This window comes from Macaca thibetana, chromosome 6 (assembly GCF_024542745.1).
Source record: "Macaca thibetana thibetana isolate TM-01 chromosome 6, ASM2454274v1, whole genome shotgun sequence".
Classification (NCBI taxonomy): Eukaryota; Metazoa; Chordata; class Mammalia; order Primates; family Cercopithecidae; genus Macaca; species Macaca thibetana.
The window spans coordinates 115,165,375-115,309,553 of NC_065583.1; the positions used below are offsets into that span (position 1 = coordinate 115,165,375).

Here is a 144,179-nt window from a genome sequence, read left to right on the forward strand (position 1 = left end):
GCATGTGTTTGTGTGTGCGTCTCCTTTTATTAGAAAACAAAATAACTTAGTGTATTTCTTTTTCTTGCTGTAGCTATCAGAAACCCTGAGCTAAATTTAAAGACATTGCTCTTGTTAGTGAAAAAGTTTCTAAACCTGTTTTACTCCTTCCTCCACTGACTTCACTTAGCAGTTTCTTTCTTTCTCTCTTACCTTCTTTTCCAGACCCTTGCTCCCTTCCTCTCTTTCCTTCTCATCCCTCTTTGTGCCTCTCTGTCTCTTCCATTCTCAAAAGCTCTGGTGCCCTGTTGTTTCCTCTCCATATCCCTGTGCCCATATTTTGACAAAGAATAAGCCAAGGAGGGGATGGAAATAGGGTGGGGAAGAGGATGAAGACAATTAGTGAGTCAAAAATGTCCCTTTCACATATTCATTTTTTAAAACTTTTATTATTAGTTTTTATTACACAAGTAATACATGTTCATTGTAGAAAAATTAGAAAACACAGAAAAGCAAAAAGAAAAAATAATCACCCATAATCCCACTACCCATAACTACTATTAACATTTTAGTTTATGTCCTCCTAGCTTTCTTATGCATATATATACATACATAGATATATTTATATATAATTTTCTTTTTTACAAATATTGTGTCATACTATACATACTGTTTTATAACATGTGTTTTTCATTTAATATATATTGTGAACATCATTGTTTATTCCCTGAAAAATTATACAGATACTACATGCTCATTGTGGAAAAATTAGAAGTTACAGATATGCAAAAAGAAAATAAATATAATTGCTCCAAATCTCACCTCCCAGAGATAAATGCTGTTACACTTTGGCAAGTATCCTTTCAGACTCTTTAATGCACACATGCATGCATATATTTTTAAAAAGGGATCGTACTATAAATATCCCTCTATAACTTCCTTTTTCATCTAACAATATATCTTGTACATTTCAATAAATACACATATGGTGCTTATTCTTAATTGGTACGCAGTATTCCATTGAAAGGATGTACCATATTTAACCAACCCTATAAAGTAGGCTTATTTACATTTTTCTACTTATCCAAATAATGCTGCTATAAACATCCTTTCTTGCATATACTTTTTGAATAATGAATAAATGCATCTTAGCTCATTTTATTTTCTGACCCATTTAAAGGAGAATTTCCCTAAAGTGGAATTACTAGGCATGCAGGAAAAATACATTACCAAAATATTTTTTCAGAAAGGTGGAATCAATTTACATTCCTGTTGACTCTATAAGATAATGTTTATTTCTATACTTCCTTTTTGTCCCTGGGAACTTTAATTCTTTATACCCTTTGCCTTTCTGACATATAAAAAGGAGTATATAATATTAACTTGCATTTTTTATTACTAGTGTATTAAAACACTTTAACACTTTCATATTTATTATTAGTAGGTTATTTTAGTTTATTATGCATTGCCAGTTTGTGTCCTTGGTCTAATTTTCTGGTGGAAAGTTTGATTCTCCTTGAATGAGAAAATAACATTCATTCATTCATTCATTATTCATTCATTCAGTAAGTATGTTTTCAGCATTTGCTTTGTGTCTGGCACTGTGTTATGTGTTATGGATGCAACAATAAGCAAAATAGACATGGTTGCTGCCTTCTTATACTTCCAATTTAATAGGGGTAAACAGGCAATTAAACAAGCAATAATGAAAACATTCAATAAGGAAAGAATGAAATGGAAACATTTGGTTGAGAAGGGAGTTGTAGATCATGGAAATGTCCCCAAAGTAGTGATGTTTAAGCTCTTAATATGTATTTGAGATCTATACTTTTTGTTGCATATATTGTTTTCTCAATTTAGTTTATTTTTCACTACATAGGATTTTAGCAGTTTTAATAAGTCAAATTCCATTCATCCTTTCTTTCTGTTTTTTTCCTTTGGTGTCACTCAAAGAAAGGCTTCTTTCACACTCAAATTATATAAATATCCACTCATGTTGCCTGCTAGTCTTGTTGTATGTTTATTTATGTGCTTGAATATGTCAATCTTTATTTCATCTGGAATTTATTTTGATAAGAATTATGAGGTATAGATCTAATATTTCTCTCAAGAGATGGCTAACCAGTTATCCCAATATAAATTAATAATCTAAACTTTTCTGATCGATCTGAAATGTCATTTTTATCATATACTCAATTCTTTTATATTCTTAGGTCTATTATGGTCTATATATTTAATTCTAATAATTTATCCTGAGGCCAGTAGTATCACAGCTTTTTCTCATCCTACCTATGGTTACCTGAAAGTTGAGCATTTTGTATTTGGTGACATTCCTAAGACAAAGAAATGATAGACATTGCTTGGGTATGTGTGGGTAAGGTGGGAAGTTTGGCTGGATGATATCCGTAATCCTTTCAATGTTGACACTTTCATAGTTTTAAATTCCAGATGGGATCATTGTTAATTTGGTCCATTTGTTTGCTGTTTAAAACAAAGCAGATGCTTTTACATTCTCTGTGTCTTTATTTCCCCTCACTCTGAAGCATAGCTTTCAGTAGGTGGCAGTATTGCCAAACACTCAGTATCCCAACTGGTTTCGTAGAAGCGCAGAGAAACAAAATGGTCTGGCAATTTTAGAATTTCCCCCAAGAGCTTTAATTCATTAGAGGAGGCATCAGGACTATGCTACTTCTAAAACACTCTTTGTACCCCTGAATAATGGCATAACCAGAGGTTTGCAGTGAATCTGCTCCTAGATGCGTGCAAAACATTAGTGGACAGATTTTTGTTGTTGTTGTTGTTGTTTTTGTTTTGTTTTGTTTCTCTAAGTGACACCTTGGTTTTGTGGGCATTTCTTATCTTACCCAAAAGTGCCTTTGGGTCCAGCCACTGACTGATTTAAAACCCAGAAATGTGGTTTTAAACAATGTGGTCGTGGTGGAATTCAGGTGATTTTTATTTTCTATTTGGTAGTATTTTTCAGATTTCCCACAAAGAACATGTATTGTCTTTGTAATCTGAAAAAACAAAAATCAACACAGGATATTAAAGATATGGTGGGAAAATGGGTGAATGTATGCCACAAAAGTTTACATCCTTTTCTGTTTCAAGCATGTGAGTATGTGCGACAAAATGCGTTCAATGTTCTCTTCTTAACCCTAAAGATTGGCTCAGTGTTATTGCTAATCCGAAAGCAAATTACCAGCAGGAAGCCAAGACAGTAGAACTTTATCGCTTGGAACCACACCTGAGAAAATCCTTTGGTAGGTGAGAGGAGAGCGGGGCAGCTCATAAGGGATGCATTGGCCTATCTAATGGGAGACAGTGAATTAACTACTGTAACCATGGGCCAGTGTAGGTTACCAGGATTTTGAGCACTAAACTTAATTTTAGGATATGTTACTGAAAGAGGGTCTTTAGATCTTGGAGTTTATCTGCGGGAACTACAAAACTGATCAAAGGCTGGAAAACAGGCACTATGAATAAAATATACGGTAGTTGAATATATTACCTTAAATATGCAAAGTCTGGCTAGGTAATTAGACAAATTCCCATCTCCATGAATAGCTACTACAGTCTTTTTAGACATGGAGGTGAGACCTGAATTTATTAACAGTCTTCAGTTGTACAAAGGACAATTGCACAGAAGGTAAGTGTTACTTTTGCACTGAGACTAAGGCGAGAATGAACACAAGTTAACCAAGCAGAAGTTATTCAGGTCAGGCATTTAGAAGAACGTGCTGAACAACAAGATTGGGCTTATCAGTTAATAACTTTGCATGGATTACTAGGAACTAGACTGAAGCTAGAGTTCAATATAGTTGAAGTATAGGAGAGGGGATAGGCAGGTGCTGAGAGCTGCCAAACTGGGCTACTTCAACATTTCAAAAACAGTGGATCTTAAGTGAAATGACCTTAGGGGGTGAAAATGAATTACATTCAGGAAGGGATATTAAGCTTAAATCAAGGTTTGCAGACCAGGTAAGTCTGGGTTGCTTGTTTTCCCAGGGAGTATTCACCCTAAAAGTCTTTAAATAGCCGAATTGTTTTACAAATATTTGATTCAGAAAATTGTGATTTTCTCGTATAGCTTTCCGTGGCTACTTCTTTTTTGAAGCCAGGTATACCTATAACCATGCATTAATTACTGGTTCATTGGAACACGACTCTAGATTCAAAGAATAAGGCCAAAAACCAGCTGGTATATTCTAAATAGAGACCTGTATAACGTTCTCTTCCAACCCTTTAATTCTTTCATTTTCAATCAAAAGAGCTAGAAGACAATTCCAAGTATAATTTCCACATTGGATATTAGGGTGAACTATATGAAATTGCCATTTTGTAGGTCAAAACAGTCAAATATAGGAAATTTCATATAATTCAACCTAATACAGTAATTATTACAGTAGTTCATCTGTACCTCTCTTCACCTTCACTAAAGCAAAAGGCCTTAATATATTTAGTTTTTAGGTAAAAATATTGGTATACATATAAACGCCTGTGCACATAAGTATTGGGAAAGAACAGGGTTGGGATTAAAGATGTGCCTTTAATAAACCACTTATCGGCATCTAGCTCATCCTTCTATTGTACTAGACACTGGTGCCTCCTGTCTGACTTGAAGGTTTTTCAGACTATGGAAAACAAGAAAAGAAATGCAAAGACTTGATCTCTCAGCCCATGGGAAATTCTGTCTGGGAAATGGGCCAAAGGAAGAACAGGGGACGGTATAACAAAATTTGTACCATGTTACAAGTTTAGTGAAGGAAGATCACAACAAAGCTGTGAGCAGAAAAACAAAGCATGTGGCTTCCTCCTTTCTAAAATATAGTATTGCTTAATGTGTCCTGCTTTCAAGAGTCTAAGCGTAAGACAAGACACCAACTACACATTGGAAAAGTCTTATCTGCATAGTCATCTAAAATGAGACAAGCTTAGCTTAACTAAAAAACTTTATTAACAATGTAAAATGTTAAATATTTTTATGATCTGAGCTAATTCCAGCATGCCCTATAAGATTTAACACTATGCTGATGTGCAGACACCATGCTTCAGATTTCAATTAGAACAAAATGTAATAATATTTGATTTTACATTTGAGGGTAATTGTATATGTTACTACACCATTTCCTAACTGAATTACTTCATTCTCCAAGAAGCTAAAAAAGACATCATTGGATCAAAAAGAAATTAGTTGCCCATATGCATTTGTACGAAGGTATTAGGATTATTGTGTATTTACAAAATTTTAGTACTTTTCGTATGTGGTTTTTGTTGCATTATAAATTAAGATACTTTTATGTTGAAGCTCTTAAATGCCGACAGAATGGAAGACTAAATGTAAATGAGTGCCGAGAAAGCAATAGGTGAGGTGGTATATGTTTGCTTATAATATTATTTCTAATGATATTGATAGATTGGATTTTTGAACACAGTTTTCAGCTTTAAATAGATTTCTAAGTTTAAAGACTTCTTTCATATACGATAAATTTTAACATGAGATCAGCAAGAGTTATAGATATACTATTATATGTGAAATATTTTTTCTCTGTATAATACATTTAAAAAAATCTTTAAATAATTTAAAAATCATAATTCTTGCATCTGTCATGGCATGGTTTGGAGCAGACATGCACAATGTCAGCTTTAAAATTTCCTTTTAAAAACAGCTTGCTTTTTGAATCTGTTCTTTTTTTTCTCGACGGCAGCTGCTTTCAAGTGTAAAATCATTTAAAAGGGCAAGGGGAGGCAGATAAAAGTAATAAGGAAGCATAGAAAACATAGTCAAAAACCAATAACTGTGTGGTTCCGCTGTCTGGAGGTCCTCAGGTTTTGTGATTTTTTTCAGATGTTCTCAGTGGGTTTCCAGGAGGAGCCACCTAGCTTGAGACGAGACAACACAGCCCAAAGAACCTTCTCTTCCGTCTTCTCACCAGGGGGTAGGGAGTTAGATTCAGAAGGCTGCTGTCATCTGTGATGGGACATAATGTGCACATGAATGAGGTGTAGACACAACAACCTGCTTTTTAGGAAGTGGCTTTAAAAATCCACCATCCTCCTAATCAGGATTTCTAACTTCAGCACTGTTGGCATTTTGGACCAGGTAATTCTTGGTTGTGGGTACTGTCCTGAGCACTGTGGGGTGGTTAGCAGCATCCCTCAATTCATCAGATGCCAGTAGCACTGTGTGACAATTTGTGACAACCAAAAATATCCCCAGCTATGACCAAATGTTCCTTGGTGTGGGGGAGGCACAATAATTCAAGGCTGAGAACCACTGCTTAAAATTGAATTGAAACTACTTAGAGGCAGTCTTTCAGTTGGGAAATGTGTACACCTTATTTGAAAGAACCCATGCTTACGAGTAAGATTGACTTCTTTTCTAAACCTGCCTCGGCTATTTGCCAGTTCTGTGACTTTGAACATGTAACTGAAGCTTGCTAAGCTGTCTGTAAAATAGAGTGTATAAAACTTAGCCCAGATGAGGATTACATGAAATAATCTATGAAAAAGATTTAGCTATGATGAGTAGCTTACTGTCTAGCGTAGAGGAAGCATTTAGTTAAAATAGCTATTATTAACTATTTTCCTTTCCATTGGATCATTATCACGCCTTCATTCATCAACTTCATGCCTTTTCATGTTTCAACTATTTCCTATTGAGTCTTTTCTCAGCACTTTCTGTAGATTTCTGTACACAAGGGCATTCAGAGAAGACTGCCAGCTGTTGAATTAATAAATTTTGGTTTGAAATTTTTAGGATGATGACAAGTAGAGGAAGAAATAAACCAGTAAACCTAATCTGGTTTAAAGAGTTGCGTGTTTTAAAAAAGTGCAAACCAAAAGAGAAGGTGGGTAGAAATACCCTGTTGAAGCAGAACTGGCCAATGTGGGTCCCAGAGGCAAAGGACTACGAGGGGATAATCTAGAATTTTCCAACTGGGGCAGTGCTAGGACATGGTCAGACTGGAGCTAAGAACAACAAAATGGTTGATTGGCATTGGTGACTGATATGTACCTAAGCTCTGCCAAGACTAGTTGCACTTTCCTTCCAGAGTGGGGCTAAGGAGTTCCCTCCTTTCCCCGTCCTAACCTTAAAGGGGATGGAAGCTTGGCAAAGGGCACAGAAGCAGAAGTTAGATGAAGAGATAGCTAAAGTGAAAAATGTGCCCCACCTGAACCGAACTGATTCATAGAAGAGGACTTGTTTTTCTTGATTACTGAGCCTAGATGCTGTAAACCAAAATAAAATTGTAAGCCCCACAACCACCTGAATGGACCCCTCCTCTCAGCCAACTGCATTCCAAAGTTAACTTGAAAAACTAGTTCAGGCCATTTTGGGAAGAGGCAGTTGAACATTCTTCATTATATCATCCTCCTGTTTGGAATTCAGACAAAGCTAACTAGAGTTAACATCAACACAGAGACCTTAAGACTGATAGAACAGACTCTTTCATTCTGATAAGAAACATTTATAATCTATTTTCACTGAAACCTGCTACCTGGAGGCTTCATCTACATGATAAAACCTTGGTCTCTACAACCCCCTATCATAATAACCCAGACATTTCTTTCTATTGATTCCAGGTCTTCAGATAATAACTCAAGCAACAGCCAATCAGAAAATCTTTGAATCTGCCTATGACTTAGAAGCCCTGCTTCCAGTTGTCCTGCTTTTCCAGACCAAACTGAGATCCATCTTACGTGTATCGATTAATGTCTTATGTCTTCCAAAACCTATAAAACCAAGTTGTAGGCTGACCACCTTGGGCATATGTTCTGAGGATCTCTTGAGGCTGTGCCGTAGGCATGTACTATTTCTTGGCAAATTAAATTTCTAAATTGACTGAGACTTGTCTCAGATACTTTTTGGTTTACAATGCTCAGGAAACTGTTGAGAGCAAAAATAGATCCTGGCTTTCCAGTCCTCTTACATAAAGTGTCATCTGAGTGCCTGGGCTTCTCCTCCCCTTCCCAAAGGCTCTAATGTGTCACACTTATTTGTAAATTAGTATCACCCACAAAGGTTGACAGTGTTCCTTGGAATGTTGCACTATGTTATATATTTAGATAGAGCTAGAGTAGCAAGTCCAAGCCAGAGAAGAAAACAGGCGCCCCCGCTGGGCATATCAAATGAATCAAACACAGTCCACCCTCCCAGTCTCCAGAGATTAAAATCCTCTCTTAAAGCTCATATTCTGTTAACATGGAGAAAAACAGGACTAAATTGTCCTTTCCATAGTGAAAAATAATTTACTGTAATCTGGATGTCAACATTATGAGAGTTAAAAAGAGGATATCTTTCTTTTAAAGTTAACTTGCTCCCAAATAGTTAAGAAACTGAAAACAATGTTAGATACTAAACATTAGCCTCAGTTTTCAGGAGAACATCTCAGAGATAAACCATGAAATATTTGGAGCAGAAAGAAATAACTAATTTTCTCGTCATTTTTAGGACTCTTACTTCTTTAACCATGAATTGATCAAGGTACTTAACCTAGTTGGATATGGCAAAGATATGGCAAATTCTGAAGGGTAAAGAATTTTACCTTTCAGTATCTCTTTGGACTCTGACTACACTTTCTGAAACTCAAATTCACCTGGAATTCAATGCTTCCCTAAAACAGAGTCACCAAAAGTATGAAGATATTTATGGGAAAGAAAGATCTTCATAGTGCTGTTTATTTAAGAGTTGGAAGATCTGTTTTCTAAATTCTGGTATCTCCTTCCCTTTCCCCAAATACTTACCTAATTTGGGGAGGGACTGAAATGGTCTTTATATGTTATAGTATGCAACTCTGATGTGTTTTTCTCCTCTTACATGAGGAAATGTCTACCACAATGTTGTATTTACAAAGGAAAATGTGTACGTGTATGTTGTGGTCATATACTTAGTTCTACTGTCTTGTTTTTGTATATATTAAAAGCAAGTAGGTATTATACACAGATATTATGAAATTTGTATCAAGATTGATACTTATACCTGTGATGCATTCACTACAGTGGATTAAAAAACCCAAAAACCTTTCAATAGCACAGCCTTTTGTGCTATTGAAATTCTTCTCACTCAGCCTTCTATCTATCTATCTATCTATCTATCTATCTATCTATCTATCTATCTCCAGATATACATATATATGGCATATATACACATATTATGTACACATACATACACACATATACATATATATGTATGTGTACTATATATCTCTCACAAGGGAATAAATTGTTAGGATTGATGAGAAAGTGCTCAGACATTAAGCAAAGGGGAGGCTGCCTATTAAGGACAACTGCTGATTTGGGTCATCTTTGCTGCACATTTGTGAGACCTTTGCCTTGCTTAGCGCTTGTCTGACCATCACCTAAGGCTGAGGTAACAGAAAAGCTAAAAAATTATTGGCAGAAATTCAGAGCAGCTTTCTACACCATGGGGAGCTGACACCTGCAGTAAATGCTGAAATTTACGAAGCAGTAAGTATTCCTGGGATGGTTTGAAGTGAATTCAGCTCCAAGGAAATGTGTCTCTCCACATTGATTGAAATCCTGTCTCTGAAGGCCTCTCTCAGTAGCTCTGGGGTGGGGCCAGAGAATCAGCATTTCTTACAAGTTCCCAGACATTGCTGCTAGTCCTAAAACCACCCTTTGAGAATCACTGAATAAACAGAAGGGCTGCAAGAATGTAAGCAAAAGGGAATGTTTCCCCAGTTGTTCTAAATTTTCTGGAATAATGCACTTGAACTTGTTGGAAAATCTTTGATTTTTATTGCAAATTTTTATTTAGATGTGGCTTATCATTAAGAGTTTTATAGCATTTTTTCTCCAAAGTACTCACTCTCAGAAAACTATAACCTAAGACAGTTTTAAATGTGAAAATGAAAGGTGGAAAGGGAAGCAGAGTAAGTAAAGCATAGGAGAAAGTGAAAAAAAAAAAATAGAGGGAGAGTAGGAAATTTGGCCACCATTAAGTTCAAACCTCAGTCATTCAGTGTTTAATTATTTTAGATTTATTAAAAATTTTTATTTATAAAGAGACAGGGTTTCATTATGTTGCCCAGACTGGTCTCAAACTCTTGGCCTCAAGCAATACTCTCACCTCAGCCTCCCAAAGTGCTGGGATTATAGGAATGAGCCACCATGCCCAGCCTCAATGTTTAGTTCTTGAATGCTGCTGAAGCCAGGGACACTGCAATTCCCCCAAACCACTTCTCTATTGCTTAAATTTATTTTGCTAATAAAAGATTTCTTATATAGGTGATGAGAAATGCTTCTACTACATTGCAGTTACAAATTTCTATTCCAGGGGAAAAAAGAGAGAGACCCTCAGCTAAGCTAGTGGTTCTCAAACATTAGCTGCATCAGCATCATCTTAGGGCTTGTTAAAGCACACATTGCTGACCCCAACTCCAGAGTTTCTCAGTCAGTAGCTCTGGGGTGGGGCCAGAGAATCAGCATTTCTTACAAGTTCCCAGATATCGCTGCTGTTCGTAAGAGCACACTTTGAGAACCACTGGATTAACAGAAAGCCTGCTAAGTCCAAGGCTCTACATTGGGTACTGAGGATAATACCAAGATGGGTCTTAATAGAAAGATAGTCCCTGGCCTCAAGAACCTTTCCTTGAGTAACAATGAGGCTTTGTGAAAAATGCCATAAAAGAGAGTGGACAGTCCAGTCTGGCTGGAATGAAGGGCTTATAAAGGAGGAGACAATCCAAAACAGAGCTACTTAGAATTCCCTAGCGATGCTTGTACTTTCTTTTGCCTGCTGCCTTTGCACTTGCCACGTCTCGTTTCAGAAAAGTCCTCCCTTCTTAGACAATTGGCAAGCCCTCCTTCAAAGATTAGCTTAAACATTTTTTTTTCCTGCAGTCTTTTCTGACTGCTCCATGCTTCTGCATTCCTTCACATTCCCATTGCTTCTATAAACGATTGCTGCAGCTCTTGGCACATCATCTGCATCCAATCCCATCTTCCCACCGCTCTGTAATAAAGTCTTAATGAATTTACCCTGGCTGCCCCAGTTCATCATCTGCCATTCACTTCCCCTCCTCCTTAGCCAGGCTTCCATGCCCAAAATTCCAAGAAAGCTGCTTGTGCCAACACCACAAGTGACCACCTTGTCATTAAATCCTGTGGACACTTCCAATTCATATTTAGCTTCACCACTGGCCATTCCTTCTTTGCAAACTTCTTTGATTTATTTAATCATGCTCTTGTAATTTTCATCTTAGTCCCCTTTGTAGACTGATCTTGTTTCCTCTCAAACCTTCCCTTTTGGTATTCCAGGACTCTTGTCTGTGCACACTATTGGTAGGGCTTCAATTCCCACTATGCTGATGATGCTCAAATCTGTGTTTCAGTCCTCTCAGATCACATGTCTCACTGAGCACTGCTCCAGAAGGTTCCCCCCATGTCCAAAAGTTGTTGTTCTCTGCCTTTACTACTGCTCCTCTGCTCTCTCTAACTTGGTGACCAACATCGTCATTTACTTCATTTTCCAAGTCTGAATTTGGGTTTCTTCCTTGATTCTGCTTATCCATATGCACCACATCCAATTGTCCCTGTCCTCCTTTCCAACCTCCTGACTTTAGATCTAGAGATCTTGAGCATTTTTCACCTGGATGACCGCACCTGCCTCCTCATGGAATCCTTCCAGTGGCTCCCAAACCTCTTAACATGGCCTAAGGGGCCTTAATGATACAGCTCTTGTCTCTCTCTTGTCTCTCTCTTAAGCCTCTTGTCTAGACACTTTCCCAACTACTTAAGTCCTTGTAGTTATCAAAATCCCCTCCACTTTCATCTCCCCGTATGCCTTCACACATCCAGAATCTTCAGCCTAGACTATATTTTTTCTATTCCTTTGGCTAAGTGCTACTCATCCTAAAAATTCTCAGCACAGACACCTTCTAAAAAGCAATCCCTAATAATCCCCCGTTTTGAATTCAAGCCTGGGCCAGGTGAGAATCTAATGTACCTTGTAACAACCCATGTCTAATTGTTATGGCATTATTATATCGTGAGCACTAATTTCTGTTTCTTTCCAATTGTGTGTGTGTGTGTGTGTGTGTGTGTGTGTATCTGTCTCCATATGTAATAGTTGTTTTCAGCCCAACCCTGAAGGCTCTACCAGAATCTGTGCGAGAGGAGGCATATGGCATTTCGAAAAGTTTCCTAGGTGATTCCCATCCAATTTTTCCCTGTTGAAAGGGACAGGTTTTAGTGGAGGAGAGACATCCTCAGCACCTAGCACAGAATTTGACACATCATTGGTGACCATTATATGTTGGATGACGATGGGGACAAAGGCTGCTGGGGTGAGAGGTCTGTTCTTCCTTCAGTAGACAGTGAGTAGACATAGCTCAACATAATAGAGTAATGCTTTAAGAAATCAGATTGGTTTGCTTATGTCACACTGAATCTTGGACAAGAGATTGCAGAAATTGCAAAGGATATGGGGCTACTGGTAAAACTGCCCAGAATAACTTTCAGACAGCAGCTAGAAACATAGAAAGTCTTTATAAGGCCCTTGGGGCTTATAAAGATGTGCTAGATGGTGGCATAACTGCCCAGTGTTCTTCAGCCAGATATCTGAGGACTCTTCTGCCTCACACAGCCAGGTTCAGTTCTGGATGTGGGGGTCCTGATTGGAGGAGGATGCCATGAGTTTGGGAAAACTATCTCTAGGCCACGTTAGTCTGGAGTAGTCTTGTTCACAGGAGGGGACTCATTCTAGCCCAGGTCAATTCCTGACTTACCTAATTCCAGACTGATTCTCGTGCATGGCATCAACGACCGAATTCTATGCAAGAATGAACATACCGACACCTTCCACAGCATTCACTAAATCAGAATTTTGGAAAAGGTGAAACTGTCTTTCAGGCTTAATTTATTTCTGCTGATTTGTTTTGTTTGATAACAGCATGCATTTAGAAGATGCTTGTCCTTCACTTTCCAATCTCCTTTTAGCCTCTGTCAGTAACCTTGCAGGCTCCCCACAGGTGGTTCCATTTGTAATCCATTTGACACAGCGAGACTATCATAATTAATGAAGCTCCCTACAGCACTGCCAGTGACCTAGAATGTAGGACAGGAGGGGCGCTGAAGCAGTGGGAAGAACAGCGGGCTGAGAGCCAGGAGACCTGGCCCTTGTCTGCAGCCCACGGTGGAACTCAGCAGTGCAAGGGTGGCTTGCTCTTCTTTTGTGCATCTCTTTGCCTCCAGTCTGAAACTGGATGGATGGGAAAGAAAAGGCTGTCTAAAAATGAAGGCATAATCACTAACCATTAAAATTCCTGCCCTTGGCCACCTTCCTTTCTTCTCCACTGAAAGTTGATTTAAAGTAAACTGTTGTGGAGCCGAGTTTTGACTGTAGTAGAAAGGGGAGAAGATATGATTAAATCTTTAAATGCTGAAATAAACATGGAACAGTTTTGGAGTTGAGGGCCGAGTTAGAGCCTAGAGAATAGTGGACTCAGTCAGCAGCATTTTCATGTGGTCAGGGGTTGAGATAGGAAAGATGGGGACCAGGAGTGGTATCTTTTCCCTTTTTTTTTTTTTCTGATTTAAAGACCCATGTAAACGGAAAGAAAAGAGAAAGGAAATAAGAAGGCAGAAAGAAAACAGATGGCTTTCTATAATGATTTTCATCCCGTTAGAATCATGTTTTGACAATAAGGTCCTACAGAAAAGAACTGGAATACTTTTTTCCACATTTTACCCTGCACCATTTCCGGTACGTATTAGACCTGTATAATAAATAAACCACCTGAAAAGAATTCCAGAAAGGAATTGGGGAAGCCTCTATGGTCTATCTCAGTCTATGTAGCAAGAAGAATCTATATGATTTGTTCATTAAAATGGTGCCACATGCATCTGTCAAAATGTTCCCAGAGAGACTCTTCAGGTCCCCTCTGGATCCTCCAGTTCAGACACAGTCCCCTTCCCCACTGGTCAGCTCAGTAGGCTGTGAGGTCATGTTAAACACATAGGGAACAGAGATGTATTGTTTCATGCTAAGGATTCCCATTTCTTCCCTCAGTGAAGAAACTCAAATTTCTCACAATCCTTTACATTAGTTATTTTTGATTATTAAAATCCTACTGCACCACCTCCTTCTGAATAAGTCCTTGTATCTCCTTTCTAGCTTTTTCCTTTCTGTTCCCCAGATAGATCCAAGGTTCAAGTCCTGAGTATAATTTATTTTGATGACTATTCCCTTTTCACTCATGTTTTCACTCACAGTATCAACCTTAGATTATTATTATTACATTTAAAAATGTAATTAAAATTAATTATTTTTTCGTGTATAAAGATGATACAAAGTCACATAAAATATTTATATGATATTCTTTATGATTATAAATGACTAAATAAAACAAAATTTCTGTCTTTCTATTAACACACAGTCAAAAACTGCTGGATGAATGATCACTAAATGGGGAGGGAATGTTTAGGATGATGTGATTTAAAATATAGGGTACATGGCACCCATGAAATTCAGACTGGGGGACCCTGGGCAGCCATCCTCTTGGAAAGCTGAATGTGAGGGAGGGCGAGACGTCAGGGTGCTACTGATGAAGGAGGCTTGCCAAACCTATTAAGACACTGAGGACAGCTTCAGACATGAGCTGCGGATCTAAAGTCCTGGGGCCAGTGTTTTGAATTGCAGGCTCAAGACCAGCCTCACATGTACACTACACATGGTCTGTTGCAGAGTGAGTGGTAGCAGGGATTCCTCTATTTGATGGTGATTTGGGGTTCTCTTGAGCAAAGCTGGGTTGACCAGCTTGTAAATAATATTAACAGTGACAACAATAATAATAATAACAAAGCGTTTGTCAAGTGTTTGCTAAGTTTGGTAGTAGGCATATGACATATTGCTTCAATTAATCCCCACAACAGACTTCTAAAGTAGGTGATACTATTATCCCCTTTGCAGGGCTAAGGAAATACATTTGCAGAAGTTAAACAATTTGTTCCCAGGGTGCAAAGCTGGTAGGTGGCAGAGCCAGCATTTGAACCCAAGGCTGTTCTTAATTCAAAGCCCTTGTTCTAAACACTGTGCTTATTTCTGGCAACAATCTTCCATGTAGTGGTCAGAGCAGTCTCTCATCACTACAGCATGTTTTCTACTTTCTCAAAACACTACACCTGTGGCTCAAGCCAGTTGGCCTTGGCGAGCAGGCCCTTCAGGGGCTGTTCCGAGTTATCTGATGTGCTGGAGCCCCTGCTTCTTATTTTCTGACCTCCGCCCCTGTGCAGCTCAGGCCACGCTACTCTTCAGCCTCTTCGTCTGGTGTTCTCACTTCCACCCCTCCACCTTCTGCTGAGCTGCTCCTGGAGCCAAGAGGAGCCTCCAGCTCCACTGCCAAATCCTCCTCCTCCTCCTCCTCCTCGCTTCAAGGCAAGCGGCACCCTGTCTTCCCTCCCATCAGGCTTTGCTCAGTGAAAACAAGAGGAGTTTCTTTCTTGCCTCCTAGAAGCCTTTCTCCACCTCTATGTACAACCCTCTGAAGGTGATACTTTAACTATGGCTGCTCCGGCCATGTATACTTAATGTAAGCCCTTATTATTGGTCCTTTGTACACACTGTCAGTCTCTGGGGCTGCAAAGGTAGGTGCAGATTTAACCAACATCGATTGTGACAGGTATTATTCTGCTATGTCCCAGGCTCCAGATACTGAGGATACAATAGTTTAAAAGGCATGCAGAGGACTTTCCCGCATTCTAGTGAACATCTCCCTCTCATTTCTGCGTTAGGGCATATACTCCCATAGGATAGACCTGGAGACAGATTGCCTGAATTCACATCCCAGTTTTCCTATTTCCAGTCTGTGTGACCTTGGCCAAGTTAGCTAACGTCTCTGTGTGCCAGTTTCTACTAAATTGGGAAACACTAATAGCATTTCCCTCAAAGTTGTTTAGAATTAAATAAGTGAATATGGTTAATACATGCAAAGTATTTTGAATAGTGGCATGCTGTAAGTTCTCAATATATGTTAATTTTTTGGATTACTTTTTAAAGATAATTACGCAAGTGGATGGCAGAGATCTTCCTTTGAAGGTGTTCTGAAGTCTCCTGCTGTGCCTGGCATGGTGCTTTCCACAGTGAGTAACAGGGCCAGTGGAGGAGGAGTTTGTTTTAAGGTCAGAATGTATCTCGGGCCCCCTCAAAGCATGCTGTGTTCACCAGAGAGTCTCTAGTCTCATTTTGGTATCTTCTTGAGGAAAGACAAATGAATGCTCAATGCCTTCTACTGTTTGTGTGAGACATATGCTTTAATTGCCAAGAAAACAATTCCCAAGGTTATCCCATTAAAAACATCTGCCTCAAAGAGAACTGACAAGACTCACCTTGATTTTTCAATGGTAAAGGCATAGTTTCCCTGAGTTTGCTTAAAAGGTTTTTCATTTCTCGCATGTCTCTGTAAAATTGATAAAAAGACAGAAGAATCAGCTGTAAATTTTCAAAACGGAATCTCAAGCAATCTGTTCTATGAGACAACTGAAGGATGAGAGTCTGTGTCTAATTGCACTAGCTCTAGTTTCCAGTAGGCAAATATTGAATTTATTTTGCTTTTACAAGAAAAAAAATCTGAGATAGGTTGGCTCAGGAAAAAATGAGAGCTCCTCTGCCAAACATTTCTACAGGGCATTCTCCTGCAAAAGCTCTCATCTCTGCCTCCAGTCGAACCTGGCTAAGATCAGAGAAGAGCCATTGGTCACGAGAACAGCGCTTTAGATTTACAGAGAGGCCAAGGATGTACGACTGGAGCAACAGGGTTACCCAGAGCAAACCTGAGGCTGGGTGATGGTGCTATCAAGACTTTATGGTCAGAGGACTATAGTGGCTGCGTACGTTCGCTTGCTGTTATTTGCTCGTTTGTTAAAATTTGTATACATTTAAGGAGTACAGGTGTAGTTTTGTTACTTTGACATATTGCACAGTGGTGAAGTCTATGCTTTCAGGGCATCCATCACCCCAATAATGTACATTTTACCCACTGAGTATTTTCTCATCCCCCACACCTCCCCACCCTTCTGAGTCTCTGAGGTCTATCATTCCACACCCCATGTCCATGTGTACCCACCATTTAGTTCCCACTTATAAGTGAGAACATGCGCTATTTGGTTTTCTAAGTTGTTTCACTGAAGACAATGGCCTCCAATTCCATCTTCTGCTTGGTTTTAATAGTCCCCTGTTACCATGATTGGAATTCAGTATAACTCAGGTATTAAGCATTCACCAGGGCTAACACTTATTATATTGACTTGGAATAATGAGAGAGTAACAAATTCTAAAACTTCCAGAGAAGAGCTCCTTACAATGGATGAAACAGAAAGGGGCGCAGTATAGGAACAAGAGGGAAAACAGCCCCACCTGGGGACAGCTGGGCCTTCCTCTAGCACGGACCATCCTTCCACACTTCCTGACTTCAGCGCACAGCATGCAATGCCACTGCACGCATCAAATATCTTCCCTCATCTCAGAGCATACATGGTCATAAAACCCCAGAACTGTAAAGCAGGAAGCCATCTTAGGAGGCTTCTAGTCTAAGGTAGGGGAAAACTGATCTTTTGAAACCCTTGGGACAATGGTCCCTATACACTTCTAGGTGGTTGTGCATTGGAGAAAGTGCTCTTGAAACCCCAGGACATAGTGGCAGCTTTCATTTAAAATAGCCAGGAACATAATTTGGTACAAAAAGCAGATGTATCTTTTAATGAACTGAGGATAGGCAAGCACTGGTAGGCACCATGGGTTTAGGAAAGTTTTGTGGGGGAAGATCATCCTAAAGTTGAAGAAATTCTATCCACTTATTTTTCTTCTGTTATCTGAGGAAAGACAGTCACCATTTAATTTTAGGTATGAAACCACTCAGTCCACTTCACAAAACACCCCTGTTCTGTTGAGCATGGTTTGAGGACCATTTTCTTAGGGTAATTCTGAAGACCTCATGGGAGCTCCTTTTCAAGTATTGACTGATATGTGAAGAGGAACTCAAGTCTCAGTAATAATTGATTGGAAAAGGAAAGGAAAGCAGCCTTGAGGATCTGCAGAAATATGCCTGTAAAAACATTCCAAATCCACTCCCATGGGTGTGAGGTGTGAGGAAGTGTCTGTGGTCTGCATGCTGATCAAGTGAGAGAGGAGGGCAGGAGAAAGGAAGCGGGGCCCCATCTCCACAAGTGCAAGGCACAGTCTGTTTTTATGTAAGATCTCAAGGACAGATGGAACGGGTGAGAAAGGGCTAGGAATGCAACATGGGGATTGAGGCAAGGTCTCCTCTAATAAAGCACCAGTTCTCAACCTTGGTGGTTGCAGAGGAGAATGACCTTAAGCCCAGGTCTCACCCCAAGAGAGCCTGATTCAGCTGGCTTATAGTGGGGCCCAGCCGTCAGTATTTAAAAAATTCCCTCCTGATGACTTAACTGTGCAACCTAGTTTGAGACCCATGATCTCTCAACGCAGACAGCCAGGGAGAACGGAGTTAGCCACATCCTGGACCAGGTCCACTGTGCCTACCTCCATCTCCTTTGACCAGAATCTGGGCTTTCAGGCTGAACGGAAACATTGCCAACGTTGTGGGCCATAACTATCCTCCTGTTACTGCCATCCCTTCTTATAAGCTTATAAGGCTTGAATATAGCTGCTGTCTAAGGTTTGCAAAGGAAATGGCTTCACTGATGGTTTATGCCCTGATATGGCATTTCAGCAGATATTTTTTTCCCTGGGAACAGAGCTAAGAATTTTCTGTTTTATAAATTAAGATAAATCACTCCCTCATCATTTGTCTATAGTGCTATCAAACTGTGCCAAACAGCTTTATTGTTTGAATTGTTGCATTTCCAAGCTTATACAAAATCCAAGTTTTATTAATAGCACATAATTACCGCATGCTCCAATTTTCTATAAACACAGAAATTCGGTAATTAGCTTTAGAATTATGTTACAATCTGAAAGTAGAACCACAATAGCTATAAATGCCATTGTGTGTTACATTTCTAAAAATAAAAAAAAAATAAAATGTTCATTATGTTGTCAGTGACTCAACCTCATACACACAGAACACTCAGTGGAATTGCCCAGTATTCATTCAGCTGCTTAGTGCCAGCTCTGGGGACATTAGTAGCAAAGGGCACAGATATCAGTGTAAAGGCAAATAAACAAGAGGCTTATCTTTCTGCCTCACAGAATGTCACTTTTAGCATCTAGATGGGACATGGTATTTATTATAATAATATTATTATTACTCCTTTTTCCTAAATAAAATAAGATCACTGTAGAGTCTCTTCTTTTCAAGAAAGAAACTGCCTCTCTAGAAGTGAGCTACTGAAGTTAAGAAAATGCATTGACTTGCTTTGACCACTGAGGGGCTATCAGCTACCTTATGGAGAGAAAGAGAAGGGGGTCCTGGGAGAAGCCCTTTGTGAACTGGACAGAATGCTCAGCCCCCAAATGGCAGCTAAGCAGGCTGTTCCATATACCTGAAACCCGAGACTTTACTGGAGGCATCTTTGTGTAATTTTGGATTTTCTCCCTTAAACAAGTGAGAATTTTGGGCACCAGCCCAGTAGGTGAACTGTGACAGCATGTAGACTTTCTCCCCTCCAAGGCAGCACACTGTTCTCATTTTCCACGGAGATGCAATGTGTTGGAGTGGGAGAAGCAGAGGCCTGGGAGCCTATGCCTACTGTGGGTGCTGCTAGTGTTCCTCTGCAGCATTTGGACTGCTTACCCTCTCTTGTCTTAGTTTTCTTGTCTGCAGATTAGGCAGTCTCCAGGGTCCCTGCCAGCACTATGCTCCTCTGGCAGACCAAAGAAAGCTCTGTTTCTGAATCTGAACTAGAAAACCTCATCTCTCTGTGGCCCCTAAGAACATTAACGGGAGGAGGATTGGCAGTCTATTCAGGGTAACTTCCCACTTACCTTTCAGTGTTCTCAATGTCTGTGGAAACCTGCCAGGAATGTTGCTGACTATCTACGGGGGATGATGAGGAGTCTTCTAGGGCAGGTGTTTCAGCACTCTCCTCAATTTTGCAATCCAAACTCTTGGTTCCCCCGCCAGGTTCCTTTCCTAAGGGAGGGAAGGTGTTGGTAAAGATAAGAGAAATAAGAAATCATAAATGCAGGCTCTATATGCAGGATGTCAGTGCAAAGGTTGGCTATGCTTTGAGTCAAATGTTCCATGAACCCTAATAGCTTTCTGAGTAATAAAATAATTAGATATATACATGTATGAGTGTGTGTGTTTGTGTGTATAGCATGTTTTCACAACATTCTGGGAAAGACAGCTTGAGGTCAATGGAACCTAAAGATCAAGTAAAATTAAAGCCCCTGTCTTTGATAGAGTATTGGTGTTTTATAACGCATTCTTAGTGAATTAGATTAAGTTAGCTCAGGAGGAGGGATTTAGCTTGTGAAACCTACTGGCTTTTGGTGCAGGTAAAAGGGCTGGGAGCAGGTGACACCCAGCAGAAAGAATGAGAGCTCCTGCTGTTTTCTCTGATTCTAGACACTGGCCCTCTCAGCATGCAGCAGGGATCATGCAGCTGCCTTCCAATTCCTTGGCTCTCCAGCCTCCTCCAACACATCCTTCTATGAGGAGAGAGCCTGACCTTGATACAGACTTACACCACTAAGACCATAAAGCGCCATCAACTCAAATGTGAACACCATGTACTAGGTAGCCGTCCACAGCAATGCACTGCCTACCCACTGAGACTTGTCTTTACCATGATTGATCTCAAGTGAATAAATCAGTACTTTCTGGAAACAAATCTCCAAACTGGTTCAGTCATAAATTTATATGAAATTAAATGGGAGGTTATGTTGTACGGCCTAGGCATAATCTCTTAATGTCTTTTATTCTTTCTTGAAAATTTGTGCCTCCACAGGGGGGTATCCTGGTACCATGGAAATGATCAATGAGGCCTGAGAACTGGGTTTTAAACCTGGCTTAGTCATTTGTTCATTCATTCACTCACTCATTCATTCATTTATTTACAAATATATCTTGAGTGTCAGCTACCAGCAAAGGGATTGCTGCTAGAGATATGGAGGTGAAAGAAAGCTCTAGCACTGTAAGTCTCACGGAGCTTACAGTGCTGGAGTTAAACAATAAAAACATTATACAAATAATTACAAAGCTGTTGTATAACATTATGTAGTCTGGAAAAAAGGGTAGCTATTATATATAGTGTTTTTGCCTCCTTTATCCAGTTTTATTTTTATCACTTAGATATAACTCCAGACTAGTTAAGTGATTGTTACAGCCCATATCATTGAATATTCATAAGGTAGTGGCTATATCACCTTACCTTTTAGCTCAGTTTCCCTAATCCTGCTGTGATTGCTTCGCATTAACAAGAAAACTAATAAAAAACAAAACCTACAAACTTGTGAAGAGGATGCCTGCTCATGGTAAAATCTAACAGGAAGTTTTTTCCTTGGATTCCTGCTGGAGGGAAGTAGCAAAAATCTCATCCCTGAAGTTTCTAACCCATGTGGTAACAACACAAGGAGAAAGAGCGAAGCAATTTAATTGGTTGTATGCCTTTCACCAACCTACAGTAGAAATCGACCTCTGAACATTCAGCCAGAGCACATGCACACATTTACTGATGAGAAACTTTGATCCTTTCCTGTGTACTTTATGCACATTGATCCTGGGTGATGGGACTTGCCTGAGGAATTGTTTTTCCAATTTTATGGTATGCTCTTGGGGGGAAATTAATTAAGCACATAATTTAGCACATTACCATTTCACAGTTGAAGGGCATTGACCTCTTAAAAGCATTTGCATTTTGCCTCTTGGCAGAGTGCGGCAAGTGCAGTCAGTCTACCAGCCATGTATCTCTAGGCAGGGTCAGCCTTAGGATGTGAGTCTGAGCAGGGGTAGCTGAGATGAGGGGAAGCGGCAAAATGAGGGCTCCTCCAAAACAGTCTTCTGCTTTTCAAAACCTGAAGGCTTCTGTTACACTCCTGTGTATTGGAAATGCCTTGGTGAATGGAGTATGGTTTGGGCATCAAAGAGGAGGAGGGGAAGAAGATTCACCAGAATTCTCTGGTTTATGGGCTTTGTCTAGCTTTGGGGCCATATTATTCCCTGTCCTGAGGTCCAGACTATAGAGCCTGAAGCTTTTATTCCAATGAGGAAAAGGGAGGACACCAGGAAATGTGATGTTCCTTGTTGGAGTCCTCTCTCCACTTCCCTCATATTACACTTTTTACATGCAAAGCCGTAAATGGAATCTAGTTGACAACACCTTTGATTATACTTAATACCTGTGATTATTCTGCTACTTACAAGACAAATGCCCTTCCATAACTTTTTCAAAGTAAAACATCATTTTAAAGATTTCTAAGATCCTGAAACAGCCCTATGGGCTTGTAAAGGCAGGTAATAACCTTCTTTTCCTATTTTTGGTGACGTTTAGGTCTAACTCTGCTAATGTAGCTGAACCAGAATGGAAACCACGAATGTTGGCCCTCACTTTAGGGCTTTCTGTCAGCTTACAAAATCCCTGCAGAAGTTTGATATAGTATCTTCTTTAGCTAACATGTCTTAAAAGACAGAAAAGATCAATATGAATTTAAGGGGTTTTCAATTCCAGAATGTATGTGGTGTCAAGTTTACTCTGCAAGTGAATTATAATTGCTCTCATTTACCTATAGTACCGACTTTATACTAGGATTCTTCTCCATGACATGACATGTTGTCTTCTTAGAAAAGTCCCCTATCAGAAATGATCTTGCTTATGTGTTTGCTTACTAGTTTGTTTGCCATCCCCAGTCCCACACTCATCTCTCATCTCCAAACTTCATAGGTAAACTCCGTAAGGACAATAATTTTTTTTTTTTTTTAATTTATTTATTTTTATTATACTTTAAGTTGTAGGGTACATGTGCAAAACGTGCAGGTTTGTTACATATGTATACTTGTGCCATGTTGCTGTGCTGCACCCATCAACTCGTCATTTACATCAGGTATAACTCCCAATGCAATCCCTTCCCCCCTCCCCCCTCCCCATGATAGGCCCCAGTGTGTGATGTTCCCCTTCCTGAGTCCGAGTGATCGCATTGTTCAGTTCCCACCTATGAGTGAGAACATGCGGTGTTTGGTTTTCTGTTCTTGTGATAGTTTGCTAAGAATGATGGATTCCAGCTGCATCCAAGTCCCTACAAAGGACTCAAACTCATCCTTTTTTATGGCTGCATAGTATTCCATGGTGTATATGTGCCACATTTTCTTAATCCAATCTGTCACTGATGGACATTTGGGTTGATTCCAAGTCTTTGCTATTGTGAAGAGTGCTGCAATAAACATACGTGTGCATGTGTCTTTATAGCAGCATAATTTATAATCCTTTGGGTATATACCCACTAATGGGATGGCTGGGTCATATGGTACATCTAGTTCTAGATCCTTGAGGAATCGCCATACTGTTTTCCATAATGGTTGAGCTAGTTTACAATCCCACCAACAGTGTAAAAGTGTTCCTATTTCTCCACATCCTCTCCAGCACCTGTTGTTTCCTGACTTTTTAATGATTGCCATTCTAACTGGTGTGAGATGGTATCTCATTGTGGTTTTGATTTGCATTTCTCTGATGGCCAGTGATGATGAGCATTTTTTCATGTGTCTGTTGGCTGTATGAATGTCTTCTTTTGAGAAATGTCTGTTCATATCCTTTGACCACTTTTTGATGGGGTTGTTTGTTTTTTTCTTGTAAATTTGTTTGAGTTCTTTGTAGATTCTGGATATTAGCCCTTTGTCAGATGAGTAGATTGCAAAAATTTTCTCCCATTCTGTAGGTTGCCTGTTCACTCTGATGGTAGTGTCTTTTGCTGTGCAGAAGCTCTTTAGTTTAATGAGATCCCATTTGTCAATTTTGGCTTTTGCTGCCATTGCTTTTGGTGTTTTAGACATGAAATCTTTGCCCATGCCTATGTCCTGAATGGTACTACCTAGGTTTTCCTCTAGGATTTTTATGGTATTAGGTCTAACATTTAAGTCTCTAATCCATCTTGAATTAATTTTCGTATAAGGAGTAAGGAAAGGATCCAGTTTCAGCTTTCTACTTATGGCTAGCCAATTTTCCCAGCACCATTTATTAAATAGGGAATCCTTTCCCCATTTCTTGTTTCTCTCAGGTTTGTCAAAGATCAGATGGCTGTAGATGTGTGGTATTATTTCTGAGGACTCTGTTCTGTTCCATTGGTCTATATCTCTGTTTCGGTACCAGTACCATGCTGTTTTGGTTACTGTAGCCTTGTAGTATAGTTTGAAGTCAGGTAGCGTGATGCCTCCAGCTTTGTTCTTTTGACTTAGGATTGTCTTGGAGATGCGGGCTCTTTTTTGGTTCCATATGAACTTTAAAGCAGTTTTTTCCAATTCTGTGAAGAAACTCATTGGTAGCTTGATGGGGATGGCATTGAATCTATAAATAACCTTGGGCAGTATGGCCATTTTCACGATATTGATTCTTCCTATCCATGAGCATGGTATGTTCTTCCATTTGTTTGTGTCCTCTTTTATTTCACTGAGCAGTGGTTTGTAGTTCTCCTTGAAGAGGTCCTTTACATCCCTTGTAAGTTGGATTCCTAGGTATTTGATTCTCTTTGAAGCAATTGTGAATGGAAGTTCATTCCTGATTTGGCTCTCTGTTTGTCTGTTACTGGTGTATAAGAATGCTTGTGATTTTTGCACATTAATTTTGTATCCTGAGACTTTGCTGAAGTTGCTTATCAGCTTAAGGAGATTTTGGGCTGAGACAATGGGGTTTTCTAAATATACAATCATGTCATCTGCAAACAGGGACAATTTGACTTCTTCTTTTCCTAACTGAATACCCTTGATTTCTTTCTCTTGCCTAATTGCCCTAGCCAGAGGCCAATAATTTTATCTGTTTTCTTCAATTCTATAAGCCTACTACCGAAGACCAAGGCTTACGCATAGTAGTATCTCAATAGATATACAGCATTAAAAAATGTAATTATACTATATATGTTGTTATACAACTTACTTTGCTACTGTAGTCAGGCTTAGAGATATTTTCCTGTTAGTCCATTTTAATTCATGGAATGCTTTCTAATGGATGGGCAGTATTCCATAATAAGGAATCTAGGTTGTAATTGTTCTCTTTTTCCACAATATGTCAATATTTATGTAAAACAGATCCTTTGAGGCAGAATATTGAGACAAAGTATATGTATGCACATTTTAAAATTTAATATATATTGCCAAATTGGCCTCTGAAAAGGCTATGCTAATTTATACTTTTTACGTCCACCAGTGGTAAACCAGGGGGCCCATTTCCACACTCCTTTCCTAGCACTTCATATTATCAACATTTAATTTTTGCTAATCTCATTGCCCTTTTGTTTTTATTTTTCATTTCCTTTATTACTACTGAGGTTAAACTTCTTTTCTTTTTTTTGTTTTCTACTTTCTTTTTAAAAAAACTTTTAACTTCAGGGGTATAGGTGCAGGTTTGTTATGCAGGTAAGCATTTATTTTCCTATTTTATTGACCACTTGTGTTTCTTCCTTACATTTTCTATTTGTATCATTTGCCCATTTAAACAATGGGTTGAGTTTCTTATTGATTTGTAGGGGTTCTCTTCATAGAATGGATACTGAACATTTGCTATATATACTGCTTATATCTTTTACTCTATTATCTCTTTGAATTTTGTTTGTAATGTACTTTGTCAAAAGTTAAATTTGTGTAGTCAAAGCTGTTCATCTTTTATGTCTTTTGGTATTATGCCTTGCCTATATTTTCTTCTAATACTTGCACAATTTTGAAATATTCAGTTCTATAACTTACTTTTGTATATGGTATGATATGATAATCTAAATTTTTAGCTCAAATGAAGAGCAATTGCCCCAACAGCATCTAGTGACTTTTCTATTGACTTTGCTCTTTCTAATATATTAAGTTCCCATAAAAATGTGGGTTTATTTCTGGATATACTATTTTATTTTATATTTATTTGTTTATCCTATGGCAATTCCATGATATTTTAATTATTATGTTTTTAGTATTCAGTACAGAAAGTTTTCCTTCATTGTACTTTTTCCACTGACATTTCTGAATTTTGAAATTTTTGATTCCACTGCAAATGAAACTATAAATTACTAGCAAGTAGGACTTTGACCTTTATTAAAGCGTGAATCATTGATTACTTTTTAAGTGTTGTCTAGGTTTAATGGTTTATTTAAAATGATTTCTCTTTTTATGTTAATTTTGATAATTCATTTGTCCTAGAAAATAATCCACTGAATACATTTTTAATAGTATAAAGTTGAATGCAGTTTTCTCTTGGAACTGTTTCATACCCTAATGCTATTTATTTATGGCTCCTGATTTCTTTGTATACCACTTTTTCTTGGATTTCAAACATATCTTCCTCTTTTTTGAATTCAGTTTTCATTTTTGGGAGCATATCCTTGACTAATTGTTTCAGAGGAGATCTGTGGAATGCTAAATTCATTAGTTTTTACATGACCACAAATACATTTTCTTCTCTCTCTCTCTCTCTCTCCCTCTTGGTGCTTACACTTAGATTCTAATTGGCTGGCTATATAAATTCATGTTCAAACTAAGTTTTTCTAATAACTGTTATGACTCTGTTCTCTTCTCTTTTATCTGTACCTAGGGATGTGCCAATGTTTTTAAACTTTGATTAAATATGATTCAATATAATTTGATTCTATACTATTATTTAATGTATCGTCTATATTTAAATTTCCCCAATGATTTCAATAAATACTTTATCATTTCTCTTTAAATTGAGGGATACATTTAAGGACTATGCACTGCATTTGCTTGTTGTGTTTTTTTTATTTTTCTTTTTTTTTGAGACAGGGTCTCATTCTGTTGCCCAGGCTAGAGTGCAGTGATGATAATAGCTCACTGCAGCCTTGAACTCCTAGGCTTATGTGACCCTCTCTCCTTAGCCTCCCAATAGCTGGGACTATAGGAATACAACACCATGCCTGGCTAATTTGTTTTTATTTTTTGTAGAGATGGGGTCTTACTATGTTGCCCAAACTGATCCTGACCTCAAGCACTTCTCCCACCTCAGCCTCCCAAAGTGCTGGAATTACAGGCATAAACCACTGTGCATGGCCTGTCATGTTTCTTTATCTTCTTTTAATCTAGAACAGCATCCTTGCCTTTTTCATTTTTACTGTCATGAATATTTTTGAATGAAGAGTTCAGGTCAATTGTTTTCTATAGTGTCCTTCCACTTGGATTTGTCTGATGGGTCCCACATGCCTAGATTCAGAATAAACATTTTTTGGCAAGAATATATAGGGGTGATACTGTGTCCTTAGTGCATCACACCTGAAAGAATGTGAGTCCGTTTGTCTTATTCATGATGCTAAGTATTATCAGTTGTTTGTTTAATGTGGTTTCTGTCAGCTTGTACAAGGTGCATTGTAGATGCACCCCTTTTCCCCTCTGTAACTTTTTTTTTTTTTTTGAGATAGAGTCTGTCTCTCTTGCCCAGTCTGAAGTGCAATGTTGTGATCTCAGCTCACTGCAACCTCTGTGTCCCAGGTTCAAGCAATTCTTGTGTCTCACCCACCCGAGTAGCTGGGATTACAGGTGTGGGATTACACCATGCCTGGAAAATTTTTTGTATTTGTGGGAGAAACATGGTTTGGCCATGTTGGCCATGCTGGTCTGAACTCCTGGCCCTAAGTGATCCGCCCACTTTGGCCTTCCAAAGTGCTGGGATTATAGGTATGAGCCACCGTACCCATCCATCCCTCAGTAACTATTAAGTAATCTACCAAGTGATTCATTGAGATAGTCTAATATTTTAACTTTAGATATTTCTTTGTTTTTTTTAGGGTTGTGGATTGTTTTCTATTTCTCTTGATTATTGATTTCTCTCAATTCTCTCTGTTCTTTCAGAACTACTATTTTATATTGGAGTCTCTGGCTCAATCTTTCCCATTTTTTAAGTATTCTCCATACTCAAATGATCTTTTGGGCTGAATTCTGGGAGAATACCTTGACTTTGTCTTTCAGTTCACCATTTTAGGCTCTCAGTATTTCCATTATAATAATGTTAAGAACTGTGAAAGGTTTGAGATTTTACCTTACTTGCAAATTAGCCTATTGTAGTTTCATGGATACTGGAAGAAGACATGAGATTTCTCGGTCACATACAAAGGTAGTTTATTACTCACAGAATAGCAGTAGCCAGAGGATTAGCATTTGTGCTGGTTTTTGAGTCCTAATTCCCACAGTGAGGAGCAAAAGGGCCAAACAGTACCTGCACACACAGTGGGCTGCGTGACAGGAGGGCAGAACCCTGAACTCAGGGATTCTGTGTCTTTTATAAGCATGTCTGCCCTTTGCTGAAGAGGGAAACATTTTCATTGTACTGAATAGTAAGTATGCCTTGCTCTGGAAGAAACATGGTCTCTGTTTTCCAAGGCATTTCCTAAATAAACATCCTTGAGAAGATAGGGTAAAACAAAGGGCAGTCAGTGCCCCAGTTTGCAAGATGTGCGGAATGTGAGAGAGGAGTGGAGAACCGTCTCCCAACACTAATTAACCCATCTATTTTTATTTGATTGATCACATTTTTACTTCCAACAAATCTGGCTGCTTCCTTTATGCTGCAGACAAAAATTGTTTTAAGAATATGCAGACTCATAAATCTCTTTGCATATATTGATCACATATATTTTAAATTTTTTATCACTTTTAAAATGTGTTCTTCAAGTATTAGTCATTTGTTGTATTTGGTATCTCCTTTTTACAGTGTTTGTTTTTCTTAAAAATCTTGTCATTCCTGAATGTCTATTCATATTTGTTTTTCAGGACCTCTGTCTGTCCGTTAATAACAGTGTCCTCCTTCTGGTGATGATGGAGAAGGGGCAGGGTGTGTGGCTGGACAATATGTGTCAAAAGCATTTCTTCTGGCTGTGAGGGTTTCCCATCTCCAGTGGATACCTGGGTACCCTGCCTGTTTTTGGCCCTGTGCCTGCTCTAAGTTTCTTGTTTACCACTCCTATTCCGGTGAGATATACTGAGCAATTTAGTCTGGAAAAAGCACTGTAGTCATGTGCTCACTGTCTTTTTCTTCTGCAGCTGTCCTTGTGGAGGCTCAGATTTATTTTATACTCTTTTCTGCTTTGCTGCCCAGTCCTGACCCTCACACAAGATGTCCTCCTGGGGCAAGCACCGATGGTCTATGCTGCTCAGTGTGGGGTAGCCCAGCTTTTCCGTAATGCGATTTTGAACATGAAATTTCTTGACAGCAGTTCCAGCAATCTTTCCCATGATTTGTATTTGTTGACTCTGAGTTTGAAGAATCTCTGGAATTGATCTCATTTTCACAGAAAATTTCTCCTGCTTGAATTTCTTCTTGAGCTTCTTATCTGCTAGGGTTTCCTTTGTTTTATTTTCACAAGTCTAATCCCAATTGCTTTCTAGCTTTGACAGATTCCTCAAAATTTCTAGTTTGTTGAAGTCATCCTTCCTTGTTTTCAAGGTTGTGGGAGACTGTTTTGTGTTTGTCATCCTCTATTTTCTTTTCCTCTTACTATTAGAAATGACAGAGCTATGGCCAATGGACTCTGATCAGGAGTGATGTATGCCTCTTCCAGACTGGCCCCTGAAAGTCCTCCTATAGGATCCCCCAGGTTTTCCTTGTTTTCCCCCTGACCATTTGATGAATGCAGAGAATGGAAACAGCAACACTGCTCACTCTACCCAGCTCTGGCATTGGACTATGCCATTGGTGAATAATGAACTTTTATTGTCTTAATCCATTGAGATTTGGTGTTATCTCATACAGTAGTTACCCTACCCTGACAAATAGAGGAACTAATATGGATTTATTCCTTTCATTACATGTTTTTCCATTATTTCAGTGGATTTTCACCAGGAAGGAAAATATATGCATAAGTTCAGCCCAACATCTCTGGATAAACTTTTCCTCTAATTATACTCTCTTTCTTTTGACAATAGACACAGAATTAAAGCAATTCATTCATTTATTCAGTAACCATTAATTGAAACTTTACTCTGCTTGAGGCACTCTGCTAAGTGCTAGGGATACAAAGGTGAACATACTCATGGTGATCAAAGTCTAGAGAGGACAATAGGTAAGAAACCAGGCAATCAACTCTCAATGTAATGTGTGCCATTATTAGAGTCATGGAAATGCTTGAGGGACGCATTGAGTGGGCATTGGCCCAGGCTTGGAGGGTCAGGAAAATATTTCTGAAGAAAGTTATGGCCTTCATAAGTTATCTACGTTATGACCCAAAGAAAGTATAGGGATGGGCCAAGTGAAAGGGACAGGGGTAGGGTGAGGTAGGATGGGTCATATGTCCAAGGCAGAGGAAAAAACTGGAAGGAACTTGCAAGTTGATGTTCCTCAAAGTAGTTCAAGATGATTCAAGTGGGTAGGGCAGGGTATAAGGGCAGGTGAGGTGGGGATTACTGGTGAGATATGAGACTGGAGAGGTTTTCAGGGTCAGTTCATAGATATTCTTCTGAGCCACATTAAGGCATCAGCAGAGCCATCCAAACCTGGAAAGTGGCCAATTTGAGTTCTTCATCCCCAGCATCACCCCCTTTGACAGGTTGTCCTCAGAATTCAGTACTTGTTTTCACGTATCAGGTGGGCTCCTTGCCCTCTTCCTGGAAAAGAGGTCAACATGTGCTTCCAAATGGTGACTTCAAGTCAATGTTTTGCTTTGCCCAAGGGAGTTGTTGTACATTTAAAATCATTTCTTATTATGAAATGAAAAACTCTGTCCCCTGAAAAATCAATTTCAGGCCTCAGTGAACAAATATTTGCTCAGGAGGGGATGGGGTAGGAGAGGAAGAGAACCCTTAGAGCACCTTAAAATCATACCATGCTGGTTACATCACTGTTTAGAACTAGAACATGAAAAACTTGGCCACTTTCCTTAGAGTCTTGAAAAGCTTTTAGCCTTCAGCTCCTTGGGGATTTCTACATATTTTTAGCTTGTTTATGGATAATATAATAGGCATGTTTGAGGAAAATTTAAGGGAAACCACCCATGAAGCACATAACAAATTGAAAGGCTGGGTTATTCTTATATTCGTGAGAAATTGCCGGTCATTCATGAGAAACAAAAACACATCTGACTGTGGGGCAGTCTCAAGGGTGCAATAGAGCACGCTCAGCTTTAGGAGTCCTCGGCACAGGCACCAGAGGAGTGGGCTGGGAGTCCTTTATCACACCCACTCTAGAGACCTCTTTCCTTCTCATCTCTTATTTCTCCCATCCTTTCTCCTCCACTCGTGTTTTCCCCATTCCTCTTTTCTTTCCCCCTTCCATTCCTTCTTGCTTTCCTGCCTGTCTTCAGTTTACCAGTGACAATGGGAGGCAATGCCATAGTATCTTTTTGGATGTCCTTAGTTTGGTCTCTATTGTCCAGTAAAGTCAATTTATCCGTTTGAGTAATTGTCTCCAGGAATCAAAACAAAATAAACCAATCTTCTCTGGGATAATACTGTATCAGTGCCCTATCACTTCCTTGGTGGCAGGAGTAAATTTCCTACATCCTTTGTGCTCCTGACACATTACCTGCACACTACGCACAGAACAGGCTTGCAGGGCAGTTTTCATACTGACTGAATGTGAACAACAAAATGAACATGGCTTACATCGGATTCATGAATGCTTATGAATCCAAATAGTTATACTAACTCTCATGCATTTTCATAACTGCTAGGTGCTTTTTAACACCATGCACTGTGAAAAGGACTGGGGAAATGTAGGCTGTTTTTTAAATAATCCACTTTTACTCTCTTGTGTTTCTAAAAAGCATGGAACTTAAATAGAAATAAATTATATTAATTCAGTTAGTCATTTACCCATATGAAAAAGTAGTTTCAAAGGTTTTTCCACACTATGGCAAGAAGATATTCTTAGGGTCGTAAAACACATGGCAAAAAGTAATATTTATACCATACCTGGAGCTCCATTCTTCCTATGCACTGGGAGATAAACATTTTCCAATTCAGAAGAGATACAAAACTATCCCCTTCTCCTACTGCCCTTTGGCCTCCTCTGCGCTCCTTGTGGCACTGCTGTCCCATCATGGCCCCCAGAGTAGCAGCCTTCATGGTAGTGCCAAGTAGCTGTGTAAGAAGCACAGAGCCCCCTTGGAACACAGGAGGAGAGCAAACAATAGAAGATACATTCAAAGGATATCCTTATGGGGCTCTGACTGCTCCCTTTCCAGCCCCTAACACAGTGAGAGCAGCACAGTGCCTAAGATGTATTCACTCTGTAGTTAATTAATTCAGACTTTTCCATACTGGGTGTCATGGCTAACTTGTATGCCTTTTGGATCACATACATGTTTCATTTTATTTATTTACTTTTACTGTATATAATAGTTTCTTAGAATTAAACTTTTTCACCCATGGTAATATATTTTGTAAATAAGATGATATATGGAGTTAAAATTCTCTCCAGTCTTGAAAGTACCTCTCCGAACTAAGTGTTATTTTGGTAAGAAACTAAAAACACAATGTGTTTTAGCTATTAAGCATGGTTTTGAAATATGCTCACTAATCATTAAATAAGATAAAATTCAGCTAACTGTGCTACTATCCTTTATTTCTCCATTTGATATGTCCTCCTGCCCTTCTCCAATGTAGCTTAGTAAGAATGGTCTAGTGCAGTGGAACAACCACAAACTTTGTAGTGAGACAAATGTGCTATGTGGCCTTAGGCAACTTACCTCATTGAGCTTTGAGTTCCTCATGTGTAAAATGGGGAAAATATGCTTGAGGATAAAATGAGATGATATGTATAATGCATCTGGTGAGTAGAAGGTACACAGTAAGTGGAAGCTATGATCATTGTTATTATCCTATTCTTCAGCCAACATCTACATTGACTAAAGGTGACAAATAATGTCCTACTCACTGGTATGTGAAGACCTGGAGATAGAGTAGAAGAAGGCTTTAGATTACCCTTGGGTTTCAGAAGTAAGTTATGATTATATTCTTCAAACACTACATGCCTGTTCTGGTCATCTGTAACACGAATGTTCATGAAATTGTTTCCTTCTTGTCCTTTAAATCTCAGGTTAAATTTTATCTCCTTAGAGAACTTTGACCACCCCTTCCAAAGTAGCCACCCAGTCACTTTCTATTACATCATCATCCATTCTATTTCAATTATTTTCATTGCACTTATTAGTATTTGGAACTTTTAAAAAAGTTGTTTATTTCTGTTCTTTCTTTCCTCCTACTCTCTTTCTTCTCCCTCCCCCTACCTCTGCTCTGTCTGTCTCTCTTTCTCCTCTCTCCTTTTGCCTTAGAATATATATTTCATAAGAAACAGAAACCTCTTCAGTTTTTCGCCCAGGTTGGATTGCAGTGGCATCATCGTGGCTCACTGCAACCTCTGCCTCCTGGGCTCAAGAAGTTCTCCTGCCTCAGCATCCTGAGTAGCTGGGATTACAGGCACCCGCCACCACACCTGGCTAATTTTTGTATTTTTACTAGAGACAGGGGTTTCACCACGTTGGACAGGCTGGTCTGGAACTCCTGACCTCAAGGGATCTGCCTGCCTCGGCCTCCTAAAGTACTATGATTACAGGAGTGAGCCACTGCGCCTGGCCTACCTCTTCAGTCTTAATCATTGTAGTCTCTTACCACTCAGAACAGTGCCTTACATATGATAGATAATAAATATTTCTTCAAATAATGAATGCATGTTTCCACTTAGAATTTGAATCATGTCTAAGATTTATTCAGCTTTATTTCTTCTAATCCATTGTTCTATTTTGGTATCAATTGCCTCATTCCATTAGGAAATAAGGCAGCTATATTCTATTTCTGTCTTTATGTTGCTGGCTTCTTTTGTTGAAGTGTGGATCACCTCCTTTACATTTCTTAATATGATGCTGAATACATTGGAGTTTTTACTTCTCATATTTTATTCTTTGTCTTGAGTTCATCCTGTATTTTGCTGGAAGATGGTTCATTAATTTCTCATTAGTGCATCTTGAGCTTTTAGCTCCCAGCAGATACTGAATTGAGATTTTTCAACTTTTAACATTTCTCTATTATTTCCCTTTTGTGATTACATCTCCTCTGCATATTTTTATCTCTGTATTTACCATGGTAGCACATTTCAGGGGAAAGAACCCATCTCATCTTTGGGAGAGGGAGGGAGGATGGTATACCCTCAAAGGGCCTGGGGACAATTTTGCTGTAAGCTATGGCAGAGAGGACAAGCAGAGTCAAAGGGGACCACTGACAGAGCAAGGTAAAATGAGAACAAAGATAGAAAGGGCAGGTTCACATGTGGAGGGAAGCTGGACTGGAGTGTTCTGTCATCTCTGCTCTTTTCAGAATGGGGCTGTTGCCACAACTGATTGAATGGGGAAAAGAAAGCAAGAGAGAGGAAAACCATGGTCAAAATGGCAGGATCATTCAATTCCCTTAGAAACCTGGCTCCACTTTCTGCCAATGAAGTGAATGAAACGTGCAATCTCTTTTCATCTGGTGGCAGAAAACAGGCATCAATGGTCAATGTGATACATGGACTCAGTAATGGGAAAAGATTTCCTACCTAACTAACTGTGAAGAAGTGAGAACAACTATTTTTCACCATAAACATAGAAATTAGACTTTGTCAAGTAATTCTTCAATCTACAACTTAAAGTGTTAGAATATGAAACTACAAGATGACTAAAATTATTCCCATCTGTCACCTTCTTAAAACAAACAAAGTTTTTCAGAACCACTCTCTACCTGATATAACTCAGTAGTGTTTATTATATGTAGATTTTACCTCACATTACTGTAATTTACTTTCATTTTGTTGGCCATAAAAAAAGAAAATCACTTTAGTAATGTTTTTCTTCATTTCTTTGGCAACAGGATCTTCTTGCAAAGTAAAAAAGATTTCCAAGTAGATTGTACCAATCAGACTTATGAGACAGCAAAATTTCAGAAGCATGGTGCATGAAATAAACATGAAAATCCATTGACGATTTTGCTAAGGACTAGAAAGATAGTTATACATTGCTTAATTGGGAGAGAAGGAAAATCTTCATTACTAAATTCAGGCTCACTGCAGGAGCTTTAAAGTTATTTGAGGCTTGTTTTTCCCAGAAAGAAACTATATTCTTAACCCTTGCAGTGACCTTGTGTGCCCCTTCTCTCCAAAGAGTAAACTCATGTCATGACTACTCAATACAGTAGTACAACTAAGTGAGATACACAATTCTATCTGAACTTCTGGTGGCAGCCAGGGAGGTGGATAGACATAAAAACAAATTAAATGTATAGATAAATGTGAAACAGTTTGGTTTCAGTATCTCATCCTAATAAAAAATTGACTAGAGACTCTCATATAGAGCCAAATTTAGTGACTCAGTTGCAATCCCTTTTTTTTTTTTTCTTGATGGAAAAGAAATGCTGAAGAAGAGGGGAATGGCAAACTTTTAGTACTCACACAGAGGGAAAATAGTGTAGCTTGCATAATGGATTAAAATAGCAGTTTTTGTTTTGTTTATATTTTGAGATGGGGTCTTGCTGTGTCACCTAGGCTGGTGTGCAGTGGTGTGATCTTGGCTCGCTACAGTCTCTGTGTCCCACTTCAAGCAATCCTCCCACCTCAGCCTCCCAAGTAGCTGGGAGTACAGGTACGTACCACCACACCTGGCTAATTTTTGTATTTTTTGTAGAAACAGGGTCTCACCATGTTGCCCAGGCTGGTCTCAAATTCCTGAGCTCAAGTGATCCTCCTGCCTCAGCCTCCCAAAGTGCTAGGATTGCAGGTATGATCCACCACACCTGGCCTCCAGTTTCTATTATAGCATTAAAATAAACAAACCAGATAGAGATTCTATGCAGAAAGAGATTTCAAGTGTTACAGATTAGAATGTGAGCCATAATTCCCCTAAAACTCTGGGGACTATTTTATTTCTCAAAGAAAGGCATTTAGTGAGGTCAGCCAGACAGACTCAATCCCTAGCCTGAGGCCACGCCAGAGGTACCACTGTTTGGTTATGAGTGTATTATCTTGCAAAAACTAGTCTGCCATCTTAAATCTCAGTAAAAAGTCTTCTTTCCATTGGGAAAATGGTCATTTTTGCTAAGATATGATGTATAAAATTAAATAAATATATGTGTATTTATATTTTATATACCTATTTATATGGATTTATATTAGTTCTGGGAGAAGGAGACTAATTTCTTGATCCATGCTTTCTCCTGCTACCTCCACCATCTTGCCTGAAATTTGGAATCACCTACATCTCAATTCTTAATGCACTGCTCATTTTGAGTCTATACATATTTTTCCTTAATCATGCATCTTGACTCAGGGCCTTAAGTCATATTAGCATAGCCTTCCTCCCATTCCTTCCCCATTTCCTGTTTTTATGAAGATGAAGCATTGGTCTGCCTTTCTCTCCAGTGGTAGTAAGTTTTCTCACTTCTTATTGGTAGTAAGGCTACTTGACTCCTTTCTGTCTACTTTTATGAGTAGGTGCTCCAAGCTTCAAGGGTTCCAAGATACATGTTATGTCTCTTAATTTGTCTGACTCTTCTGTTATAGTTTAATACTCTTGGGTTGTGGTCTATGGACCTATCTCTACCTCAACTCATTTCTGGCTATTCGTGGTCACTGGAACCAAGTATTCTTATTCTTTTAACCATGGCCTCCCAAAGAGTCATATACTTGTGTATTAACTAGAGGTTCCTGGGCATACAGGTTGCTCTACAGTTTCCAATGATATCAAAGAATGAACAAAATCTAGTGGCACCAGCTGACATTTTCTGTGCTATCTTGATGGTGGGAATATGAATTAGCACACAATACAAATAAGCCAGGAGTCTAAAGTATTAAGATAGTATTAATCCCTTAGGTGTAATAAAGATATTAATGGTGAGAAGAAATAGAAAGGATGTGTCATACAAATATGTAACTAAAAAATTAAAAAATGATTTCTTTAAAGTAATCACCCCATCCAAAAGCGGGCAAAGGATATGAATAGACATTTCTTAAGAGGACATTCATACAGCCAACAGACACATGAAAAAATGCTCATCATCACTGGCCATCAGAGAAATGCAAATCAAAACCACAATGAGATACCATCTCACACCAGTTAGAATGGCAATCATTAAAAAGTCAGGAAACAACAAGTGCTGGAGAGGATGTGGAGAAATAGGAACACTTTTACACTGTTGGTGGGATTGTAAACTAGTTCAACCATTATGGAAAACAATATGGCGATTCCTCAAGGATCTAGAACTAGAAGTACCATATGACCCAGCCATCCCATTAGTGGGTATATACCCAAAGGATTATAAATCATGCTGCTATAAAGACACATGCACACGTATGTTTATTGTGGCACTATTCACAATAGCAAAGACTTGGAATCAACCCAAATGTCCATCAGTGACAGACTGGATTAAGAAAATGTGGCACATATACATCATGGAATACTATGCAGCCATAAAAAAGGATGAGTTTGTGTCCTTTGTAGGGACATGGATGCAGTTGGGAACCATCATTCTCAGCAAACTATCGCAAGAACAGAAAACCAAACACCACATGTTCTCACTCATAGGTGGGAACTGAACAATGAGATCACTTGGATTCGGCAAGGGGAACATCACACACCGGGGCCTATCACGGGGAGAGGGGAGGGGGGAGGGATTGCATTGGGAGTTATACCTGATGTAAATGACGAGTTGATGGGTGCTGACGAGTTGATGGGTGCAGCACACCAACATGGCACAAGTATACATATGTAACAAACCTGCACGTTATGCAAATGTACCCCAGAACTTAAAGTATAATTAAAAAAAAAAAGTAATCATCCCTCCCCCAAAGCTAATATTTTATTTGTCCTTCCAGAAATTTTCAGGAAATTTGTCTAGTGTATATTTTCATGCATATGTTTGCTAGCACTTTATTTTCTCTGGTTTAATGATATTTTCTTTCATGCTTATTACTAGTGACTTATCTCCACCTTCAATATTTTTGTTTTGTTTTGTTTTGTTTTCTTTCCTTTTCTTTTTTTGAGATGGAGTCTTGCTCTGTTGCCCAGGCTGGAGTGCAGTGGCATGGTCTCAGCTCACTGCAACCTCCACCTCCTGGGTTCAAGTGATTCTCCTGCGTCAGCCTCCTGAGTAGTTGGGATTACAGGCACACGCCACTACGCCCAGCTAAGTTTTGTGTTTTTAGTAGAGACAGGGTTTCACCATGTTGGTCAGGCTGGTCTTGAGCACCTGACCTTGTGATCCGCCCGTCTTGGCCTCCCGTAGTACTGGGATTACATATGTGAGCCACTGTGCCCAGCCTTCAATAGATTTCTTAAGCCTACATGTTACTATTTTCTTTACTCCTGTATTAATTGATAATTTGTCACCAATAAAGTAGTCTCCTCCTCCTCATTGCCTTAACTCTACTGGTACCAAGAGAAAGGTAACGGTCTATAGGACAGCTAGTTCTTGGACTTGCATTCTGGAAACACAAGAGACTTGCCAGGAGTGTAGGGTATATGCATACTTCCAAAAAGAGTAAAGAATTATGGTTTGCTGGCTACAGATGGTGATTGAGGGTTATACACATATTCAGTTGGAGAAATATCTCAATGACTTGTTTTATTTTTTTCCAGCAGTAAAAAAAGTAACTTTAGAGGTGTTTCTGATTTGGTATGTCTGGGGTGAGGACTAAGAATTTGCAATTCTAACAAATGATTTAGACACCGATGCTGTTAGTTCAGGGGCTGCACTTTGAGAACCACTGCCTATTTCAATGGTCACATCCCCAGTTCCTGGAGACAACGCACTGTATGAGCCATCACACAGATCACACTCATCAGGGCACCTACCCCTTTTGTATTTGCTTTTCATCAGCATGGGGGAGAAAGAAGAACACATAAAGTCACATTGAAAGTGTACACTTCGGGGAGTAGACAGTAGCAGAGCAGAATGGCATGGTAAGGGCTTGGAAGTTTTTCCTTTTATTCTTACGGAGGGTGGGGTGTGATTTACATTTTTTTGGTCTCAAAGGGTAGAGGAGCAGTTCTTAATCCTCAATGTGTTTCAGAATCACCTGGAGTGCCCTCAGAGACTTGAATTCAGTAGGTCCTTGGATAGGATCCAGGCATCTGCATGTTTATCCAGCATCCTGGTTAATTTTGAAGCAGGTTTTCTAAGGATTACACTTTAACTAATAATGATTTTAGAAGATAGAAATCCAAGTGGACACTTAATCCTACATGGGGGAGAAATCAAAGATACTATCAGGCATTTTCTTTTTATGAGTTGTACATGGAAGTTTAGGCACTAGAGCAGGCGGCAGCAGTTTATTTGATTATTTTTTAAAAATAGGCAGAGAAAGAAGCAGAGCAGAAACTGACAGTGTAGACAGGAGGCAGTGAAGACCGAAGGAGCTGCTCAGTTAAGAGGTGATTGCATTTCATTTGCACGAAATGACCAAATGCAACAAGAAAGCTGTCTGGATGGGGAAATCCCCTTTACTTATAAACAGAGAGCTAGCAGAGAGGAGTTGTTGTTGCCTTTTCAAAAATCAGTTGTGAAAAGACAAAAAGTAGGAGTGGATGGCAGAAGGAGACCAGGTGGCAAATCGAGGAGCTACAGCAGGAGTGGGAGTAGAGATCACCGGGTGTTAAGGATATGCCGTCAGCAAGGAAGATCCCAGTGGCAACAAGGCATGAAATCCTGCAGGTGCAGCCAGTGCAGACCTGGGAATAAAACTACCTATCCCTTGCCTACTCAGTCATTAGAAAGAATGAAAATACTACTCTGTATGTGTGTTTGTGTGTGAATGCATGTACATGTTTGTGTGTGCGTGTGTCAGAGAGAGACAGAGAGAGAAAGACATCAGGCCTATGACATCAGTTTGGATGTCATGAGTGTGTCTGAGTATTCAATTTCCTGATCAGGCATTAGGAGTATCAAGGAGCTAATCTCTCATATATTAATAACAGAAGTAAAGATGGAAACCCTTGCAAAATCAGCCTTCAGAAGGCAAAAGGAGAAAGACATAATATTCACATATTGGGAAAAATGTTCTCCTGCCTCTGGAGCAATGTAGTAGGATCTTGTTTTTAGTTCACCTGTGTGCATATGTATATGTGTACACAAGATTATTATTATTTTTTTTGAGTGTCGCTCTGTCGCCTAGGGTGGAGTGCAGTGGTGGGATCTCGGCTCACTGCAAGCTCCGCCTCCCGGGTTCACGCTATTCTCCTGCCTCAGCCTCCCGAGTAGCTGGGATTACAGGCACCCGCCACCACACCTGGCTAATTTTGTTTTTGTAGTTTTAGTAGAGACAGAGTTTCACCATGTTAACCAGGATGGTCTTGATCTCCTGAACTCGTGATCCGCCTGCCTCGGCCTCCCAAAGTGCTGGGATCACAGGCGTGAGCCACTGCGCTCGGTCAAGATTTGGTTTTTACAAGTATTTCATCATGTCCTTTAGTTTCCTCCAAATTGCAATGCTTATTTGACTTCAAATCTTTCCTTTAATTGCTTGCTTCTTCATATGAAATATCTTTCTGTTTCCTTCCCTAACTGAACCCTAACTTCAGAACCCTAAGATTTTCCCTGAGTATTTCTAAGTTCTCTGGCCTTTTCTATCTCTGAATTTAAATCATAGGCAAGGATTACCTTCTATGCACAGCCCACCCTCTACCATTCTCTTGAGCTCAAGCACAAAAACACTGTATTCTAGAAGTTCCCAATAAATTATTGTTCAATGAATTAATGAAGAAAATACAGATTGAATCTTCTGGTGATGGATACTTTTGACTTCCTCTGTGGCATCCTTCCCATTCCACTGTCTCCCATCACAGAATATCCACTGGTTGGGTGGGGCTGACTCCACCCCCTAGCTCCAGGAATGGGCCTTGATTGCCTTAATCAGTCAGTGGATTCCTCCCCACTGTCTACAGTGATTGGTTTAGGCATAAACCTGGTCCAAGCAGAATGAAGCTCAGAACTTTTTCTCTGTAGTTGGGAGAAGTTCGCTCTCTTAGTGGACAGTGCCAGATGTGATGACTGCAACTGTTGCAGTTTGCTAATGTGAGGGAAGCCAGCTTGAGGGTAAAGCCAACACCCAGAAGGCAGAGCATCATTCAGAATGGGAGCTGGAAGTCTGATGAAATCATGCTGAAGCCATGACTAACCTCTGGAGGGTACAGTCCTTATTTCCTTTATGGTTTAAGCCAGAAAATGAGGTTATCTATTACTAACCTCCCTGTTATTTATGGAGTTCCCTCTATTTTTAAATCTTTGGGACACTATGTAATTTGTCTTCTTGCAACTTAATTCATTTAGGAAAATAGCAGTCTTGGATAGCATTTACTCCCCTAGTAAAATCAGTACATACCTTGCTGTTTATGCTGAATCTAACAAAAGTCATGTTCACAACAGCTAAAATAATAAATTTGAGAACTGTTGCTGCCCTAATTTCTGTTCAGAACAATCCGTGTTAGTATACACTTAATAGTACTGATATAGACTTCTTACCTATTTATATAGCAAGCATTTCCTGAACATTTAAATTCATTCTAATTGCATATAGATAGGCATATGGTATATATGGACACTTTGCCAAAGATTAGCTTTTGTTCAACATTCCTCAGTGTTTCCGGCAAGATTAAACGTAGATACCTTTTCGATGAAACTGAAGAGACCCCAGCAGACATATGGATTTTAGCATCTCTGTGGTATACATTTCTAAACAGCACTGCAGCTGGATGTAAAGCCGACAGATTTCTGGATGGATCTCACCATCTTCCGGGCTGCAACAGAATGAAAGAGAAAAGCTGTGAACATTCTCAAGATTTCACTCATCAGCCATTTGTCTCAGCTCCGAGAGGGAAAAATGCTCAATAAAGATTCCTTAAAGCCTTGATTCTAAAATATAGGACTTCCTGCTTTGAAACCAATGACCAATGTGACAGTTCTTATGTAAGTCTCTTTCTGACTAACAGTTCTTAATTTTTTCCCCCTTCAGCAGCAGAGTTCTGCCGGGAGCTTAAAATCATAAATGCTTTACATAATTGAAAATATCAGACATCTTCAATTGAGCTGTTGGAACAAATTTCCAAAATATATTTAAACCATAAGAATCTCCTAGCCTGCAAGAAGAGATTAAAAACCCTTGTTTTTAGAGAAACTGACAAGAGCAATTCAATTACCAGTTGTAAGACAGCTCTTTAATATTAGGGCCCTCGTATAATATGATTAGAGAGCAATTTACAAATTATTTTTATCAAGGTTTTTTGTCTCAGTCTAAAGGTTCTTCCTTTATTGTTTGCTATTGCTAATTTACGAGAGACCAAATGTTTTTAACGAAAAAATTAAAATGTCATGAAAAAAGTAATAAAATTCTACTAATTATGCTTAACAATCTAAAGCTAAATAAATGCTGAACTTATGCTCTAAAGTTTATTCTAAAGTCCTTGTGTCTTCCTCTATTAAATATGATAAAACATATATAAATGATAAAACATGGAGCAATCACTTTTGTTTTTAAGGGGAGAAAAACTAGTTGATAAAACAATACTCTATTTTGTATGCGACTAAAATAGCATGTGTTGAATAAAACAAATCAAATAAAAGGGATACAGTTTAGAGATAGATTAGAAATAAAAGAAAGCCTAAATGAGTTAACTTTACTTCCATCCCTATTAATTTAAAATGCAATGAAATCTGATTTTTAAATATAGCATTTGGATTTGATTTCTTTGTAATGTGGGTCAGTGGCAAAATATCAGGAGGTAATTATCAGATAAAAATAACGACTTCAAGTTCTGGAATCACAGTAAAGAGAATTTGTATGTACACAGCGCTTTACAATGATAGTTAGTTTTCATTTTCAATACTTATTTAGTCGATGAGCAAGAGTTGATCTAACCATATGGCTTATGTAACACAAGGAAATGCAAAATTCTTAGCCTCAGCATCAGTGATGCCTGCACATGTTTTTACTGTGTCAGACAGAATAAAGTACCTCAGAAGAGCTTACATGCAAAATTTGGCTTTATCTGAAAATTAAAAGATGTTATTTTCTCATTGGTGTCTCGTGGGTGCCACCCTAGGCCAACATAGGAAGCAAGTGTATCTCTGGGGAAAATATCGGGTTTTTTTTCAGAGCATCCTCCCATAGGTGCCTTCCACTCTCAAGCTGTCCTCCGATTCTCCCATCTCACCCCACTCAGACATACCCAGACATACACACACACACCCAGACACACATACACACCCCCCTCTGATTATTTCATATCATCTTCAGCCTTCACAGTCTCTGACTGTGTCCTATTCCCTCATGGACCTGCTAGATTCTGAACAGATAATGGGCATTAATTGTTCATGTAATAAAAATTGATCCTTGTATGTTATCTACTGATACATTTACTTTTCAGAGCAAAATCTGAAGATAATATCTTAATCTAAAAGGAGGGTAAAGGGAAAATATTTTAAGGCAGACAGTTCTTTTCTATGCTGGTTCATCATCCCAACATCAGCTGCCTATTTTCACCTACATATAACATTGGCCCTGGTGGCTCATAGGCAGATATTTTTAAAAATTTTGTTTTTAATGGACACATAATAATTGTATATACTATGGTATAGAGTGTGATGTTTTGATACATGTATATTTTGTATAATGATTAAATCAGAGTAGTTGGCAGATCTGTTACCTCAAATATTTATCATTTCTTTGTGGTGAGAACATTCAGAATACTCTCTTCTAGCTATTTCGAAATATAAAATACATTATGGTTAACTATAGTCATGCTACTTACTGTGCAATAGAACACCAGAACTTATTCCTTTTATCTAACTGTAACTTTGAACAATATAAAATGCTTCACAAATTTGCATGTCATCCTTGCTTAGGAGCCATGCTAATCTTTTCCGTATATTTCAATTTTAGTATATGTGATGCTGAACCCTCATATGCAGATTAAAAAAAAAAAAACTTTAAAACCTTTTAAAAATCTGTTGTATGTATTGTACACTTTGTGAGTGGGACAATTAGCCAGTACAGTAGCATCCGGGCCATGGAACATTCGTATTTTCAGAAGTACAAAATATGTGCCTAGTGGGGCTTAGCTCCAAAAATATGCAAACTTCATATATGGATGACATTTTATGTAATTTAAACAAATGACTACCATATTAACATGTTTTAAGAACCAGTATATTTAGTATTATTTTACAGCTAGAAAAAGAGAGGTCAAGCAATGCATTAGGTGCTTCTGAGAAAAGGCACGTCAAAACAGATTAAAATGCCTAATTCAAAACATTTCTTTGGGTGCCATCTCCCAAATGCCTCTGTAACCCACAGAGATTCTCAAACTTGTTACAAGAAGAACTGAATAGGTGCCACCAGAAATTCAATCTGCCTAACAAAAATTAATTGATGCTAAGGTTGCATCATAAATTTTCTGGTTAACAAAGTCACATATACACTCATATGTTGCCCTTTAATGTCTTGGGAAATTGAAATATAGAGAAAGAAAGGAACTATTTAAAGAAAAGTGGAAAAGTTAAGGTATCTTTTATGTTAGAGTTTCATGATGCCTAGACTAAGTTACTTTAACTTCAGGGCTTGTACAATTTATTTCTCCCTCTTTAGAGCTTTAAGATTTATTACCGTTAGTGATTACTGAAAATTCATTGAAATGCAAGTTGTCAAATGAGTTATAATATGTCTGATGTTATAAGCAGTGAACTGAAATACATTTTTGGGAAACATTAAGAGCATTTGCGTTATTTTCATAACAAATGAGTAAGAGCTGAAACACGGAGAATGAAAGAAGAGCTAAGAAAACAGCAATTTAAAAGCTTGAAACTTCCTAGGGATAGATTACAAGACCTAAGGAAACATTTACATTAAAATGAAATTGGACCTGTGTAATTCCTATGGGAACTGGAAGTAACAACTTAGAGGTAACTTTACCACATGTTATTTATGTTTAGTCTAACACGATTCACTCTAATTAATCAGAGTTTAGGTCTATGAGAGTCACCCCTGAGGGTGATTCTTTTAATTCAGTCAAATATGTTTTATGAGTTAGTGACTAGATTGTGATTATTTATTTTTTCTATTGAGTGTAAGTCAAGAGCTTAACCATATTGATTAATTTCAAAGCCTTAGTATTGATAGAAAAAAACTCTAAGAATTAACTTCAAAATTTCAGTGCTTTAGAGCTCAAGCTGAATCCAAAAACATTTAAAATAATGACCAAATTATAAATCTGCTCTCAACTAACTCCTTGCAGATCAGGATTTAATGACCAAATCATATAGCTTAGGAAACCTGAACTGCTGTAGGAGGAGGAGGACACAAATACAGATTTTGACTAAGTTGCCTCTTGACAATGGAAACTCTCTCTATTGTGAATATTCTTATTTTGTAGTTCAAAAAGTAATCTGACAAAGGCTTGATAGAATGGCTAACTGTAAAAAGACTCATAATGCCCAATGTTGGTGATGATGTGGAGCAACAGAAATGCTCATACATTGTTCATGGGAATTAAGTGATCTACAACTCCTTTCTAAAAAGTTCTGGAAGTTTGTTATAAAGCTAAACATACACCCTCCTATGACCTGGATTCCATTTCTAGGTATTTGGCCAAGAGAAATAAAAACATTCACAAATAGAGTTCTACAGTAATATTCATGGTATTTTATTTAGATTAACCCCAAACTGGAAACAGTCCAGGTGTCTGTCAAGAGAAAAATGGTTAAAGAAATTAGTACACTTCTACAATAGAATAATACTCAACAATGAAAAGAAGCTAACTCCTGATCCTCAAAACAACATAGATAAATCACAAAAGCCTTATCTTGAATGAGAAAATCCTTACACAAAAGAATAAATACTGTATGATTTCATTCATATGAGGCTCTATAACAGCTAAAACTGATGGTAAATATTAGAACAGAGGTGGGGAATTGACTGAGAAGGGGCATAAGTGAACTTTCTGGGGTAAGGGTGATATCCTGTGTCTAGATGGAGGTTTAGTTACACGGGTGTATACATTTGGCAAAATGTATTGAATGGTACACTTAAGATTTGCATTTGATTACATGCAAATTTTACTTAAAAAAACAAAAGCAAATATTGAACTAAGTTAATGCTATATATGCTGAATTGTTTATGAGTAAAGTTTACTGATATCTGCAGGTTCAGAAAAATGAAATGGATTGCTGGTTGGACAGAGGGATAAACAGACAGGTAGATACGTAATAAAGCAAGCATTGTAAAATGTTAATTGTAGAATCTAGGGAGTGGGTATTTATTTGATGACTGAGGATTTACATTTACCTAAATAATTACATGGGATAAATTAATCAAAACCACTGGGAGGCTTCATAATTGGTAGGGTCAAGTTTAGGAGTTAACACACTGGGGATTTTAGTTATGAAATGTTTTGGCCCTGTATCTGTCTGCTCTTTTGCTGAGATTGCCAGACTTTGGAGGCCTGTGTAGCTGCTAATAGCTTTTTTAAAAAAATAGCAAAATGTTTGTTATTTTAATGGTCTGTCCCTAATGTAATGATTTATGTATTTAGTTGAAGGGAGTAAGACATAATGAAAGGAAAATTGAATCCTGGAGTCAGAAAACTTAGATTTAAATATAGGTTTGCCCCTTAGAATTGCGATCTTAGGAAAACTACTTTAACTTCTCTGAGACTGAGTTTCCTCAGCTGTAAAATTGGAATAACACCTATATGAAGTATCTCAAGGTTGCTGCAAGGATCAAATGAAATCATGTGTGGGAAAACAAGTATAAAAGGGAAAGGATGGTAAGAAGTTGGCTGCAATTCCTTTTAGCGCATCAAACTTGTGTTTAGTTAGCCTTCTGCTTGAACATAGTCTTTACTTATAAAAATTATCTGCTATTGTATAAAAGTCTTTATTTGCTTTACAGTTCCCTAATATGGACTTTGCTTAAAAAATATGCCATTAAGCTGAGGAAAAAAAAGTGTGACCTCACTGACAATCACTCAGCATTTTACAGAATTTAGTGATGACAGAAAAACACTCAGGGTTTGTCAGCTAGCAGAAATGGAAACAGAACTCCCGTCACAACAAATATATCTAAGTTTTTCTTTTTGGAATCAATTCTGTTGTTGGCTATTATGCCAAGTGGCAAGGAAAGACCAAGGAAGCCAAAACAGGATGAGGGAAGGGGATGGTATCATTTGCTTTCTTTTTTAGAGCAAATAGGAAGAAAAGGGATTAAATGACTTCTCCAAAGAGAGTGAACTCCAGGATCTCTCTTCAAATATCCCCACTGGTTCCTCTCAAATGAATTCCATTTACAAGGATACACCCTAATTCAGCGCCAACTTCAGTGACAGCTTCAGAGCTTAGTCTTCATATGGCTTCAGTGAGGGAGCTTCCTCAAGGTGGTCCCATATATCTATGTAATCATTGGATAGTTGGGGGCAGGGAAGATACAAATGTGTGTGTAAACCCAGTTATTAATTTTGGTTTCAAATTCTTAAAGGTAATTACAGACTCTCATAGATACAGAACAGGTGCCAGATCTCTACTGAACAACTACACTATTTCATACCAAAATAAGTACTACAATTAAAAAAAAAAAAGAAGCCCAGTTAATTAGAAGAATAGAAATAAGACATTTTTCAAGGCATTTACACATATTATAGTTGAGTCTTGTCTCCATTTTTCTCATAATCTTGCTCTAGTGAGTTTTGATGAAACTTGTGCTTTAGGTGGAAATGTGTGTTGTTTTTTGTTCATACAGAGCCTTAGCAAGTGTGATTCCAGCAGGAGCCTTTGAAGAATAATTGCAGTAATTCCCCTCTCTTCACAGCATGTTGTTTCATGGGAACATATGGCTGGCTCTGTGACTTCCTCACCACTGAACATGAGCTGAGATCAAACTCTGCCCTGAAGCTATTCAGGTTCAGTCAGAAATAAAACTTGACTTTTAACAGGAAAGGGGAACCTGAAGTGCAATGGAATTTTCTTTTGGTAGCTACTTGGGGGACCTATATGTAAAGCAACAGGCCTCAGAGGGGCCAGCACCTTTTACAGTTTCTAGCGATATTCTGGTGACCATCTCCCTGTTGTCCCTTGCTTGCCCTTGGCCAGTACCTTTGCCATTTCCCTATGACCCGGTTGGGAGAGTTGATAAATAATGGGTAGCATTACTAAGCACTTTATTCACTTTTTTTTCATTTAAAAAATAAAAACCATATTTAAACATTTAAACACTAAAAAAAAAAAAAAATCAATAACCATCAGTTCCCTGACCTTCGATGCTTATAATGAAATAAGACTAAAAATATTACGATTAAATTGTAAGTCATCTTTTATTCATCTTAAATGTAACTGTTAATGCAATACTGGGGAAAGTTGGGAATAAGCGGTGACATTTGGGGCAATTCTGAAAGGGTGGTCTAGGCATTTCTCAGGGCATTGGTGGTTGAAAGAGTTAATGGTCGATAACATCATGACTTCGTGTTTTCGTGACAGGAGTATCACTCCTAAAACTCATGCTTATTGGCAAGGAGAAAACTAACAAGTACAAGGCACCATTTCTTAAATCTTTAAAATAAAATGTCTTTATTATTCTGTCTTGGCCTCGTCTTCTACCTTCCTACCCTTTTTGGCTTGAGGGTCTCTTGACCTCTCCATTTTTCCCTTTGATTCTCTTAATGTTGTCCTGTTTACCATAAAGAGGCAAACAGCTCTTTAGTCTTGGTCTTATAAGGTCTTGTGATTCTCAGAGCTAGCAGAGACAGGTCTGCGACTGATAGAGTCCGAGTGCTTAATTCTTCAATCTCTGCTGGGATGAAAATCATTACCGTGGATTACATGGCTAGAACACAGCCCTTTCCCACTGAATATAGCTAGGATTAGTTTATTTTTAAAGGTATTTATTTAAGTGTGTTTTTATGTAAATATATATATTTATAAATATAAAATATAAATATATCTTATAAATATATATTTATGTCTATATATTATTTTATTTTATTATTATTATTTTTAATGTTGCTAAGTGCTTTAATTAATTCAAGACTAACAGCAATTGAAAGTCAGATCCAATTCATGACAGCTATGATGATGCACTGATAACAACACATCCTGCCTGACCATCTCAGGAATTCCAACTTTTTGTTTTCTGTGCAGGGTTGGACATTTGCCATGCTATCCAGTATTGTGTGTAGCAGCTAGACTTCTTTTATTTATTTATTTATTTATTATTATTATACTTTAAGTTGTAGGGTACATGTGCATAACGTGCAGGTTTGTTACATATGTATACTTGTGCCATGTTGGTGTGCTGCACCCATCAACTCGTCATTTACATCAGGTATAACTCCCAATGCAATCCCTCCCCCCTCCCCCCTCCCCATGATAGGCCCCGGTGTGTGATGTTCCCCTTCCTGAGTCCAAGTGATCTCATTGTTCAGTTCCCACCTATGAGTGAGAACATGCGGTGTTTGGTTTTCTGTTCTTGTGATAGTTTTCTAAGAATGATGGTTTCCAGCTGCATCCATGTCCCTACAAAGGACACAAACTCATCCTTTTTGATGGCTGCATAGTATTTCATGGTGTATATGTGCCACATTTTCTTAATCCAATCTGTCACTGATGGACATTTGGGTTGATTCCAAGTCTTTGCTATTGTGAAGAGTGCTGCAATAAATATACGTGTGCATGTGTCTTTATAGCAGCATAATTTATAATCCTTTGGGTATATACCCACTAATGGGATGGCTGGGTCATATGGTACATCTAGTTCTAGATCCTTGAGGAATCGCCATACTGTTTTCCATAATGGTTGAACTAGTTTACAATCCCACCAACAGTGTAAAAGTGTTCCTATTTCTCCACATCCTCTCCAGCACCTGTTGTTTCCTGACTTTTTAATGATTGCCATTCTAACTGGTGTGAGATGGTATCTCATTGTGGTTTTGATTTGCATTTCTCTGATGGCCAGGGATGATGAGCATTTTTTCATGTGTCTGTTGGCTGTATGAATGTCTTCTTTTGAGAAATGTCTGTTCATATCCTTTGCCCACTTTTTGATGGGGTTGTTTGTTTTTTTCTTGTAAATTTGTTTGAGTTCTTTGTAGGTTCTGGATATTAGCCCTTTGTCAGATGAGTAGATTGCAAAAATTTTCTCCCATTCTGTAGGTTGCCTGTTCACTCTGATGGTAGTTTCTTTTGCTGTGCAGAAGCTCTTTAGTTTAATGAGATCCCATTTGTCAATTTTGGCTTTTGCTGTCATTGCTTTTGGTGTTTTAAACATGAAGTCTTTGCCCATGCCTATGTCCTCAATGGTACTACCTAGGTTTTCCTCTAGGATTTTTATGGTATTAGGTCTAACATTTAAGTCTCTAATCCATCTTGAATTAATTTTCGTATAAGGAGTAAGGAAAGGATCCAGTTTCAGCTTTCTACTTATGGCTAGCCAATTTTCCCAGCACCATTTATTAAATAGGGAATCCTTTCCCCATTTCTTGTTTCTCTCAGGTTTGTCAAAGATCAGATGGCTGTAGATGTGTGGTATTATTTCTGAGGACTCTGTTCTGTTCCATTGGTCTATATCTCTGTTTTGGTACCAGTACCATGCTGTTTTGGTTACTGTAGCCTTGTAGTATAGTTTGAAGTCAGGTAGCGTGATGCCTCCAGCTTTGTTCTTTTGACTTAGGATTGTCTTGGAGATGCGGGCTCTTTTTTGGTTCCATATGAACTTTAAAGCAGTTTTTTTTTTCCAATTCTGTGAAGAAACTCATTGGTAGCTTGATGGGGATGGCATTGAATCTATAAATAACCTTGGGCAGTATGGCCATTTTCACGATATTGATTCTTCCTATCCATGAGCATGGTATGTTCTTCCATTTGTTTGTGTCCTCTTTTATTTCACTGAGCAGTGGTTTGTAGTTCTCCTTGAAGAGGTCCTTTACATCCCTTGTAAGTTGGATTCCTAGGTATTTTATTCTCTTTGAAGCAATTGTGAATGGAAGTTCATTCCTGATTTGGCTGTTTGTCTGTTACTGGTGTGTAAGAATGCTTGTGATTTTTGCACATGAATTTTGTATCCTGAGACTTTGCTGAAGTTGCTTATCAGCTTAAGGAGATTTTGGGCTGAGACAATGGGGTTTTCTAAATATACAATCATGTCATCTGCAAACAGGGACAATTTGACTTCTTCTTTTCCTAACTGAATATCCTTGATTTCTTTCTCTTGCCTGATTGCCCTAGCCAGAACTTCCAACACTATGTTGAATAGGAGTGGTGAGAGAGGGCATCCCTGTCTTGTGCCAGTTTTCAAAGGGAATTTTTCCAGTTTTTGCCCATTCAGTATGATATTGGCTGTGGGTTTGTCATAAATAGCTCTTATGATTTTGAGGTACGTTCCATCAATACCGAATTTATTGAGAATTTTTAGCATGAAGGGCTGTTGAATTTTGTCAAAAGCCTTTTCTGCATCTATTGAGATAATCATGTGGTTTTTGTCTTTGGTTCTGTTTATATGCTGGATTATGTTTATTGATTTGCGAATGTTGAACCAGCCTTGCATCCCAGGGATGAAGCCCACTTGATCATGGTGGATAAGCTTTTTGATGTGTTGCTGAATCCGGTTTGCCAGTATTTTATTGAGGATTTTTGCATCGATGTTCATCAGGGATATTGGTCTAAATTTCTCTTTTTTTGTTGTGTCTCTGCCAGGCTTTGGTATCAGGATGATGTTGGCCTCATAAAATGAGTTAGGGAGGATTCCCTCTTTTTCTATTGATTGGAATAGTTTCAGAAAGAATGGTACCAGCTCCTCCTTGTACCTCTGGTAGAATTCAGCTGTGAATCCATCTGGTCCTGGACTTTTTTTGGTTGGTAGGTATTAATTATTGCCTCAATTTCAGAGCCTGTTATTGGTCTATTCAGGGATTCAACTTCTTCCTGGTTTAGTCTTGGAAGAGTGTAAGTGTCCAGGAAATTATCCATTTCTTCTAGATTTTCCAGTTTATTTGCGTAGAGGTGTTTATAGTATTCTCTGATGGTAGTTTGTATTTCTGTGGGGTCGGTGGTGATATCCCCTTTATCATTTTTAATTGCGTCGATTTGATTCTTCTCTCTTTTCTTCTTTATTAGTCTGGCTAGTGGTCTGTCAATTTTGTTGATCTTTTCAAAAAACCAACTCCTGGATTCATTGATTTTTTGGAGGGTTTTTTGTGTCTCTATCTCCTTCAGTTCTGCTCTGATCTTAGTTATTTCTTGCTTTCTGCTAGCTTTCGAATGTGTTTGCTCTTGCTTCTCTAGTTCTTTTAATTGCGATGTTAGAGTGTCAATTTTAGATCTTTCCTGCTTTCTCTTGTGGGCATTTAGTGCTATAAATTGCCCTCTACACACTGCTTTAAATGTGTCCCAGAGATTCTGGTATGTTGTATCTTTGTTCTCATTGGTTTCAAAGAACATCTTTATTTCTGCCTTCATTTCGTTATGTACCCAGTAGTCATTCAGGAGCAGGTTGTTCAGTTTCCATGTAGTTGAGCAGTTTTGATTGAGTTTCTTAGTCCTGAGTTCTAGTTTGATTGCACTGTGGTCTGAGAGACAGTTTGTTATAATTTCTGTTCTTGTACATTTGCTGAGGAGTGCTTTACTTCCAATTACGTGGTTGATTTTGGAGTAAGTACGATGTGGTACTGAGAAGAATGTATATTGTGTTGATTTGGGGTGGAGAGTTCTATAGATGTCTATTAGGTCTGCTTGCTGCAGAGATGAGTTCAATTCCTGGATATCCTTGTTAACTTTCTGTCTCATTGATCTGTCTAATGTTGACAGTGGAGTGTTGAAGTCTCCTATTATTATTGTATGGGAGTCTAAGTCTCTTTGTAAGTCTCTAAGGACTTGCTTTATGAATCTGGGTGCTCCTGTATTGGGTGCATATATATTTAGGATAGTTAGCTCTTCCTGTTGAATTGATCCCTTTACCATTATGTAATGGCCTTCTTTGTCTCTTTTGATCTTTGATGGTTTAAAGTCTGTTTTATCAGAGACTAGTATTGCAACCCCCGCTTTTTTTTGTTCTCCATTTTCTTGGTAAATCTTCCTCCATCCCTTTATTTTGAGCCTATGTATGTCTCTGCATGTGAGATGGGTCTCCTAAATACAGCAGACTGATGGGTCTTGAGTCTTTATCCAGTTTGCCAGTCTGTGTCTTTTAATTGGAGCATTTAGTCCATTTACATTTAAGGTTAATATTCTTATGTGTGAACTTGATCCTGCCATTATGATATCAACTGGTTATTTTGCTCATTAGTTGATGCAGTTTCTTCCTAGCCTCGATGGTCTTTACATTTTGGCATGTTTTTGCAATGGCTGGTACCGGTTGTTCCTTTCCATGATTAGTGCTTCCTTCAGGGTCTCTTGTAAGGCAGGCCTAGTGGTGACAAAATCTCTAAGCATTTGCTTATCTGTAAAGGATTTTATTTCTCCTTCACTTATGAAACTTAGTTTGGCTGGATATGAAATTCTGGGTTTAAAATTCTTTTCTTTAAGAATGTTGAATATTGGCCCCCACTCTCTTCTGGCTTGGAGAGTTTCTGCCGAGACATCTGCTGTTAGTCTGATGGGCTTCCCTTTGTGGGTAACCCGACCTTTCTCTCTGGCTGCCCTTAAGATTTTTTCCTTCATTTCAACTTTGGTGAATCTGGCAATTATGTGTCTTGGAGTTGCTCTTCTCGAGGAGTATCTTTGTGGCATTCTCTGTATTTCCTGGATTTGAATGTTGGCCTGCCCTACTAGGTTGGGGAAGTTCTCCTGGATGATATCCTGAAGAGTGTTTTCCAACTTGGTTCCATTTTCCCCCTCACTTTCAGGCACCCCAATCAGACGTAGATTTGGTCTTTTTACATAATCCCATACTTCTTGCAGGCTTTGTTCATATCTTTTTCTTCTTTTTTCTTTAGATTTCTCTTCTCGCTTCATTTCATTCATTTGATCCTCAATCGCAGATACTCTTTCTTCCAGTTGATCGAGTCGGTTACTGAAGCTTGTGCATTTGTCACGTATTTCTCGTGTCATGGTTTTCATCTCTTTCATTTTGTTTATGACCTTCTCTGCATTAATTACTCTAGCCATCAATTCTTCCACTTTTTTTTCAGATTTTTAGTTTCTTTGCGCTGGGTACGTAATTCCTCCTTTAGCTCTGAGGAATTTGATGGACTGAAGCCTTCTTCTCTCATCTCGTCAAAGTCATTCTCCGTCCAGCTTTGATCCATTGCTGGCGATGAGCTGCGCTCCTTTGCCGGGGGAGATGCGCTCTTATTTTTTGAATTTCCAGCTTTTCTGCCCTGCTTTTTCCCCATCTTTGTGGTTTTATCTGCCTCTGGTCTTTGATGATGGTGATGTACTGATGGGGTTTTGGTGTAGGTGTCCTTCCTGTTTGATAGTTTTCCTTCTAACAGTCAGGACCCTCAGCTGTAGGTCTGTTGGAGATTGCTTGAGGTCCACTCCAGACCCTGTTTGCCTGGGTATCAGCAGCAGAGGCTGCAGAAGATAGAGTATTGCTGAACAGCGGGTGTATCTGTCTGATTCTTACTTTGGAAGCTTCCTCTCAGGGGTGTACTCCACCCTGCGAGGTGTGGGGTGTCAGACTGCCCCTAGTGGGGGATGTCTCCCAGTTAGGCTACTCAGGGGTCAGGGACCCACTTAAGCAGGGAGTCTGTCCCTTCTCAGATCTCAACCTCCGTGTTGGGAGATCCACTGCTCTCTTCAAAGCTGTCAGACAGAGTCGTTTGCGTCTGCAGAGGTTTCTGCTGCGTTTGTTATTGCCCTGTCCCCAGAGGTGGAGTCTACAGAGACAGGCAGGTTTCCTTGAGCTGCTGTGAGCTCCACCCAGTTCGAGCTTCCCAGCAGCTTTGTTTACCTACTTAAGCCTCAGCAATGGCGGGCGCCCCTCCCCCAGCCTCGCTGCTGCCTTGCTGGTAGATCACAGACTGCTGTGCTAGCAATGAGGGAGGCTCCGTGGGTGTGTGATCCTCCCGGCCAGGTGTGGGATATGATCTCCTGGTGTGCCTGTTTGCTTAAAGCGCAGTATTGGGGTGGGAGTTACCCGATTTTCCAGGTGTTGTGTGTCTCAGTTCCCCTGGCTAGGAAAAGGGATTCCCTTCCCCCTTGCGCTTCCCAGGTGAGGCAATGCCTCGCCCTGCTTCAGCTCTCGCTGGTCGGGCTGCAGTAGCTGACCAGCACTGATCGTCCGGCACTCCCCAGTGAGATGAACCCAGTACCTCAGTTGAAAATGCAGAAATCACCGGTCTTCTGTGTCGCTCGCGCTGGGAGTTGGAGACTGGAGCTGTTCCTATTCGGCCATCTTGCTCCGCCCCCCCCCCGTCTATATATTATTTTAAAAGATAGCTACATATACTTGAATTAAAGATACATACAGGTTTCCACATTTTAATCTGAAAAATATTTTTGCATCTAAAATCAAGATTTTCAACCTCTGGTGCTTACTATTTTCACCTGATATCAATGATCTTCAAAGGTCAATTATCATTCAATTATCATGTGTTGTACTGCAAAGAAATCAACTTAATTTTCATTATATCCAAAGTATGGGTCATTCATTGCAGCATGCAGTTAATTTCTGCGTTTATCCCCTGGAATTTTAGGGGTCAATACATTAAACTGTTGGCTTATTTAAATAGTATTTAGCTTTTCCTTCTTAATTATATCATTAAGTTAGTGATGCTGTATTTTTCTTCAGTAAAGCTACAGGTTTTATGGAATTAGTATTGCCAAAAACAATGACACAGCTTTAAAACATCCTGAAGTAACTGGGCTATGTTTAAATTATTCAATTAATCCTGATGTCTGCAACTTCAGAAAAATAATATGGATTGCTGGTTGGACAGAGGGATAAGCAGACAGGTAGATAGGTAATAAAGCAAGTATCATAAAATGTTAGTTGTAGAATCTAGGGAGTGGGTATTTGCTTGGTGACTGAGGATTTACAAAAGAGAGATTTTAATTTAAAGAAGACATTATTCTATCATCTAATTTAACTGTAATAGCACAAAATGTTGATGAATACTTTAATAATTAATTATGACAAATAAGTTGTATAGTTATAGAATACCCAATTGTTGAATCCATTGTGTTTGCCAGTTCCAAATGGCCTCCTCTTCCATGCGAAAGACTGTTTATCTAAAGTGATGGCCCACAGGGTGACAGAAAGACCATAAGGGCCCCCAAACATGGACCATACTGGTGGTCCACACTACAAACTAGTAAGCATGTTCTGCGTGGTCCTCTGGGTGCACATGCGCAGTAGCTGTACATGCTTGTTCATATGTTGCATGTCTCATTGGCATCTTAAATATCCACCTAGGGGAGGTTTATTTTACTATGAAAATGAGCAAAAGGTCCATTCGAGGACTGGTAAAATTAAAGTGTACCTGCTCTCAGTAGGGGAAATTCCCTACTCAAGATAGCTTTGCTTGAGACAGTTTATCTAAAGTTATGGGCCACAGGGTGACAGAAAGACCATAAGGGCCCCCAAACATGGACCACACAGGCCTGAAATCCCATTTTTTAGACTCACAAAAGGATTAAACTTGAAAGGTAGTAAAGGAAGTGACCATGTTCTCAGAACCCAGCAACCGTGGTGACCATACAGTCTACACAATAAACCCCAGCATTCCCACTGTAATTGAGCTCATTCAAGCAAAGCTATCTTGAGTAGGGAATTTCCCCTACTGAGAGCATGTACACTTCAATTTTACGTGTCCTCAAACTGACCTTTTGCTCATTTTAATAGTAAAGAAAACCTCCCCTGGGTGGAGATTTAAGATGCTAATGAGACATGCAACGTATGAACAAGCATGTACAGCTACTGCACATGTGCACCCAGAGGACCACTCAGAACATGCTCACTAGTAACATCTCGTCCCACCTCCTAATGAATAATCATGTAAGACTCCTGTCAAGCAGTCTCCCCAGTGCCAGTCTTTGCTGTCTCGCTTTAACAAGTAGCCTGCCCTGAATTCTCTCTCTCTCAGGGTGTACTGTCTATTCTGCACCTAACTTACAAGAAACTCTTTTTCTTTTGCAATAAATTACTCTCTGCTGCATTTCCTTTGCTGCGTGCCCCTTGTTTAAATTATTTTAAACTAAGAAAACAAGAACCAAGGCATCACATCAGCTGTCAACAGCCCTGTGAGGAGGGTTTAGGAATAGGGTAGGAAGTTGGCATCTGTTTATCATACTACTAGTAATAATAGCAAAAACAGACAGCTTCTACTATGTGCCAGAGGCCCAGGGCTGCCAGCTTAGCTCTCTGTTTCATGCTTTAGTTGATATGATGAATTTAGAGGATAGTTAGAGCTTTCTTCCCCAGCATTTTGCAGTCTTTTTCAGCTTCAGACTCCTACCCAACACTAGGGGTTCTGTACACATTACATCTAATTGGATCCTGGAGTGTTATTGTCTTTTCATTGGCATACAATGATAATTTCCATTTTTTTTTGCATAATTGTCAAAAATGACACTTCATGCCAATATGAAAATGTTTATATCTAGACAGATGTAAGAGCTATTTTCTACAAAAAGGCACATGCTTTATGCAAACAGAAGAGGCCAGTATCTATATACATGGAAAATATCATCTTCCACCATGAATTTCTTCACTGGACTGTAAACTCTTTGAGTTAAAAAGAAGTTTATCTTGTGTATCTCTGTAATCCCCAACCCTTAACATGTTCTCTGGTACATACGAACTAAAACAATTCCAGGGTGGCTTAAAAACTAGTGCCTATGTGGTGTGAGAAGTCGGAAGGCTGGGGTTACAGCGCTGGTTCTACCTCATCAGTTCCATTTCATCACTAGAGATTGGCTTCTTGAGGGTTTCTTTTCCTGAAGTCTTCTTCTTCTTTTTTTTTTTTTTTTTAAAAAAAAACTATTTTATAAAAAATAATACATATAAACAGAACTTTTATGCAGAAACATAAGTAGAAAGAGGAAAAGATGACTTATGCCAGAAGTAAACACCCTAATATTTTTGTATATTTCCTTGATTAAAAAATAAGTATATAAATATATATATACACAGGCAAATATATATGTATGTGTATATATATATATAGAGAGAGAGAGAGAGAGAGTAAGTGAGCAGCATATAATATATATATTACATTGGAGTTCGCTTTTTTACCTAACCACATACCACCCATTAGCTTAGCTTTTCTAAGTGAATTAGCCTCTCTGAGTCTTAGTTTTCTTATCTATAAATTGAGGATGACAGTGCCTATCTGATAGTGTTGTTGTGATGAGTGAAATTATTCATAATAAAGTCTCCAGTATGGTTATGCATGGAAAAATCTGAATGCACTCAGATGCTTGTCCAAGTTTCTTCTTTACTTATAATAGTTTGATGCAGAGATTGCATACTGGTGGCATGTGGTCCGAACATGGCCACAAACTTGTTTCATTTGGCTTGCAGTGGTCAACCTTTTGTTCATGAATTCTCACAACAATCTAGATTTCCTGTGTTTCTTAATGTCAGAAGATGATTGCACCCGGCCTGCTCTGGAATGGCAGCACTTAACTGCTTCTGAGGAATAGCCACCCTTGTAGACGAGCAGAAGCTCCCTTCTCCAGAGACCCCTGCCCAGACTGCTTCACATATTGACTGTGTCAGTGTGGCTTCTGCTGTATCTACATTTGTTAGTGTTGGCTTAGAGCGCAATGAATTAGGATATATAACAGTCTGCAGAGTGAGCTTACCAAACAACCACATTTTAGGAGGGAAGTCTGCAGGCAGCAAATGCTTGCATCAATTTCAGTGGAGCAGAATTTCCTCAATAAAAATGCTTTATTTGATATGAAACGTAAAATTGGAGATTAAGTTGGTAATTATTTAAGGGTATATAAAAAGTTCATCACAATCTGTACCCTTCTCATAAATCATGAATTATAACTGAAAATAGTTATTAAAAAGCTTCAAAAGTTCTTGAACAAACAAGAGCTTTTTATCATTAAATAAGCCACATATTTGAAATGTAGCAAAATAAGCCTTCTGGTCTTATTCCAAGAAGCAAAAATTCAGTTTATCACTTAACCAAGAAGTATATTAAAGAAAACCAGCAAAGATCCTTGAAACTGTATAGTTGGCTTCAGTTGCTCTAAAAATAGAACTTTGGAAATACTTCCCCAATGGCAGTTACTGAATTAACTGCAGTGTTTGTGGGCAGACTGAGGCAGAACATGACCAGTGGAAGGGTGGTATATGGAACTGTATTAAGAGTATGGTAGCACTGTGGACCAGATGACTGATGTTTTTTCCAGGTCATTCGCTTTAAAATAACCACTTCAATCTCGGCTAACTTAATTCTCCTATTCATTGTTAAGAGAAAGGGAGTTAACTCTCTTGACTAGAGAGTGATGCTAACACTAACACAACAGTGAAATTGATGTTTAATACCCTTCAGGTGAAGTGCATTGATGGACTTCTCTGTGAAGGAAAAAATGGGAGAAAAATTACACAATTACAAATAAAGAAGTGCAGAAATGTTTAGACTAGAAAGACACAGGCTGTGAAGCCCAATAATCCAAGTTAATATTATCTTGAAGGATGTCAAAGAAGCACCACAGACTTATTTTTGAAACTCCAAGAATTCCTTTTAGGTTCAAAATAAACACACTTAGAAGAAAGTAAAGGTATTGTGTATTAGCTTGCTAGGGCTGCCACCACAGATTACCACAAACTAGGTGTAATCAGAAATATACTGTCTCACAGCTCTGGAGGCTGGAAGTTCAAGATGAAGGTGACGGGAGGGTTGGCTCCTATTGAGGGCTGTGAGGAAGAAACTGCTCTGTGCTCCTACCTAGCATCTGTTAGTTTTCTGGCAATCACTGAAGTTCTCTGGCTTATAAAAGCATCCCCCTAACCTCTGCTTTCAGCTACACAGAGCTTCCTCTGTGTGTGCATGTCCACATTTCCCTTTTTGATAAGGATATCAGTCATAATGGATTAGAGGCCCACTCTAGTCCAGTAAGATTTCTTCTTAACAAATTACATCAGCAATGACCTTATTTCCAAATAAGGTCACATTCCAAATAAGGGTTAAGACTTCAACATATGAATTTGGGGGACATACAATTCAATTCATAACATTGCTATTTGAAAAAGCAGTTGATGAATTTAAGAAACCCTACCAGATTGTCCAGGCTCAAAATATAAATGGGTACAAGGATTAATTCATAAATGAGGGATCTTTATCTATAATACAGTAGGGTTTTGAGTAGTTAACTCTACTTTCCTTTTCCACCCTTTAAAGTAATCAAGGAATGTATTGCCCTAGATTTAAAATCACAGGTGTGCCAGTGCTAGATAGACTTCCAAAGCGACTTTTCATCAGGATCCAGGGAGAGGGTGCAAGCAGGAAAAAGGAGCAGCTGGGGAGACAGGAAGGGAGTGTGAGAGGGAGGGGCAACATTCTTAGACAATGTGTTTTCTATCAGATACAGATCCTTAGATTACAATATCCCCAGGACCAGGAAGTTTTACTCATTGTCTGGGTTTCCCCAGCACCTAGCTTACTGCCTGGCTCATTAAAGGCTCTCCATCCATGTTTGTTGAAACGGATCAAACTGAACTTTCAAGGCTGTGGAAGATGCCCAGTCCTGCTCACCCACCAGCTCACCTGGTTTCACTGCTGGAAACGGTGTTGTGCTGGATGGACCATGGATTTGGGTCCGTGTGGTACAGATACTGTTTTCAAAGGGACAAGGCTAGTAACTTTAGAGTGTTCACGTTGGTGAAGGAAAGCAACAGTCCTGGGGGAGGAGAGTCCACTTGACTGTGGGAATTCACACTTCCTCAAAAAGAGGAAAGAATATTGACATTAAGGCCACCTTCTGGCCTCCACATGAAGCACAGATGCTCCAGAGTGAGAAAGTCCTCCCTAGGTTTCTATTTTAATTTCATTACTCACAACTGTGTGATTTTAGGCAAGTTTCTTAATCTCTCAGTGCCTCAAATCATATAATAACACTTTGTAGCACTGTGAAAAAGATTTAAGTGAAATAATATATGGAAAATGTAAGGTCATAACAAGCAGAAATGAATGGAGGATGTGTTCCAGGGAGGCAATTCTGTACATTATGCCTAGAGAACCTTATATATTTGTTACAGGCTTTCTTCTTACTTATTGATGCAAATATTATATATTGAGTCCCTGCTATTCAAAAAAGGATGAAATTGGGGAAAAAAAGAAAAGCATTACATTTTCTGGAGTCCTTTCCTAAGAGTTCATGAAGACTCCCATTATTATCCTATGGTGTTTTTATTGGATGATAACCTATTGTAAAGTCTCCTGTAACGCAAATTGATTTTTCTGAATAGTGATAGAAAACTTGCAGTCCTTTATTTCCTTCCTTGATGTAGTATCATTTTATCGCCAACAAGTTTTCAACTAAATGGTTCCACCGTGGAGATCTACATATAATTTTTTCTTTCTTTCTTAATGATGAAGTATAATGCACCATTAGGTGAAACAGAATGAAAGGACTGTGCACCGCTGCCAATGATTAGCTCAAGAACGGAAATAGCTCTTCAGGCAGACAGACATATGGGCAGGAGGAGATAGTGATTAGCAAACGTTTAGGTCAGTCTCTCCAATAGAGACATTACTTTTGATTTTCAAAGTGGCATAAATTATGTAAGATCATTTAGTGAGGGAAAAAGGGTTGGTGAGCTTCACTGACAAAGAACTTGAGGTTAGGAACATGCTTTTATTATTTCTTGGCATTCAATTCAGCATTAGCAAAATATAATAACGTTTATTGGGAGTTTACTGTGTGCCAGACACCATGCTAAGCACTTACATCCCATTTAATTCTAACAGTGAGTCTATGAGGTAGTTGCTATCCTTATCCTCCATTTACAGATTGAGGGAAATGAGGCTTAAGAGAGGTTGTGAAAGTTGCTGAAAGTCACCCAAAGAATAAACACAGTGATAGGACTCAAACCCACATTTATGTACATACCATCACCAGGAGAGAGTGCTCAGGAACGGAACTATATTTATATGTTTGTTTATTCATCCCAGTCATGGTTATTGAGAGAATACATTTTGTAAAATATTGTGCTTGGAATGAAATAATCATTTTGTTCTATTTTGTCTTTGTTGAGCCCCTAAATTATTGCGGCTTAAAAGTTGGCCCTCCTCTAGTTCTTTTACTTTTCCTATAATAAGTATAAATGTTATTTTGTGCCTAGCTCAGAGGAACACATAACACAAAGTGGGCATACATGTCTAGCACAGGAGGACCACCAGGCTAGTGCAAGTTAGTGTAAGTGGGGGTATGGGGAAAACTGCAAACAAGAACAGGGTGCTCCTGGCCCCCAGGAGTCCCTGCATCTAAGCAGAGCAATGAGAATGGGAAAAGGATATGGCAACAACTGGGCATAGAACCCTCTCTAACTTTTTGTGCTCTTTTCTGCACACACAAAAATGAATGCATTGAGGAAAAAATGGGAAGGTGGCATCAATGCTGTTCATGGACTGTCATTATTCTCTTTTTCCCAAGGAGAGGCAAGAGTCAGGATGCAATGCAGCGGCTCCTTATCATTTTACTGGGAATGTGAGACTTCTCTGCATAAGGGGAGAAATGAGTACTGAAAATTATTTGCAAAGCATTTTAGAAGTGAGAAGATTATTAATGCAAATATATGACATTGTTAGAGACTAATGGCTCAGTTGGATTTCCAAAACAAGAGCTTTCAAATATTATGCTGAGACAAGTGGTCTTCAAACTTTGTATATCATGCATTTCTATAAGTAAAAAATTAAGCATGTACCTCTAGTGTGCAACATGTACTTGTTGATACATTATATATATATATGTATACACAATGATATTAACTATTAGACATATTTTTAAATACAAAAAATAGAAATTAGGAAAGGAGTATGTAATAAGAAAGTTATGATATTTTCTTTCAGGTCATCTTGCACAACTTCACTTTGAAGTCCACAGACTCAGCTTGGAGGTTCTCAAATTTTAATGTGCATCAGAATCACTTGGAGGGTTTAAACCACAGAATGCAGGGCTCTATCCCTAGAGTTTCCAATTCAGTGGGTCAGGGGTGGGACCCGATCATTTGATTTGTATTAAGTTGTCAGCTGATCCAGGAAACATACCTTGAAAACCACTGGGTTAGCCTATTACAACCATACCTCTGTAAACACATTAAAACAAATTTGTTTTTAAATACTAGATATAGAGAAAGTACTGTAAGGTTAAATTTTGATGTTATAAGTGGGCATTTCATGGTTTGAGTTATTTGCATGAAACAGCCAGTGTGACATATGTAGGGCCTAATTGAATGATGAATATGTTATGTAATATGGCTTAATTTAGACAGATTAGAATTCAAGTATCCCAAATAATGATTTCCGAAACATGACAATTACTTCCAGTAAACCTTTATCCATTCAGGGCTTCTCTAAAATGAGTGTTTTTCCAGGATTTTGCCCAACTCCTTTGAGGAGGGCTTTTCATTATATTTTTAGTGGACAAGTTATTGTTTTTAAATCCCACATGTATGTTTGATTTTATAAATACCAAATAAATGCACATGTATGTCAATGGAACAACACAGTATTAAAATGAAATGTAACTATTGGAAGGATGCTCAGCACCTGGCAAATGTACTGCATTAGTAAAACTTGTTTTGCCTTTTTTCATTTCTTCCACTAGAACTTCCTCTTTCCCTTTTCTTCCTAATTTTCTTATAGTCCTCCTCCTTCCTCTCAGCCCTTCCATTATTCCTGGGTCCTGTTCTGCTTTTATTTTCTGTCTTTAACATTGGCTAAGGTGTTAGGCTGAAATACGATATGCCAGCAGAGATATTTACATTTAAGAAAATGCTGAAGATGAGAAGGCACCTAGCACCCCAACATCCAAAGGAAAGGAGTAATAATGTTGACATGTCAGTGGTAAGGTTGATATTTAAAGCAGGCAACCCGATAGTGTTCCCCCAAATATAACATACAGCCATAGAGGTAATTCCATGAACCAGAAGAGTAGTGTCAGTAAACATCCAACCACATTCCAAGACAACACATGGAGAGAAAAATGTTTTCAGATGCCATTCAGGATACACACTAGAAAAATCTTAGTAAGTAGATCCAAACACACACCTTAGCTCAAAGTTAAGCAGATGGAAGACCATGGGAGGCTCCAGGCCCACAGTGGTATGGCATCCCACATGACAGGCACCCCTGAGAAGCCAAGCATTGCTTGGCAGATTATTCCAGGAGGCCTCCTGGAGGGTGTGCATTCAGATTGCAAATCCTATTTGGTTTGCACTCCAGGTTTTACTGTGCAAGGTTTTATCCTAATTTTAAAAGTGTCTTGTTTAAAAAGTTTTGCTTCATTTTGGCCTTCTTTCATTTCTTGTCCTTGAACTCATGTCACAGCAGTCTTAATATGAACTGACATCTTATTACGAATCAAAGGAAAGGCAGCAACACCCACTTCACAAATTAGCATATAAGTTAACAAAGAGTCCCAAATGGTGAGATTACCAGAAAGGGGCAATGTTCTAGGCAAGGACAAGGGCAAAGTCAAAAGCGATAAACTCAGAGGCTTTCTGCCTCCTGTCCTAAATACATCACTTATAGATGTGTTCATTTAAAAGCAACTGGGAAAGGCAGGGGATACACAAAGTCACCTTCCTGCTCACACCACTAAAATTCCAGAGATCCATAACAGATATCCAATATGCCTACAGCTGATAAAAAGTGCTTGAAGGATGTCACGCTGCAGCCTCCGCTGGGGCCTGAAGTCTCAGCAAAAAAGTAGAAAGACAGCTCTTGTCTTGGTTATCCTGGCTGTGCTGTCTGAACCTGCTGCAAAGAGCACTTGTATCAGGATGGAAAACATCATTCATTAGAGAGTAGGAGGGAAATTAGGAAAGTTGGTTCAGGCAGAAAATGAAAGAGTAATACCAAGAAAACTGGCTGACAATATGACAGAAGGAAAGGACCCATCAGGACAAATGTGCTCGGGTATGTGGGGGAGCGTAACCACATTCCTCCAGTGGAAGTTTACACATGCTGGCTGCTAGTGCTGTAGTGAAACATCTTATAGAACACAGCCCATTCTGTCCCAAGAATTTAGGTGAGCAGGAAGTATTTTCCTTTTAGTTTTTACATTACAGTTTTTGTTTTGTTTGTTTGTTGTTTTAAGCAGTGCAGTTCCACTTTTTAAGAATGTCATTTATTTTCCAAGTTGACTGCTTAGAAATACAAGTATCAGCGTGGACTGAAGTTACACTTCCAAAATATGAATAAGTGAAGTCTCTAAGAGATGTGCACAAATTCATTTCCCTCTACTAAGAATTATGAAAAGCAGTCTCCTTTATAATTTAAACATGTTGTCTAATTAAAGATACAAATCTCGAAATGCCTTTCTTCTCTCAGCAGTCTATTCTTTCTACACACACATAGAGGCACACACATACACGGACTTTTTTTTTTTTAGGTCAAGCACACAGTGTTCTACCAGAAAGGAATAATGTCAAATAAAAATAATAGCAGGGATAAAGAAAAATAATCACCCAGTCTACATGGAGCCAGGAGAAAGACTTAAAAAACAAAGACTAGGAAGTGGTAGGGCAATTTTCCCAAACCTCAAACAAAACTGTATTTGTTTTGCTCTTTGAAGATGAGAAAATAGTATTATGGCGACATTAATGTCATTTTTAGATAAAAAGTAAATTTCCCCAAATATCACTATCTTAAGGTATCTAAGTTAACAACTGTAACAAATTTTCCAAACTTTAACCATCTGGACATTTTCTTTTACTCTGTTAAAATCACTGAAGGCCAATTTTGTGTGTGTGTGTGTGGGGGGGGGGGTGGCGGGGTGGGGGAGATTGCGTTTTGTTTTTTTTTTTTAAACTTATCACTATATCATAAACATTTTTCCACTTTAAATCATTTCAACTACTGTGGAAAAACATAAATAGAAAATTCACAGTAAAGGAAATATGAAAGGTTAATAATGACATAAAAATACTCAGCCTCATTAGTAATCAGGAAAGTGTAAATTTAATTCAGTGAGATATATCATTTGATACCCATTAGATTAGAAAAATAAAAACACAAAAATAGCAAATGTCTAAGAGGAGGTGAAGCAATGTACGGATTGATGGGAGAGTAAATTGATACAACCATTGAGGAACAATTTAAAGTATCAAGTAGAATGGAAGCTGTGCATGGCAGCAATCCATCAACTCTACTCCTGTACCTATTCTCCAGAGCAGCACAATCCAACAGAATTTCCTGTGACGACGGAAATATTTTCCTGTGCTGAGCAATATGGTAGCTACTAGCTTCCATGTGGCTAAGGAACACTTAAAATGGGCTGGTGGACTAAGAAATTGAATTTCAAATTTAAATTATGTAAATTTAAACTTCAATGTTTCTAGCATTGTGTAGCATATGTGTACCAATTTTACCACAGAATTACCAGAACTGAATGTTTTTAAATTTTGACATTTTGTTAATTTACAATGTGTGAAATTCAATTTCTTGTTTTACCATGTGCTTTTTCAACTATTAACACAGTGGAATATTTTTCCTTGTGTTTGTTTATTTCAATTGTCTGTTCATACCCTTTGTCCATTTTCAGCTCAAGTCCTTGCTATAAATCCCAGGTAATCTTTTTCTTTTTCTCTGGCAATAGTTCCTACTTATTTTATACACTCCTTAATTTCTTTATAATTTATATCCCCTAGAATTTCAGTGCAGTTTGCCCCATTGTATTTTTCAGTAAGCATTAAAACATTTTTGCCTTTTTTCTTAAAGTTTCTTGTTTGAAGGTTAAAACAACTTTAGTTAAGATCAACAGGTTTAACTATGTAAAAAATAAACTACTATTGAAACAAAACAAATATGCATTGAGTAAAACAGACAAATATGTTTGTCTAAAATGTGATGAGCTCCTTTAGTTCATAAGGAAACAGTCAGTTGTGAAGTGTGGCAAGGTGTTCGTTGCCTGTAATCTGCTAAACATTTTATTCTGTTGTCATCTGGCTTCTATTTTTGTTGTGGAGAGACTCACTTCAAGCTTAATTGTATTGTGGTTCCTCTGTAGGTAGTATCTTTTCTCTCCTGTTGCTTTTAAGAACTTCCTTTGTCCTTGGTATTTTGTGGTATCATTCCATTGTCTACTTTCCCTTTCTGTAACTCTCATTAGAAATACGTTGGATCTTCTCATGTTGGTCTTCATGTCTTCTTAATCCCTTTTTATATTTTCGGTATCTTTACATTTATCTGTTGCATTTCCTTCAGATCCATCTTCCAGTTTACCTTTTTTAGTTGTATATAATATATGCAATAGGTTTTAATTTTATTAATCATATATTTTATATATATATTCATTTTTAGAATTTATTTGAGTTATTTTCCAAGTATGCTTGGTCTTTTTACATACTCTTTTGTTTCATGTTTTCAATTCTTATCTTGTGTCTTTAATAATTTGACATATTTATTCTAAGTCATTAACAGGTAATGGTATTAACTAAAGCAGTTGAAGGACTAAATCCTGCTGTTTACTTTGCATGTTCACTTTCACCTTTGCTAGATTCTTTCCTTGTGTGTTTTACAATTTAACTTGTGATCTCGTATTCAGCAGACTTTATCTGTAGATTTCTGAGATGTATTGCTTTTGGACTATAACAATAGTATAGTCATGATTCTTAGGATGCCTAGTCAAGCAAACATCCTAGTTATCTTCTTGGGCTGGTGGTACATTTTCCCTACCTCTTCACTAAGCATGTAGCCCTTTGAAAATCCTGGCTTGAATCAGAATTGTAACAGGAAACAAATGGATGATTTGAAGAGCATCTCTTTATACAGGGAGTAATTATAAAGGTATGGGTGGCAAACAGAAACCCCAAGGAATTTGAGGTTGGCTGTATGGTGCTGTCACCACTAAGGATGAGAGGAGGAAGAGGTTCCTGGCACCTGAAAGGAGAAAGAGTTATATAGTGCAGGCTTCCTTGTATAGAACAGTGACCTGAAGTTATGGGAGACTGTTAAAAATAACCTTATAGAGAGGGAAATGGGAGAATAAATACCCTGGCTTCACTCTTCTCCTTCCTTCCAATGTCCTGCCAGAGTTTCTGATTGATCAAGCCCAACTGAAATTCAGAGGATAAGGGAGTGGGATGATATAGGGTGGAGGAGGGCAAAGAGCAGATCTGGAGGGTCAAAGAGCAGACATCCAGCAAATTACTTTATGTGTATATCTCAGTTCTAATTCCTGCTCCCACATGATCTTCCAACTACAAGCCCCTTGTTAATGGAGTCAATGAACTTCCTCAGGGAAGCCATTGTATCAGACCATGCTGCCTTTCACCTCACTTTTTATTCCCTATTCATTTTCGAACCTGAAGATTTCTCTTACTTTCCTGTGAGCTTAGTTATACATTTAAAACGGTGTTTGTATACGTTATACAACTTAACTATCTTGTTTGTTTTAGGGTTATCTAACCAGTGTCTTGCCAGAAATAGATACATTATCTCACTCAATCTTACACAGACCTTATGATGTGTAGATATTATTAATATTTTAAAGATGAGGAAACTGAGACTGGGTTAATTCTCAGGGGTCATAGAACTATGAAGTCTAGGATTGGTACTCTAATCCCAAAGCCTAGGCTCTTTCTACTACACTAAACATTGGGTGCAAGCATGCTATTAGAATGGTCACTGACATTTTGAAAAAAAAAGTCATTTTGAAAGAAAAGAAAGAAAGAAGGTAGAAAAGAATAAAGGAAGAAAGGAAGGGGCTAGGTGTGGTAGCTCACACCTCTAATCCTAGCACTTTGGGAGGCCGAGGTGGGTGGATCACCTGAGGTCAGGTGTTCAAGACCAGCCTGGCCAATGTGGTAAAACCCCATCTCTACAAAAATACAAAAATTAGCTGGGTGTAGTGGCACACACCTGTAATCCCAGCTTGGGAGACTGAGGCAGGAGAATTGTATGAACCCGGGAGATGGAGGTTGCAGTGAGCCAAGATAATGCCACTGCACTCCAGCCTGGGTGACAGAGCAAAAAGAAAAAAAAAAAAAGAAAAAGAAAGGAAGGAAGTCCTACAGATTCAAGTTATATTAAGTCATCTGAAAGATTAACTGTAAAGCTCCAAAAATAAAGGACAAACAGACTAAAAAACAAGAATACTAGAGATTCATTAATAAGGACTGACATTTAAGTAGTTTAGTTTGCAGGTGCAAATCTGATATTGAGTCTCCCATGGAAGCCATTATTAAGGGAGGAAGAAAAGTAAGTCCTGATAATTTATTTTCTTTTGGTCAGCACACGACTGTGAAACAAAAACATCCTGATTTCCAATTATCTGGGCTTTTGCAACTGTCCCATGTTACTTCAAAACAAAATCAACTACTCAGGAGGCTGAGGCAGGAGGGTCACTCGAGCCCCAGAGTTTGAGACCAGCCTGGGCAACATAGCAAGACATTGTCTCAAACAAAACAAAACAGAATCAAAAGTCTCTAAATTGACAAAATAGTCAATAGACACCATGGAAAGAAAATAGCAACATTTACAAGTCCAGAAAGCCACAATCTAAATTCAGACCCAGGTGATAAAAGTTGATGATGCAGAGTGGAAATTCTCATTCCAGATTATGTCAAATCAGGACAAACACTTATTTCATGTATAGAGGTAATTCAAAATGAAGATATGTTAGGTATGTCAAGTCAGTTATAATTCTCCTTTGTTGAGAAATTAGTACAAAGATGAAAGAAAACAAGAAAAAGAAAAGAGTATTCTGTCAAATTCAATAAGATACCTTCTACTTCATAAGTTAAATAATTAAGAAAATGTCAGAAGTAGTTAAGATAGTCTAAAAACTGACTAAGTTTTGGAAAGCTATTTAGAAAATATTACTGACTTTGGAAAAAATAATCAGAATTGGGAGAAGAAAAAAGAGTAACCATTTCTGAAAATAAGAACAAAATTTTTTTCTAATAGATACATTTCAAAATACCATTTTAGGAGATGTTATTTAGGGGATAAATTTTTCTAGACTGTTTATATTAGACCACATTATCACCATTTGTGATAATCAAAAGACATATTTTATTGAGCATTGAAGGGACTACACTTTAAAATACACTTGAAAATAAGGAAAATTAGTTATGCAGATAAAAAGTGCAGAGATGTCTTATTTTTTCAAAAATTTTGATAAAGGCACGTATCCAGCTTCTAAAACAAATTCTAATCAAGTTTATAAGGTATCAGACATGCAGTTGTCAATCTAACCTTGTTCCGTTTTTAGTATACAGATGAACTTACTGTAAGGATGTCAGCTGAACAAATGTATTTTTAGAGGAAACTGTATATGAATCAGATGATATGTAATTGGAACACTTGAAAAATGATCTTAAAATTTAAAAAGTAAAAGATTTTAGATTAGCTATAAAGAAGAGAATACTAATACATAATGGACAAAGTAATTATTAATAACTGCTTAACACATAATAAAAGGAAATAAAGAAATTTCAACAAAATGCAGAAAAACATACCGTATTTTCCAGACCTAAAAATGACCAGAAGCTATTTAGAATAATCCCTTTGGTCTTAATAGTCAAGTGCTGATTTGAAAGATTTTTTCTAAATACTTGATGTCTAAAGATGAATTGAAGCACACTCTATAGTCTTAATATAGGCTGACTTCCGTAAAAATCCTTAAGACACAAACTTTGGGAGGCTAAGGCAGGCAGATGGTTTGAGGTCAGGAGTTTGAGACCAGCCTCGCCAACATGGTGAAACCCTCTCTCTACTAAAAATACAAAAATTAACCAGGCATCATGGTGCACACCTGTAATCCCAGCTACTTGGGAGGCTGAGGGAAGAGAATTGCTTGAATTTGGGAGGCAGAGGTTGCAGTGAGCCAAGATTGCACCACTGCACTCCAGGCTGGGAGACAGAGCGAAACTCCATCTCAACAACAACAACAAATCCTTAAGACACAGGATGCTTCTACAGACAGTAATCTTTGTCTGTTTTAATACTGCGTTGGCAGAAGGGGGAACATTCTTGAATATGGGTGACAAATAAGCAGAAAACCCAATACAGAGAGTAGATAGAAATGACTTGTGTTTCAAGGAAATGAAACCTTAGTTGAGCCAGCATTCAATCTGGATAATTGCTGCTATGCTTGTATTGTGGTTTAAAGGCTTTAGAAAAGAATATTTATATAATTTTGAACACTTCATTTTTATATATTTTAAAATGCATTTGTTTTACAAAGTGAGAAATATTCTACATTATGGCCTGAATGTATCTCCCCTCACCAAATTCACATGTTGAAGCTGTAACCTCAGTGTGATGATGGTATTTGGAGATGGGGTATTTAGATGAGGGTTAGATGAGGTCATATGGGTGGGGTCCTAGTCTGAGGGGTTAGAGCCTTTAGAAAAAGAGACACCAGAAAGCTTGTTCTCTCTTTTGCTCTGCCAAGTGAGAATACAGTGAGAAGGTGGCCATCTGCAAGCCAGGAAAAGAGCCCTGGCTCTCAACTATGCTGGCATCCTGATCTTGAATGTTCAGCTTTCATAACTGTGAGAAAATCAGTGTCTGTTGTTTAAGCCACCTGGTCTGTGGTATTTTGTTATGGCAGTCAGAGCAGACTGCTATAACAAATACCTAAACATGTGGAAGTGGCTTTGGAACTGGGTAATGGGTAGAGGCTGGAAGAGTTTTAATGTACATGCCAGAAATATCGGAGGTTAAGAGTGGTTCTGGTAAGGTATCTGACAGAAATGAGGAACATAATTTGGAAACCGTAGGAAAGATGATCTTTGTTATAAGTAACAAAAAAGTTGGCTGAACTGTGTTCTCGTGTTTTGTGGAAGGTAGAACTACCAACCAATGACATTGGGTATTTAGCTGAGAAGATTTCTAAGTGTTGAAGGAGTGACTTGGCTCCTCCGAGTGCTTACAGTAAAATGTAAAAGAAGAGAGATGAATTTAAGAAGAAATTGTTTAGCAAAAAGAAACCAGAACTTGAGGATTCAGAAAATTCTCAGCTTGCTCATATTGTTAAAAAAAAAAAAAAATGAGAAAGCTTGTTCTGAAGAGAACACCAAGAGTGTGGCTGGACCATCACTTGATAAAGTAAAGAGCTTATGGGATTACATGAGCAGAAACACCGCCAGTTTGAACAGAAGGGGATGGAGACAGGACAAAATGAAGGAAAGCTGTCAGACTTTTCAGACTTGACAGGAAGGAATGATAAAGCTATTCAGCCATGTGTGATGTTCTTCAAGAAGAAGAAAAAATGACCCTGAAGGTGATTCAGAAATTTCAAGGCCACTGCTTCAGTATCAACAGTCCAGATGGCCTCTGCCTGAAGCCTTGAGGGCAGAACTGCTTGGCAGAGCCATGGGGGCAGGACCCCCACCTGGAGCCATGAGGCTGACTCTGCCACCCAGTTGACCTGGAGGACAGAGCACTGAACCAGAGAGGATTATTCCCAAGTCTTAACATCTAATGGAATTTGTTTCGCTAAACTTTGGACTTGATTGGGACCTGTCACCCCTTCCTTTCTTCCTATCTATCTCTTCCTTTTGCAATGGGAATGTCTATCCTGTGTCTGCCCCATCACTGTATTTGGAACTACATAACTTGTCTGTTTCACAGATACATATCTGGCAAGGAATTCTGCCTCAGGATGAATTATACCTCAACTCTCATTCATATCTGATTTAGATGTTATTTAGATGAGACCTTGTACTTTAAAATTTAGAGGTGATGCTGGAATAAGTTAAGACTTTCAGAGCTATTGGAATGGAATGTATTTTGCGTGAGAGAAGCACACAAATTTTGGAAGGCCAAAAATGGAATGTGTGTGACCAAAAGCTTGTGTCCCCTGAAAAATTTATATGTTGAAGTCCTAACCCACAATGTGCTGGTATTTAGTGATGAGGTCTTTGGGAAGTAATTAGGGTACTTAGTTAAAAAAAAAAAAAAAAAAAGTAAAGGGCTTTTGACTTTGCCTTTTTTTAGAAAAACAAGAACAAGGCCGGGAGTGGTGGCTCACATTTATAATCCCACAACCTTGGGAGGCCAAGGTGGGCAGATCACTTGAGGTCAGGAGTTCGAGACCAGCCTGGCCAACATGGTGAAACCCCGTCTCTACTAAAAATACAAAAATTAGCCAGATGTGGTGGTGGGCGCCTGTAATCCCAGCTGCTCAGGAGGCTGAGGCAGAAGAATACTTGAACCTGGGAGGTGGAGGTTGCAGTGAGCCGAGATCACACCACTGCACTTCAGCCTGGGCAACAGAGTGAGACTCCATCTCAAAACGTGAAAAAAAAAAAAAAAAAAAAAAAAAAGAGAACATGTTGGTTGTCCAGTAAAATATTTCAAATCTTGAATTTATGTTTCTATGTGGTATAATTTAACTTGCGTACAGAAATTTTAAATTATTATATAGGCAAATGTGTCACACATTTTTGTTAAGTTCACTGGTTTCAGTGTCACTTTTATAAAGGCCTTTCTGACTCAACTGTATAAATATGTATCTCTATTATTTTCTAGCAGTTTTACTTCAGAATTTGTACTTAAATCTGTGACCTATCTAATTTTGGTGAAATGTTTAAACAGATTTCTAAATATATTTACCATGATACTTGTGAGAATTGAATAAATTATTAGATGATATTGACAAGCAATATTGTATATAATATTAACACAAATATATATTTACTGCGACAATAAGTTAATTATTAGATAATAAGTTATATTGCTACGGTAAATAATTATAGATAATATTATCTGAATTGTCATATATTTATTTCCTTTGTCAGGTTTTAGATATTGCATCAAATAGAAACTGCATCAAAGAGGAAAAGACCATGAATCAAAATATAGAAGAATCAATATTCAGTTTTATGTCAATAGTTTATTTTATTATTTTTCCCCAAAAGACCTATTAGCATTCTTCAAAATAAGTCTATACTTCTGATTATAGTGAATGATGACTTCAAATATAGCATTAAAATAAAAATGAGAAGAGGAAACAGAACCATTACCTCTAAACTTACTACTTACACAAAATGTAAATTGGAATAGATGCATCAGTGAGAAACTTCCATCATCATAGAAGCTACTTGCTTCTTTCTAATACATTAGATGATAATATTTCCTACATATTCAAATTATGGGTGAGACTATTTCTGACAGAATTTTTCTGATTGTTATGATAACTTTAATGGATAATTAAATTACTTATTTCTCATAAAACATCCTGAATTATGTTTACATGTTTTAAATATTAGATTTGTTTTACTGGAAAGGTGATAGCCAATGATGGGAAATACTTAAGGTAGGAAACTTGAAATTGAAATTGTTATAAGTACCAACTGAAAAGCTATGGTTTATAATGTCAGAAAACCTGAATTTCAAAATGTCTGCTCACCAGAAGGCTAAAATCAAAAAGACAGACAACACCACACTTTGGTGAGAAGGATTTCCATACACTGCTTTAGGGAGTGCAATTGATTCTACCCCTTTAAAAACTGTTCAGCTTTATTTATTCAAGTTAAAGATACACCAACCCTATGCTCCAGAATCTTGCTTCTAGATGTTTACCCAAGAGAACTGAAAATCTTTGTCCATCAGAAGATATATGCAAGAATATTCATAGCAGCTTATTTCACAACAGCTCCAAGCTGGAAACAACTGAAATGTCATTCAATAGAAAAACGAATAAATTATAACACATATACACAATGAAATATAGTAATAAAGAAAAAAACTGCTACTTGCAACACATGGATGAATCTCACAGATATGCTGAAAGATTTCTTTTACATGAAGTTTAAGAACTGGCAAAACTATGGTGATGGAAATCAGAATTCCGATTATTTACCTCTTGGGGTTGAGGTTGATGAGAGGAGGCATGAGGGAACCTTCTGCAGTGCTGGAAATACCCTACATTTTGGTCTGAATGGTGGTTAGACAGGTGTATACATATGTAGGAAATAAATGAACTATATACATAGATTAGTTCATTGACTTGCTTTACTGTACATATATCCTGCTAATTTCACAAGAGACAGTAAATTCTACTGCTGATGATTTTAACTGCATGAAAGTTAGAATAAATATATTCAAGTTTCTCCCATGTAAAAAAAAATTCTTAATCTGTGTCCCTTCTCAGTATCTGCCCATCTTTCCTTCCCTTTACAAAGTTCTTTCAAAGATGTCTGAGTTCACCTTCTTTGTTTCTCTCCTCCCAATCTTGTTTCAACCACTGTCCTCTTCCCTTCCCTGAAATGGTCGTTTTCAGGGTCCCTAATATCCTTGTTATTAAATCTAGGGGACTATTTTCAGTTATTTTATCACCCGTTGAGAGCATTTCACACTGTTGATCTCTCTTGCTCCTCCTTGAAAGTCTCTATTCCTTGCTTCTGTGACGCTGTCTGTCATGGTTTTACTCCTACCTCTCAGGGTGCTGCTTCTTGGTCTCCAGTGTTTTATCTCTGTCTGTTCATTAATCTTAGTGGTCTGCAGGGTTCTGCCCTAGCACTCTTCATCACACATTACACACTCTCCCTGACCACCTCATCCATTCCCAATTAATTTTTGTATTTTTAGTAGAGACGGGGTTTCACCATATTGGTCAGGCGTTTTATTTTTTTGTTGTTTGTTTGTTTGTTTTTGAGACAGAGTCTCGCTCTGTCACCAGCCTAGAGTGCAGTGGTGCGATCTTGGCTTACCGCAACCTCGTCCTCCAGAGTTCAAGCAATTCTTCTGTCTGAGGCTCCTGAGTAGCTGGGACTACAGGTGCACACCACCATGTCTGGCTAATTTTTGTATTTTTAGTAGAGATGGGGTTTCACCATATCAGTCAGGCTGGTCTCAAACCCCATTACTTTCATTAATACTTGTAACGTTTATTTCCAGCCCAGAGCACTTTACCAAGGTCCAGATCCATTTATCCAGCAGCCTATTAGGTGTTTCCACTTTGATTTCTCACAAGTTCCCCAAATTCCATGTTATTATCTCACCCCCAAATCTCCTTTCATAAGCCCTAGCTCAATGAATGGCATTCCCATTTACTCAGGTGGCCAAGCTGGAATTTTATGAGTTATCCTGTCATCTTTAGTTTATTCCCTTCTTTCTCTTCTCAGATGCAGTTAACCACTTTGAATCTACCATTTGAATTATACTTAATTTCCTCTGCTTCTTTCTACTCTTACTAATGAAGTTCAGGTTCACATCACTGCCCACATAAATTATGCGGGGATCCTTGTGAGTTTTGCCCCCTTTCCACTTATTCTCTACAGTATAGCTAGAGTAAACTTTCTAAGATGCAAATTTAATTATATTATTGCTTTGTTTAAAACTCTTCAATGGTTCTCTATTGCCCTCAGGATAAAAGCCAACTCTGTCGCCCAGGCTGGAGTGCAGTGACACGATCTCAGCTCACTGCAACCTCCGCCTCCTGGGTTCAAGCTATTCTCCTGCCTCAGCTTCTTGAGTAGCTGGGACTATAGGTGCCCACCACCACACCCAGTTAACTGTTGTATTCTTAGTAGAGATGGAGTTTTCGCCATGTTGGCCAGTACGGTCTCAATCTCTTGACCTCGTGATTCACCTGCCTTGGTCTCCCAAAGTGCTGGGATTACAGGCATAAGCCACCACACCGGGCCAAAAGCCAACTCTTTAATGTGTCTTACAACATGGTTCCCACCTCTTCAGTCCAGTCATTTTCTTCTGCTCATTGATTACTACGGCCTTAGAGTCAAACTACTTAAAGTTCTAGAATGTGCCATGATTTATGGCATCCTAGAGCCTTTGTATATGTTCTTCTAGTCATCACACTTTTTTCAACTCCTTTTTCCTTACCAACTCGTACATGGTCTTTTTTCTTCTTCTTAAGAGATAGGGCCTCACTTGGTTGTCAGGCTGGAGTGCAGTTACATGATCAAAGCTCACTGCAACCTTGAACTCCTGGGCTCAAGTGACCCTCCTGCCTCAGCCTCCCAAGTAGCTAGGACTATAGGCATGCACCACCACTCTTGGCTATTTTTTTTTTTTTTTGCAGAGACAGGGTCTCACTATGTTGCCCATGCTGGTCTCAAAACCCTGGCCTCAAGCAATCTTCCTGCCTCAACTTCCCAACGTGCTGGGATTATAGACAGGAGCAACAATGCCTGGCCTTCTATACATCTTCAAGTCTCATCTTAGATATCTATATCACTTTCTTTGGGAAATCCTCCCTAAAATTCCTAACCAGCATTAAGTACCATCCCTGTGAGATCCCAGTACATCTCCTAGGATGATACGCATCATACTGTTTTCACCACCTGTTTGCTTCTTTTGCTCCCACTGCAGCGTAAGCTTTATGAAGGCAAGAACTGTGTCTTGCTCACTTTTGTGCCCCAGTGCTTAATTCAATGCCTGACACATTGGCTCAGTATTTGTTGAATGAATGAAGAGTAAGTTAACCATTTCTAAAGTACAATATATCAAATATCACTAGTGCACTTACACATGTAACTCTGCTATTCACAGAGATCGGTAAATCAAAAGGTTTCTAAAGCATTATCTTTTTGGCATTTCTGGAAAGGGAACTATTCAAAAGTTTTTAAAAAATGCTGAAAGTCTACCTATTGTATAGAGATGCCAGGGATTTTATTTTGGCCACAGAAACTAGACCTCAGGCTCAAAAGTTAGTGATTAAAGTCTATAGTTTAATGGCCTCTGCCCTTCCCTTTTCTTTTCATTCTTTACAGGGAAGATAGAGTGGACACCCTTGCTCTTGCCCTACCCAACCTTCACTTTTGTTGGGGCACAGCAGCCCCTGGGAACATGGCTCTCCCTGCTCCACTTATGCAGCTCCCGCAACCTGTCATTTTCTTGCATGACCCTGACACCCTATCCACAGGTGATTGGTTACAGCTAGATGCTGGACTTAAGCTGTGTAAATCATAATACCTGTCCCCTGCCCCTAATGGATTAATCCAGAGATAGGCACAAATCTGTTTCTTTTCTGGGATTTTTTTTTTTTAACTTTTTTTCTGCAGGTAGAGGAAGCTGTCTTGAGTGAGAGATAATGAACTGTCACAGAAATGAGAAACAAATAATTCTCATGGTGTTTAAGTTCTGGATTCAGTTAGTTATGAGTTACCCATATGCATATCCTTCCCACATTTAGTTTAAACACTTTCATGGAGTTTTTGCACCAATTAATCCTCTTTTTGGCCTAAGCCAGTTCAGCATTAGTTTCTGCCACTTGCAACTAAAAGAATCTTGTCTACTTTAGAGTGAAATGTTCTACTTTTGATTCTGTCTTTGCTGACATTGACAAAAGTAAGCTCCCAACATTCAACAATCTGGCTCACTATACAAAATATAGATAACATGGTCATACTTTACCAGTAGAGGTCTTTTCTCACATAAGTCTCCTATGAGTGTTCTCAGAGCGATTACTCCACCATTTTTCTTTTTTAGATAGATACCTGCATATATCATATATACTCTAAGCACTTTTAAATATGAACTATCAATGTTGTGCCATTTTCAAGATGGAGATATGCCTCCTTTTATGGTTCAAAAAGATCGTAAATATGGCATTAATGAGTCTACTTCCACATGGAAGAAAATATCTGCAACAGTGTAAAGGAGTTCTCCCCAAACACTGACTTCACAGAGTCATATGAGGCCAAAAGGAGACAATGGATATAAAAGAGACAAGCATCATGTACTTAATAACTTTGCATTTACTTATTTGCCCATTCTTGTGATGAAAATGCTGTCCTATAAAATGCTGATGAATTCTAGACATAGAGCTCAGATTATTCAATTCATGGTGCTGGATGAGATATAAAATGTTTCCTTTTACTGGTAAATCAAGCCATGTCCACGTGGAAAACAAAGGGTTAACAGCAGTCCTGAGACTCCTTCTTCCCTACTTGGGGATGGTTGACCTCAACCAGGGCTCCTTGTAAACATGTTATGGCTTTTAAATTAGTGGAAAGATACCAGAGAGTCCCTATCTAAAATAATGTTTTTGGGCAGAATAGACTTGATCTGTCTAGACTACGTATTATAAATAAAGTAGTAGTTTATGGATTTATGGGGCATGGCTGGCTAGAGATCGGGAGGTAGTCCTGTAAGCATTTTAAATCTAACTAAAGGAATATAAAACTGGGAACCCCAAAACCAAAATGGCATTTAAAAAAAAACAACATGTTCACATATTGTTCAGAACTCAGCTGTTACTCTGAACCAAAACATGTCCTATTGTAAGAGAAGGGGAAGTTCTGGGGAGCTGCATCTGGTAGACTCAGGCACCTTCAGTAATTCATCCATGTCGGTTCTTGCCAGTACCTTTGTATCATTAGTAAAGTCTGGTGTTGGGTGAGACGAATGATACTGACAAGTCTACTTTAAACTTTCAACTCTTTCGTTAACACGAAGCATATATAAGGAATAAGAAGATGGCAAATGCAGCATGCCAGAACAGAGAAAGAGAGGACAGATTATTTAAAAAAAATGCTGTGAAAATTGGTTAATATCTAGAAATACATGAATTCCTACCTCAGATTATATACTACAACAAAAAATAAGATGGAAAAATCATTAAAAAAAAACTAGAATAGAAAATATCTGAAATGATTTCTGATTTTTACTTAGGGAAGCTCGTTCTAAGCAAATTAATTAATTTTAAAACATCAAAAGAAAACCAGAGAGAGAGGACTGGTAGCCAAAGAACAAACTGGGGGAATGTATTTGCAATGCATTTGACAGAGGTAGATTTAGTATATCGAGTAAAAAAATCACTGAAAAAAAATTAATGCTACTGTAGGAAAATGGCAAAGGTGATAAACAAGTAATTGCCAAATGGAGAAATACAAAGTGTAAATAAGTATAAGTACAGCTACATTCTAACTGAGAAAACTCAAAATAAATGTGAAAAAATGAGATGCAATTTTCTGTGTATTACATTAGCTACACTTGAGATGATGGGAATACCCTATGATGATGACCAGGATCCTGCAATGCAGTTGTTCTCATCTCCACTGCTGGTAGGAAGTGAATGTGGCAGACATGGAGGAGAGAACCTGCTGTGCAGGGTCTGTGAGCTCACCACCTACAGCTGCTGTGTTTTGGGGACCCATTGATGTGGCTTGACTTGGATGTTAGTCCCTCCAAATCTCAGGTTGAAATGTGATTCCCAGTATTGGAGGTGGGATCTGGTGGGAGGCAATTGGATCATGGGAGTGGATCCCTCATGAATGGTTTAGCACCATCCCCTTGGTAATGAGTGAGTTCTCCCTCAGTTAGTTCCCATGAGATCTCGTTGTTTAAGAGCTTCTAGGACCTCCCCCTGCTCTCTCTCTTGTTCCCACTCTTATGTAGCATGCTAGCTCTCCTTTGCCTTCTGCCATGATTGTAAGCTTCCTGAGGCTGTCACCAGCAGAAGCAGAGGCTGGCACTATGCTTCATATATGACTTCCAGAACCATGACTCAATTAAACCTCTTTTCTTTATAAATTATCCAATCTTAGGTATTTCTTTATAGCAATGCAAGGATGAACTAACAGACCCACAAAAGCGTTATCCAGTCTCAGGTATTTCTATATAGCGATGCAAGGATGAACTAACACACCCACAAAAGTGTTCATGCCAACACCGAGCTCTCCAGAATCACTAGCCACTGACTAAGCATGGTGATATGACTAGAACTGGGTCACTCTGTTCAATGCAGGACTCCTCTAGCAGGTCTTCTTTGCTTACGGTCTTCCCCTTGGCCTGGTTGAGGCTTTTTTTTAATGCTGCATGGCTCTTCGTAGTCCTTCCTCCTTTCTTCTTCCTGTTCTTTCATAAGTGTCAGTCCTGATGAAAGCCATCCTGTCTTCCCACTGTTTTCTCTCCCCTTCATCATTCACAAGAGTTTCCCCAATAATAATCTTGCATTTCTAATTTCATCTCAGTGTCTGGTTCCCAGAGGACTTGAACTGAAGAAAACAAATTAGTATAATCTTTTTGGAGGTCAATATAGTAATACTCTCTGACTTGCATTTTACTTTTATAAATTTATACTAAGAAAAAAGCAGATATATTTATAAAGTTTTATGTAGGATTATTTGACACATTTATAATTGAAAAAAGTGAAAATTAATGATAAATGATTGGGTATTTTATTATAGTCCATAAAACACTACACATGGTCTATCAAGTTTAAAGATATGGGAAGTTCACTGCTGCTTGTTTGGTTGGTTAAAAAACAAAACAAATAAAGTTATGGCAAATTACTATTACACTGTTAAATGAAAAAAGATTATAAGTGGTACATACAATATGAATTCAATCTTAGTAAATATGTATTTAGACAAAAGAACAAATTATATACGTGAGGATGTAATTTTAATTTTCTTCTTTGTGCTTTTCCCTGTAATTTATAAACTTTCTGCAATAAACACATTATTTTTACAGTAAAAATGTGTATTATTTAACTATAAAGGAATTAAAAAACCAACTACAGAAAATATCAAAATATAATCAATTGCTATTCTTTGGGAGACAATATTATAAGTAATATTTTTCTGCTTTACTCTCTTTAAGTTTTAAAATTTTCTAAAATCAAAAAGAATCTTCATTAAAACTAGATTTTACTGATTTATAAAATTATGCAAATCAGTTGAATGAAGAACAGATAACCTCAACAACAAATAATACTGAAACATTGGGCATTCATATTTTAAAATATGAACTTAACCTATACATCATACTTAGTTCACAAATTTAGCTCAAAATTGTTCACAAACCCAAATGTAATATATAAAACTGTAACTTTTAAATCGTTTTTAAACAGGATTTCACTGTGTTGCCCAGAGTGGAATGCAGTGGCTATTCACAGGTGCAATTCCATTAGTGATCAGCGCGGGAGTTCTGACCTGCTCCATTTACAACCTAGGCTGTTTCACCCCTCCTTAAGCAACCTGGTGGTCCCCAGGTCCCGGGAGGTCACCATATTGATGCCAAACTTAGTACAGACACCTGATAGGCATAGTTAACTGCAGCCCAGAAATGGGCTCAGGCAATCTTTCTGCCTCAGCCTCCTGGGTAGCTGGAACTATAGGCCAGCACCACTGCACCTGGAAAAACTATAAAACTTCTAAAAGAAAACATAAGAGAAAGTCTTTGTAGCCTTAGATTAGACAAAGAGATCTTAAATAAGACACCAGAAGCACAATTCATAATAGACAAAAATTGGTAAATTTTAGTTTACCAAAATTTTTAAAAATTTGCTCTGTGAAAAACACTGTTAAGAAAATGAAAATACAAACCTCAAACTGGGAAAAAATATTAAATTATATATGTGACAAAGGACTCATATCCAGAATATATAAAGAACTCTCAAAAATCAATAGTAAGAAAACAAACCAACCAATGAATAATAAGCCAAAGACTTAAACAGACACTTCACTAAGGAAGGTGTATGAATGGCAAATAGCACATAAGCAGATTCTTCACATCTTGAGTCATTAGGGGAATGCACATTAAAAACAAGAGATACTTCTCTACACTTTTAAAATGGGCAAAGCAAACAAAAACTAACAATATGTAGTACTGAAGATGTCATCAAAACTGGAAACAACTGACAGTGAATGGATAAACAAACTGGGGCACATCTGCACAACAGAATGCTACAGAACGAATAAAAAGGAATGTGCATTCAACAATGTGGATGCATCTCAAGTAGAATCAAGTGGAATCTCAAATGAATTAGGCTAGTGAAAGAAGCTAGACTCAAAGGCTACATGTTGCCTGTAATTCCAGCACTTTGGGAGGCCAACAAAGGTGGGTGGATCACGTGAGGTCAGGAGTTTAAGACCAGCCTGGCCAACATGGCGAAACCTCATCTCTGCTAAGAAGGCAAAGATTAGCTGGGCATGGTACGGGTGCCTGTAATTCCGGCTACTCGGGAGGCTGAGATAGGAGAATCTCTTGAACCCAGGAGGCAGAGGTTGCAGTGAGCTGAGATCGTGCCACTGCACTCCAGCCTGGGTGACAGAGCAGGAGTCTGTCTCAAAACAAACAAACAAACAAACAAACAAACAAACAACAACACCCAACTACATGCTATATGATTTAGCTTAGATGGTATTTTGACAAAGACAAAACAAAGGCAAAACAAAGACAAAATAGTAGGAACAAAAAACAGATCAGAGTTTGCCAGGGGCTCTGCAAAGGGGAAGGGATTGACTGTGAAGGGGCAAGATGAGAGAGTGTTTTGGGGGTGATGGAACTCTTCTGTATCTTGATGTTGGTAGTGATTATACAACTCTACACATTTGTCGAAACTCATAGAAATGTACAACAAAAAATGAATTTTATTGTGTGTAAGTTAAGCCAATTTTAGAAGATTTAAAAAACTAGGGAGACAGAAAAAAGTTAAAAATTAAGTTTTATAAAAACATTCATATCTTTGATAATAATATTAATTAAAATTAGCTATGTATATGGTTTCAGCTAAGTAGGTAAAATAATGCATATTTATTAGGTTTATCAACTTTAAAATTCATAAATTCATAAGAAAACAGGTTAAAGAAGAGGTTAAAAAAAAGAGCTTTCTATTTACTTGGTTGAAACATTAGTTCTGTCTAGGGTTATGACTTCTCTCCTCTTTCTTTCCTGTCTTTCCATTCTTCCCAGTGTTCCCATGTGGCTGCCTGCAGATTTTTAGCACTGAGAGAAGTTTGTCATGTGGATCTTCGAGTATTAGGCTTTGAATAGCGTAATGGAATGCTTTTAGCAGCATAGCAGAGCAGGCAAAGATATTCTTCATATGACAGACTCTTTCCTGGATCATCAGTGAAAGTCAAGAGTCTCACACTAAAATCATGTATCTGTGAAGGAATTTCTAACATAATCTAAAGCAAAATGGTCCATGATGTAGCTTTCTGGGGCTCTGTCTTGATCCAGGAACAGAACTTAGGGAAGCTCATATTCCTAGGCTCTTTCTCTCGAATATTATGATTTTAGCCAAGCTTCTGGGAGAGGTAAAGCTTGGAGAGCCCAAAATGAACATCCCTAGCAGGTACAGTAAAAACTCTCCTACCCAGTTTACCAAGACTGGTAATCGGGTGGTAAAAAAGTCAACTCTAACTATATATCTTAAACTTATTTTAGATTGAGACACCTAAGTGTACATTGACCTACCAGTCTTCTGGTGACAGCCAAAGCAAGCTTGTAACCCATGGCCCAAGGGCTACATGTGGCCCAGGATGGCTTTGAATGTGGCCCAACACAAATTTGTAAACTTTCTTAAAACATTATGAGAGGTATTTTTGCGATTTTTATTTTGAGCTCATCAGCTATCATTAGTGTTAGTATTTTGTGTGTGGCCCAAGACAATTCTTCTTCCAACATAGACCAGGGAAGCCAAAATATTGGACACCCTTGGACTAAGGTCTTCTTTTTAAGTATGAATCCATTGATTGGAGTTCTTCATCTGGCAAGAACCATATTCATTATACATTATCTCCACTTGATCTTAGCCAAAAGGCTGAGAAGTGACACATAAAACATCATCTCCAATTTCCAGTTTCAATTTCTTTAAAGTCTAGAAGAAACTTGAAGATACTTGTGATGCACACCCAGTGCAGAATCCTTCTAGAATGTTATGATTATTTGTTACAGTCTTTTATAGTTATCTTGGCCACACCAAATTTGATAGCATTTTTTTTCTTACTAGTTCATCAAATTAATTTTTATGTTAACAGCTCTTTTTGCCCTTCTATTTCATCAAATCACCTAATCAAAATATGGCAAAAACAGATTTGGAAACCAGCATAGCTGACTCTTGATAAGCATACAATTCAACGGGTGGGTCAGAAGTCCATATCTGGTACTAGAAGTAGCTTGATAACCAGGGCATTAGTCAATAGGTTTCACAGAGGGAATAGGAAGTTTCCCTTAATCCGGTGAGTTAGGTAAGTGAAGGTCAGTTAAAAGAATACCTATAGAACCTGAAGTGTAGGTATTCTATGTTATTGATATATTTTGTTTTGAAAGTAAAGTCTGTGACTTGCACTGAATTGCAAGGATACATGTAAATAGGATGAAGATTTTCATCCTATAAGAACAACTACTACTGTTAATAAAGGTATTTGGATTTTTTATTGTGAATGTGTGTGGCAATAAACACCATAAGGAACATAATCACCCTAGTTAACATAATTTCTTTTTCTCCATGCTCCCCGACCTGAGATATCTGATGCTCGTTGGATTTCTCACATAGTCCCTCTCAGAATTTCCTATATGCTCTCCACTTCCTCACTGTACTCACAAGCTCTTGCTCCCAATTGAAGTTTGTCTGCAGAAATCAGAAATATCTTCCCTTTACTGGTACGGCTATGGGCTTCTGTCTTCAAACTCAGCCCTGCCCCAATATCATGAGCTACATTTTGGCTGTTCCTTGATGTTTAATGAGGATATTACCTACCCAAAGACACTTCTGGACTTCAGTTCTGAAAGCCCTGCTACACAGGGCAAGACCACTGTATTTTGACGTTGAGAGTTACAAATTATCCTTCTCTGCAAAATACAGACTTAAATTGGCACCTGTAGAGTAATTTATTTCCATCACAATTGTACCCCCAAGGGCTTGTCTACATAGACACCCCAGACAGCTAAGTATTTTCAAGACTTTTTGTGTTACCCATTTTGAATCCCAAGACTCTCTTCCAATAAAGTAGATTTTTGCCTTTTTCAAAGCTGATATTAAGCTGCTCCTTTGACAATAACTGGCCAAATATTCTGTTGCTTCTTGAGGTCATAATCTAAAAGATATTGGCAGGACCATTTAATCTCCATAAAGGAGGATGTATGTCTTCCTCTCTGCTATGGAAGGAGAGTGAAAATCTCATTCAGCTAAAAGCTATGTGAATTTATTCAGGTTTTAAGTTGAAATGAATAGGAATGTGAGAAAGTCTTACTTTGTGCTATTTAAAATTGAAGCTTTCTATGTTGGATAACCTTTCCTGTCATTTAATAATCAACCTTTCTTTCTTTATAGGCATTTTAAGGGGATCATATATTTTGCTCTTTGATTATGATGGTTAGTTGAAGCGGTGGGGCTGGGAGGGAGCATCTTTCCAGAAGTTATTCCTGCATGGACTGACAGCAGAGCTAATCCTCTCCTTAGCATTCATTCAAGTTTCAAGTTTCTTGTAGCCATTATGTCAAACAGGGGATGCACTGAGTATATTTAAGCTGAGATCAGGCATCTAGTGTATACACTTGTTCTTTAACACGAAAAATGTGCACACTTTAATAGATCTGTATATTCAGAGGTCTAGATCAGGATAGGGAATAAGTACTTGTTTCCATGAAGAGCAGAACTTCTTGGTAGATGGGCCAATAGCCACTGCCTCCATTTCCTCACATCTCACTTTCTCTTCAGCCCTCAAATCCAGACTTCTGTTCCCAGTGCTCCTCTGGCTGCTCATGTCAAGGACACCAAGAACCTCTCTCACAAAATCCACTGGTCCCTCTGTCCTTATCTTATTGGAAATTTCAGCAGCATTGGTAAAACTGTCACACCTTCCATCTGAGACAGTTTTTCTCTTGACATCCAGGGCCCTATCACCCTAAATCCCTGGACCCTACTCAGTTGCCTTTGCTGGATCTTCCTTCTCTTCCTAGGCTTTAAGAGCACCTCAGTGCCCAGCCCCTAGCTCTCCTTTGTTTTCTTTCTACATCATCTCCCTACATGAACTCATCCAGTCCCAAAGTTTTAAATACCACCTCCATGCCAGTGCCTTCCAAATTTAAATTTACAACCCTGACCTTTCTTTTGAGCTCCAGATTTGTCCTAATGGACATTATCTTTTAATGGATATTAATGGATGCTGAAAGGAATCACCAAGTTATTATCTTCAAACATAGCTTTTGGTTTTTTGCTCTCTCATCTGCCAAAGGGCACCTCACCTAGACGTCCCTGTTTCATGGCATAGCACCACCATCAAATCCGTTACTCAGACCAAACACTTGTTTCTGATTCTCCCCTTTCCCTCATTCTCATCACCCCCCCTCCAACCTGCAACACTTCTGCAAATTCTGCTGGTCTTACCTCTAAACAGTTGCTTACCTCTAAAATAAGCAACTATTACCCGAGGGACGAGTTCCTCTGTTGCCCTGTACAGTCTTTTCTTACACATTTTAAAAACATAAATCTCATCCTCCAGTGGCTTTTCACTGCATTTTAAATCAAATCCACTCTTTCTTGTGACCTAGCGAGGCCCTGCCAGGCTGGTTGCTAACTCCTTCCTGACCTTGTCTTGTCCTGCGTTCCTGCCTCTCACCACACTCCAGTCTGTCAGGTTCTGGAACTAGCCAAGTTTGTTCCTGCCTCAGGGTCTTCGCATTCACTCCTCCTTCTGCCTGGCATGCTCTGCCCCAGATCTTCGCATGACTGGCTCCTTTACCATTCAGATCTCACCTCAAATGTCATCTTCCCAAAAAGGACTTTCCTGGGTACCTGAATCAGCTGCTCTTTTCCTCCACCCACAGATGCAGCACACTTGTTCTCATATTATCCTTTTTCTATTACTGTCCTTAGCCACATCCCACTTTTGTAATAATCTTGTTTATTGATTTGCTTTCTTATTTATCATATGTGCCCTCTGGCAGATATAAATTTCACAAGTGTAAGTCATGTCTGTTTTATTTCCTGGGGTATCCCCAGTGCCTGGTACATAGTAGGTGCTCAATACACCTTTGTTGAATGAATAATTGTAGAATAAATAGTTGTAGCTTAGAAATAGACATGAGGTGGGGAGGGAGAAGGTTGGCATAACGTTTAAACTTCTAACAGAGTTTTACTTCACTGTGTCAAAATACAAAGAGGCATAAATCTTTGAATGTATGTGAAATTGTTGTTAAAATCTGGGTCTCTTGCACATACTTTATTTATGGAAGAAAAATATGAGGTGATGATCTTTATGTTTAATTCCTCATCCTGCCGCTTTCTAGGTCAGGGGTTCTCAAACTTTTTTGTCCATTGGGATCACCTCAGGGGCAGGACTTGGGTCCCATCCCCCAGGTGATCCCCATTGATGTGGGTGGTGGTCTGAGCATTAGGAGTTTTAAAGCTTTACAGGTGATTTTAATATGCAGCCAAACTTAAGAACTCCTGTTCTAGAAGATATTTATGGAACTCATGAAATATGCTTTCCAAAGCTCATGGAGTCTGGGAAATGGAACTATTTACCTGAAAATCTAGTATTAGAGTCTCCAAAGCTTCTTATTCATTAATATAGACAGGGTTGACAGGGCCTAACTCATTCTGGCTGAGTTTGAGTATCACCAACCACATCAGTCTCTCTCAGATCTAGATGTTTCAGGAGCAATGAGAAGAGAATTTCTGAATGCAGGTGGAGGATGAAGGTCCATTCAAGAGGAAAGAAATGAAGGGACTACCTAAGTGGTGCAATTGAGAAACTGGTATGGTTATCACCTGGGCTATAGCAAGAGGGAAGAGTTCTCAGCGACGGCATCCAGAAGCTGTTTGGCAGAAAGGCACATGGACTGGTAACAACAGCCTAGTGTGAGCAATGCCCTGGAAAATGAAGGCACAAGAGTGGCAGTCCAGATTCCAATCAGTATGTGTATATTGATGAGGCTGTGAGGTAAGTGGGCCAGAGACACAGAGCTGTAAACAATACTGAAGGGGCAGTGTGGTAACACTAGAGATTCAGGCTGCAGCATGGGCTGACTCAGCAGTGAATGTGGGACAGGACCTCCGTTACCCAAATATACTAGAGAAGAATGGCCTGAAAAGGCGGTTGGGGGTATGTGGGGGCAACAGACTTCACAAATAATATGAGAGGAGGGCTCAAGTCATTTTACTTGGGTACTAAATGTAAGGGTAGCTTCTGAGAACTGAAGAATTTAGAAAAACTTTTGTTTCATTATTTATAGAAGTTTTTAGCAGCTGATGCTCTTACTTTCACTGGGAAGTAGAAAACTAGACATCATTCTTTTTACTTATTGTTTTTACATGGAAATGGCTTTCCAAATACCTAAAAAAGCAAACATAGGTGCTCGTACCTTCAACTTTCAGAAACAAAAGGTTATTATTTTGACACTTGAAATGGTATTTACACAATTTCTTCTAAGAATAAATGCTCTTTCTAAAGCCCATTCTGCCTCTCTACGCTTTGCAGATTAAGCCTCATTGTTCTACGGGGCTCTTCTGTTTGGGTTTATGAAAACAGACACTGGACTGATACAACCCAGGTTTGGCTCCAGGAAAAAAAAAAAAAAAGGATATTACAACAAATTGTGGTGGTGCTTACACTATTTAGAAAAAGATTTAAACAATGATAACATCAAGTCATTGTTTAGCTCTTCCCATATACAGCTCCAGTTCAGTTTTTATCATCCAAATTAGTCCAACTTTAAGTATAAGTCTGTCTTTGGTGAGCTCCTTCTTTTTCATTTTCTGAAAGACAGTAAGCATGCCAAAAAGGCTTATGAAACGAAATCTTTCAAGACCTAAGATTCTGTCTAAAAATAGCACTTCCCGATAAGCAATGAACAATTTTTATTCTTTACTTGTGCTTGTATGCACATAGCAAAAGAGAGAGAGGGGGGAGAAAAACCCTAGCAGGTAGGAAACTAAAGGATAGAGCAGAAGGGGAATTTCCAAGATGATGAAAAATTTTAACAATGTTTAAACATATTAGTAAATAGGCTACTCCAATATTATTAATAAGTGAGTTCTCTAGATTACTTAAATACCCTATGTTGTTTGAAAAATTATCTCTAATTCTTGCATAGCAACATACACAACATCAAAATCACGTGAGAACAAGCCTACCATACATATACACAAACAAGAGTTTTTTTCAGGATCTATGAATTTTTATCTTCATTTTCTCAGAAGCAGGTGCTGGAAACTTCAGTGCCTAGGACACAGAAAAGTGCATAATAAATGTAGGCTGAACAAATGAATGAATGAATAAATGAATAAGGAGCAAGTTTCCACACTGTGCCCTAGAATGGCTGTGACCTTATTGCATGGGGTGACTTCTTCACAGACTGGAGCTGGATTAGAAAATGAACGAGTGTAATCCCACAGACTCCCTAATTTGGAAGATGTTGAATAACAAACTCCGCAGGTTCAAGTTTTGTATTTCTTTTTCTCAGTGTGCAAATTGATTGTGTCTCCAATGACTTTGTTATCTACCACAGATTTTTAAAATTAAGAGTGAATAAAATATTCTTTTTAAAATAGCTTGTAATTTTCCTTGGAAGCCTCTCTTACAAGATTTTCTAATACTGCAGAAAAATAGAAGGATGTGGACATATAGTTTTGAACTACTGTTCTGCAGGAGACATTGTTTTGGTTGTCTTACATTCAATCCTTCTTCCTATTGAGGGACTCCCCATTATTGATGGTATTGAGGGTATACAATGTCCACTATAGAAGCTTCCTTCCATGGGGACAGTCTTTCCTCTCCTACTCCCTGCAACCAGGATGCTGCACATGACCAGTTGGGTGTTTGTACCACAGCTTTGAAGCTGGAGTGTTTGACCCATGAGGAAGGGATAGTTAGGATTCATTTAGGGCAGCAGCATCCATCAGTGGTGTTGGCTAGGGCAACATCCTGGCCAGCTTGTCTCAGCTATGTAGCCTGTGCATTCTCCTAGGTTCGTGTCCATTTTTCAATCCCTTTTCTCTCATTTCCCCATGTGATTGCAATGATTCCCTTTGCATTGTTTGGAACAATGATTCCAATAAATTATTCTACCTAATAAATATATCTAAAGCCACCTGCTCTTGCTTGCAAAAAAACAAAAACAAACAAAAAAAAACTCTACTGACACATCTCCTCAATTACTGATTAATAACAGAGCTAAGTCTATTCTTGGCAGTTATAAGTAAAATGAAAGGAAAAGCAAAAATTATAAATAACCTAATAAATTTGAACCACATTTAGACACGATTTGTACTTCCAGTCATGGCACAGTGGAAAGTATAGTGGCCTTTGAATCAGGGGGATGTAAGTTCAAGCACTGACACTAGCATTTATTGCCTATGTGACCTTGAGCAAGACACTTAATCTTTGTGAGCCTTCATTTCCTCATCTATTACACAAGAATAAAAATATCGCACAGGTATGTTCCAAGGACAATGTGAGATTATTTTTATCATGAAAGCACTTTTAAATCTTGAAGCTATTTTTGTCATTCTAGGCCAATAATATATCTTCTATATAATCTCATTTTGTATGCAATCTACATTCATTACATATTTCCTAGTTTCTTTTTCAGATAAACCTGGGAGATAAAATACTTCTGGCTTCAAATTCTAGTTTTTAAAAGGCCCCCTATATCATTACTTCCAATGTGAGCAATACAGTTAAAGTATGTTGTAAAGATGAGTAGATACTTTTTTTTTTCCTCAATTTGAAAGCTAAGTTTACATCTGACTCGACTATCTCACTCTCCTAAGGACAGGTGCATGCACACAGAACAGTTCAGACCACAGCTCCTGGCCTGGTGATCCTTCAAAGACACCATCTGAACACTTTGGCTTCTACCAAAAGTTAATGTGGTTGAAACATATTTTCCTGGTTCATTGATGTCACCTGGCATAGAAATGGTATAGAAGTCCTGAAGTATAGAAGTATACTTCTGAAGTATAGAAAGGAAAAAAAAACCATAGAAATGGTATAGAAGTCCTGAAGTGAAAACTGAAGCAGAGATGCAGAGAATGGAAGATGACATGACGCTAGAACAGCAAGGATCCAGAATCTGGTCACTTGCCTTGGTGAAAGAGGAAGGCAGACAGCCCTTCTTGGGGACTATACTTGTTCAAATAGATCCCTTGTCTGTGTCTGTGGTTCTCAAACTTGTCTGCATATCAGAAACACCTGGAGGTATTTTAAAAATTCTGGAACCCAGGCCATGCTCCAGACCAAGTAAATCAGAATCTCTGAGGGTGGGACCCAGACACTGGCATTTTTTTTAGGCTCCCCAGGCGATTCCAATGGGCATCACAAGCTTGGTAACCACTGGTTTATATTGTTCTCATAACCTATTTAATTCAGTAAAGCCCGTGATCTGAAACCAACAATATCTTAGAGTTTCTTTTCCCCCATTCCTGTACGCAGTCCTGGTTCTCTTGAATCTTGAGTCTGACAAAAAGTCAAGATACATTCATTATATGAGGTGAGTATACTATATCATTTTGAAAACATTTCTAAAGCCCTAATCACTTTTATAACAGAAAAATACTTGCCTTAAACCCAAAGTCATTTCTAGTGTAATTTCCTTTATCGGCAGCACATCATTTCTCTAAGGCATTCTTTCTGAAATGAAATATTCTATTTTTGGTGTCAGACCTTAGAGGGACTGTTTTTAAACACTTGAAATAATTCTTTTTTTTTTGGTATTAAAATGGCAAAAAAGTACATTTTTCTAATCAAAATATAACCTCCCAAACTATTTTTATCATTCCTTGCCAGATTGTTAAAGCTGTAATCTTAAGTTTTTGTAATTCTCTTTTTCTGGATTACAATAACAGTGTTATCAATGCCGCAAGTATTTTTGGTTAAGGAATACTGGAGTATGTTGTGATAATAATAATAGCTGGCCTGTATTAAATACTTTTTATGTGCTCTATGTTTTGCTTTGTGCTTTATCTATGTCACATCATTTAATTCTCATGGCAATCCAGTGAAATTGGTGCCATTATTATCCTCCCTCCCACTTTTTTTTTTTTTGAGATATACTCTCGCTCTGTCGCCCAGGCTGGAGTGCAATAGTGTGATCTCGGCTCACTGCAACGTCTGCCTCCCGGGTTCAAGCAATTCTCCTGCCGCAGCCTCCTGAGTAGCTGGGATTACAGGCTGACATCACCACACCCAGCTAATTCTTGTATTTTTAGTAAAGACGGGGTTTCACCATGTTGGCCAGGTTGGTCTCGAACACCTGACCTCAGGTGATCTGCCCACCTCGGCCTCCCAAAGTGCTGGGATTACAGGCCTGAGCCACCGTACCCAGACTATCCTCCCCTTTTTAGGGGTGGAAACTCAGGCTCACAGGGGATAATTCTCTGAAGTCACATGTTTGTTAAGTAGCTCTTAAGGCATGTGTGAGTGAATGAAAATTTATTGAACAATTGTGTGCTTAAATGTGACCTAATCTTTTTCACTGATGTCTCTTATTTTATCTTCATAATCACCATGGTATACACCAGGCAAAAAATATCACAGGATGCTCTAGGGAAGAAAAACAGATCAAGAGCCTTCTCTCCTGGCTCCCTGGTCTCCTGACTTTCTCACTTCTGCTTCCTCTCTCATTATTCTCTCCAATGAAATGAGGGCAGCCCCGCCAGGACCCAGAACAAATACTGCAGGAGAAATGCCTTCTCCATCTTCTCCCTACATCTTCGGTCTTCAAATCAGGAAGATGAACAAGTCTAAGGTTAGTACATTTTTGTAGGTAACCTAGAGGACGAGCAAAGCAGCCAGTTTTTGCATATATCTTCCTAATAAATATAAAAGCTAAAGCACTACCTATAGAGATATAATTATTTTTGAGATTTTCTACAACTATATTTGACTGATATTCAAGGTTTGACATGTGTGGATAGATTTTTTCTCTCTCTTAGTATTTACCACAGAATATTTAGAAAACAGACATGTAAAAAGAACAAAATGAAAGTCATTCATCAGGAAAGGAAAAACTAAAGATTTTGGTGTATATCCTTGCAACCATATACATATCTATATAATTTTTTCATTTGGTTTCAAAAATGAGGTCATAGAGTAAAACTATTTTATAATCTGCTGTTTCACTTAATGTCGTTTTATATGTTTGCACTGTATTCTAGCACCTGGGTATGCGTGATTTATTTAATTAATCCTCTATTGGATATTTAGAACATTCTTTTTTTTTTTTAACTGTTATAAGCAATGCTGTAATGTACATACAAATTTTTGTGCCTAAAAGAAACTTAGAAATGATATGAAAACCACAACCAGGAGTGGTCAGGGAATTGACCAAAATTACCCAGCTGAAATCTTGCAGAAACTAAGTGGGGTCTTCTGATGATCAATCCTGGCCTCTTTCCTCCATACCAGTAGTTCTCAATCCCTACTGCAGATTCTCAAATCACCTGCTGAGATTTAAAAATATATCATGTCCTCGCTTCACCCCCAGACATTCTGAATTAATTTATCTGGGGTGAAGCCCAGGTAGCAGTATTTTTAAAAAAACTCCCCTGGGGGCTCTAATGTGCTGCAGGATTAGGAGCCACTGCTCTATACCAGGCAGCTGCTGGAATCAAGACTTCACGGAGAGCTGTCCTGGAACCCTCTCAGCATTAGCTTCTGCAAGTTAAACAGGGAATGGTATAATAGAGTCTCTCAAAACATCCTATAATTATTCTTTCTCGAGCTAACTGGACCCGAGTATGTTACTCTGGTAACTTCTTGGTCCATTTTCGTGGGGTCTTTGGTCTTGAAAGAGAAATTTCAAGTGTGTATTCAGGAGAATACATTGGAGAAGTGCTTCTTCATGTAACTGCTCAGGTTTTAAGAGAGCTTTGAGTGTCTGCTTTACAGGTGGTACAGGGGAAGGGCTGGAGAGCAAATGAGGAGCTGCAGCTTTAGTATCTCAGGCTTTTCCCATTTGTACTCACAGCCACAGAGCCCGTTAGCATTACTCGCACACAGATCTCCATGGCTCTGAGCCCCTCCTGCTTGGCTACAGCCAGCCTCTTTAGGCATCTCCAGGAATTCCAGGGTTGAATTTCTGTAAAATACTGGTAGGTGTCTAAATGGTTCCATTAGTTGCTCACTGTCGTGGTAAGCTGGCCTGAGCATCTGCAGCCTCAGGCCCTAACTGTCCTACAGAGGTATCAATCAGACCAGAACTTGTCCATCACTACCATTCATTGTGCCTTTTTGTTGCAGGGAAGTTGGAAATAGCTTGCAAGCTGAGGCTAGGGAAAATGGTGCTCACCCACCATGTTTTCAGACCAGAGATTGCAAATTAGGAGAAGACTGCCTTCTGTGTTTTCCAGTTATTTAGACAAGTGTCTGGAGGGAAAGTTAATTGGCCCACAAAGCTCTAGGATTTAGTGATTCAGCAGTTCAATTCATACCCACAGGTTCCCACTCCAGGGCCTGAGCTGAGGAGTATGGGGCCATGATATACCATACCCAGAGCACCACTCTCTCAGTGAAACTGGCCCGATTTTCCAACAAGCCACATGCCAATAGAATTGAAGCAAATTTACATTTGTACAATGAAACACACCTGCTGCCTGCTGACCAACTCCTTTTCCTTGCCCCTCCTGTTTTCCTTTCTGGCTGTATAAACCTGTAACTTTAGTGAGGAAGAAGGAATGGATTTGAGATCTGGCTCTCGTGTCTCTGGCTGATGTCACCCGCAATATAATAAAGCCTTCTTCCCATGTCAATACCCATCGTCTCAGTGATTGGCTTTTTGTGCAGTGAGCAACAGGATCCAGCCTGGACCCCTGGTGTTCAGTAACATTAGAAACTACAGCAAAGTGCTAGATTCCCTTCTCCCTTATGGTGGATTTGCTCCTGGGGGCTTCCTACTGCCCTTCCTGTGATCTGCATGCTTCAGGTCTGTATAATACATCAGAACACCAATTGAAGATAAATGATGAAATAAAAATGGAGGAGATGGGTGTCCATTTACAAGTGATAGAAGAAGCTGCTTGATCCTAGCTCTGGTTACTCAGAAATTCCTTCACAATAAATAACAGGATGGCTGGAGAGGGGCACCTGTGGGGTAGTGGGCAAGATCATGGGCTAGAGGTCAGGAGATCTGGCTGCTCATTCCAACTCAGTAGCTCACATGCTGTGTGACTGAGGCAAGTCACCTCACCTCTCAGGGCTTCGGTTTCCTCATATGTAAAACAGGGATAAATAATTCCCAGCATATAGAGGTGCAGAAAGGATTAAATGTCATAATTTTGGTGGAAGCATGTTACATCTTGTAAATCACTAGAATATCTACAGTCAGAGTGGGGTCCACCCATTCAGTAAAGGGTAAGTGTGCCTCTTACCCTCGGGAGCCTCTCAGGCTTCAAGATATCAAGGAGTAGGATACAGCACTCCTTTAGCTCTAAAGTTGAAGTCTAAAACAACAACATCAACAACAACAACAAAAGCCCTGTAAGGGACTTCACAAGACACCTAGGAAGGAATACAGTCCCAATAGCTGTTCTTTCTGTTACTCCCTGGCTTAGATTGCTGAGCTAGGGTGGAGATGCTCCCACATCAAGAACACCTCCCTTATCGCTTGCTCTGTTCCCATCTCTACCTCCATCACCAGTATTTGAATATGCCAATCTGCTTGGGGGCATCTATTTTATCCCTGGAGGAGGGTGGAAGTTGAAATGGGTGGGAAATAGACCTAGAAAAAGGCAGAGGATGATGCCGGGTTGAGTGGTACATTTACCACTTTGATGGCGAGTTGAGTGGTATGTTTACCACCTGGACCCTAGAATAAACTCAAACCTTGATGAGACGGAGTGAGGTAGACGTGACAAGAAATACATGAACACTTTATGAGTGGCACTTTCTCAAGCCCCAGGCCACTGAGTATGGCATAGAATTGGTGGAGAGGCCAACTCACATTTCAGTATATAACCCACTCACTCTGGGGACTGCAAGCTTTCAGAGCACCTCAAGACAACCCCCTTACCTGGATTTTTCAGAGTGATGGCAAGGAAGTTGTGCTAAGGGGCCTCGTGGGCAGTGGGCATGGACAAGGGACAGCTGAAGCAGGAGAGGGAGAGGAGGGCTGAAGTTGCTGTGTGATGCCTGTGGTTGCAAACTGATTGGTGGGCTCATGTGCACTATCTCTTTGGGGACTAATAAAATAATATAAAATTTTTAAAGAACATGAAAGTTTTGGAGTTACGGATTCAATTGTCCTCAAAAGCCCCAGAAAAATGCAATTGCATTAGCAATATAATAGTGATGTTTAAAATGTTGATGTTGAATCTAATTAGAATAAATTATTGAGGAAAAAATTAAATTATAGAAATCCCAGATCTCAGAGTTTTAATGAACTTCTGTGTTAGTCATATGATCCAGTTTCCCTTCAAATGTACAAATTTCTTCCCTAGACATCACTCTGCAGGTAATACCTATGTTTCTCGATGCCTAATCTCCTTCACTTCAGTTCCCTTTCACTTGGCTACTTTATTGGAGGAGGGAGAGGAAAGGGCAGGAGAAAAATGGATGGGCTACATTAAATCTTGAGTCTTAGAATAGGGACAAATTAAGTTTTGAAAAGGAAATGTTTGATGTAGGTTCCACACCTGTAAGCAAAAAAAGCTGATCATAGAATGAACACTGTGCTGGGAATTCAGAAATAGTTGTCTAGAAATGGCCATAACTCTTTTGTGTAGATTGACATCTGTCAATATTTCACATACAGTGTTCTCTTGCAGTTAAATCCTACCAGCTACTAAATCATATAAATAACAAGAAAGTAGGTTAAGAAGTTTTTTTCCCTTTAGGGTCTCATTTAGGTAAAGTTAAATATGTATGCCCAATATTTAGCATGCATGCAGACCTCAGACTCTGTTATATACCTGACAGGCTGTCTTGATCTTAATTATAATAAGATTGATGGTTCCTGTGTGATGCAAGAGAGTAATATGTGAGCCATATGATAATTTGCATTTGTCTTCTCGGCAAAAGAGAGGGTCTTTAAAGCAATTTGACTTCAGAACAAATTAACAAATATGATAATTTCTTTATGTTCAATTCCAGAAAGGTTTAACATGTTCCTAAGGCTAATTTAAAAGATTTGGTCTTCATTAATAATTCAAAGCCAAAATGTATTTCCTTTTTTCTCAATATTTGGCGTGTTATTTTTATTTTAATTATGTAACAGGTATTGACAAGTTTTAACACTCAATAAGCAGCAAAGAAAGAAGGTGATAAAGGTCACAGTTACTAATATAAACTCAAAGTGATAAAACACTCAGGCATTTCTTTAATTGTTCACATCCAACAATCCACAAATATTCTGAACAAACAAGCAGGTGATAATTAACAGAGGTAGACACTAATGGCTGAGAGCCACTTTTAGTCAGCAGACTTTTTCTATGGGCCAACATACAAAAATCGTGATATTTCACACGTAAACTTGAATTCATCAATTCTCTTAAGAAAAAGTCACACACACAAAATGGCACATTTGGCCAATATTTCCCCATGGGACTCAGCAAACAGTGAAGCCTGGTGGCAGCTGCCTGCTTCAGATCCAGGGGCACGTGCTCACCCCGACAGCACTGCCCCACTGTGTCCACTTTTTCGCTTCACCTACCCAGGGCCCTGCTGGACCTGGGTTTGGAGACCTTGAATTGCACACTCCCTCCAATCACCAACTCTGCGACTGGAGAGTCCCTTTTATTTGCCTTCAACTCCATTCCTTTATCTCCTGGCAGTACCCACTCCTTAGTCAGCATAGTTCCCAAAGAACTGGTTCGGCCCTCCTTCCCCATTTTCTCTTTTCTTTTCCAGCTGAATCATTCTCCTTCCCTGCCTCTTTCCCCCTCACATCCCACAGAATTTCCTTCTCAGAAGATGGAGAATGCCTTTATAATGCTGACACGTGAAGGAAGACTTTCCTGGAATGAACTGTGTGATCACATATATCTTTTGGAAAGATTACACCTAAATAGATATCTGAACTCGCTTCACATTTTCATTAGATCTACAATGGCGCTGTGTAATAACCTAATACTAAAATTTAGACAAGAATTTAAACCACTCTGAGCCTGAACAGATTTGGTAGCTTAAAACATATTTCATCCTCAGAAAACAAAAGATTGAATCTATGAATATAGAAACAGTTGATATGGCTTGTTTTATGGAAGGAACATTTGCCAAGTGATTTTGCATTATGGTGCATGCTGTGGCCTAAAATAATCCTCATTATTCAATGATGGTACAGTACTCAAACAGATGCAACCATTTGAGCTCAAACTTCAGATAGTAAGAAAATGTGACTTATGGTGGAAAGACATGCATGGGAGTCACCGAGTTTGGAAGAGATAGCAATCTCCTTCAAATCGTGTTCTTCCCTACGTAGAGAGTCTTCAGTGAGGGCTGAATCATGTTCTCGTTCCTGACTGTGCACTGACTGGCAGGGGTCATCTCTCTGTGCACACAGGTAAGGCTTCTCAAATGTCCACAGGTGACTACCCCACAGCTACACTCTTTCAAAATGATGACAACTGGGGCCTTTGGCCATCTGCTGTGGTCAAGGAAAACGACCCAGCTGGGGAGAGACCTTCCATTCAGCCTTCAGTAGGGTGAGTATTTCTCTCTTCCAGGCAGAGGACAGCTGTATTCATTGGAACTGGACATTACCAAATTATGGTCACAAAAAGATTCTGACCATTTATATTGGCCTCACCTAGCTCACTTGAGCACAGAGAATCTGTTGTAGTCCTCACAGGGAAGGTCTTTCTACACTGGCCACTAGTTTTGAGCAGGACCCAGGTAAGTATTATTACAACACCAAATAGATTTTTGTAAAAGTTAATAAAGTGCTTGTAAGAACAGGAACAAGAGTCTGAAGGTGATTGGTCTTTGACTTGCTTTCCAGTTACTGTTTACTCTTTGGAAATGTATCCATTTCCTCCCACCCACATTTTGTTACAGCAGGATAGGACAGAATGGAGTAGAATCATTTATTAGAAAAAAAATTACACAAACCCAAAATGTCTCTGATGCACGATTCAAGAAACATTAAGTGCTTATTATATATCAGGGACCATTTTAGCAATAAATTTGTATTGCTACCTAAATTTTTCCTACCTCAGCAATATTTTGGTGAGGATAAGGGAAAATGATTTATTCTTTAATTCTAAGATAAATAGGACTGTTCATGGTAATGAAAAAATAGGAATATGATATAAAAGATGAAAACTCAGAAAATGTCTGTTTACTGACAATATGTAAAAGAGACAAAAGGCCAGGTGTAGTGGCTCACGCCTGTAATCCCAGCACTTTGGGAGGCCGAGGTGGGCAGATCACCCAAGGACAGGAATTTGAGACCAGCCTGGCCATCATGGTGGAACCCCATCTCTACTAAGAATACAAAAATTAGCCGAGCGTGGTGGCTCATGCATGTAGTCCCAGCTACTCGGGAGGCTGAGGCAGGAGAATCCTTGAACCCGGGAGACAGAGGTTGCAGTGAGCCAAGGCCGTGGCGCTGCACTCCAGATTGGGTGAGAGAGCAAGACTCTGTCTCAAAAAATAAATAAAAAAGAATTTTAGAAACCCCATCAAGTTCCCAGATTTCCTCAGCTTAGTGAGTGGATGGCAAGACTGGAAATAAGAATTCCATGCCAAAATGGAACACTTCAAAATGAGACCCACTAAGGGAATAAAAGAGTCTAAAACTCAGAGCCTGAAGCCCCAACAATCAGTCATTTTGGCTGGAAACTAGAAATCTCATGAGGGAGGCAATTTAGGTAATTACCGTGATGATTTTAACGCCATTTGTGGGAGAACAGGAGCTCTTGTGGATTTATTGACAAGGGATTTCAGTATTTTAAGAAGTAGTGTTTTTGAGATTGGTCTGATAATCTCTTCCGGATCTCATTTCCTATGATTTCTTCCCATCTTTTCTCCCAGCCTCAGTGTTACTTTCTTAGGAGTGTCCCTGTCACTCCAGGGGGAGGCTGTCTCTCCTTCAAACCCTTCCAGCACTTCCTACCATTCCCCACCCTCACCCCCCGTGCTCATTGATGTCCTGGAGTGGAGCTGGTGGCCAATGCCATTCTTGTGATGGGGAGTCCTGCCCCTGCTAACATGTCCTCCCCTGGGAAAAAGTAGGTCAATTCTTGAAACACCCAGAATTCAGCCCACCCAGACCTGGGTCAGAGTCTGATCCCATAGGGTCATGTCTAGGACTTGCATAGTCAAACAACCAGGAAAGAAGGTGCCCCCAAATGAAGCAATGTGAGTAAATGTGGTATAGGAAAAGAAAGACTGAAAAATTAGGGGTCCAGAGAAAAGTGCTGAGGCCTCAAGAATGCAGAGCCAAGATCCATTTACATTCCAGTGGCGGCTTCAGTAAGGCCATAGTTTTGTTATTTTTTTCCTTCCTGCCTGTTTTCCTCCTCTTAGTAGCTGAGGAAATCTTAAAAACCCTCAAATTGGCTGTGTGCTGGCTGAAGAGATCCTTGTTCTGAAGTGTGTCCGGAGGAAGAGAGGCTCTGAGTGGAAATAATAGTTTGTGGCAGTAGAAAAGAAGGAAAGCAATCCTGTGGCCAGTCCAAGAAAGAAGGGTCTGTCAGGAAACAGCACAATATGGTGGCAAGAATAAAGATTCTGGCACCAGAGAGACCAGTGTTCAAACTCCAGCTCCACCAAACATCTTGACCAAATATCTCAACTTTTCAGAACCCCAGTTCACTATAAAATGGAGATTTAAAAAATACCTAACATTTTGAGTTCTCTAGAAAGTTTCCAAGTGAGCTTCACCTAAAATCCAGAGACAGCTCTGGAATCTATTTGCTCTGGACAGGACCAACGTGTTGGAACCATAGGGAAAAGGCAAAAGAATCATGAGGATCTCAGTCCTGACATTCTTGAGTTGGTGAAATAATCTCAGCTCCCACCCAAATACACAGCTGGCTCTATGATGAGGCCAATCTGTGAACAGGTTGGTCTCTGTTATTTGCAAGTAAATGTGTTTCCCAGTCAACATACCAGCCTTTAAAAACAGTATCCTCCCGGGTTGTAGGTAAACGTTATTTCAGATGAATCATATTCATTTCATCATGAATATGATTTAATCATGAATTATATGTGCAAAGGGAACAGCACATAGTAGGATCTTAGCACATTTAAACTCCTAGTTCTGTTTCCCCATGGTTCAAAACAGACAATTAGTGTCTCCTGAGGCTTACCTATGGCAGAGGCCTATGACTGTATAACTAAAAGAGAGAGGACATTGCTATTTGCTCTTCAAAGTTCAGCCCAAGTGACATCATTCCCTTTATGAAGTTGTCTTCCCTGGCTACACCCAGTCAGGCAGAGCTGATTACTCTTCCTCTACTGTATCCTCTGCCTACTTCTATTGCAGAGTTGATTCCATTGTTCTGCAATGATTTGTTTAATGTCTATCTCTATACAGAGGCTGGGTGATAAGCTCCTCAGGGGCAAGGGCCATGTTGATTCATCTTTATGCTTCTGGAGGCTCTCACAATGTCTGGCCCATAATACGTGTTCAGTGTTTAATGAAAGGAACAAATGAACTAAGAGGAAAATGAGCAGGAAGGAGAGGTTAATGCTTGTCGATCTACCTTTACTTCTTTCTCCCACTCCAGCATCCCTTTTCCTCACTCCTCACATCCAAGCTCCATACTCTTCCCGTCTCCCCAGTCTTGCTAGAGATCCTGCCCTAGGCCTCAGGAAGCATGACTTTGGCTTATAGATTAGGAAATTTGTGTTCTCAGCAGACAGCTGGTATGGAGAGAGATGTATGCAAATCAGATCATGAAACTTGCAGTCAGGGAAATTACATGACACCGCACTGGCTGCTGGGACATTCAGGAAGTTGCTGTGTGAGGCTTCTGAGAAACTCTTTTAAGAAGGGCCACATTTAATCGGCTTATGTCTGTGCTCTCTGCCCTTTCTACTTGCCTGGAACATGGATACAATTTCTGAAGCTGCAACATCAATCTTGGGACCTTGAGGAAAAGCCCCAGAGAACTACAGAAATCTCAGTCATGATGTTCTTCAATCATGAAACAATGTTGGCGATCCCTACCCCTTTAGGTATTTAATTAGGTGAGAAAAAGCCACCTTTATATGTTTAAGTCACTGATGTCTGGCCTATGTTACTGGCAGCTGAAGATAATTCCAAACCGATAATGCAGTCTTCGAGGACATTTACCTTGCTGTTGGCTGCTGCCTCAAATGCTTTTCTCTACAATTATCGTAGGACTGGTCCCTTCTCAAAGTCAGATATTCAGTTCGAATGTTACCTTCTCAGAGGCGCCTTTTTGACCACCTATCAGAAGATAACTACCCACACTGCATATATCATTCCTTAACAATATCATCTTGTTTTCTTTTCCTCACTGCATGTATCACTATCTGAAATGCTCTCTTTTGTTTGTTTCTTCTCAATCACCGCCCCCACCCCCGCTGCCACCACCACACACACCATAAATACAAGGACTTTATTTTGTTAAAAGCTGTTGTATCTACCACACCTAGAAAAGCACTATGAATAGGTTCCCAGAAAGAAAGATGACTGCTGGAGTTGGGCATGAATCTATTTTCCCATAGAAAATACAGTTATATATGATGAAAAGGGTTGTAATTTAGGAAATTATGGGTTAAATACTGTTTATGACCTAAGTACTATGTATAACATTGTTTATATGGGATAATGAGTTCCAAGTACAATTTCCCTTAATGAGCTCATTATGATCTTGACCATAGATCATCTTGTAGTTTATCCCCATCTCCAGAAAACCCTTCCTGCTTCCTTGAATTTTCTAGCTGCTTCCCACCTTTTATTCGTAACAGTTTATCAGATTTTAACTCCTTGATGAAATTTTTTTCTTTGATTTATTTACGGAGGTTTAAAAATTTTTTTAAAAGGGTCTCAATCTCATGTAGATTTTTTAAAAAATTGATTTCTTGAGTGTCACTACCTATACTCCTTGCAGGCTCTACCCCATTTCACATCCTGTCTTGTGAAAATTATACTTAAGTCCTTTCAAAGCCAACTCACCTAACTTCCTGCCCTCCCAGTGGTTTCTAAACTTCATATCTTTTCCATGAGTTCACTTAAAAGCAGCAAAATCTTTTTTTCAACCCTTTCCGGACCCTTTCCCCTGTTCTGCTTTTCAGTGTGAGGAGCATGGCAGACTATAATGAGAGTGCAGGTAAGACCTTGACATGCAGGGGAGTGAAGTTTTTCTTTTACTGGCTAACGAGTACGGATTTACATATAGAAACTATATATGTAGATGAATGGAATAGGGTCACTCTGTTACACACACTTAAGGAGTAAAAACTAGACCAGTTTGAGGAAGTGGAATGTTTAGAAGTGAAGTGGTAAAACATCCAGGAATATAGGTTGGGTACTGTGACAGAGGTCGTTAGTTGTTTCCCAATACCCATTCTTTCCGTTTTCCTTAGTAATGAAATCCTTTTTATTTAAGGTGGCAATGAAAAAAGACTGTATTCCCCATTCTTGCTTGCAATTAGGTGTGACCATATGGTACCATTCTGGAAGTTTTGTTTGAAACTGATTAAGGAGTGCTGACCCATCTGGACATGGTGGCCTTTTGCCCTTCCTCTTTCCTTCCTCCTTCTGTGCTGGAACATGGACGGATGGCTGAACTTCTGTGCTCATCTTGCCTCATAAAGCAAGGTTGAGGACAGAAACCATAAACAAAGAATGGGCACAGAACCATCTGGTTTCATGGAGCCACTGTACCAGTTCCGAATTGCCCAACCTAGGACTTTTTTTTTTTTTTTTTTTCTGGGCAAGGATAAACCCTGGTGTCTTTAGTAATTGCTACTTTGAATTTTCTGTTAAATATAGCCAAGTATAATCTTTTTTGATACAGATGCACACTTGGGAAGCTTTTAAAAATACCCCAATGCCCAGGCAGCATCCCAGGCCAATTAAATCAGAAACTCTAGGGATGGCACTAAAGCATGAGCAAATTTTTAAAGCTTCCCAGGTGATTCCCATGTGCAGCCCAGGTTGAGAATCGCTGTTCTAGGCAGATAGGCCTCATATGTTGCATGTTCAACAATCCTCTGGGAGATGCAGTGGTGCTTGTTAAAAATTTGGATTTCCTATCCTTACCTCCCCAGAGGTTTCGGTTCTTCAGGTCTGAGGACATCCCACCCACGTGATTCTGATACAGGAAATCTAGTTTCAAATTTGAAGAAACACTGCTTTAGGCAATAGGAAATCTTTAGAAGTTTTAAAGCAAAGAAGTGACAAGATCAGAGAAGCATTTTAGGAGGAGGATTAGCCTGGATCTACTGAATAAATTGAAGAGAAGAGGTGAGAGATTGAACTCAAGGGGACCAATTGGGAGGTACTGCAACAGCTGATGGCCAGAGGGGATACATTTGTGAACTAAGAGGTGGCCACAGAAATGGGGAAAAAAAAGAAGGCACACAATAGACACTGAAAAAGATAAAACACTACAGGACTTGGTACCTTATGGGATAAGGGTGGGGGCACTTCAAGATATTCTCAGTAACTGAAGAATACATGAGGGCTTTGGCTTCTTCCAGGTTAGTATATATTTCCCCTTGTGCTCAAACTTAGATTGGTGTAGTTTATCAGTTTTCTATATATCTGCAGCTGCAAATGTTAACTTGACTTTTGTTAACCTGATTGTATCTAGAGTCTTCTATTAGGTTGAAAACATATATTTAGGTCAAGAGTGGTGAGTCACGCTTATAATCCTGGCAGTTTGGGAGGCTGAGCTGGGAGTGTTGCTTGAGGCCAGAAGTTCAGGAAAAGCTTTGGCAACATAGCAAGACCCCAGTCTCTGTAATAAGTTTTTAAAAAATTAGCTGTGTCTCATGGTGCATGCCTGTAGTCCCAGCTACTCAGGAGGCTGATGCACAAGGATTGCTTGAGCCTAGGAGTTCAAGATCAGCCTAGGCAACAGAGTGAGACCCCATCTCTAAAAATAAATAATAATACTAATTATTATTATTTGCTAAATTAGTTCTATTTAAAGGCTCAGATACTTTATCCTAACCAGAATCAATCTCACAAATAAGTTTACTCTGTGTGTGTGTATTATATATGTATATGTGTGTATGTGTGTATATATATATGTTTGTGTGTGTGTGTGTGTATGTACGCATATAGGCAAGTAATTAAATGTTTTTCATAAATTTTTACCTTTTCTAAAGTCATGTTTTATAAAGCAAAGGAAATAAACAGGCAGTTTAAATACTGTTCTGGAGCTGTGCTTTCTATAGGTGTCTTTTTGGGATAAGACACAGCTAAACTCTCAGGGCCTAGAATTTTAAACAACAGTTCAAAAAGGTGATCTCAATGGTAACTGATTAATTAACTATTCAATATAAAGTGTCCACTAAGCAGAGAGATGTTATGGTAATATTTTATCAAATAACATAAATTAAATATAATTACTTTATGAGTAATTCTAAGATACACAATGCCCGCTGATTTGTCATAATAATGAACACCTATGCCTCAGAAATGGCTCTTAGGTATGCTCTTCGAGTCCTCTGTTATTTAAAAACCAACATATTGGTTTTAGAATTATATTAAAAAAATAGTTAAATGTAATAAGATGTAAACAAATGTAATCTCTCAATTCTTACTAAAGTCTGTATCAAGACCCGGCTTCTGTTAAGAATAAATTTTAAAATACCAAGTGAACTTAATGAATAGAGAAGACAACTATATCATCACTGAGCTTACCACTCAGGGTGCAAAGATGAGTGAAACAGTCTTGCTCTCTTGCACTTTAGAGTACACATAATAAAGTGACAGTGAATTTTTCCAAAGTTAGTTTTAGATTTAATTTTCTCTCTAATTGGAACATCTATTAAGAAGACTCTAACAAGGTGAAAGTCATTAAATCTGTTCAAAACATAAAACGGCTAAACTTCAATAGGCAATGGGGGAACACTTGTCTAGATGCCATATCACATTTAGCTGAGTTGCTAATAATAGCCCTCTTCTTTAATCTGGTGTGAGTCAGAACCTTGTCACTTGCTCCGGAGTATGCTTATGGTCCTTAAGCAACAGTATTAGCATCATTGAGGGGCCACCACCTGCTCAATTCTCTCATGCACACCAGGGAAAGTGAATACCCCCTGTGTGGGTGTGGATTGTCAGTTGCTTCATCAGCTCTCCCCAGTATTGCCTCTTGTAGCTGGTTTTGGTTTATCTTTATAATGTGATTAAAAGTTCTAACTGTATTAGAGACTCAGTATCTTTGTGAACAACTCCATTTCATACAGAAAACATTCTATTCTATATTCACAAACTCTACCCTTATATGAGTTACGATCTTGCAGATGATTAAATATTGGGTCCTAGGATGGCTTTGTATGAAAGTACAGAGAGAGTATATAGAAAGTCCCAGGCAAAATCCCACCTCTAGTTGGGGCAAAACAACCCAAAGTGTGTATTTAGCTGCAGATAGGTCAAGGAAATTTGTCATGGGTTAAATTATGCTCCCTTTCCCCCAACCAAATTCATATATTGAAGTCCTAACCCCCTAGTATCTCAGAATGTGACCTTTTTTTTTTTTTGAAAATAGGGTCATTGCAGGTGTAAATAATGAGCTAGGATGAGGGCATACTGGAGTAGAATTGGCCCCTAATTCAATATGACTGGTGTCCTTGTGAAAAAGGGAAATTTGAACATGGATGTACACACGAGGAAAAGGCCATGTGAAGCTAAAGGCAGAGATACTTCACCAAACTGAATAAAGTGAAAGATGGTCAGCAAACCACCAGAAGCTAGCAGGGAAGCATGGAGCAGATCCTTCCTCATGGCCCTCAGAGGGAACCAACCCTGCTGACACCTTGACCTTAGACTTCCAGCCTCCAGAACTGTGAGACAATAAATTTCTTTTATTTAAGGCACTCCGTTTGTGGTACTTTGTCACGGCAGCCTTAGCAAACTAATACTGAATTGTTCTTCCATCATTATCTTTATGGGTAGTATATTCTTTTGGTATAGACGAAACTTGCCTTTCACTATTTGACCAGTGAGAGCTAAACATTTTAAAGCAAAACACCTTTAATAGGAAGAGAAAAGAAAAGACAGAGTGGGTGGCCTGGCATGCCTGCCAACCACAGGTCCCTTTTACTAACGGCAGAGGCTGTCACTGCCCACATAAGGCCTCCTCCACCATGTGGATCAAAGAAGGCTGAGAACTGCTTCCATGGTCACCAAGCTCTTCTTCCATACTCTGTCACCACACATCATTGCTGCTGGCTCAGCCAGTGTTGAAAGGACTATTGCTAAGCTGCAATACTTTATTCTCCCTTATCTCACTCTCTCACCTCCTAACTTCCTAACAAACAGAACAAGGGTAGGAACAAGAAACCAACTATAAGTGGGACTGAAAAAATCATGGCAAAAAATTAAACGCAAATCGAAACCAAAACGGCCCACCCCAACCCCCCAAGAAAAGGCAGGAGGAGGAGAAGGAAGAGAAGGAAAGAACATGAGGAAAGAGAAGGAGAAAAGGAGAGAAACATTGGTCAGGAAAATCATTGCTGGAGGGAAAAACCTGAAATAGGAAATTAAGATTCTTCTTGTGAATGTTCTATGTTTGGATCTCAACAAATTATTTCTGAAATTCAATCATCAAACTTCTTGCATGATATTTATTTTTCCATAGCTCAGTTCTGTAAACAAGGTCCATGTGATTCTCTATGAATTAACATAGAATAATGAGATGAGCAAGCCAGGAGATTCAGAAGTCATTCAATGTAACACTCTCATTTTGGCAGGCAGGGAATTTAACAGACTTGTCCAATGTCATATAGCCTATACCAGAACTAGGCCAAAAGATTTTGTAAATATTATTTGATATATGAAGAATCTAGGCTGATTTATATAAAAAATTTCTAAACTTAACTACTTTTGAATCTTAACATCTCCATATAATTGTTATGGTATCCCAGAACAGGCTTTTTGATAGCCATCTGGGAAACTTCAACCTAGAAAATGTCTCAGAATATAATATAAGAAACCAAGGTAAGCAAAGATTTACTCCAGCCAAAGTATTCATTTGGAAACTATTTGATGGATTAACACTTTTTATATAAATGTATCTCGACAATCTGAAATTTTAAATGTCTTATTATATTACCACTAACTTGCACTTAATAGCATTTACTATTTACTTGCAGTCTCCTAACTACTTGATCCTCGCAATGCCACATACTCTGGTCCCATTATTCATTAACTGCATTTTGCTGTTGAGGAAACTGAAGCAGAGAGGGAGAGACAATATCTTTGCCTGACTTCATACTACGTGTGACTAGCAGCACAGCCAGACTGCGAGTCTGGCCCCAAAGTCTATGTACTTAACCATGGTACCAGACTACCACTAACCACTCTGTGAATCGATCTGCATACAAATTCACACATGTCCTTAGCAAGTGGTAAAGCCTTGTCTAATCTGATTTAGAATCAGTGCTCTTTCCCATCACACTCTACTGTCTCTCATATTGTCATACTTAAACTTAAGATCTGGAGTAAATCCTTCTACATTTAGATTCTCTTGAGAACCATTAATCAAAAGCAGCAGTGTGAGAAAGATTCAGTCCAACACAGACACCGCAGAAGTACAGCAGCACAAAGAGAATCCTGACCACCAGTGCCCCAGCCATAGCAGTAACTCCCGAGGTGTGCTGAAGGATGTTGGCTCCTGGGGCCACTCGTACCTTGTATGCTATGTTCATCTCTCCTCATTCTCAGGTGTGGTTGATGCAACAGGTACTAGACCAGGGAGCAGGAGATCCAGGTCCCAGTCTTAGAGCAGCCTCTGACTGGCAGTGCCATTGACAGGCTGGACATGTGGTCCCTGCTTCACATACCTAGCTCAGTTAACTCTCTCAAGTACCCCACGAGCGGGCATGACACTAGTTTACAGATGAAGGAATTGTGGCTCAGAGAGTTAAGCATTCCATCAAGGTCATAAAAGATGATACTCAGTCCAAGTCTGCCTGACTTCAAAGTCTTCACGTATTCTTTGTCAAGTTGCCTCAAAAGTCACTTAAATCCTCTGAATCTTAGACTTCTCAAATATAAAGTGCCATGGAGCCCTAGGGATTCTATGAAGTGTCTAGAAGTCACTTTGGGTAGGAAGTCCAAAAGGCAGGACCTGGCCTACTCCTGATATGCACATGGACACACACACACACCCCAAGCAGTGCAGAGTAATGCCACTATGACTGTCTTTATAAATGTGGCTTTCTACATTTAGATTGAAGGGAGGATTTGCTGCTAAAAAAGTTTGAGGCCCATTCTTGCAAGTGATCTTTAAGGCCCCTCTTAGCTTTAATGTCTGGGAGAGGGTCAGAGTTGTAAAGATACCATAACTTTAGTAAATCAAGACAGTCAGAGGAAACTTTGTATTCACCTGGCTAGTTCTGTCAAGAATGCAGATATCTGATGCCTTTGAAAGAAAAGGCTGTGTCTGAACTCTGCTGATCTAAACACAATTTGAGAAACTGTTGATTGTATTTGTTAAGATGGCCTTCTTATACAGGGCCAGTTAGAAAAAACGTAGTCTGAGTTTTCTTCTGCTGTGAGCTCCACCATTCCTTGAGGGTTTCAGTTGGTCAGGGATGAAAGGTATATAGCATTAGTGGCTTGTTTAATGCTAACTCCTTGTTTTTCCTCTTCTTCTCTATCTTGCCTCATCTTCTTTTTACCCTGTCCACCTTCAATCCTGTCTACCTCCTGTGGCCCCAAAGCCAGCTGGCAGACCAGGAAGTGGGGGTCTGTATTGGTAGAAAATGAATAAATTCACTTAGTCCTTCAAGTCCTGCCTTTCCTGCACTTGTATTCCTACACAGAGCAAAGCATTGGTGCTTAAACAATAGCCATGAGGCAGGTGTCTTGAGGAATGCGTGGGGAGCCAAGTGTTACTTTTCCTCCACCCTATAGCTCATACCCCTTCATTAAAAGCTACGTATGTAGAAAATAATAAAGTTGACAAAATAAAAAACAACAAGTGTTAATGATGGTGATGATGATAATACCTTTCTAAAAAACAATTATTGGGGTATACTTTGTATGCCATAAAATTCACTCGTTATTAGTTACAATTCAATGACTTTTAGTAAATATACGGTATTGTACAACCATCACCATAGTCCAATTCTGGAACATTTCCATCATCCCTAAAAGATTCCTCGAGCACATCTGTAGTCTCTACCTGCTCTCGCCTCCAGTTCTAGGTAACCACTAATCTACTTTCTGTCTCTATAGATTTGCTTTTCCTGGGCATTTCACATGAATGGAATCACATGATATGTGGTATTTTGTGACTGGCTTTTTCAGTTAGCATACTCTTTTTAAGATTCATTTATATTTTATCGTGTATCCTTTATACATAGCACCTTTTTGAATGGCAGCATTATATAGAGGAAAAAGCATGAATATCAGAAGCATGCAAACATGGGGCAGAATCAGAGCTGTGTCACTTCTTAACTGTGTGACTTTGGGCAAGTTCCTCAATCTCTCTAGACCTATTTGTAGAATAAGAATAATAATCCCTCCCTCAGCTGAAAGGGAATAGCTGGGTTGTGATGACAAATAGTGGGCGCTCAAGAAATCCAGTTCTTCTCTCTAAATTTCACCAAAAACCTTTGCTTTTCTCATCCCTGCTTCAAACTTTAAAGTGACTCCTACAGCCTCCCTACCAGCCTTCACATCAAGCTTGAAACAAGAACCCACATAACAAGTGATATCAGAAACGGAATTCCGCCAAAGGGAATCACATCCTTCATTAATGGAGCCCAGATGGTGAGGAACTAAAGGGATTTCCTTCAATTATATTGCTGTCATCTTTTATAACGAACGTCAAATTGCGTTTAATTATTATTGTAAGGGGGGAAATGTGTCAAATTCTATCCTAGAATATTTTATGGATTTGGTTTTCCTTTGGCAAGGCTCTAAGAACCTTATTTTACCATGAATTCTTATAAAACTGCACCCATTAACATCAACACTCAGATAACATGCAAGCAAGTAGCAAAGAGCTAAAAACACCAGAGTAAATAAAATCCACCTCATGCCAGGTGCCATGGTGCATTCTTGTAGTCCCAGCTACTCTGGAGGCTAAGGCAGGAGAATTGAGTGCAGGAGTTTAAGACCAGCTGGGGTAACATAACTAGAATACCTCTGAAAGAAAAAAAAATCCATCTGAAATCCTCCAAACTCAACTTTTAGCCAATAGTTTCGGACCTTTTCTTTCCTGAACCTTTAGAAAACCCTGAATTTCGTGTGTGTAGCAAAATAGACTGAATCGAACTCCTTGTTCATTCCTCCAGCCCACCTTCTCTGATTAGAACATGTTCTCATTTTGAGTTCCAATTCAAAGGGATCCTAAATGCAATCCAATCCTGTAATCTAGGACACAAAGTTTACAGAGTTGCTAGTCCTTAGCACTGAGAGAAAATTTCCTGTCCTAAATCTGCTTTTCCTTTGGAATTATTGTTTATCTGTGCCTTTAAATTTAACAGTGCTCCTTCACATTTCTGATTTTTTTTCTCTCTCTCTCCTTGTCTGGGACTGATCACAGCTGCATTTCTTCCCCAAACTCCCGAACCACTTAATTCCCTTCCATTACCCAGATTTACTTCTCGTTAAGAATAGTGTAAGAGTTAAAACAGAAAAGGATAAGGCTTCTCAATATTTTTACTAAATAAAATAGGGTTATAGCATATTTTGTTTATCCCTCTCTTCAAGGAGATGAGTACAGCATATCATTTTTCATGATATAAAATGCCTGTGGTCAAATGTGAACTAATTATTAAGAGAGGCAATATATGGCTTTCCAGTCTTTATAAACTAGTATTAGTCACTATATATATTATTGGAATTAAAGATGGCAAACAGTGATTCTTTCAAATAAGTAAATTAGATATAATTCCTACAAGTGATCAATTTGTAACATTATCAGGTGAGTCTGACCAATTTGAACTCCTGCTGTGATAAAGATATACTCACATAGATAAACAGATAAATGCTATATCCAGTTTGAACCAAACACTTAATGTATCAATGCATTTGTATAAGGATTCCTATGTTTCCTTGCTCTAAGTACTTATCTTGAAAATAGAAACTGTTAACAAAATCCATGGCTAACTTTTTTCCCAATATTAAGAGATGAAAGAAGGAGTAGGTAGGATCCAAAGACAGAAGTTTTCACATACCGAATTATCTCCTAATACAGGCTTGAAAAAACATAAATCTGATGAAAATAAATAAAAATTTGGGGGACAAAGTCATCTTAGTTTTACTGAGATTGTGAATGTCCCCAATCTTTAAAAACTGTTCTTATGCTAAAACTTACCCCTTCAGATCACCACAGTGAAGAGTAATTTATATCTGAGACCTTATTTTAGGGATTTTATTTTAGGCGGTATCATAGGAATTTATCTCATGGTATAAATAGTTTAGTAAATCTGGGATTTGGGAAAGATTTTTCTCTATAGCACAGGCCTTTTGTTCAGCAGCAGATGACAAAATAATTTTGAGGCATGATGATTTAACTTCAGTTTGATGCCCAACCATCCACCCCAAATCTTATGCTCCAAATTCCAGTATGTGGCCAGAGTATTGAAAATTAAGTTTTAAAAAAATCACTTGATCCAAATCTTCTAAATATATATACATATATACAAGAATGACATAGCCTTCAAATTGTGGTTTGGCCTATAGTTTGTGTATAGCTCTCTAAGAGAATTTCGATCTCAAGATTAAAATCTCAAATATGTGGAGATCATCTCTGAGGCCTTGGCTACCATAAAATTCTGTCAGCATCCATGCATCATGTATAAGAATTACCAAATAATGCCGAGTCTCCTACCCTGAGATGGCAGCCAATTTTTGGTGTGCCTGACGGGCCATTTCACAGCCTTTGGTTCTTGTCTTGTGCATTTCCGCCCGGAGTGAGGGGCAGCTGACCGAGACATCCCCAATAGAAATGACCAGCTCTCGGTACAGGGCCACTTGTGTGTTGAACTCTTGGACAAGCTGGAAAAGAAGTGAGTTTTGTTTTGTTTTGTTTTACCAAACATTTCTCATCAGAAAGTTTCCTATTTTGGAGTACAGAAACAGGGGCCTTCACTGACCCCTCAGTCGGCTCCCCAGATCTCCAGCTAAAGAACCTAGGAATGGTTTAAAGCAGAAGCACCAAAATGGCAAGTCTCTTTGTCCAAGGCAAGTGTTTATTTTCATAGGCAAGCCTGGCCATGGAAGCTCTAATTCCAGACCTACTTCCCCTCTCCCTTTCAGACTCAGTTTCTGAAGAGCAAGAAAGCATATTTGGAGGGCTACCATGCCACTCCCAGGCCGACAGAGAATGACACTGGGGACTCCTACGTAGACGCTCCCCTCTGCTACTGCTAGGACATGGCTTTTAAGTTGCATGGCGGGAGGGGCGGGGGAGGCCACAGGTAGGGTGTAATAGGCAAACCGTTCACCTCTTGCTGGGCCACTGAACCTCTCGGCCTGACGGCCTGACTGGAAGACCAGCTACAGCCTCTGCGCTGGAACCTTCGACCCCTCGGTAGCGCCCCGTGCGCTGTATTTGGGTTTGTTTGCTACTCTCTCCCCAGAAAGCAGCATCCCCACCTCCTCATCTCTCCCTCCCCGGTGAGCGAGCCAGTTCACTGTGTCTTTCGCATCCACCATTCTTCGAGGGGGTAGAGGCACAACCTACAGTCGCTGATCCAAAAGACCCTTGCTGTGACACTTCTCTCTGCAGGGCCATTACGACCGGGGTGTCACCCTGAATTTGGGGGACTGCAGATTTAAAAATAGTGCATGTGCCACGTGATCGGCATTGAGGCGCTGAGGGTGGGGGAGTGGCTGGCACTCAGGCAAATGATTAACATACATGACTCCCCCCACCCCCTCTCAATTAAAAAAAAAAAAAAGAGGCGCAGTTTTCACCCACCATCTTGCAGTCGTCCAGGGCTCGTTGGGTTTTGTGGGCGCTCTCGGAGCCGCTGCCCCTGCGCTCCCAATCTCCGCTCTGCAGCGGGGGCTTGCTGATCTGGAAGATCGAGGAGCGGGTGGACCGGCTGGGGCGCTTTTTGCGCCCATTCGGTGCAGAACTCATGCATACACATCCACCAAGCCGAAGCCGCTGGTGCAGTGCGCCCCGGCGCGGGCGGCCCGGTTGTTGCCCTGGGCGCCGCCGCCGAGCAGCCGGAGCCTGGACCTGAGGCGCGCAGCTCACAGTGCTGGGGCTGGCTGCACGGGTCGGTAACCTTCAGCTTGAAGGAGAGCCGAGGAAGCGCTGGCTGTGCCGTGCAGCATCGCTTCCACTAGCAGCGAGGAAGGGGCGCGATCAAGTTCTGCTCAGCAGCATTGCCGACCCTGTCCCGGGAGCTGGGCGCTGGCGCGGGCTCGCACTGCCTTCCTCTCGGCATGGATTGCAAGGCTGGGCGAGAAGGAACGCGCCGCCCGGCGGTTCCGAGTTTCCATTCAGGTGGGGGAGCAGCTTTCAAAGCCTGCGCTGCAAGGTGGGGGGCGGAAAGGGGTGTCGCTCTTGCTTCAGTGTCTTCCCGCAGCGGCACTCGGTTGTCTTTCCCCTCCCTCCACTGTCGCCAGGCCTGGAAGGACTGGCTGTCCCCAAAGCAAGCAATTGGTTCTAATCGGCTGCCTTGATCCCTCGTCTCTAAGGGCTCGTCTGTTTGAAGATCCCAGATGAATCTGTGGCGGGACTGGCAGACGCAGAGAATCGGTCCGGCTGACGTTGTTCGCGGGCCCGCACATTGATAGGACGGGAATACTAATGTGATCTGTCCATGCAACCCCCTTCCCCCTCCACACTTTATGCACTTATCCAATCAAATCCCCGGGAACATCAATTGCAATATTACTTCATCTGCTCTATTATTAGAAACGAAAAGTGTCATCAGAGTGGAGCACATGCCACATGCTGGGACCTAAACATGGATTTCAAATAAGCCAGTATGGGCTTGAGGCCCTCACCATCTGAGACTGAGACTGGGGCCACAGGAGGGGGTGCGGTTTTGCTCCAAACGGAAGACCTCTTGATAACCTAAAAGGAAAGCTTTGTTTCCCTGAGTTGTTTTGTTTTTATTTTGTCTTTGTTCATGGAGGGGGAAGGAGGAGCCAGTGAGGCAGAATGCACAGAGGCATTCGCTCAGATTGGGCCTCATCTCCATCCCATTTCAGCTAGTAAAGTTCTTAGTCTTGCATGCCAGGGTTTCAGGACCCGGCTCCTAGAGTTCCCTTCCGGAGACTTGAACAAATAAGAGCCAAGAGATCTCCCTGGACACTCAAAATGACCTTCTTCTCAGTAACCCAGAGGCCAACAGAAGTGGCCTAGAAAAGTGGGGATGATGCCTGTGTGAAAAGGAGTGGGGGTGAGGCCCTCAGCCATTTAAGTTCACCCTTCCCACTGGCATCTTCCTAAGGTTCTTCTGGGAGGAAGAGCTAGTGTTGTAGGCATTCAACTCTAAGGCTCTAGGGATGCTTGTTCTCTTGAATGATTTGTTTGGAGAGAGAGAGAAAGGGGTCTGCCACAGGAAAGCTAGTTATGTATTAGTAATCCTAATGAGAACAGATCAGAAATTCCTGGTCAGTCTGTTAAAGGGATATGGAGAGTACATAGAAAGAGAAAGCCAGAAATAGCCAGGAAGCTTAATATCCTAAGGAGGGTGACTCTACATTTTTTTTAACAAGACAAGTAAACATAATGGGGTACTATAATAAGAGAGTTATTTGGTCTTTGTCCCCAGTTCCTGGTGCAGAATTCCTAAAATGCTTGGAAATTGCCTGAGTTATTATAAGGCATCTTGTCACCAGAAAGACCAAGCCTTGATTAGATGCTTGCAACTTTCAACCTCACCCCCAATCTCAGGGGAAAGAAGAGGAGCTAGTGACTGAGTTCATCACCAATGGCCAATTACTTAATCAATCATGCCTACACAAAGAAACCTCTGTAAAACCCCTAAACAACAATAGAGTCTGGGGAGCTTCTGGGTTGTGGAAGATATCTAGGTGCTGGAAGGGTGGTACACCAGGAAGGAGCATGGAAGTTCCATGTCCCTTTCCCATACCTTGCTCTATGTTTCTCTTCCAGTTGGCTGCTCCTGAGTTGTATCCTTTAGTAAGTAAAGCTCTTTCCTGAGCACTGTGAGTCATTCTAGTGAACTACCAAATCTGAGAAGGAGGTTGTAGGAACGCCTAAATTTGTAGCCAACATGGACAGAAGAGTTGGTAACCTGTGGATCCCATACTTGTGACTGGCCTCTGAGATGAGGGCAGTCTCGTGGGACTGAGCCGTTAAACCTGTAAATCTGATGTTAACTCTGGGTAGTTAGTGCCAGAAATGAATTGTAGGCCACCTAATTGGGGTCAGAGAGTTGGAGAAGTGCTGTTGGAAAAGATATCATGTAATTGGATGGGAAGGAAAAGAAAAACCTAACAGGTGGATAACTGAGTGGATATTTGACTGCATTATTATTATTATTATTTTTTCTGAGTCGGGTCTCGCTCCATCACCAAGGTTGGAATTTAGTGGCACCATCAGAGCTCACTGCAGCCTCAACTTCCTGGGCTCAGGTGATCCTCCCACTTTGGCCTCACAGGTAGCTGAGACTACAGGCACATGCCACCACACCCAGCTAATATTTTGTAAAGACAGAGTTTTGCCATGTTGCCCAGGCTGGTCTTGAACTCCTGAGCTCAAGTGATCCACACACCTTCACCTGCCAAAGCGCTGGGATTACAGGTGTGAGCCACTGTGCCTGACCAGAACTTCACACAAGCTTGAGAGTCAGTTTTCCCTATCAAAGATCAGAGGAAGGAGGCATCAGCCCTTATGCCCAGACCTTGGTGTGCTGCTATCCTCCAGGTGTTTAGATGGCCCAGAGACTGAGAGGACTCTTCAGCTGGCCGAATCTCCCCAAATATAAAAAGATAACAGGTTAATGCTTAGTCAGCTCCCTGACCCTTTCTCTTTCCTGCAGTCTCAATTACCTCCCCTCCCCTTCTCTTCCTTCCTTCCTTCCTTCCTTCCTTCCTTCCTTCCTTCCTTCCTTCCTTCCTTCCTTCCTTCCTTCCTTCCCCTCTCTCTCTTCCTTCTCTCTCTCTTTCTTTCATTATTTTGCTCATTTGTTCATTCTATGGAGTCTCACTCTGTTTCCCAGGCTGGAGTGGAGACTTCTGAGTAGTTCCACAGTCATGCCTGAGTTGGCTGCTCCTAAGTTGTATTCTTTAGAATAGACTGGTAATAGTAAGAAAAGCTCTTTCCTGAGTGCTGTGTCATTCTAGTGAATTACCAGATCTGAGCTGAGTGGACCACAGGCATGTGCACCATGCCCAGTTAACTTTTGTATTTTTAGTAGAGACAGTGTTTCACATGTTGGCCAGGCTGGTCTCAAACTCCTGACCTCAGGTAATCTGCCTGCTTCAGCCTCCCAAAATGCTGGGATTACAGGCATGAGGCTCTGTCCCAGCCCCAATTTTCTTTCTACTTCATGTGTTTAAAGAGAGAAGTAGAGAAATGCATCAGGTGCCTGGGGTTTTGTGAGGGGTGAGGATGCTTGGGATGAAGAGGAGGAAGATAACAGAGAGACTGAGGGGCTTTAAAGAAGGATGGATGATATTCATTTGTAGATGGTTTAAGTCCTGTGTTATAAACCCCTTTCACTGTCACTAGCTTACCCCTGAACCCTCCACCCAACTTTCAGGAAAAGTCTGCTATAACCCATTGTTGGTGGTGCTTTGGAGAACCAAGGGAAAATGGGCTACCTTTTACATGTGTGTGCACATGGGTTGGAGAGGATGGGACACTGGAGATCAGTCTGCTGGAAATCTTTTTCCATGGCTCTGTTGCTTCATCCCCTTTTCCTGTGAGGAAATAGCCACTTCTACCAGATTTGAGCATCTCAAAGCTACTCAGTAGTAGGTTTCTACTCCAGTTACAACCATCTGGTTTCTAACCCCCACCTCCCTTCTTCTGCCTAGAGACAATTTCAACAAATTAAAAGAAAAAAAGGCAATATAATTGCACTGCCCTGTTTCTATGCCATATTTCTGGCAGGAGCTGGGGGGCAGGGGCGGGGGATGGAATAAATAGGTCAAATGCAATGCCACATCTGAAGGACTACTGACTTGGGAACCTGCTGAGGGATTAAGCAGAAATTTCATTCGTAGGTGCCCCTTGGCCTTCCCTGATACACAGCCCAAGCCATTTTCCTGAGAAGGGAGAAAAATAGCATCAATCTCAGAGCTGTCTCTCCCAGCCAGCGACAAATGCTGTAATCAGAATAGCAGCAGGCAGGCTTAGTTTCCTAACCTTCCCCCACATTCAAAACTGCATGAATTTACATTCCTGAGGCTGTCTGACTGCCAAGTAGAAGGGTAAAGTGTAGTTGGAAATCTCAACGACAGGCACATTTTTTGGTTACCCAGACCTGATTTTGGCACATCTTTGATCAGTGGTCCCCTATAGGTATGTGACTTTGACAAGAGTCACATCCTAGATTCACTTCAATATAAGATATACCTTACATTTTGTGTTCTCTCTGTGATAGTTTTGAGAATTCATTTTGATTTGAAAATTTAAAGAATATCAGAGAACATCAGTTTAGAATGAATAGGAGCAATTGCTGAGTTTCTTCAAATTGGTTCTGTAGGGAACCATAGTGGGACCCAGAAATGAACACTTCATAATGGATTGGCCTCTCATGAGAGGTGATAGTAGGAGGCAGGTTTCATCTGGGAATAAAGTCCAGAGAAGTGGAAAAAAAAGGCGGAGGTGGGGCGCTTATATGGGTGGGTCTGTGATAGAGGCAGAGAAAAATACATTAAGATTCTGAATTCCAGAAACTAGGGAGATCTGAAAGACATGATCAAGTTATTTTTTGTTAGTGTCAAAAGATAAGAGATAAAGTTATTGTGAAGAACTTAGTGAATAAACTATCTAACAGATGGTTTCTTTCTGCTAAAAGCAGAAGCGGGTGCAGTATGTTGGGAACATTTATTTATTAATTTCACAAATAGTTTTGAGTATTCTTATGGGGCAGATCCAGATTTTGTTGGTCTTGAAGCTTATACAATTTGGGAGCCCCTCTTTAAGGAAAAGAACTCAAAAATTTAAATACAAGATGAGATACATTGCTTTAGAAGGAGCTTATGCAAGTGAGGTTCCCTGAAATTTAGGCTTCATTAAATTCACAGTAAATTTCAACCTTGGAGTGTTTTTTGTATGCATAATGGGCATCTCGTGTTTTGCTTGCTCAATTTTTGTTCTCCCTTTTCTGATGATAGCACCTTAAATTTCCTATGAGAAGTCAGTGCTCTCTCACTTTTTGTCCACATGGCTCTGTGTGTGGGCATATGATTCAGGACTGACCAATACAAATACTGCATCTCAGTGGCCACAATGACTGGTTTAATAATGGTTATGAAATGCAAGTTGGACCAATGAACTTTAGCATTGGGACTTTTTCTGGAACTATTAGGTTGAAAGATATGAAATTGCCATTATTCAACCATTTTGACCTACATTAATAGCAATTTTATATATTTCAACCTAATATTTAGGTTTTTTTCCTTCCATTGGGTTGGTAAACTGGTAAGATGAAAGCTGGAATTTCTGGTGGCCATTTTTGTCATTCATGGTCAACAGACTGCCTGAGATCTAACCCAGAGGATCAGAATGGAGAGATGGAGAGATATTGACTCTTAATTATATTATTTGAGTTTGTAGATCCATCTCTGCCTTAAGTCAAACTATACCTGCAATTTCAGGTAGGTGAACCAAAAAATTTCCTTTCAAATTAAGTCAGTTTTATTTGGATTACTACCACTTGCTACCAAAAGAGTCTTGATTAATATAATATGTAAAGAATAATTGTGAAAAAGTTTAGGATACATCAAATCAATCCATCTAATACTTATTGAATGTTTACTATGAGCAAGATACTACATTAATGACAAGAGAAGATATAATAAGAATAAAAATATAATTCTTCTTTTTAAGGCACTTACACTTGGGAGATAAAATATACAGACAAGAAACCACTAAGAACATTAAAATATGTAATAGTGTTACTTTCTGCTACATATAAATACTGCAGGAATTTAGAGATGGGATCAATCTCTGTATGCTGAGGTTACTAGAAAAGGCTACATGATAGAGATGGAACCTGAAATAGGTATTAATGTATATGTGTGCAGGATTGGTATAGATGAAGGAGTGTGGGACAGGTTTTCAATGGTTGACTAAGAGCAGGAGGAAGGGAGTAAAGAATGGAGGACATCAAGAGTCGGACCTCAATTGAAGATAAAGAGGAGAGGCCTTTGTGAAAGTGTTGTGGGCGGGTCACAAAAGCAGGACAAATGATCTGATTTTGGTTTAGGAAAGGCAGAAGGACAGTACATTAGCCGCAGAGAAAACCTAACAGTTTTCTTTGGATGACAATAATATCCATGATTTGTGGCTGCATTGGGAATAGATACACCCAAGGGGCTTATCTCATGTCTACTATTGACTTCCTACAGCTTTGCAGAAGTGAACCTGGAGGCTGAACTTCAGTGTTTTGAGAAAATGTTGATGCAAGTTATGGGCAGGGTGGAAGTTAATGGTAACTAAGAATGGCATGGTTAACATTACTTAGAGCCTTTAGAGTAAAACAGAGGAGTTTGATTCTGATGCTGGTTTGGGATAGACCATTGGCAAAAGAGGACCACTGCCATTTCTTAAGTGAACTAATGAGGCATGTTGATGTTTTAAGAAAACTGATTTGGAAGTGATACATAGAATTCATTGGAATGAAGAGACAGTGAATGATCTACTGAGCTATTATAATAATCCAAGTGGAAGAGGAATGTGACTGCTGGGAGGAGATTCAGAACCAGGGAGAAATTTCAGAGGGTTTTAGGGTCAGAGCATTACCTCAACACAGGACTGACTAGAAAAAAAAAATTGAACTATCTAAGGTAAAAGGCAACAAGTATTTTAATTTCCCATGGAAATAACAAAACTCATTGACACTTGTCCCTGAAATTTGCATTTAGCCCTTACTCTATAGAGTCCTTCCTACCTGATATGTACCCAGGACATATACCCGTTAGCCAAGCCCTCCAGCCGACTTTGTCTATGAATTCTACTGAGACCTCTTACCCGTTTGACTAGACCTCTTTCTAGCCCACCACAGCTCTGGCCTAAATCTAACCTGTACTACACTGTATCCAGGCACTAGTCAGCCCCTGCTTTGCTTATCCTGTTTGCTTCTGCTGGCCTCACCAACTCTGTCTGCAGTGGTTACTCTTCCAATAAAACTTGGTTCTTTTAAGGACACTTCTGGGCCTGCCAAGTATGCTGAAACACACGTTGAAGGAACACTGCAGTGGACAGGATGTGTCTGCAGAACCAGTTCCTTAACTTTGACCCATCTGTGCCCTGGCTCATTTCTGGCCTTCCATTTTCTACCTTTGCTTCATTATCTGAGTCCTCTGTGATTTTTTTCTCTCCCTCTCTCTCTCTAATAACCACACAATTACTGCATATATATATTTTCCTTATTTTAAAACAACTGAATTGCAGATAAGGATAAAGTCCTTTTTGAGCACGATTCCAGCCTCAGTACTCTCCTGGCTCCCCCAAAATAACCTTTCTGGAAGGTTTTATGTGTAGATTTTCTGTTACATAATTGTATACTTATATCTTCCTGAAAAAACATGTAGTGTTTTGGTATTGTTTATTTATGTGTCTGTTTTTTATAGAGATTGTACATTGTATGTCATTCTACAATATTACAATATGCTTTTTTTTTTTTTTTTTTTTTTTTTCCCTTTGAGACAGAGTCTCACTCTGTCACCCAGGCTGGAATGCAGTGGCATGATCATGGCTCACCACAACCTTCATCTCCTCAAGCGATTCTCCCACCTCAGCCTTTTGAGTAGCTGGGACCATGGTACTTGCCACCTAATTTTTTGTATTTTTAGTAGAGATGGGGTTTCACCATGTTGCCCAAGCTGGTCTCGAACTCCTGAGCTCAAGCGATCTGCCTGCCTCAGTCTCCCAAAGTGCTGGATTACAGGTGTGAGCCGGACACACAGCCACTGGACATTGTTTCTTTCTACTTAACACTAAGTCTTTGGAGAGGCTTCTATATTAATAGATATCTGCCTCAATCTTGTACTTCGGCATAATATTCTAGAATAATAGATGTATCATAGCTTACTAAACCATTCCCCAGTTGGGAAATTTAGATTTCCAATGTTTTAATATTATTAAGACTGCAATGAAATACTTAAGCATTATCTTTTCTTCATGTGAGAGTATATACAATATTTCATAGGTATATATAAAGAAGTGAAATTGCTGGGTCATAGAGTATGTGCATTTACATTTTTAAGAGATATTCTGAAATTTCTTTCCAATATGGTTGTATCAAATTACATTAATGCTGACTATTTACAAAAGTACCTGTTTCCCCACATACTGGTCAGTTGAAAGACCAGTTTAACATCATTAAGCTTTTGAATTTGTTCCAACTTGATTTTTTTTATTTCAATGCTATGTTCTTATCTCTCAGCCTTCTAGTTCCTGTTCACAGGCTTTCACTGATTTTGATTTAGCAGAGACTCTCTATGGGATCACACTTGGTAATGCTTCCATTCATCCCCCTCACCCTACTCCCCACACTCATATGCTACCCTCCCACCTACTATGACTCTCAAACTCCTACTCACATCAGTAGCCTTGAGTGGATGCCGTCCACCTCTGAAAGAGTAGGTTTATAAATTGCACCAATTAGGAAATATAGACAGAATAGGGATGAGATAAAAGAGTAAAAGATGAATTTGAATTTCCTAATCTGAGAAATTATAAAAATGGATCTTTCCCTGACAGAATTGGACAACTGAAAATATTAGACTAACTGACAGGTTGGGTCTGGAGATGTAAATTGTGAAGTCAGAAACAAAAAGTGTTCCATGACGTCTTGAGCATAAATGTGTTTCCAGGAAGGAGTAGTACAGAGAGGAGAAAAGGCAGAGGGTGAGGATTAATTCCTGAGGCGTTTCAACAGATGAGAGGTGGAATGTCATAATGAGTCAGTGGAGACGGAGAGGGGACTGCCTGAGAAAGACAGGAAGAATCCACTGAATACAGTGACCCAGAAGCAAAGGGCAGAGTCACTTTCAAGGAGTGAGCTGTATTTGCCCCAGAGCTATCAAGGAGAAGAAGATTTAGAAAAATATCTTTTGCCAAGAAGAGGTCATTGTGGAAAGTTGTGTATTTATAATAATAAAAGAAGCTAAACCCAAATTAGAAGTGAGCAATGAGGATGCAAAGTGGAAGAAGCAGGCGGAGATCACAAGTACAAGGGCGAGGAGACAGAGTGATATCCACAGAATGGCAGGTTCTGATTGGTGTGTTCAAAAGGACATGTTTAAAAAAGAAAGAAGGGACCAGTAGATAAGCAAAGACAGACATTGCTTTAATAAGGCATAATCATAGAAAAACAATGTCAGCTGAGAGAAGAAAGAACTGGTCCAATGTACAAACGAATGGAAGTTTACTGATTTTTTTTTGTAAATGAGGAGTTGTGGACAGTTTTCCCAGAAGACCCTAACAGGAATTCAGTGCTGTTGGTCTCAGTTTAATACTGATAATAAAATCTAGGTCTAAAGTGTCTACATCCTCAGGATATGTTAATAAAATAATCAATTGAACAAACAAAGGGCTACAAAATAACACCATCAGTTGGCATTGGGGATTGAGGCATTAGAACTCTTTGAGTTTTCTATCTAATTTTTGAAATTCTGATGCATCAGAGGGTGATGGAAATTCAGAGCCTTCTGATAGGGAGTTTGCGTTTTTTCTGAGGTTGGTTCTGAAAGAACATTCTACAATTCATCTCAATAACCTGTTCTAACATCCAACAAGTCAGGACATTCTTATTTATATATATTTCAAATTTCTCCTTGGAGCAATTTCATTCTGCTTTCTTAGTGAATATGGGAAATAAATAGCACATGTGTTGCCAGGCTTAAAGTAAGACAGATGACTAAAAATATAAATTAGGTTTTCAAAACGATGGTGTAGGTAAGTCTTTTATCCTGATAGAAACGGGGAGAGAACTAGGTTGGAGAGAGAATAATGCCAAGGTGTGGGGAATCTAGGGTTTCTCCTCCCAAAGGGAATTGGGGGATAAGAGGGCTCTTCTAATGGGCTGAGAAATGGAAGTTTTCGCATCAGATTAGGATGGATACCAGTCCCTTCTCTTTGGCTCATTCTGTCCTATCTCCATTTCTGTGGAAGTTGGAAGGACTTATCTGATGTCTCTGTTCTGGTAGTCTGGCAGAAGTAAAGTGTGTCTGAATTCCAGTTTGGCAGCAAATGCAGCTGCAGTACCCTGGCTCTTTCAAAACTGCCAATGCAGAGTCCACCAAAACCTCTACTGATTTGTTATGTGACTATAGGTAAAATGAGGCCACTATCCTCTTTATGTTAACTCTTGTATCCTTACAGATTCATATCCAGGTCACCTTTCAGGTTTTTTCCTTCCAGGCAAAAGTAATTTAATTCCTTCACCCTTCTTGAAAGATGTACACAATCTTTTTTGTTTTTTCAGAATAACTGAAACTAATCTCTAAAATATGGTCTCTAATAATAACCTGATTGAAATAAATAACTTTATTGTATCATAATATTATATCTAACTAATACATTGGGGCTCCAACTACTACTTCTGAAGTTAAACAACCAGGCTAATAATCTATGTTAACTTCGTGGTTTAAATGACAGATATAATTCCTTTTATGACAACATCAGTGAAAGAAATGATTTAAAATAAGCTTTTATTTTTATATATTTTTATTTTTAACTTTTACACAAATGTTTATGCAGAATTGTTCATAATATACAAAAGCTAAAAAAGACCCAAACATAAATCGTCTGATGATAAATAGATAATATGTGGTATATTCATACAATGGAATAAAATTCAGCCACAAAAAAGAATGAAATATTGATATATGCTACAACATGGATGAATGTTGAAAACATTAAGGTAAGTGAAAGAAGCCAGCCACAAAATATCACATATTATATAATTCTATTTAAATGTAATGACCAGAATAGGCAAATCTGTAGAGACAGAAAGTAGATTAGTGTTTACTTAGGGCTGGGGAAGATGGGGAGATAGGGGAGTGATAGCCAAAGGGGACAGGGTTTCCTTATGAGGTGAAGAATATGTTCTAAAATCAACTGTGAATATAGTATATCTGTGAATATACTAAAAACCACTGAATTGTACATTTTAAATGTGTGAATTGTATGATGTGTAAATTACATCTAAATGAAGTTGTTTTAATAAGTGTATGAGTATCAAATATATGGCAGACACTATAGCAGGTGCTGACATAAAATCCAGGTCAAATCTGTAAACCTAGTGTCTCTTGTTTTGTAAATGATTCTTCAACTCTTAGAAAATTAAGAAAAACTATAAGGAAGAAAACAGACATCATCTATAATCATATCATGCAGTTGATAGTCACTATGTATATTTTTCATGCATTTTCTCTGTTTTTTTCTTGCATTCAGAAACCTTTTAATGTATTCAATATGATTTTGACATCTTAAAAGATATTTATGTAGCAAACTGTTACACGTTTACCCACCAATGTAAGGAATAAAACATCATCAATAGAGGAAAATACCGTCAATGTGAATAATTATCCTGAGAAAATAATCAGAGGATATGCAAGATGTATGAGGATGCTCACCACAGCATCACCCTTAATGGCAAAACAAGAGAAACATATTTAACAAAACTATCTCAGAAAAGGTGCTTTTAAAAATCTGTGTGAATATAAACAAAAAAAGTATAAAAAAATAAGTTTTTTTCTTTTGAGATGGGATCTCATTCCATCGCCCAGGTCGGAGTACAATGGCACCATCATGGCTCAACGCAGCCTTGATCTCCCATGTTCAAGTGACCTCCCACCTCAGGCTTCTGAGTAGCTGGGACCACAGGTGCAGGCCACCACGCCCTGCTGTTTTTGTATTTTTTGTAGTGATGTGGTTTCGCCACGTTGCCCAGGCTGGTCTCAAACTCCTGGGCTCAAGTGATCTGCCCACCTTGGTCTCTCAAAGTGCTGGAATTATAGATGTGAGCCACCTCCCCCAGCCGCATCTCATTTTTAGTGTAAAGTTTTCCATAGTAATGAGAGAGAGATTTTTATGAGTTTATTGTCTTTTGATGCTTTGACAACTTATATGTGTAAGTCTTACGGCCTTTTGCTTTGGTTTTCTGATTTGAAAGATCTCTGCCTCTATTAAGGATAGTAACTCTTCTGCCAGATATATTGTAAGTATTTTTCCAATTTTGACATTTTTCTTTTCTGTTGTTTATAACATTTTTGAAGACATAGAAATTCGCTTTTTTTCCAGTGGCCAAATATACTATTCGTATCCTTTAGATTTCTTTGATTGCTCTTAGTAGAATGGTTTTCATCATCTGAAAATAAATTAACTATTTATTATACATTATTCTAGTTTTTCATACTGGCATTCTTAACTTTTCACAATGCTGTGTTAAGTAAAATCTGTGTATGTTATAACTGCCTAAAGCAGTAACTGCCTCTATTTTGAAAAATAAACTCTTTAACCCTTTTATAATTTAATTTGGGAGATGATGTGAAGTAAAGTTCTTATTTGATTTTATTCTAACATTCATTTAAAAAGCCATCCTTTCCCAAAGAATTAGCATTTCTTTTATCTTCTATTAAGCTCATAGGTATTCTAGCATGTAAATTAAGATTATGTCTTCTATTCCATTATATTTTAATTGCTACATAATGCCATAATGTTTTAACTATAGTACTATATATGTCAAATACATTATAATGGCATACTTCTGTTGTGATGGAGGCAAAGCTTGATTTCTCGAATGAAATTCAGAATCACTTTTAAAATCAAAATTCCAAACCATGTAAAATGTATGAATTAATATTGGACTAATTAAAATCCTGGCAATATACAATCTTTTCAACTAGATATATAGTTATCTTCCCACTCATTCTTTTAAAAATATTTCTCAGTTAAAGTTTGCTAATATGATTTTAGTTTCTTTCTAATATGTTATAAGAAAAAGTTTTGGGTATACAAAAAGTTAAAAAAATTTTATCATAAGTACTTGTACAGATTCTATCATTAATACTTTAATTCATTTATCACATACCTATCCATCTATCCATCCATCAATCCATCTTGAGTTGTTTTATATACACTTTAAATTGCATATGTATATCAGTACATAGCCCCTCAAATATTTCAGAATGCATATTATTAACTAGAGTTCAGTATTTGTCATTTTTATTTAAATTTTTATTGTAGTAAAATATACATAACAACATTTACCATCTTAGCCATTGTTAGAGGTACAATTCAGAGGTGTTAAGTACATTCACAATGTTGTGCACCCATCACCACTAACCATTTCCAGAACATTTTCTATCATTCCAAGTAGAAACTTTGTACCCATAGGATAACTCCTTGTTCTCCTCTCCCCTAGCCCTGGTAACTTTGTGTTATTATGAATTTGCCCCCTATAGGTACTTCATATAAGTGGAATCATATAATATTACTCAATGTTGGTTTTTATTAAGTTTTTGCTCATTTAAAAAGTTGTGGCTGGGTGCAGTGGCTCACACCTGTAATTCCAGCACTTTGGGAGGCCAAGGCAGGCAGATCATGAGGTCAGGAGAGGACCATCCTGGCTAACACAGTGAAACCCTGTTTCTACTAAAAATACAAAAATTTAGCCTGCGTGGTGGCCAGTGCCTGTAGTCCCAGCTACTTGGGAGGCTGAGGCAGGAGAATTGCTGGAACTCGGGAGATGGAGGTTGCAGTGAGCCAAGATTGCACCACTGCACTCCAACCTGGGCAACAGAGTGAGACTCTGTCTCGAAAAATAAATAAATAAAAATATATAAATAAAAAATATGCCTTTACTGTGTGCTTAGACTTGTGGTAGGATTACATGAGAGACATAGGATGTGACCTCAGAGAATGTATAATTTAAATGTTTCATATTCATGTCTGTATTTCTTCTTTTTTAGCTTTTATTTTAGTTTCAGGGGTGCACGTGTACACATGTTATATAGGTAAATTGCATGTCACGGGGGTGTGGTGTACAGATTATTTCATTACCCAGCTAATAAGCAGAGTAGGTAACCCAGTAGGTAGTTTTTTGATCACCCTCCTCCCCACCTCTACCCTCCAAAGTAGGGCCAAGTGTCTTTTGTTTCTTTCTTTGTGTCCATGTATACTCAATGTTAAGCTCCCATTTCTAAGTGAGAACAAGCAGTATTTGGTTTTCTGTTCCTGCATTAGTTCGCTTAGGATAATGGCCCCCAGCCTCATCCATATTGCTGCAAAGGACATGATCTTGTTCCTTTTTATGGCTGCAGAGTATTCTATGGTGTATATGTACCACATTTTCTTTATTCAGTCTACCATCGATGGGAATTTAGGTTGATTCCATATCTTTGCTACATGTGAAGAGTGCTACAGTGAACATATGTGTGCATGTGTCTTTATGGCAGAACAATTTGTACTCCTTAGGGTATATACCTAATAATGGGATTGCTGGGTTGAATGCTGGTTCTGTTTTAAGTTCTCTGAGAAATCACCAAACTGCTTTCCATAGTCCACTGCTGAACTAATTGACATTCTCACAAACATTCCCTTTTCTCCACAACTTTGCCTGCATCCATTTTTTTGCCTTTTTATTAATAGCCATTCTGACTGATGAGAGATGCTATCTTGTGGTTTTGATTTGCATTTTCCTAATGATTAATGATATTGAACTTTTTTTCATAGCTTTTTGGCTGCATGCATGCCTTCTTTTGAAAAGTGTCCATGTCCTTTGTCCACTTTTTAATAGCATTGTTCGTTTTTTTGCTTTTTAAGCTTCTTATAGGTTCTGGATGTTCGGCCTTTGTCAGTTGCATGGTTTGCAAATATTTTCTCCCATTCTGTAGGTTGTCTAAGGTTAATATTGATATGTGCAAATTTGGTCCGTCATTGTGTCGTTAGTGGTTATTCTGCAGACTTGGTTGTCTAGGTACATTACAGTGTCAATAGTCATGTACTTAAGTGTGTTTTTGTGGTGACTGGTAAAGGTCTTTTGTTTACATATTTAGCACTCTCTTGAGGATCTCCTGTAAGGCAGGTCTGTAGTAATAAATTCCCTTACCAATTGCTTGTCTGTAAAGGATTTTATCTCCCCTTCACTTACGAAACTTAGTTTGGCTGGATATGAAATTCTTGGAGTTTCTTTTCCTTAAGAATGTTGAATACTGACCCCCAATCTCTTCTGGCTTGTAGGGTTTATGCTGAAAGGTCTGCTGTTAGCCTGATGGAGTGCCCTTTGTAGGTGACCTGACTCTTCTCTATAGTTGCCTTTACTTTTTTTTTTCTTTCATGTTGACCTTGAAGAATATGATGACTATGTGTCTTGGGGATGGTCATCTTGTATGGTGTCTTGAAGGGATTCTTTGCATTTCCTGAATTTGAATGTTGGTCTTTCTAGCAAGGTTGTGGAAATTTTTGTGGCTGATATCCCTAAACACGTTTTCCGAGTTGCTTGCTTTCTCTCCCTCTCTTTCAAGGACCCCAGTGAGTTGTAGATTTGATCTTTTTACATAATCCCGTATTTCTTGGAGGTTTTGTTATTCTTTTTTGAAAACATTTTGTGGGATTAAGTTAATGTGGAAGACTGCTCTTCAAGCTCTGAGATGCTTTCATCAGCGTGGTCATTTCTGCTGTTAACACTTGTGACTGTACCATGAAATTCTTGTAGTGTTTTTCGGCTCTATCAGATCAGTTTGGCTCTTTTTTAAAATAGCTATTTCATCTTTCTGCTCCTGTATTATTTGATTTTATTCCCTAGATTCCTTGGATTGGGTTTCCACTTTTTCCTGAATCTTGATGATCTTTGTTCCTATTCGTATTCTGAATTCTGTGTCTGTCATTTCAGCCATTTTAGCCTGCTTACAAATCATTGTTGTAGTTGTTTGGAGGTAAGAACACAGTCTGGCTTTTTGAGTTGCCACAGTTCTTGCACTGGTTCTTTCTCATCCATCTGGGCTGATGTCACTTTAATCTTTGAAGTTCTTGTCTTCTGGATGGGTGTTTTTTGTTTTTAATCTTCTTTAATGTCCTTAGGAGTTTGACTGTGGTATAAGGTGGGTTCAGTCAACTGACTTTGAACCTGGAAGATTTCAGGGGGCCAAAGCTCAGCTCAGCATTCCTGGCCTGCATTCTCTAACTCTGGGGGGCTGGTACCAGGCCCCCAGCTTTGACCTCTGGCCTCTCAAAGTTAGAAACCTGTTTTTCTGGCAGGATTGAGGTGTTCTCTTCCACTGACCACAACATTCTGATGGGAGATGCCAGCTAAAGCACTTTGTAGGGGCAGTGGCAGCAAAATCCATGCTCGCTCGTGAATGCCAGAAGCTGCAGCCATGCAGTGGTGTGCACACACATCAGCTGGTGTCGGGGGCCAGCAGAAGCAAGGCAGTGGTGTCTATGTGCATGTATGTGCCTGTGGCAGTGTTGTGATACCGGCGAGGGAAGGATTCAAGTGTCTGTGCTTGCACGAAAGTCAACAGCAGTGGCAGTGGCATGAAGGGCTGCCCATGCCTCAGTGGGGGTGGAGCACTGGCAGGGATGGTCAGGGTGATGGGGTGTGCTTACTCCAATGGCAGTAGGGTGGTGGGGTACGTGTGCACACGTTTGCTGTTGGGAGAGGAGAGGCGAGGTACTCCTGTGCACATGCTGGTGAAGTGGTAATGATATGGTTTGGCTGTATCCCTACCCAAATCTCATCTTGAATTGTAATAATCCCCATGTGTCAGGGGCAGGTCTAGGTGGAGATAATTGAATCATGGAGTGGTTTCCCACATACTGTTCTCATGATAGTGAATAAGTCTCATGAGATCTGATGGTTTTATAAATGCACAAGCTCTCTTGCCTGTCCCCATGTAAGATGTGACTTTGCTCCTCCTTTGCCTTCCACCATGATTGTGAGACCTCCGGAGCCATGTGGAACTGAGAGTCAATCAAACCTTTCCTTTATAAATTACTCAGTCTTGGGTATGTCTTTATTAGCAGCATGAGAACAGACTAATACAGGGTCCATGGGCAGGGTATGCCAGAACATGGCAGGGGAGGCTGCAGTGGGACGAGGCTGTGAGTGGGCTGTTCTTGCCAGCAGAAGCCTGTCTACTGGAGTTCTCTAATGGTTAGGTATGAGCTTCCTGACAAAGGAGCTATGATGCAGGCCTCCAGGAAGCACTGTGATTTGGCATCTGCGGCTGCACTGAAGGTGAGTATAGCCAGGCTGGGGACCTAGAAGAGGCTGGCAGACAGGGGGTCACTCAGATCGGACTGGCCCTGTCTCACAGGCGAGGCTTCCCTGCTCTGTTCAGGTCTGACAGTCACTCAAAGGCTAAAGCCACCTACAAGATTTTGGCAAGCCTTGGGGGAAAGGGTATCCCTGGCTGTGTTCCACTACAGCCATTCCCATGCCAAACCCTCTGGGCTCTACACAGGCTGAAGTCCTGCCCCTGCCACCACTCTAAGCAGCTTTACTTGCCAGCTCAAGTGGGGGTTGTGGATTCTCCTGCAGCTAGGATTCCAGAGGTCCATAACGACAGTGGGCCACTCCTTAACTGTTCCACTTACCCCTTCCCCAGGAGTTTATGGGGGCCAGGAATGGATCCTAGTGCTCAGCAGCCCCATGCAGGGTTCCAAGATTCCTCCCCTTTCAGTTTAGCATCTGTGTCCTCCCTCCATCCACTCTCAATGCCTTTCCTCTGAAGGTCTTCTCAGCATGTGCCAGTCTTCCTAATGTCCCACTCTCTTATTGGGAAATGTTCCTCTTAGCTGTGTCTAGTTGCCCATCTTGACTCCCTCTAAAATAAGCTTTAGACCAGGACTAAAAAGAGATATAAATAGATAAGACAGAAATAAAGATTGATTAATACAGAAATTTCAAAAGGAAAGGATTTTATCATGACTTATTTTTTTTGATGTGCAGTTAAAAGAGCTAATAACTCCTTCTTTTCATAAATTGAATCTTTCTTATTACTCCATAGTTATAACTGCAATAAAAATTATGGAAAAGTTACTAGATAAGTAGATTGGAAAATACTAGACATCTAGGGGAAGTATCTGAATCTATCAATCTAGGGATATACTGAGAAATCAGAAATGAGGAATTGAATGATTGATTGATATATAATTCTTCATTACAAGGCTAAAAGACAATTGATTATAATGAATTCATTAAAATGTTAAAATGTATTTCAGTGTTATACAATGCTATGGTTTAGATATGGTTTGTTTGTCCCCACCAAAGCTCATGTTAAAATTTGATCTCTAGTGTGGTGATACTGGGAGATGAGACCCAGCGGGAAGTGTCCGGGCTATGAGGGTAGATCCCTCATGAATGGCTTGGTATTGTTCTAGCAGTAGTGAGTGAGTTCTCACTCTCTGGAGACTGGATCAGTTATCTTGAGAATGAGCTAGTTCCTACAAGAGTGGGTTGTTACAAAGCCAGGATGTTCCTCAGGTTTCCCCTGCTTTTAATATGTTCACTTCCATTTTTACCTTCTCTGCCATTTGCAATGTAGCATAAAACCCCTTGCCAGAAGCCAGGGCCATGCACTTCAACTTCAAAGACTGCAGAAAAATGAGCTAAAGAAACTTTTTTTCTTTATAAACTATTCAATATCAGGCACTCTTTTATAGCAACACAAAATGGGCTAAGACATACAATTAACTCAGAGCAACATCAACAAAGCTTTATTGAATGGCTGGTGTACTCAGTGCTTTAGGCTATACAATAGAGTCTAAGAAATTAGATGACACAGTTTCCACCTTTAGAGCCATACAAATAGACATGAATCTAAGAGAGAAAATTCTAACTGTCATAAATCATGCCTGACTGTGAGACTTTATAAGGAAAAGGAGGAACAGAGTCTAGACAGAACTGGGACAAGGAGAACTGACTCTTGATGGGGAACTGACTGTCCATTTTGCCATGTTAAAAGAGACTGGACAAAATTGGCATGATTCATATTAGCACAAATATCTAAAGAGGTCTAACTTAGCAGAGATTTCTTTGGTTCAAAAAATATGACCCAGGGCTGGGGTGTCAGGGAAGAGGTGCTGGGAAGATGTTGGTCAGAGGGTACAAAATTACAGTCAGATAGGAAGAAGAATTTCAGGAGCTCTATTATGCAATATGTTGACTATAGTTAATAATGCATTGTATTCTTGAAAATCACTGAGAGTAGATTTTAAGTGTTTTCACCACAAAAATGGTATGCAATATAATACATTTGCTAATTAGCTTGATTCAGCCATTCTACAATGTATACATATTTCAAAACATCCTGTTTTACACAATAAATATATACAATTTTTATTTGTCATTTAAGAAAAATAAATAAATTAGGGAAAAGAAACATTGGAGAAAACTAATGTTAAGGAAAATTCCCCAAAATCATGACTAATGCTCTTCACAAAAGTCATGGTCATTGAAAACAAGGAAAGATTATTTTGATTTACTGTCAAAGATTGGGGAAAACCAAGCAGACAAAATGATTATATTCAATGTGGTATCCTTGATTGGATCCTAGATCAGAAAAGGGACATTTGTGGATAATCTGTGAAATCTGGATTCTGTACCATTGGTTAATAGTACTGTACCAATATTAATTTTTTAGTTTTGATAAGTGTGTATAATGGTTACATAAGAAGTTAACATTGAAGGAAGATGGGCAAAGGGATTAAAGGAATTCTCTGCGCTATTTTTGCAACTTTTTTTCATAACTCTATAATTATTCAAAAATTAAAAGTTTATTTTAAAAAACATGACTTATATACCCACTATATGCTAGTTTCTGAGAACACAAAGACAAACAAGATAGATCCCTGCTATCAGGGGAACCAGCCCCCAATATTTCAACCTAGGTTCTTTCTATTTTCCCTAAGTGTTGACTGGTCTGAGAAATAAAGAGAAAGAGTACAAAGAGAGGAATTTTACAGCTGGGCTCAGGGGGTGACATCACATATTGGTAGGACCATGATGACGACCCTGAGCCACAAAACCAGCAAGATTTTATTAGGGATTTTAAAAGGGGAGGGAGTGTACGAACAGGGAGTAGGTCACAAGGATCACATGCTTCAAAGGGCAATAAAGATCACAAGGCAAAGGCAAAATTAGAATTACTGATGAGGGTCTATTTCAGTTCTTATCTCAACTACATAAGAGAGACACTCCCAGAGCAGCCATTTATAGACCCCGCCCCCCAGGAATGCATTCTTTCCCCAGGGTATTAATTATTAATATTCCTTGCAGGGAAAAGAATTCAGTGATATCTGTCCTACTTGCACGTCTGTTTATAGGCTCCCTGCAAGAAGAAAAATATGGCTCTATTCTGCCTGACCCCGCAGGCAGTCAGACCTTATGATTATCTTCCCTTGTTCCCTGGAAATCGCTGTTATTCTGTTCTTTTTCAAGGTGCACTGATTTCATATTGTTCAAACACGTGTTTTACAATCAATTTGTACAATAGTGGTCCTGTGGTGACGTACATTCTCAGCTTACGAAGATAACGGGATTTAGAGATTAAAGTAAAGACAGACATAAGAAATTATAACAGTATTATTAGGGAAGTGATAAATGTCTGTGAAATCTTCACAATTTATGTTCTTCTGCCTCAGCTCCAGCCAGTCCCTCTGTTCAGGGTCCCTGACTTCCCACAACACCCTGCCTAAGAGGAACTAACTGTAACAGAAGTAGAAATGGCAAGCAATATGTATAGTATGTCAGATGCATCTGTGAGAGAAGTTTGTTGGGAGTAAGTCTCCCAGCACACAAGGGAATAGAGGATCAAGCTAACAAGAGCTCAGTAAGCTTCTGAGGTCACAGAGCAGTATAATGAGATTTAGAGCTGGGCTCAAATTTTTAGAAGAAACTGGAGAACCTGAAGAAAAATCTGAAGCAGAAGTTCAGTGATGTGAACAATGCCAACATTCTTGGGAGCAGAGAAAGGGTGTATTTCAATGACCTCATCGGTACACAAGCTTATCTACACCAGGCTTCCCACCCTTGGCAACAAGACTAGTTTTAGGTGTGGGAATTTCTTGTGCACTATCTATGTTAGACAGGAGTGTCTGGGGAGCTGGAAGTAGAGAGAGATGAGTTGGTTTGTGGCATACACAGTATTTGACTATGGTTGGGGAAGGAAAGGACTCACATTTTGTTGCTAAAATGAGTAGAGGGCCAGAGTGCTGCAAAAGTTTAGTGGAGAGAGCCAACATGTTGCTGAATTTGTAAAGAAAGATTTCAGGGAGAGATAAAATTTGATGTGGCTCTTGAATAAAAGAGATGGGATTTTAGATAAGGAGAAAAGGATAAGGAAAGCATTCAAGGCAGGAGAATCAGTATGCATAAGAGGAGGGTTCAAATATACATACTATGCATGGGGAATGACAATTATATCAGTTTGACTGGATCAGCAGGTATATATAAGCAAATAATCAAGAAGATTGGAAAAGTGGATTGGAGCCAGATTATAACAGATCTTGAAATACTAGGCTAAGTATTTTGGACTTCATCATATAAATAATAGAGAAAATTGATTATATTTTTTATTTTGAAAGTGAAAGTCTAGCAATGTTTTGAGAAGATTAATGTGGCATTAGTGTATAGAATGAATAAAGTAGAGACTAGAATGACAAACATTATTGCTGTAAAATAATGGAGGCTGGAATTTAAAAATAGCAGTGGAAAAGGAAAGGGGGAGTTGTGAAAGACATTATGAAGGAAGACTTGATAGAATTTGGAATAATGGGAAAGGGAGGTTTGAAGAATGTCTTCAGGGTTTTATATTTAGCAGGCTCAATAATGGTAGAATCATTGTCTGAAATATCAACAACCAGAGGAGAAGCTGGTTTTGTGGGATGTAGATGTGCTAAATTGAGGTAATAATGAGATTTCTTAGGGAAAGAGTCCTGCAGGTAATTATATATACTACATCTAAAATTCAGTAAACAGATTAGGGGTCAAGATACATGTCTGACAATCTTTCTGGTAGAAGTGAAAGTTTAAGCCCTTAACTTCATAAGTCATTCTCTAGGAGAATGTGTACAACAGTGATTCCAACCCAGGCTATGTATCATAATCACTGGTGCAGTGAGCAGCCATTGCTTCTGCCTGCCTTCCCTCTTCTGGTAACAGAAACAATTATTTTCATTTTCTTCCTTTCCATATGATTCTGGTGGGAAGATGGGGGAGCTAAGGTTATGGGATTCCACTTCCCACACCATAAAAGAAGGCCTTCAATCTAGTCTGGATAATCAAAGCACCTGTCCCCTAGATATAGTGACTGGTCCAAAGAGACCTAACTCTTTTCTCCAGACTCACTAACTATGCAGGGGGTGGAAGCCAGAAGCTTCCTGTAGCCTGTTTCCCACAACATAAAGGAAGCCTGCCTCTCAGTGGAGCCCACAAGATGAAGCCCACACAGGGGTCCTAATGCTGCCATTTGAATCCCTAGAACCAGACATTTCTGAATTTAGTCCTACCACGTTTGCCAATATGAGAATTTATTTATATGCCATCCAGCCACATTGGAGGGCTAGAGAGGAGGGAAGGAAGGGGCGCTGACAAAGGCTGCTTAATATCAATTGGCTGTCATCTTGTTCATTTGGCTGTTTAGATGTTTGTGATAATAGGATAGTTCTGTATCTTGATTGCAGTGGTAGATACACAAAACTTCACATGTGATACAATGACACAGAACTATATCCACACATTATACCAATGTCAGTTTCCTGGTTTTGCTAAACTACAGTTTTATAAGATGTAACCATTGGGGGAAATGGGGTGAAGGTACACAGAACCTCTCTGTAAGATGTTTTCAATTAGTTGTGAATCTATAATTACATAAAAATAAAAAGCTAAAAAATTTGCTATTTACAAGAGACATATCTAAATATAAAAATGAAGAATGGTTGAAAGTTAAAGGATGATAAAATATATTGCATGTAAATAATAACCAAAATCAAGTTAATAGGTATATTAATATCAGGCAAAATAGACCTTAAAATAAGAGACATTAATATACAATAATGAGAGTCAATCCATAGTGGTAAAAACTTTAATTTACTAGGAAGCTATCTAATAACAAAACCTCAAAATATGTAAAGCAAAAAATTGATAATTAAAAGGAGAAATAGACAAACCCATAATCATAATAGAAGGTTTTAAACATATATTTTTCTCAATAATTCAGAAATCAAACTGTAAAAAATATCAGTAAGAGTGAAAATCTGAATAGGACAATAAATTACCATATGCCCAGGATATGCAACTATAAAATGTATATATTTAGGAATGTCAACCCCATGCTGGGCCACAAAGCAATTCTCAACAATTTTCAAAAGTCTGGCAGCATATAGACTTCATTCTTTGACTACAAGGCAGTTAGGTTATAAATCACAAACAAGAGATAATTACAAAATTCCATATACTTGGAAATTTAAAAAAACATTTCTAATAGCTAATGTGTCAAATAACTCATAATAGAAATTCAAAAATATTTCCATTTGAATCATATGAAAATATTATATATCCAAACTTGTTCAATGCATCAAAAATAATAATTGTAGGGTGATTTAGAGCCTTAAATGCCTATATAAAAACAAAATTTTTTTCCAAGATGGTGGATTGGAGGCTTTCAGCATGCCTCAGCCACTTGGAAATAGCAAGTTAGTACAGAAAGACCAACTCTGTGAACTTTAATTAAAAAAAGAAAAATGGGAATCTACTGAAACATGAAGGACACCCAAGACCCTGGAGAAGAGAACACTGGTAAACAGCCCCCATGACAGTGCCCTACTGAAAAGAGGAAAGAAAAGAAAAAGAAAAAAATCCTACCCACATAAAAATAATTACAAAAATTAGAAGTGCCAGCTTCTCCAGATGAGAAGGAATCAATGCAAGAATTCTGGCACCATGAAAAATCTGAATGTAGTGACACCACCAAAGAATTGCACTAGATCTCCAGCAATTATCCCTAACCAAAATGAAAATTCAAAAATGACAGATAATGTATTCAAAGCATGGATTGCAAGGAAGCTCACTGAGATCCAAGACAAACTTGAAAACCAACAAAAAGAAACTTCTAAAGCAATCCAGGAAATAAAGGAAGAGATAAACATCTTAAAAATTAATCCATTGGAGCTGCTGAAATGGAAAAACTCACTTAAGGAATTTCAAAATACAATTAAAAGCTTTATCAATGGACTGGACCAAGTAGAAGAATGAATTTCAGAGCTTGAAGACCACTCTCTTGAACTAACCCAATCTCACAAAACTAAAGAAAAAGTTCATTTATTTATTTAATTTATTTAAGATGGAGTTTCACTATTGTTGCTGGGGCTGGAGTCCAATGGCACATTCTTGGCTCACTGCAACCTCCTCCTCCCCCTCCCAGGTTCAAGTGATTCTTCTGCCTCAGTCTCCTAAGTAGTTGGGATTACAGGCGTGTGCCATCATTCCCAGCAAAGTTTGGTATATTTGGTAGAGATGGGTTTTCACCATGTTAGCCAGGCTGGTCTCAAACTCCTGGCCTCGGGTGATCCACATGCCTTGGCCTCCCAAAGTGCTGGGATGACAGGCATGAGCCACCATGCCTGTCCAGAAAAAAGAATTTTAAAAAATGAGAAAAGTCTTCAAGAAATATAAGATTATGTAAAGCAACCAAATGTGTGAATTACTGACATTCATGAGAGAGAAGAAGCAAACGAACTGAAAATTATATTTGAGGGTATAATTCAAAAAAACTTTCCTACTCTTGCTGGAGAGGTAGACATCGAGATATAAGAAATCCAGAGAACATCTGCAAGATACTATAGAAAACAAACATCACCAAGGCATATGGTCACCAGACTGCCCAAGGTCAACCTTGGACAAACAAATTGAAAACAATCCATGATCATGGATTGAAATAATCAATATCATTAAAATGGCCATACTACCCGAAGCAATCTACAGATTCAACACTATTCCTGTCAAACTACTAATGCCATTTTTCACAGAATTGGAAAAAACTATTCTAAAGTTTATAAGGAACCAAACAAAAGAGCCCAAATAGCCAAAACAATCCTAAGCAAAGAATTACCTAACTTCAAACTATATTGCAAGTCTACAGTAATCAAAACAGCATGGTACTGCTACAAAAACAGACATATAGACCAATGTAACAGAATAGAGAACCCCAAAATAAAGCCATACAACTATAGCCATGTAATCTTTGACAAAGTCAACAAAGTTAAACAAGTAGGAAAAGACTCTGTATTCATCAGATGGTTCTGGGATAGCTGGTGAGACATATGCAGAAGAATTAAACTGGACCCCTACCTTTCATCATATAAAAATTAATGCAAGATGGATCAAAAATTAAAATGTAAGACCTCAAACTAAAAGAATCCTAGAAGAAAACCTATGAAACATTCTGGACATGGCCTTGGGAAAGAATGTATTACTAAGCCCTCAAAAGTAACTCCAAGCTGGGCACAGTGGCTCATGCCTGTAATCCCAGTACTTTGGGAGGCCAAGGTGGGCAGATCACTTGAGGTCAGGAGTTCGAGACCAGCCTGGCCAACATGGTAAAACCCCGTCTCTACTAAAAATACAAAAATTAGCTGGGCATGGTAGCAGGTGCCTGTAATCCCAGCTACTTGGGAGGCTGAGGCAGGAGAATAGCTTGAACCTGGGAGACAAAGATTGCAGTGAGCCAAGATCATACCACTGCACTCCAGCCTGGGCAACAGAGTGAGACTCTGTCTCAAAAAAGAAAAAAAAGTAACTCCAACAAAAACAAAAACAAAATGACAAGCGGGACCTAATTAAACTAAAGAGCTTCTGCACAGAAAAACAAAAACAAAAAAAACCTACCAACAGAGTAAACAGATAACTACAAAATAGGAGAAAACATGATCAAATTATTCCTCCAACAATGGTCCAGTATCCAGAATTTATAAGGAAGTTAAATAATTGAACAAGCAAAAAATAAATAACTCCATTAAAAATGAACAAAAGACTTGGACAGACACTTCTGAAAGGAAGACGTATAAGCAGCCGACAAACATGAAGAAAATGCTCATCATGACTAACCATCAGAGAAATGCAAATCAAAGTCAAAACGAGATACCATCTCCAACCAGTCAGAATGATTATTATTAAAAAATCAAAAAGCAACAGATGTTGGCAGGGCTGTGGAGAAAAAGGAACACATACTACACTGTTGGTAAGAATGTAAATTTAGTTCAGCCCCTGAGGAAAGCAGTTTGGAGATTTCTCAAAGAACTCAGAACTATCATTTGACACAGCAATCCCATTACTGGGTATATATCTAAAAGAAAAGAAATTATTTTACCAAAATACACATGTACCCATATGTTCATCATAGCACTATTCACAATAGCAAAGCCATGGAATCAGTCTAGGTGCCCATCAGTGGTGTACTAGATAAAGAAAACGTGGTGCATACACACCATGGAATACTACTATGCAGCCATAAAAAAGAACAAAATCATATCCTTTGCAGGAACATGGTTGGAGCTGGAGGTCATTATCCTAAGCAAATTAATGCAAGATCAGAAAACCAAATATTACATGTTCTCACAAGTGGGAGCTAAGCATTGGATACTCATGGGCATAAAATGGTAATAATGGACACTGGTGACTATTAGAGAGGGGATGGAGAGAGGAGGGCAAGGGTTGAAAAACTGTTGGGTACTATGCTTAGTACCTGGGTGATGAGAGCGTTTAGACCTCAAACCTCTGCCTCATGAAATAAAACCAGGTAATAAATCTGCACATGTATCCCCTGAATTTAAAATAAAAGTTCAGAAAGAAAATAAAAAAGAATAGAAGGACTAAATTAATAAGCTAAGTATCTAAGTCAAGGTGTTAGAAAAAGAATATCAGAGAAAAAACTCAAAAAGTGTTAGCAAGAAAATAACAGATAAGAATAGTAGTGAATAAAATAGTAAACAAACTGACACTAGATCAAAGAGAAAAAATCGTGTTTTTAAAAATAATTAATATATGTGATAAGCCTCTGGCAAAATCGATAAGGCATATATCAACAATGTTACTGATTCAAAAAAGAGATAATCACTACAGATGTTGCAGATATAAACAAGAAAAGAAGAGGATATTAAGAACAATTTTATGCCAACCACATTCCCAAATTCAATAACATAAAAAAATCCTTAGAAAAGCTTACTTTAAGAAATTAAGATAAAAATTTTTTTCACAAAGAAAAAATACAATTCCCAAATGGCTTACAGACAAGTTTTATCAAACATTTAAGCAAATAATAATTCTAATCTTAAGCAAATTATTCTAGAATATAGATAAAGGGAATATTCCTGACTTATCTTACAACACTAGCATAATTTTGAAAACGATAGTACAAGAAAAGAAATTTAGGGACAATCTCACTTATTAACATAGCTACAAAAATCCTAAGCAAAACATTAGCAGTCAGAATCTATGTATGAAAATGGTAATATAGCATTAACAAATTGGGCTTATTCCTTGTCTGAGAGGTTAATTTAATATAAAAAAGCAGTCAATGTAATTTTATGTATCAGATTAAAGGAGAAAAATTATATGACATTTTTATCAGATAAAATCATTAATATAATTGAAGCAAATAAATAGAAATACTTATGAGCAAGCTAGGAAATTGAAAAATAATTACTAAATCTTAGAAAGGGTATCTACAAAAAACCTAGAGCAAATATCCATAGTGGTGAAGCACTAAAAACATTCCCTTTAAGATTTAAAAAAGTACAATGGTGCCTGCCATCACTACTTGCCTTTAAACATTATTTAACATTGTATTTGAGATCCTAGCCAGCATGATAATGTAAGAAGAAATAAAATGAATAAGGATTGGAAAGGAATTCTTCTTTCAACATAGAAAACCTAAAATTATCTACAAAAAATTTTTAAAGTTAAGAGAAGTAAAACATTCTTACAGTTTAAAAACTAGAAGAAAATACAAGAAAAATAAAATAATCACTGGTAAGCTTAACAACCAGAAGCAACCAGAGATAACATGTTGGTGTATTTTCTTTTAATCTTTTTTCTATGGTTTTTAAAAGAATATCCATTGAAATATAGACTTAATATTGTGTTATATGTATGCCATTTTGTGGTTTACTTTTCAATTTAGCCATGCATTGTCCCTGACCTGCTCGTTTAAGATTACTCAAAAAGTCATTTTATTGACTGTATAATATTTTTGGTATGGATAACAATAATTACTTATTTTCAATATGTTTAGAAAGTTTCCAAATATTTCTACTATAAATAACCTAGTGGACAAGAAGTCTTTATCTTCGTTTTACAATATGTCCCCATGAGACATTTAAAAAATGAAGTCTACCTTTAAGACCATATAAATAGCCTAAAATGCTTAATATACATTACCAAATTGCTTTCCATGCTATATCAGATTAAACTGCAACCATAAAATGTATAAGTTTTCAACTAATTAAACCCAACATTCATTTAATATATTCATTTGATTGTATCTTTGCTATTCAAAGAGTTAAGAATATGCCATCCCAATCATGCTACTTGACTTCAAACTATACTACAAGGCTACACTAACCAAAACAGCATGGTACCGGTACAAAAACAGATATATAGACCAATGGAATGACACAGAGGCCTGAGAAATAACACCACACATCTACAACCATCTGATCTTTGACAAACTTGACAAAAACAAGCAATGGGGAAAGGGTTCCCTAATTAATAAATGGTGCTGGGAAAACTGGTAAACCATATGTAGAAAGCTGAAACTAGATCCCTTCCTTACACCTTACACAAAAATTAACTCAAGCTGGATTAAAGACTTAAATATAAGACCAAAAACCATAAAAACCTTAGAAGAAAACCTAGGCAATACCATTCAGGACATAGGCATGGACAAAGACTTCATGACTAAAACACCAAAAGCCATGGCAACAAAAGCCAAAATAGACAAATGGGATCTAATTAAAGTAAAGAGCTTCTGCACAGCAAGAGAAACTATCATCAGAGTGAAGAGGCAACCTACAGAATGGGAGAAAATGTTTGCCATCTATCCGTCTGACAAAGGGCTAATATCCAGAATCTACAAA

At 38.9% G+C, this 144,179-nt stretch overlaps 1 protein-coding gene and 1 non-coding gene across 2 annotated transcripts; both read right to left on the reverse strand.

Moving 5' to 3' along the window:
- Positions 1-5,653: 5,653 nt before the first annotated feature.
- On the reverse strand, positions 5,654-115,036 carry RGS7BP (regulator of G protein signaling 7 binding protein). Its single transcript, XM_050793787.1, has 6 exons — positions 114,852-115,036; positions 113,760-113,926; positions 41,679-41,809; positions 19,907-20,054; positions 16,330-16,400; positions 5,654-5,950 (listed from the first exon to the last, which is right to left on the reverse strand). Exons 1-6 carry the CDS (start codon positions 115,014-115,016, stop codon positions 5,859-5,861), a joined length of 774 nt encoding a protein of 257 aa, XP_050649744.1. The 5' UTR covers positions 115,017-115,036; the 3' UTR covers positions 5,654-5,858.
- On the reverse strand, positions 43,869-43,971 carry LOC126957715 (U6 spliceosomal RNA). Its single transcript, XR_007726894.1, has one exon. It is a non-coding gene; the product is annotated as a U6 spliceosomal RNA (small nuclear RNA).
- Positions 115,037-144,179: the final 29,143 nt, after the last annotated feature.

Bases quoted from the DNA above. Each gene is read 5' to 3' on its own strand.
- RGS7BP (XM_050793787.1), bottom strand. From the start codon at position 115,016: ATGAGTTCTGCACCGAATGGGCGCAAAAAGCGCCCCAGCCGGTCCACC. The intron at 20,055-41,678 runs GTATCTACGTTT...TCCCTCCCTTAG, and splicing joins TCTTCAGTTTCATCGAAAAG to GAAAGGAACCTGGCGGGGGA. The intron at 5,951-16,329 runs GTGAGTCTTGTC...GTCCCATCACAG, and splicing joins TTTACCATTGAAAAATCAAG to ATGACAGCAGCCTTCTGAAT.